We start from the raw sequence: 126,608 nt of genomic DNA, 5'->3' as shown, positions 1-126,608 counted from the left end.
AGACACCCGGGGCTGCCAATACAAACTGTGCCTGATGTGGAAGGCAGGGCCAATACAATAAGGCCAGGAAGCAATGTGCAGTGCTGTATTGTTCGATGTGGGTGCCTGGGCCAAGAGCAGATTTAGAGACATAGTTGGGCAGGGGAGGAAAAGGTTCAGAGAAGATAAACAGAAAAAAAATTGATGCAAATATTTGATCTACTTGCAAACTACAATTTACGTAATTGAAAATTACTACTTTAGATTGATTGTATTATATGATTTTAAATTTTCTGCCGTCATTGTGTAAGTTTGCATTTTGCTTTCATTATTTTCTTTACTTTGAGTCTACAGATATTATTCCTTATCCTAAATTTACCATTATTTTGACAGTGCCTTTTCCTGGAAATTCCTTTATTTTGATTAGCTAAGTTGAGCTGTTGTCCTGGCTTGCAGTTTTGTTTTTCTTTTTTTTTTTTCAAAAGCCATTGGTTAGACATGTTTTTAACTCCTGGTTGAGTGATATATCTTTCTAAAAATATCTATATAAATGAATTACACTGCGGCCCGGTGGTTCAGATGGAAAGCATTGGCCTCACAGTTCTGAGGTCCCGGGTTCGATCCTGGCCCCACTTGTGTGGAGTTTGCATGTTCTCCTCGTACCTGCGTGGGTTTTCTCCGGGCACTCCGGTGTCCTCCCACATCCCAAAAGCAAGCAACATTAATTATAAACTAAATTGCCCCTGGGTGTGATTGTGAGTGCGGCCGTTTTTCTCCATGTTTCCTGCAATTGGCTGACAACTGGTTCAGGGTGTACTCCGCCTCCTGGCCGTTGACAGCTGGGATAGGCTCCAGGACTCCCCGTGGACCTTGTGAGGATAAGCGGCTAAGAAAATGGATGGATGGATGAATTACAGTGGTGCCTTGAGATACAAGCGACCTGACTTATGAGCTTTTTGAGACAGGAACTGTTATTGGGATTATTTTTTTCCTTTGTATTGCGCTCAAATATTTTTGGGGTCGAGTGCGGTATGCCCCCTGTAAACTCAACTCAGTACAACAAGCTGCAGTTTAGTAGAACAATTCTTCAAAAAAAGAGACTTCAAGCTGTTAAATGCTACTCCCAGTTTTGGTTTAATGTCAAACCAAACATACAAAAAAGACAATTACACAATGTATATTTAAAACAATCTCAGAGCTTTTCCTAAAATGTCACATAAAGTTAGTAAACAATGCAAAATATCAGACATACTAATGAATAGCATCAGTACGTTGTGAATGTCATTTAGGAGAGCAGGACCCGAGAGTAGGCGGAGGCAGATGGGAGATGAACAATTTATTTAGGGAAAGGTAACAGCGGTGATCCTGGATGTGTAGGCAGATGGCGGCGTGGGTAGTTGGCAGGCAGTTGATGGAATCAGGTGATTGGCTTGGTGGCAGGAATGAGGTGGGTCTGGAATATCCGTTAACCATATGCTAGAACCAAGAGCAAAGAGATACAAAGGTTGCCAGGGGAACGAGGAGTTGCATGGTCTTGGTACCGCTGTGAGGATCTGCAATACTTTGGCATTGAACTTGAGAAACCGGCAGGCCTAAACAGTAGTGGTGATGGTTGATTGAGAACAGGTGCCGGAAAAGAAAGCACAAGCATACTGCGGTGCAGTACATCACAGTTAAAACTCTTTAAACAATGGATGTTTGAAGACAAAGGGTGCAGCAACATGTGTAGGCAGAAAATAATACTCAGACATATTTAACCTGTCCATAAAGCAATTAATATAACTGAACCTTAATGAGGGTTGTCTGGATACATCCATGTATTTAGAATTCCATAATTCCATGGTGAAAATCACTGCTGACTAAAATGAACATAAGGCCTCGTCTTACTTTCCCCACCCTCCAAAAAATCATCTGACTGATTCGCAGTACTTTTTTCTATTTTTTTTGTCCTGTTCGGCTGTGTACATCAAGTAGAACGGCGAATCTGCATCCCCTTCATGTCGGGACAGTTTAACTGTGTCGTAGTGGAGTTTTTGACCTTCCGCTGTGATTTCTTTGTATTTTGACTGAAGTTTATTGAGGATCAGAGTCAATCAGTCAAACAGCACGGAATTTCTAGAGGAAGGAGAGAGACAAGTAAAAAGTGATAATTGTAAGCAGAATGAGAAAAGTAAATCATTCCACATTTACAACAAACAAACATTAAATATGGATGTTGCATGAGACTAGCATTACACCCTGTGAATGAAGGACAGTACAAATAGGACAGGACAAGGACAGGAGAAGAAGCATGCAAAACAAGGATTGTGAACCCGGCTATACAACTGAAATGTGATGGCACTGAATTATAGAAGTATATAGAAAGAGAAAATAATTGCGTATACATAAGTCATTGTTTGCAATAAGTAAGTAGTCACACACCCAGTGAAAGAATCCCAGGTGTGTGTGCCTACGGACAAATACAAGTGAATTCACATCATTGTGTACACAAAAAGACTGACAGAACTGTCATATAACTGCTGTGTCCGCAACACGGAGGCGAAGGACCCCACCCAGTCCATCAAGGACAGAAGTGGGACCAGGTGTCCACCCGAGAGCAACCATGTGGACAGGACACGTCCAACACCAAGGCACCAAGGTGGTCCGCCAGCCCCTCTGAGGCGTCCTGACAACTGGGCACCCAGTGGTGGCCACAGGGACCCAATGCAACCCCCCAAGTCACATACCCATCCTGGAAGGCCTCAGGAGCACCGCCATGTGACTAAGTGTAAAACCTACATCCCCCCTGTGACTATGACAGCCAGGTACACGACTGGGCGCCACATTCAGACCTGCAGCACCACCACCAGGACTCTCCCCCATACTCCTGTCGCAAACCCACTACTCGCCCTCGAGTGTGGGACGTGTACTCCTCCCAGAACAGGCAGGGACAAAAAAACAAAAAACATCAGGCCCCACAGCTCGCAGGGGACCACCCGGCCCCATCCCGGGAAGAGGAGGAGGCAAGCGCAGAGGGATGCATGGAACAGACAGAAGAAGGCGGCCGAGGAGCTCCAAAGGGGCCCCATTGCCCCCACTAGCGGCCAGAGCGGAGGACCCAGGTGGGCTGGACCCAGCACACACAGGACACCCTGTACTCCCAGAGAACTCGCTCCTGTGGTCCCATCTCCCATTCTTGAGATCGACATTGGATGAAATACGTCCCACCCCCACAGAAGCTGGAACCGCAAACACAGGGACAAGAGAAGAAAATCCCCACTCCACGCATGTGTCCTCTCACCATGCACACCGAAGTACGATGTATTGGGGGAAAAGAATACTATATATATGGCAAGGATTACATTTGCTAACGAGTTACAAGCGATTATCACCCCAACAAAAAAGAATTGGCTGATGACTTGCATACCTTCTACAGCAGATTTGAAAAGGGCACTTTCATACCCCACACCCATCTAAGACGCACCTCTAATGACTACCATCACTCCTCTGACTCCCCCTTCTGCACTGACCATTCACTAACATGACATAAAATGTCTTCAAACAACAAAAGTTCAACAAACAGAGATCTATGGAAGGAGTCCATAACATTCAATTTTAACAAAATATATGAAATCTGGAAAAAAAAAAAAAGGTGGTTTTATTTCCCATGCCCGCTTCACCACTAGTGGTATTATTCTAATCCTGTAGGGCTTTGGCCTGCGAACACAGGGGCTTAGTTGTTCCATCTACTCACGGGCCAAGAGCAACTGAGCCGGTCACCCGCATCTGTTGTAGAGTAGAGTAGTAGAGGTTGTCCGAAGTTCGGCTCGGCTAGCTGCTGCTGACCGGACACAGACCTTGATTAGACTGGCTCCAGATCACCAAAGTCAGCACTCTGGCTTTTTAATCAATGGGGCAGACAATGAATGTGCGTTCAAACGAGCTGTATTAGCCCTCAACTTCTCTAATTCTGGCTGTCTGAACATGCTCTTATTCATTCATTCATTCCCAAATTAATGTGCAGGCACAGGGTACCACGAAGGATAAGAGAGAGAACACACAAATGATAATATTTGTATACAGGGAGTCCTCGGTCTCTGACTGAGATCCGTTCCTACAGTAGCGACTTAACTAATTTTGACTTAAGTCGGACTCCACCATTAAAGTCAGAATTGACATCAAAATACTTTGTATAAAAACAAATACATTGGAACAAACAAGATGATGTACATTACTGCTGAAAAGATGGATGGAGAAGAACAAGGGGAGGCTGTGCTTAGCTATTGCGAAGGGACCTGGTCCACAATCCTCTCCATCTCGACAAGTATCAAAGAACCTTGCTTTGTGATCATTGTATCCGAGATCAGAATGGAACACTTACAGGCTTTCTCTTCTCTTTTTATGATCTTAAGCTTCGTTTACATGGTAATGGATTTTTGTTTGACTGCAGAAGCATTGCTAAAAGACACGGCTTTCTTCTTTGGGGTAATAATGTCTAAAAAGGAGGGCGAAAAAAGATACTCTAGGCGCACAAACACGGAAAAGCATTAGCCAGACAAAATGGAAGACGAGTGACGGGCATTGTAAAGTCGAAACGTCTTAGGTTGAGACCGTTTTAACTCGAGGACTCTCTGTATAAAGGTGCCTTGAGGAGCATGCAAATCATCCATCCATTCATTATCTGAGCTGCCTATCCTCACAAGGGTCACGGGAGTGCTGGACCCTATCCCAACTATTTACACCCAGAAATGGTTGCCAGCCAATGGCTTGGCACATAGAAACAAGCAACCATTTGCACTCACAATCACAACTAAGGGCAATTAGAGTCTCCAATGAGATGTGGGAGGAAACCGACGCAGGCACAGGGAGAACATGCACACTCCACACAGGCGGGGGCGGGATTTTGGAATTAATGCACAGCCTTGTTGTCGCTCACTTGTAGATTCGAGTTGGTAATTCATTTAATTGTCTCTGGAAGTCTGGAAATCTGCTACCATTTGGCAAGTTGGCTGGTGTTCAAGTAAAGTCCTGGTTACAACGTGGCATGTATCATGAATCCAGGAGGGTTTCTGCGTGAATACTTAACTTTTTATGTAAAGCGCTTTTGTATACAAATATTAGTGAATGAGGTCAAATGTGAGTGGATAACCTTTGATACCTTGACTGGAAAGATTAAGCAATAGGGATGTATGGATATATGTATCCATGTTAACAAGGAAGGCTGAGTTTTTTGAAGAGTATAGACAACACAAAAAAAATATCATGTGAGGTGCTTTTCTCTCTTCAAATGAAACGTCCAATTTCAAATTAAAACATTGCAGATGGTACTGGGCAAAAGAAAAGAAATTCAAAGGCTGTTAAGGAAATGCAATTTTCCTTCCCACTTGATGTTTTTCTAAATCAGGACACTGAGTACCACTGGGCTAATCAAATGAATCATTGAGTCTGGCCCAGTCACAAACAAAGACAGCTGAGTAAAGCTCTGCAATAAAGAACCACAAAATATTCATCCATTATGTATATGACGTACATTTATGACCTGTGGCTTTTATTTTGGCGAAGACATACAAACACATTAACAGATGACAAGGGAAGGCTGTCAAATTGGCTGAGCTCTGTCGCCCTCTGCTGGATAGAGGGAAAAGAAATTTGCAAATATTAAAATGAAAAAGAATCTCAGGATATGAATACGTCTAAAATCACCCTAGTGAAGCGCGAGATATTAACTATGAAAGTTTGTAATATAACTAGCAGTTCTAGTAACAAGCTGTTTCCAACGCCTGCTTATTTTCGGAATATGTAGTGGTCCTACTGGGATGACAAAGATGTCCTCGTACATGTATGTACCTTAAAGCCCAAGCATCATCCCTATAAACATTCTAAAATAGATATTGTAATGAAAAATACATATAACATTATTCATTTCAATGTCCATACGAAAAAATAAATGTGAGCGGAGAGCACGTCATCCATGCGCAAAGTTGCCGAAGTGTCATTCTACGATATTCAGGTGGTCGCCATATTGGCTGCATCCTCTGTAAGAGACGTCACCCGGACATTCGCCAATGAAAACACGCGGTGCACCCTAACTATGGGAGACGAACACGTCCCTTCTGACACAGAAGCTCTTTTTGAAAAGGACAACACCACACAACCGAGTGAAGTTACCGGGGCAATATTACACTATTGTTTCGAGCCATATTCAGATGATATGCTATCATGGCCAAACTGCACCCCCGTCCGATCCACTTCCGCGGCGGAGATGAGCCGTCGCGGCTCATCACAGCCGGCCGGTGTGGCCTATGATGGAGCCGAGCCATACTGCTTTTGGGGGGGTGTTCATAGACGCCGCAGTATGATGAACAACACAGTCAGCCAGGGCGCTTTACTGCGCGCATCCGGCTGAGTGATGCATTCTCGGCTGGGTTCTTCAGACCCGCCCACCTCCGCAAAGCCCGACGCGCAGCCTTCGCAGAACTTGTGACCGCCGAATGCGGGGCCTCAGCCGGTGTGGCTGATTTTCGGCCCGTGGTGCCATATAATGGAGCCCAGGCGTGCTGCTTTTAGAGGGTTGATCACAGCCACCGCAGTACGCGATGAACACTATTGAGCCGGGGCGCATTACTGTGCGCACGAGGCTGAGTGAGACATTGTTGACTGGGTTCTTCAGATTCGCCGCCGTCCGCACAGAAGCCCGACGCCGTCCGACGCGCACATCGACATATCTCATACGCGGATCCTTTGTTACGTTATGAGAGACTGATTACGTGGTCCGCTCCAAACTATTATTTTTTTTAGTAGCTGTATACACACCTGTGGAAGCTCTCGTCCTCTGCACCCTTGCAATCCATTTTTCACAACGAAGCGGGTCTCTTGCAAACTTATGAAGGGTAAATCCATTCTCCCGAGTGTTCAAGCAATGTCCAGCAATGCAATGAGCCGGCATTTTGGCTAACACGAAGGAACAACGAGCTACCTTCCCAGAGGTAAAACTAATGGAAACAAATGAGTCCACTTGGGGGGGGGGGGGGGGTGGGCGCCGCTGTCCTTTACGTCACTTCCTGCTTCTTCTCGCAAATAAATCCCTCGAGAGGATTTTCATGGCGGAAGTTACAAAAAGCTATATATGTCAAAATCATGTTTTTTGGTGAAAAAATGCATGGGCCCATATTGGCTGACGTTTTTTTAATTAATAACATACTAAAAATCATCCATTTCATGACAACTGACCTTTAATAAGGAGGTCATTAGTGCGTGACACATGCCCACCATTTAGGCCAAGCACTTTTGCGAGTGCAACACTGTGGTTTACCTGTAACTTGCACACTAGTCACAGAAAAGTTACTTTTGTTGTGGGGGAAAAAAGTTGGTCTACTAGTGCACTGAATTACAACTGTATTAATGAGGACAAATAACACACAAGATGGGGATTATTTTGGATACGATTTTGACAATGAGCCTACTCAAGTGTGACTTTGTTTCAAATGTTTGCAAGCTGTTTTCTCTTTGGATTTAAATTATTTGATTCATGTAAAGAACATTGATGTCACGATACAATGGTATCAATTTAAACTGGACCCAGAAGCAAGTGAAGACGGAAGACGTTTTGTGGAGGAATGTTTTAGTTGGAAGGAATTTGGAGTTGGACCTTGGAGGGCTAGTGCCAGGTCGTCAAGACGGGAAACATGCCCTGGGCAGTAGCATGAGCAGGTGAATGGGCTTGGCGGCGTGGTTGAAGAGGTCAGCAGGGCAGGGAACGTGGAAGGAGCACTGAGGATGAGGAAAAACGTGGAGGTTTGAACAAATGCGAACAACGCTTAGCTTACGCGCAACTAGGTATCACGCAGGCACGGGGAGAACATGCAAACTCCACACAGGCGGGTCCGGGATTGGACCTAGGACCTCAGAACTGTGAGGCCAACGCTTTACCAGCTGATCCACGGTGCCGCCTGTAATAAATTTAATAATTAATTAATAAAATGAAATATAATATAGGCGGCACCGTGGCAATCCCAGACCCGCCTGTGTGGAGTTTGCATGTACTCCCCGTGCCTGCGTGGGTTTCCTCCGGGCACTCCGGTTTCCTCCCGCATCCCAAAAACATCCATTAATTGCATACTTTAAATTGCTCCTAGATGTGATTGTGAGTGTGACTGTTGTCTGTCTTCATGTGCTCTGCGGATGTCTGGAAACCAGTTCAGGGTGTACTCTATTTCGTGCCTGTTGACAGCTGGGATTGGCTCCAGCACTCCAGCGACCCTCGTGAGGATAAGCGGCTAAGAAAATGGATGGATATATTTATTACAGTTTCTCAATTGCAAAAAACACAAAACTCTGTCTGAACCAAAGTCTGAGAGCCTTGAACCCACCTATTGAATGGATTACTTTTTGGTTGAATTTTAAGTTTAACTTTATAACTAATTATTTTAGCTCACACGTCACATGTTTACTGAGGCACCATCAAGACAATACGAGAGAAAAATGGTTTGGCCGAATATGTAACATTGAAATAAAAATATTGTCTCTGTTTATAGTGTGAGACACCAACCAAAATCTTATGATACTGTGGAAACTATATTTAATTAAAGTATAATCACTTGACAATAGTGTGTTTGGGCTGCAGTAAATAATGCAATGTAATATTCATGGATTCACAGTGTTTAAGTATTTCAGTGTTATCAAGATGCATGTACGTATAGCGGGCGGTACAGTATATTTATTCTATTATTTATTAATTTATATTTCATTTGAATTTCTTTTATTTATTAATTATTGCATTTATCAGAGGCCTCACAGTTCTGAGGTCCTGTGTTCAATCCAAGGTTGAGTCCTGTGCCTGTGTGGGTTTTCTCTGGGCCTTCCGGTTTCCTCCCACATCCAAAAAACATGCAACATTAATTGTAGACTCTAAATTGCCCCTGGGTGTGATTGTGAGTGTGGCTGTTTGTCTCCATGTGGCCCGTGATTGGCTGGCAAACAGTTCTGGGTGTACCCCTGCCTCCCGGCCGTTGACAGCTGGGATAGGCTCCAGCACTCCCGTGAACCTTGTGAGGATAAGCGGCTAAGAACATTGATAGACAGATGGATATACGTATAGCAAGAGACAATATGATCATACAGTAAAGCAATTGGCCATAAACGTATTGTGCAGAAATGCTGAACACTAATGATGTGCCGCAACTGGAGAAAAGCAATGTTCTGTATGGTTTTGTTATATATATTTTAGCTGTACTGTACATGAAGGGGTGGCATGGTGGCACAGCTGGTAAAACGTTTGCCTCACAGTTGTGGGTTTCCTCCGGGCACTCCGGTTTTCTCCCACATTCCAAAAACATGCAACATTAATTGGACACTCTAAATTGCTCCTCGGTGTGTGTTTGTCTCGATGTGCCCTGCGATTGGCCGGTAACCAGTTCAGGGTGTCCCCACCTCTTGCCGTTGACAACTGGGACAGCTGGGATAGGCTCCAGAACTCCTCGCGACCCTTGTGAGGGTAAGTGGCAAAGAAAATAGATGGATGGATGGATGTACATGTAGGTTTGGTTGGTACAATACATGTACTGTATGTTTCCATGGGAGGACACTCTTTGTAGAGGGCAAGAGACACTCTCTCTTTCTCTCTCTTTGCAAGGACTGTTCAGTAAGGCACTCTATCTTCATTTTACATGAGTCGGGCTCTGTTGCGAGGCAATTGATTGGCTTTGCAGAAAGAATATCAGGTGTTTTGTAAATTTTGCTTGAATTTTTGGATTTGGGTTCAAGGTATTGAGAATACTGTCGGTTTAAAGAAACGTGTTTTAGAAAGTGAGAAAGACTGTAGTGGGCTGGATATTGATATCGAAAATAATCTACAGGGAGGGGGGGGGGTAGAAAAGAGAGAGAGGACTTGTACACGTGTAGAAGAGCGAGAGTATTTCCTGCAAAATTAAGCGTGACGTAACAGTGCAATGGAAGACAAGTGGACGAGTAAACTACTGTTCGTAGCATGACTCTTCTTCATTCACGCAAACTCACACGCGCTCGACGAGAACAGTTTTCGTGCAATCGGCCACACGACAAGTTCTAAAATAAAACCACGGAAAAAAAGCACAAACGGCGAGAAAAGAAGAACAGGAAGCCGTAAAAGAACAAGCGTGAGTGCGGCGTCACCACAGTCTAGAGCAGTGAAAGGCGACGCTTCGACTTGGGAATGTTCAAGGGCTCACTGAGGGACTGCGGGTCCGCGGTACCTTCCGTACCCGAGCGGCCCGGGTTGGAAGACGACTCCGCAGACAAGGATGTGTTCGGCGATGAAGACTCTGGGAGCCGCCGGGTGAGTCTGCGCGTGTGTGAGTGTTTCCATGCCTCTCTCTCTGGCTCTCTCTCTCTTTTTGTTGTTGTTTTGATTCTTTGTGCGTTTCTCAATTGTTGTCTTTTCTTTATGTGTTTTTTGGGGGGTGCAGTGGGAGGTGTCCATGAATTTTTTAACTCTTGCTGTTTTGTCATATCATAGCAATCTGATGTTTATTTGGTTTGTTTTGCATTGTTTAACAATAATAATCAGAGCCAGCCCATTTTGGGACCCTCTTTCTGACAATGATGTGGATGATTGATTCTTCATACAGCTTCTGTAACTCTTGCAGCCTTATTACACTACAAAGGAGAACTCGGGTTATTCGCACCAAATTTCAAGTGAGAAAATATGAAATGATGATCATTTAGTTCTACTAAAAGTAAGATAAAGAGGCCCTGTAGCTCAGTGGTTAGAGCACTGGTTTGGTTTGTGGGTTCAAATCCCACGGGGGGCTCCACTCCCCGAGAAGGGTTGCCAAACATATATGTGCGTTCATCTGAGATGATACGGTGTGGCGACCCCGAAAGGGACAAGCCAAAAGAAACACACACTAAAAGTAAAAAAAAATACATCAGTAATAGTCATATAACAACAACAATAAAAAAGTGCAATGAATAACACAATCAAAAACGTGCCAAACTACAAAGAACAGTAGTGCTGCAGCTATTGAATATATTTAGTATTTGAGTATCCTACCAACATTTTTATCAACTAAACGGGTACTTGGATACATTAGATTTGAGCTCTGTTAAAGAGTAATTATAAATATACAAGAAAACAAAACATTTATTTCACTTAAAATGAAGGACCAATTGCTTTTCTTTTCAGAGAATCCTGTTTTGTCTTAAATTCACATTGAAAAGCAAACATATTTTTTGGGGTCTAGAAATGCAGTATTTTCAGTGTGGCACGGTGAATGACTGGTGAACACATCGGCCTCATGTTTCTGAGTGCCCGGGTTCAAATCCAGCCTCCTCTTAGTGGAGTTTGCATTGTTTTCCCCATTCCTGTGTCTGTTTTCTCCTGGTACTCTTCTGTTTTCTTCCACATCCACAAAACATGCATGGTAGGTTGATTGAAGACTCTAAATTACCAGGAGGTGTTAATGTGTGTGCAAATTGTTTTGTTTGTATGTGTCCTGTAATTAGGTGGTGTCCAGTTCAGGGTCCACCTTGCATCTTCCCTGAAGATATCTAAAATGTGACAAGTGTAATACAATAGGTTCATGGCTGTGCATTTAAGAGATTCGAGCAGACTGACGAAACGGAAACGAAAATGAAAATGAAGACATATCAACAGGAACCACAAATATTAACTTCGTTTTTTTTGACAAACTTTGTTGCTTGGAATCTTTTTTTTCCCCCCACGCAATACTTGACTCACAATGTCGCCACTTAATGGTCGTACATTGGCCACGTGTCCCAGTGCTTCAATCACCCAGCAAAACCGTTCCTTAACAAGCAAGCACATTGAATGAAGTCACGTAATAGTCTCACACATACTGTAATTATAAACTCTTGACAAATTTGACGCTTATTACAATAAAAAAGCAAACCTTCACCCTCTGCTGGCTAACATTATGATAGTAAGTTGCATTAACGTCGACCTCACTGATTTGCGTTCATCTTGACATTTCCTGGGGTGAACATTTTCTGTTCGATCTGAAATGATCCCACGCTTTTGTGATTTTGTCTTCTTTTCTCAAATTTGTCTTCTCTAAAGTAATCACCACCTTCTTCTTCTTTTGTTGTCTGTAATGGAAGCATGCAAACTACCGCATAGTTGTCATTTATTTTATGCTCCCTTTTTTCTTTGAAATTGATGTAATTGTATTATTATTATTATATTACGCTCCTTGAATCAAAACATGTACGCTCTGCTTCCGCTAGCTATGCTCGCATTGTTGACGTAACCACATTGTGATGGTCCGTCGCAATAGAACACTTCCCTGCTATTAACAGGTAGATACTGTACTGTATATAGAGCTCGTGCACCTACGTCACCGAAGTCACCTGACTGGCCATACTGCCGGTCAAGCAAAGCATTGCTCAATGCTAAGTCGGTTGGAGAAGCAACGAAAATATGTCTTATAGCATGACGCCCAAAGTTTTGTCTGATACCGTTAAACATTTAGAAGGTGATAATAAATGAACGTACGTGGAAAAATGAGAGACACCTGGGATAGAGGACCCATATTTATGGTTAAATTTGATGTTTTCACTGATAAGAAATTGGACTGTTAAATTGCTTCCGGTTGTCTTGGACAACTGGATATACACATGTATCTGGTGAGTAAGTCGTTGAGATTTACACAGAAGAGTTTGAAAGCTTAGAAAAGTCTGGACGCATACAAATACTTTGCTGCTGTATCTGTGCTCAATAGGGAGACGGCTCGTGTTTGGCTACACATTAACCTTTGCTGAAATCCACCGATCTTTTCAGCTAGTAGTCAATAAAAACACCAATATTTAAATAAATCACCCCTGGTTTTACACAAACTCGCATTCATTAACTATGATTGGGGGGAAAAGAGGACAAGCAAGTCGGCTCCTCCGTAGTGTTTCCCAAGAAGTATTTATAATGCCAAGTTGGCTCATTTGAGAACAACGTGTAAAAAAGAAATAAGACGGAGTCGGCTCCTCCATACACGAAGCGTGTTGCGGCCACACATTCAACTTTGATAAACCTCTCTGTGACAGACGTTTCTTTTAAATATACATTGTTCTTAAATGAGTCCAATGGATATTTAAAAAAAGAAAATAAACCACTGGGATAGGCTTCAGCCCCTGTACATGGAAGCATGTTGCGACCACACGTAAACTTGCGTAAACCTCTGTGTCACCGACGGTTTCTTTTCTTTTTTTTAAATACGTATTGGACTCATTTGAGCACAATGCGTATTTAAAAAAAAAAAAAAAAAACTTCTGTCGGGGAGAGGTTTACCGAAGTTCAATGTGTGGCCTCAACACGCTTCCGTCTACATTGGCGATGACTCCCTGACATATTTTTTTTTAAATATCCATTGTTCTCAAATGAGCCAATTTGGTATTATAAATACTTCTTGGGAATTTGAAATAAATCCAATTCCTACCTGAAATGAAGTGATTGCTACACTGTCGTGTATATTTGGTTGGACACCATCCATCACATTTAATTGCCGAAATCCATTGATCTTTTCTTGTCTTTTAAGCTGGTATACTTTTGAATGACCTCTTTGAATGTCTGTCTCGTCTGTTGTAACAACCAACAGCACAACAAGTCTATGGCATTGTGAATATTCTGCTCCAGTTCAATGTCCCCCACACTGTCGAGCAGCTCTTTTTGACCGGCAATATGGCACCGTGAAAATGGTGACGTCACGTGCACGAGCTCTATATAGTACCGATAGTTATCAAATTCAGAGGTCTGGCAGTGAATGGGTTGAATAATAAATTGGATCCCTAAAGCAGAATAAAATCCTCAAGGATTCTTTCTGCTTGAAATATTCAAAACATCGTTGCATCCCTAAAGCAGAGTATTAAATAAAATGAACGACAAAATGACTTAAGTTCCCCCGAAGTCATTGTTATGCTTTGTTTCTAAGTATAGTACATGAAACAGTGCATGTTTGAAGATAACAAGAGGAAAGAGAAAGTATACTTCTGCAACTGGTTACAAGGAATTGTAATCCCTCCACAGGTCGTCAAGAATAAACACAGCTGCCGGTGAACTTTCAGTCGCTTTATTGAACAAATGGTAAGAATCTAAAGATGCAATAGGCAAATAAATTCACGAGGTGCCGATGACCACAACACAAAAACTAGTTTAAGATTGGCATCTTAACAGCCTGAGGCAAGATGGCCAAGGCACGGTCAAGTAAACATTCATCCTCGCGTGCACACCCATGTGCAATTTAGAGTCTTCACCAAACCGAACATGCATGTACAGTACGTGGAATGTGGGAGGAACCAGAGTACCAGGAGAAAACCCACATACAGTAAGAACATATGTAAAGTTCACAGAGGATGCTGCCAGCAAGACTGGCTATGATTTTGGAAAAATGAAAAACAGTACCTGCTGGTATGTATAGTGACATTTTGCAGGCTGTAAACATAATATTTACTACTTTACTATTAGCCGTTTTCACTCTGGAGTAATGGAAGACAGATATTACAAATGACACTTTCTCTTCAATTCAGCGCATCTTGTACCTTACGTTGACCAGCAAGATGTTAGTCGCAGTTCACCTGTTAACTTTTACAAACGGCAATGCGATCTGGACCTTTCTCTGCGTCATCTTGAGACGGTTACAATTCTGCTTTCTTTGAAAAAAAAATTGCAGAAGGACCTTTGCCTGCCTGCAAGACCACTAACGGCATCTTCCAACATGTTTATTGTTTGCTGTTTAACCAGTTGGGATTTGGATGGTGCCCCATGCTAGCTTTCGCTTGGCTAAGATGGTGCCTCAGGCCTTCCAAATACCACACGACATGGCCAAACCCAACTGGAATGAACCATCGTGAAAAACTGAAAGATGGAGAGTCACGTCCCATGTCTACTGACGTGCTCCAATGGGAAAATGCAACCCAGTATTGAGTTTTGAGGGGGCCACATTCCTTATATTGTACTAGTATTAATTTTATTGAACCACAAAAACATTGTGTGATTGTCAAGAAGGAAACAGAATGAAGAAAGAAACAGGGTGAGAATAAAGGAGAGAGTAGATATTTTCAGAGGCTACCTTGTCTAATTCTCTGACTTCACCTGGCATGTTTTGCTCATGGGTGATTTGGCACAGTTAGTATTGTTGCAAAATACATTATGTTGTATAGTATATATATTGTATTCTTGTGGCTGTGTGATGTTTTAACTTAAAAGACTGAATCTCATTAGAAAGAGCACCCCAAAAAAAAGTGAATGGGCATGAATAGGTGAGTTTTTCAAATTCTTCAAATTACAAATTGAGTGATCTATTTATTTTCCATTTACAATCTGATCATATTACTGTAGTGTGGTAAGTGATAAGTGGGGCGGTGACCCACCAAATTCAGCAGGTGTTGGTGCAGTGGGAAAAATAGCAAGTAATAAGTGGCAGTCGCCACGTAACACCTTCCCCACTGAAGCAGTGCCACCCGCATCAGACGGATATGATCAAGATTATTTTTGCTGTTACCAAATGAGAATCTAGTTATGCTGTAGTTGTAAAATCAGAGGTTCTGATAGGATGTATGGCAGCGCAGAGGTCGTGGGTTCAAATCTGGTCTTTGCACTTCCCGTGTGATTACGTGGGTTTTCTTCGGGTACTCTAGTTTACTCCCACGTTCCAAAAACATTCATGGTAAATTCAGTGAAGATTTTAAATTGTCCTGAGGTGTGAATGTGAGTATGAATGCTTTTTTTTTTAATTTATGTATGTGTTCTGTGATTATCTGGCAACCCATTGTGTACCGTGCCTCACACCCAGTCAGCTGGGACGGACTCCAGCACACCTGTGACTTTAGTGAGGATGAATGCTACAGCCCCTTTTCTTTCCAGATTAACAACTGATCAGTCTACTAACTCGTTCAAAACTCTACCGGCCATGTTCTGACAACATCCTGTCATACAAGCTACATCAATCCATTGATGACCCATTGAACACAGCATTACATACAGTCAAGAAAATGAGTGTTTGAACAACCTGCAATATTGCAAGTTCTGCCACCTAGAAATCATGGAGGGGTCTGAAATTTTCATCGTATGTGCATGTCCACTGTGAGAGAGATAATCTAAAAAGAAAAATCCAGAAATAACAATGTATGATTTTTTAACGATTTATTTGTGTGATACAGCTGCAAATAAGTAGTTGAACACCTGTCTATCAGCGAGAATTCTGACCCTCAAAGACCTGTTAGTCTGCCTTTAAAAATCCACCTCCACTCCATGTATTATCTTGAATCAGATGCACCTGTGTGAGGTTGTTAGCTGCGTAAGGACACTTGTCCACCCCATACAATCAGTAAGACTCAAACTTGTAACATTGCCAAGACCAAAGAGCTGCCCAAAGACACCAAAGAAAAAAATTGTACATGGCTGGAAAGAGCTATAGTGAAATTTCCAAGCAGCTTGGTGAAAAAAGGTCCACTGTTGGAGCAATCATTACAAAATGGAAGAAGCTTAACATGACGGTCAATCTCAATCAGAGTGGAGCCCCGTGCAAGACATCACCGAGTGGGGTCTCAGTGATCCTTAGAAAGGAGAGGAATCAGCCCAGGACTGGAGGACAGGACTTGGTCAATGACCTAAAAAGAGCTGGGACCAACGTTTCTAAGGTGACTGTTGGTAATGCACGAAGACGTCATGGTTTGAAATCATGCATGGGACAGAAGGTTCCCCTTCTTGAACCAGCACATGTCAAGGCCCGTCTTAAGTTTGCCAATGACCATTTGGATGATACAGAGGAGTCATGGGAGAAAGTTTTTGTTGTCAGATGAGACCAAAATGGAACTTTTTGGTCATAATTCCACTAACCGTGTTTGGAGGAAGACTAGTGATGAGTTCCATCCCAAGAACACCATCCCTACTGTGAAACATGGTGGTGGTAGCATCATGGTTTGGGGGAGGGTTTTCTGAACATGGGACAGGACGACTGCACTCTGTTAAGGAGAAGATGACCGCGGCTATGTATTGTGAGATTTTGGGGAACAAGCTCTTTCCCTGTAAGAGCATTGAAGATGGGTCGTGGCTGGGTCTTTCAACATGACAATGACCCAAAGCACACAGCCAAGAAAACCAATGAGTGGCTCCGTAAGAAGCATATCAAGGTTCTGGCGTGGCCCAGCCAGTCTCCAGACCTAAACCCAAGAGAAAATCTTGTGAGGGAGCTGAAACTCCGTGTTTCTCAGCGACAGCCCAGAAACCTGTCTGATCTAGAGAAGATCTGTGTGGAGGGGTGGGCCAAAATCCCTCCTGCAGTGTGTGGAAACCTGGTGAACAACTACAGGAAACGTTTGACCGCTGTAATAGAAAAAACAAAGGCCACTGTACAAAATATTAACATTGGTTTTCTCAGGTGTTCAAATACTTATTTGCAGCTGGATCACACAAATAAATCATTGAAAAATCATACATTGTAATTTCTTTATTTTTCTTTTTAGATTATCTCTCTCACAGTGGACATGCACCTACGATGAAAATTTCAGACCCCTCCATGATTTCTAAGTGGGAGAACTTGCAACATAGCAGGGTGTTTAAATACTTATTTTCTTCACTGTACAAGGTCCTCCTTTTCGCATTCAAAGGCATCAAAAACTTGGCCCCTCAGTTCCTCACTACTAAGCCCCTCCACGGTGATACTCACCCGTTATCTTTGCTGAAGATGATTAAAGTAGGAATTTAACAATGACTCGTTTAATGTTTTTAGATGGAAAAGCTGGAGGAAGGAATGGAAAAGGAGTGCAGGAGGTCAGCCTCTCAAATGGAAGCTGAATTTGTTCAACTGACTTTCAGGAAGCAGGTGTCTTACAGGTAAGGAAGTACATCAAAGCAAAAGAGAAGGTGGAATGTGTTTACCTCCTAACCCGTTCAACCTGAATGTGGTGACAGTACCCCTCTGTGTGCTGCTTGTGTTTCTGTGTGGGGTTATTACTTTGCAGTAAACCTTTGCAAATAGCATAATCTATTCACACACAGATGAGGAGGGGTTATAAAGGAAACAAAGTGCATTGACATGGAACACTTGATAGATCCATATTATGTAACGTGCGGGCCATGTCCACCATGAGGTGTTCAGAAGTGAATTGCACACACGAGCACGGAGCTTATGCGCTCTCATCCCCATGTTAGAATAATCAGTAACACAGGATATGTGTGAAAGAGAGGTGGTGTGGGGCGGGAGTGGGCTCATGGCTGGCCAGCTGGCTGCTGTTAGTACTGACACGACTGAGTTATGTAAGTGTCAGTTTTTGGCCATGTGCGGTTTAATCTCTCTCTGGCAAGGTTTGATTTGTAATATTTCTATGGCGAAATTAGACAAATAGAAATGTCAGCAGTCAAACAGAATTTCTTTGATTTTGTTTTGCTGGTTCCCGTCTTCCTTTGAAATCCTGCCCTCCTCTGATAGTTTCCACCCCCCATTGTTCTTTTCTGGCATCTTTGTGGACGTCAGTATTATATTTCACCCAGTATTTTCATCTATGTGTGTCAAGCTTTGTGCCAGGAATGGAAGCGCCTGCCATGTGTTCTTTTAATATGGATAATAAACATCGACAAGAACCAGCCATTAAGCTGTGCCTTCCTGGATTTAATGCATTTGTTGTCTATAATTAGATCTGGACTTTGAAGGATGCACAGCTTCAAATGAAACAGGCAAGACCAACATGAGGCAGCACGGTGGATCGAGCACGTCTGCCTCAATGTTCGGAGGTCTGGGGTTTGAATCTTTGCTCCCTCCTTCCTGTAGTGGGTTTGTGTATTCTCCCTGTTTGTGTGGGTTTCCTGCTGTACTCCAGCTTTGAAGAATTGTCCATAGGTATGAATGAAAATGTCAATGATTGTTTGTGAATCTCAAACTGTTATACAATTGCATTTAATCCTTAAGAACAGAACATTTTTTTAAGGTACAATTACAACTTGCAACTTTTGTGCACTCATCCATCCATTTTCTTTGGCGCTTATCCTCACGAGGGCCTAGCTGTCAATAGCCAGAAGGCGGGGGACAACCTGAACTGGTTGCCAACCAATCACAAGGCACTTTTGTGTATCAAACATTTTAATGAATTCATTACTTTAGTACCGTTTTCAAAACTTTTACATATTCAAGTGCAGTAATATTTAAATTGTGCATATTGTTTCAATGGCTTACAATAATATTACAGATATGTTTTAATTTTGGTCATTGTGGTTTAAGTTTTGAGCTAAGTATTTTTGTTGTGGTACTTCGTGTAGAACGTTTGGGAACCCCTGGTCTTTGCTGTATGTGCAATGCGTTTGGCCAGCAACCAGTCGAGGGTGTACCCTGCCTTTTTCCCAAAGATGCAAAATAAACATCACATTAAAATGGAATCTTCTCTCCCATCCATCCATCCATCCATCCATCCATCCATCCATCCATCCAGCCATCCATCCAGCCATCCATACATTTTCTTAGCTGCTTATCCTCACAAGGGTCGCGGGAGTGCTGGAGTCTAGCTGGCTGTCATCGGGCAGGAGGCGGGGTACATCCTGAACTGGTTGCCAGCCAATCGAAGGGTAAGACAGAACAAGACAAACAGCTGGACTCACAATCACACCTAGTGGCAGTTTAGAGTGTCCGATTAATGTTGCATGTTTTGGAGATGTGGGAGGAAACTGGAGTGCCCAGGGCAAACCCACGCAGGCACAGGGAGAACATGCAAATGCCACACAGGCGGGCCGGGATTGAACCTGGGTCCTCAGAACTGTGAGGCCAACACTTTACAGCTGCGGCACCAAAATATGTACAATATGTAACGCTCAACCAATCACTATGTTGACTTTAATTATGGTTTCCCTAATCACTTAAAAAACCTCCATCGTCAGTCAAGCACGAAATGAAATCGACTGTGTTTGTGAGCTCTAGCAATCCTGATTAATCAATCAGGAAATGAAAATGTTGTTTTGCGTACACCTTCATCCATCCATCCATCCATCCATTAACTGTACCAGGGTCTGATATTGTATGAAAGGTGGGGTGCACCTTGAACTGGTCACCCGGGACAACCATTCTTACGTAAGGGCAATTGAGTCTTCAGCGATCCTACCGTGCATGTTTTTGGAATGTAGGAGGAAACCAGAATATCCAAAGAAAATCCGTGCGGGCACAGGGAGGACATGCAAACTCCATACAGGAAGGCCTGTGGCTGGATTTCAACCCGCAGCCTCTAAACTGTGAAACAGGTGTGCTAACTAGCCATCCACCGTGTATTAATGAATTGTGAATTACCCTAATTAAAAAAAAGAGCAGTAATGATGAAGATATATTCGTAACACAGTTACACTTTTAAAATAATAACGCACCGTCGCAATTGTTTTGTGGGGTTCACCTCATTATTATTTTATATTAGTTGGTTATCTATTTGAGCTCTACAATTGTTTCAACTTTGATGTACTGCATTCAAGCTCAGATGGTTCTATTGCGCCCTCAGGGGAGATCAAACTCATGATTAATATTGACAAGCGTTGATATGTCAAGCAGCTGAGCGAGTGGGAGGGGAGGAACAATGTACTCCTTGCCTCGAGCCAGAAAGTTGCACACTGTAGCATCAAAGCATGCACCAGATGGATGGAGAACAGCAAAACAGAGAAAAAAAATGGTGGCAGCTCAGTCTGGGCTCCTCTTCCGCCGCGTGACTACTTCATCTTTTATTCTGCTAATGTCTTTAATTCATCTTCAAGTTTCTGGGAATAATATGTACGTACTGAAATTTTACACTAAATATTGCACAAGCCTTATGTCATAAGCATGTCAGATGTTTAATACACTGCATATGTTTCATCATTTTTTTTATATCACCGCATCAATGTCATACATAAAATAAACATAATATACATAATATACAAACATAAAATATCCACTCCTTTAAAATCTGACTTTTGTGTACTCACACAAAAGTCAAGACCAGTGATGTTCAATTCTTCAGATTTTCTTTCCAATCCAATACTGACAAAAATTTGATCTGTTTCAGTCATACAAATATGACACCGATACTGTTTAAATGCACCTACAGTAATTTGTCGGCTTGATTTATAAAAAGTGTTTCAAATCATGCAAGACATCAGACCAATTTTGTTTTATTCATTTTAAACTTGGAAGTATATTGAGTTGCAGTTAGAGACTTACTGGTGCAGACTTCGATGGTTTGGATATGTCCAGAGGTGAGAGGGTGAGTATATTGGTAGAAGGGTGCTGAGGATGGAGCTGTCAGGCAAAAGAACGAGAGGAAGACCAAAGAAAAGGTTGATGTATGTGGTGAGGGAGGGCATGAGGGCAGTGGGTCTTAGAGAGGAAGATGCACGAGATAGGCTTGGATGGAAAAAGATGACATGCTGTGGCGACCACTAACAGGACAAGCCAAAAGGAAAAGAAGAAGAAGACGGTGGCCTGGAAGTCAGACATAATACTTACAGTCAAACAAACAAACAAACAAATTGTGAACCGCTTTTACATTTCAGAAAATTAATTATCTAAAGCCCAAACACTTTTACAATGGGTGACATAAATTGAAATTGTCAGTGAATATCTAATTCAATGATTAAATGACACGATAATCGCACGCATTTGTCATTACAGTACAGTACAATATTTGCAGTTTGGCACCTGCAGCTTCACTTAGTTGCAGATATTGAAAAACATTTTTAGATGTATTTTCTGGAGTGGGGGGCAAGTGTCGTTTTTTTCATAGAAAATGCTTATTGGTGAGTATGCATGTTCTCCTTGTGCCCGCCTGGGTTTTCTCCGGGCACTCCGGTTTCCTCCCACATCCCAAAAACATGCAACATTAATTGGACACTCTAAATTGCCCCTAGGTGTGATTGTTAGTGCGACTGTTATCTGTCCCCATGTGCCCTGCGATTGGCTGGCAACCAGTTCAGGGTGTACTCCACCCTCTGCCCGTTGACAGCTGGGATAGGCTCCAGCGCTCCCCGGGACCCTTGTGAGGATAAGCAGCAAAGAAAATGAATGGATGCTTATTGGTCGTATATCCCTGCATATTGAAGAACTTCGGGTTAAAAATAAAATATATCCATCTCCAAACAAAAAGTAAAAATAAAATTATATATATATACTGTCTGTGTACCGAATGCACATTCATATTTAAGGTGTCAAAAAAGAAAAGAAAGCTATTTGGAAGCAAAATGTTAAGGGACGTTTAGCGTTGCTGATTAATGAAATTCACAGTTTTGTCCTTTGTTGGAGAGAAACGGAGAAAATGGGTCAGCGGTGGGTGTTGAAAGGATCTCTTGGAAACTGTGTCAGGCTTCTGAGTGGCATTTTATTTGTTATGGAAATGCAGTGTGGGTGATGGATGAAAGAGAAAGTGAGCAGGTGTGTGAGTGTGCGTCTATGTGTGCAGATTTGTGCATGGGGTGGTTGAGTTTCAGAATCGCATAGTACATATATGCTCATCATTTTCAAGTACTCTGAATTGCTGTTTGGTACACAGGCATCAACAACAGTTAGGACCTGCCCTCCCACCCAAAGGTGGGTGGAGGCTACACTCTCGTCCCCCGTGGTGGACCCCAATATACGAGGTCAATAAGTTCACTGACACCTGCTTGGCGCCTCTCAGCGTGGGCAACTCCAGAGTGGAAGAGAGTCCAACCCCTCTCAAGAAGAATTCTTCCAGAGCCCAAGCCATGTCTGATGGCGAGCCCAACTACATTGAGTACACCAGCTCGGACTCCTTCCCTGCCAGAGCAGTGACACATCCCTAGTTCAGTTTCTGTACCCAGGGATCGGATCACTAAGGTCTCCCACCTGCGATCCACCTCCAGCTCACACTGCATCCGACATCACTGTCCCCTCCCATAGGGGTGGTGAACTCATGGGAAGAAGGACCATGTTACCATTTTTGGCCGGCCGGGCCCCATGCATCCAGCCAAGGTGAGCAGCCGGTCTGCTTCAAGCCTTGCATTTTGTGCTCCCTCGCCTATTACCTTTTTGCCATGGATGACCCTACCAGGGGTGTGAAGCCCTAGACAATTTAGCTCCCAGGACCATTGGGACACAAATCCATTCACCGTAGTAAGGTGATGGCTCCAGGAAGAGAAATTAGTAGCGATTCTATTCTATTCTATTCTATTCTATTCTATTCTATTCTATTCTATTCTATTCTAGTTTTTGTGTGCACATGGTAGAATAAATGAGCCCGCCACAAACGGAGTGGGTGGGTGAACGTTGGAAGATTTTTATTCAGGCTTATGGCAGGGCAGCCAACGGTGAGGCCCTGCTCGAGGAGATTGTTGTCATGAGCCACTTCCGTGAGTCACTTCCGGGTCTTGAGCCGGGCGGGGACAAGAGAATCACAACGGCCGCGTGACCTGACTGTGAGATTGCGTGCGTGAAGTGCGTGCGCGTAGCGGGCATATAGTGCGTGTCGACGTTTACTCTGATGGCTTCCACTCATTAAATCAACTCAACGAAAATGAGGAGGAAAACGGAAGGGCGAACTTCTCGAAGAAGAATGGAGGAAGAAGAGAATCTCTGAGAAAAAAGTTGGACGTGCGAGATGTGAAGTGACGCGTGTGAGTCAGTGTTCAAACTCCTGAGTTGGAGAGGAATGCGAGCAAGGATTAAGTTAACACTAATCTGTCTCCATACACACAAACACCTTGTGTGCCTTGTTTAAATACCTTTGGTTCGTCGATTATTGACTTTTTTTTAAAACATTTTCGGAGTAGCCTTATTTGAAGTCTTTTTGAGTCCCAACATCACGTTTACATTAGATGTGTACTGTCAGGACAATGTTGAATGTGTTTTATCTGTACTCGGAGCAGGTGCTCTATTATGAATAGAGGCAGGGACTGAAATTCAGTAATCAAAACATTTTAGTTGTGTATGACACAAAAGACGTTTAGAACGTCTCTGTTGGTTCAGTGTGCTTGCTCAAGACATTCCCCAAGCTTTCATAGCTTCTCCTGTCAAAATGAGGCACGAAAGCCTTTAAGGCCGGAACTTCCAGAAATTGGCCGTCGTGGAAATCAGCACCCATCGGGTGTCAGTTGCAGGGATGGACGTTCACGGTTTCGCGCGCCAGGAAAAAACAAGGGATGGAGAGGAAGTATTCCTTGATAAAGACGATCAAGATGGGGGATTTAGTTCCAGCTCATCAACTTCTTCACTCCACTCCTGCTCCCCTACCTCCCCCTCCCCCTTCAGCCTCCCCCCACACAGTATGGAGGATGAGACTGAGATGCTTTTCGGATGCTCCAAATCATTCACCGGACTGAAACTCTTCACAAGAAGGTAAGCGCCAGATGAAAGTGTAATACCGTATATTGACGGCAGGTGTCGGCACTAGATCAGTTTTATCTTCAGCAGCGTTTTTAAACCTCTGCAATGGGTGTCAAAACAATGGAAATCACAATAAGACGGCCTTTGCCATATAGAATGCAAACCAATACAAGTACATCAAGGTTTTTTTTTAAACAACAAACCTTTTATAAAAGATTAAGAACAAACGAATGTGCAATTTGCCTCAGGTTTTTTTTATGATAACCAACCAAGGTGATTTGTAGTTCACAAGCCACAAAACTTTTAAGTCATAGGCATTTGGAACTGTGATATATAATATTACAGTGCAGTACAGTACAGTTCACATCAAAATCCAGTACATTCATGAAGCTCGGGGAATTGATTTCAATCCATTGTGTATTATCCTCGAAACCCAATTTGACACCCAAGCCTTGCAAACTAAAGTGACCACTTTAAATGTATAAGAAAGTAAGTAATCACTTGCACTGTAAATGTACACACTTTATTAATTAAACAAAGGACAAATTTTACATAAGAAAACATAGCACACCACCAAACCACAATACTGAAACAACTATCGTCTCAATTTACTCACAAAGTGACTTGTCACTGTGAAATCTGGGCTCGTTTCATTGAACGAGCCATGTCTTGTTCTGTTTTATTCCTGGAAACAGGTCAATGCACCGGTTAATTGTATCTTATGCCATCTAATAGAAGGGCATGCAGTTGTTCTCCCTGTAAATATACATTGTTGACATTGACAGATAGAGATTTGTTACTGAATAATTATTTTAGAAAAAATTAAGTGAAATTGCATAATTTCCCATGATGATAATTGTCAAATTCCTGCATTTCAACCATTTACAAAAACAAGAAATTAAAACGTTTTTGAACGGTTACGATATACACATTATGAAAGCACGCCATGATGCAGACCTGAATTTAATTTAGTTTCACTTCTAGTCGTTAGTTGAATTTGTATTCAAATGTGTAATTTTTGGGTATAAAGGTATGCACCTAAATAATGAACGATCATATTGTGTACATTTTGAAAACAGAATAGCATTTATCTATAGATGTACTAAATATATTTCATTACATAATACAATTTATAAAACTTGCACGTTAAAATTGGAGATCATCCTTTGATCATCCTTTGATCATGCTTGCAGCCCTCAGACCCCCGTTTTTTTCATTCAGTCAAATCACATGCCTGACCTGACCAGACACTGTAACAATAACAAAAAGTTGGTTAATGAGGAATCTCTTAAATGCGTAAGGCATGAGTTATCTATCCACGCCAAAATAACAACAATTCACTTAGCACTCTGCTCAACCTCCTCTTCTCCCCCTCATACACAAGCTTCGTCAACCTTATATACAGGGCTCACGGCCGCTATACACATTTACGACCTCACAGCCAAATTATGTAACTCTTAACACAACACAACTGCAGGGTCGTTGCAGTGCTTTAATCACCTTCAAATTGATACTGTGAGGTGGGCTTTGGCCTGGGGCGATTTGGTGCCCAAAGAGTAATGAGTCAACCCAGTGTCATTGGGTATCTTTGACATTGTGGATTTTTTGTCATGTTGATGAGACAAGGGGGGACCCAGGCCTCTTGGTTGCAATAGGATTACAATTTGATGACAAGAATGCCTTGAGTTTGGTGATCGATCCCCTTGGATAAATCAAGCATGCCATGTGGTAAGCACATCGGCCTCAGAGTTTTGGGGTTTGAAACTCAGCTGTGCTTTCTGGTGTCTGTTTGCGTTTTCTCTACGTACGATTTTTTTGGGTCAGAAGAACATGTGGAACACAGGAAGGCGTGGACAGTTTCAAATCATATTTCACTAATGCTTCTTCGTATGAATTCTCTGTCTGTTCCAGCACTTGATAAATTTTCATTGTTCTAACACCTGTCGTGCAGCAAGCTGCGTACAGTTTGCATCAAAACTGCATAAATTGATAAAACTGGGGTAAAGGAACTGTGAATTGTATTTGCTAGTCTCCAAGCTAGCAAGCTATAGGCTGGCTTAATCGACTGCGGCAATATTTTTAAGATGTCCGTGCTCGGAGTTCACATTCACATTTCACAGTTGTTTAGGGCATCTGCAAAGATATTCAGTCAATTCCGAATTATTGAGTTTATGTTGATTATGTTTGCTGAAAAATGGAAAATAATGTAATGTTTTAATGTGTTCCATTTCCCCCAAAATGCCTACATTTTTAAATCTGCTTTTAAAAAAGAAAAATTGCACTGCTTTGTACTTTATAATCTCATACAGTAATAAATAAAGGCTGTTAGATGTAAAGCATCAAAGTTTATGGGTCATGATAATTCAGTGGGCATTGTGCTCCTTCTGGTATGTGCAACTTGGTTTCCTGGGGGCAGTATAATATGAGACATTACATGCAGATTTGACGATGAACATGAAATACAAATGGTTGCATCATATTGAATTAATATTAAGATTGTTGGCTGACAACAAAAGAATATTCGTACCTGTGAGTATTGTTGTATGCTCTGTCTGTAAGTGTTGACAGAGTTTGTGTTCAAATGTACAGTAAGTTGTTTTAAAGATTTGTAATTACCTGACATCTATGCTATTTTCATTCTGTTTGCACTGTGTCCTCAATTCAATTTATTAATCCTTTGACCCTGGCTGATCCGAGCTGTTGAAGTCTCACAAAAGTTTTGTCAGTACGTAATGTAATGATGTAATTATAATACGGTACTGTGCAATCCCGTTTAATCATTCCTAGTACTGGAAATTCCATTTGAAGTCATCCCTCCCGCCCACAGTTATCTGTAATATTTCTTGATAAATTAAAGAGCACTCTTAGGTCTCCTATTATTGTGGCACATTACACCACTGTTGCTTTTGTGACATTTTCCAGTGTATTTACAGTTGATTGTGTTTACTGTGCAGTGTTTTTTTGGGAAGTGCCTTTGTCTTTAGCAAGTCAGCATGTCAAGGAAGTACATACTGGTTTATTTTTAGCCCAAGTCAAGGCTCGCATGCTCTGTCTCGCCCACAATCTTTTTCTCTCGTGCACTCTCACTCACTTTCTTTCTCTCTTGCTCTCATTCTCGCTCTCTCGCTCTTGCTGTCAACTCACTCACTCGGTCTGAGCTTCTAGTCCGCTGTTACTGTAAAGGAAGACGGAGTGAGAGCAAACAAGAGAGGATTGGTTGGATAGTTGACTTCAGAGTTTTCAGGTTTGTATGGTATTTACTCTACTTTTGTTGTACATGACTAGTGGTATAAATGGTAGTATTGTTGCAACAAACTTGATACGATTCAGTGATGTAGGGGCAGATGCAGTGCTGTGTTCTTATGATTCCTTCTCATTTTATTATGTTACTAGAAGTCCTTACATTTTTTTTTACGTAACACAAACCGTGCAGTAAGGCAGTGATTTCCAACGTCTATTGTGCTAAGGCGCATATTTTACAATTCAAAAATCTCAAGGCATACCAACAAACAAAAATGTCATAAAAAGTGGCTATATGAATTACTGTATCTACTTCCTGCAATTTAATAGAAGAGCATTAATTTGTTCAGTCCACCAGGACAGACAGATACATTATTCTTTTGTATATATATTTTTTGAACAATTCATTAATATTGGATAATTTACCACAGCACACCTGAAAAGCACGCATGGCACATTTGTTCGGAATCACTGCAGTAAGGAACATAATTTACAATGTGTTGAGTCAATAATTTTTTGGTGATGTTATCAGTTGTGCAACGAGTATGAGTGAATGCAAGCGAAGATTTCTTTGAAGGCTTTTGCAATTCATAGGGAGATATTTATTATTCGGAGAAAATCAGAAGTTAAAAACGGTGACAACATGCACACCGATGATGAAATACCTCCAAAAATGTAGGTGTTGGGAGTCTGGGTGACCTCATCACCTTGGCGTCAGTGAGGGGAAAAAGTAGTGTGGATTATTTGATAACAATGTATCATTCGGCAAAAGATAAATGCCATCTGAAATATCAAATTTAAAATTATAACCGCAATATTAAGTCCAATTGGAAAGTCCTGTTTGACTTGCGTGAGTGACTGTGTGGTGATGTTATCGCCAGCAGTAGTTTTGGTCAGTGGTCACTATCACAGGGCAGTCAGCGGTACACTTTTCTGTCCATCACCAAAAAAAAAATATAGAGGAAAATAAAAACACATTTGAGGTATAATTGCTTGATCCTTGAACTGAATTCTCACAAGATACAGATACTAAAGTCAGTTGCTATTGAGGTAGCTTACTTTGTCAAGGCAAGTAGTACCCTTTTTATGTTTGAAGACACTAGCATGTCGTTGTGTAAAGAGGGGGGAAAAAAGTGAGCAGCCTTAAACATTGTTGACCCATGGAACTTTTATTAAAAATTTCATCCTCCTTCACGAGAGCAGAGAGAGAATGTTTGGTGGTTGTTGTGGAACACTCTCTGTGTATTTGCATTTGGCACCACTATTTTTCATGTAAATATTTAACCCAGCAGCAGCTCTGGAAAACATAACACACACAAGCACGTACTTGTAAAACCTCAACACTTTCCATGATGTCAATGCTTGTAGTCCTGCTTTTAGTTTCACACTATCCGAGACCAAGACTTGCTCAAGACCCGAATTCATCGAGTCGAGCCCAAGTTGGGACGACAGAACTCCAAGACTCGATCGAACAAGCCCAGACCGTGACAAGACCCTAAAAATTTATTTTAAAAACCATGACCAAAGCATGACCATTTTCCAGAAATATTAATGCCAGAAAGACCAAGTTTGATCTGCTGGTGTTACAGTTAATGTTAGCTTACTTGTGTTTGTTTTCTTTGAAGATTCTAGCTAAGGTTGAACAATGTCCCTAATGTTTTATTGAGTTGAAGAGTGTGAAATTTTCACCCTAGCGAGTGTTTTATTTTGCATGATGTGTCTTTTAACGTTTTTTATGGTTGAGGAAGCCACATTTAATTACTGCTGAGTTAGTGGTAGTATGTTGCTTCAGGCTCTCCTTTGCTCATTTTTTCTTTATGCCTCACTATCAATTATACAAAGCGGCCATTTGGCCAGACTCCTTACTTGAATTATTTTGTTAATAGTATTATTTATTTCAATAATGCCATCTCATAACTCATAATCTCATTACTGAGGAAATGCCTAGTTCTCGCGGGTGTAAGTCTGCAATTGGCTGGTAACCAGTTTAGGGAGCACCCAGCCTTTCGCCCAAAGTGAACTGGGATAGGCTCCAGCAACCCTTGTGAGGATAAGCGACGTAGAAAATGGATGAATGGTTGAAAGTAACCTACCTTGTTGTCACTTAGCACCCTGAACATCTTCTTTGTATACATGGATTTACTGTACATTTTGAGAGATAAATGCAATGAGCTTCCAGGTTTTTTTTGTTTTTTTTTTAAACCGGCTGTGCATTAAATGTACCAGGCTTGTCGGTACTATAGAACCATATTAACCACCATTTCCTGTCAGAACTTAGCCATTATGGTGGAGCGTCTCTTTAGTAGAAGCTCAAGAAACGTGACATTTGTCTGACCACATGAGTCATCCAAAAAAAAAAAAAAAAACGCTCCAGTAAACTAATTTAAAATAACTGACATTTACCTACCAGTAAACTAATTTAAAATAACTGACATTTAACTACCATGTAATAATACAGTTGTTGTTTCAACCTCAAGGTATGTTGATATGCAGTAAAAACTCGGGTGGATAATATATTTCAAAGAGTAATCACATCTGGTGTCTCCCTCCCTCTTCTCCCATCATGGCAGGGGATTATAACTTCCGGAAGCAGATGTTAAATAATAGCAGTGCGCATGGACGCACGCACAAGATACACACCAAAGCTCAAATACGAATGAACAGAAGATAAAATTGTTAGCCAATATCATTATTTGATCTTAACACAAAAATATTTGTCAGAGGCTAACTACAAACCCTAACTCAAGCCCTTTAAAGGTCAAGTGTCATCCCTATAAACATTTTAAAATGATATTGAAATGAACAATGTATATAACATTATTCACTTCAATGTCTACACGAAAAAATAAATATGAGCGGAAAGCGTGTCATCCATGCGCAAAGTTGCGGAAGTCTCATTTGACATCCAAGTGGTCGCTATAAGGCTGCATTTACTGTTCGTGACATCACCCCGGACATTCGCCATTGAAAACACGCTGTGGCCCCTACTGTGCGACACCCACTTCAGATACGGAAGCTCTTTTTGAAGTGCAGAACATCTCACAATCCAGTGAAGTGTCCGGGGCAATAATAGCCTATTGTTTCGAGCCATATTTATATTATATGCGGATCACTTTTAACTAACAACAGACTCCCCGACAGTATGTAGCAAACTCATCCGCGAGCGGTCACAATGCTGCAGCCCAGGTGCGACGAGCCGATCACGGCTTTGACCGGGGTGCCACCGAGGTGGCTCATCGCGGTGCCGAGCCGGGCCGCTTTGCGGCGTTGTCGTCACTTGTGGCTGAGTGCGTAATTTTAGTGCTGTTGTTCATCGCGGACGGTGGCGGCTATGAACAATGCCGTGGACAGCGGCGGCTATGATCAACGCTGCCGGCAATGGCGCACTCAGCTGCGTGCGACGACAACACCATAAAGCTGCCCGGCTCGGCGCTCTGATAAGCCACCTCGGGGCCGACATTGAGCCACCCTGGCCAAAGCCGTGACTGGCCAGGGTGACTGACTTCGAGAGGAATTTCGTGGCGTGAGTTACAAAAAGCCATATACCTCGAAATCATGTTTTGTGGTGAAAAAACGGATGGGTCCATATTGGCTGCCATTTTTTCTTTTATAACATACTAAAAATCATCCCTTTCATGACACTTGAACTTTAAACAGAGCTGTTCTGCCCAAACCTCTACTTTTGGCATTCTATTAACATTAATCTCGACACCTGGTACCTGTACCACAGAGGTCAATGTCTTTAAAAAAAAAAACACAGCTTTGACAATTCTGACAACAGATTAAGCATATATCATTGCAGTTAACATTAACATTCATTAATTCAAATGTTCGCTATTATTCGGTATTATGATAGATGGATTCCGCTGGAAGGAGATGGAGGAGTTCCTTCTCAGACAGCAAGGAGGTGGGAGGAATAGTCAGGGTTTGATGCGTTCCGTCAAAACACCTTGGGTTGCATGCACTCAAGATCTGGGCCAGCCTTCTTTTTTCCTGCCTATTTTTTTCCCCCACTTCCAGGACACTGGCTTCCCTTCACCCTTCACTTGATGATTTGGACTTTTAACATAATTAGTATTTATTACTCTTTAAAACACAGAGAACACTCACAAAAAGCTTGTGATATTGGGCTTTTCAGGATAAACCTAAAAATGCACAATCGCCTTTGCAAGTGAACTTAATTTGACCATGTATAGATATTTGAATCCATGCAAATCTGTTCAGTTTTTCGGTTATTATTGCACAACTTGCAGTTCTTAAAAAAAAAAAAAAAAAAAAAAAAAAAAGGTTGAATGGTAAAATGATTTGATCCAATACATTTCCAAAGACATCGACTTCTATAGCTTTCTCTGACTCTCTCTATCTGCCGCAATCTACTGATGAAATGTTGTGACTCTAAACTCAGTGGTCAGTTACTTCGGAGAACATCCTGTTTGAAGTCTTGCAATGGCGAGGTACCTTTGATCAATGGTCGGGTGTCGTCTTGTCCTCATGATGCCAAAATGTAAATTGTAATTACACCCGGAAATCTTTTGTTCTATTCATGGACTAAAACCCATTGTAATCTTGCTATTCAGTATTGAATGTTGTGCAAGAACTACTGAAACTTTGAAAAATTGGGCATGTGCATTCAGAATTTTAGAAGAAGTCAAATTAAGTTCACTTGTCAAGGTTATACCGTATTTAAGGTCCATTTTAAAATTTCACCTGCAAGTGAAATACTGCATCACTAACCTTTTGTGAGCACTGTTTTGTGCTGTTCTGCTTTAGACCACAGCTCCATTGACTTTGTGTTGGAGAAGGGTGAAAACACACAAAAGACTAGAGACGAAAAACAATTCCCCCGTTATGTCTTATCAAAAGTATTGAACCCATGTGTCGCCAACTCTGGATGATAAAAGTAATATTTTGATAATTTCACTATGACCAAACAAAGTTTTAGCAGTAGCAGTGTAATTTCATATAAAAATGAAATCTATTGCAAAATTTGTTTGGGTATAATTTTGATGACGATGATAAAACCCAACCTGTGTGGAGGCAAATATAATGTGCACCTGCTCGTTTCCCCCTCCCTGCGTTGCCACACTTACTAAAATGCAAAGTAGCACTTCATTGCTGTGTTTCTTGTTGCACAAAAGATACGGCCTTGCGTTGTCATGACATCGTATGTCTATGTTTAAACCCTGCAATAAGAAGGCACATATTAAATGCATGAATCATGACTCATACATTGAACAACACAGCATTGCATCTTAGACCCATTGATTGAATTAATTTTTCAATTGCTGGTCTCCCAATTAAATGTTACATTTGACATTGAATTGGAAAAAAAATAAAACAGAAAAAAACATTTTTAATAGTAATTAGTGCTTGGGCTGCATCTTCTAACTGTTATTTGGATAAGCCCTTTTGAATTCATTGTTTATGCAAATTTACCAAGCTGTTTAATTTTCAGAGAAGCCTGTTTTCCTGGGGAGGTGGACCAGTGGGCGACCGTCTTCCTTCTTTGGCTCCTGTTGTGTCATCTGCACTGATAGCTGCTCTTTGAACTCTTGGCTACGTAAAAGAGGACTGGAGACAAGACACTACTATGATCAAGCACATCTTCCATTTCAAACAGCATGGATTTCTTCTTTCAGCGTCATTTCCATCTATGGCAAAAGAGACAGAAGTACCCCGCAAACGTCTGTCAGCCTGGGCCTGCAGTCCTCGTCAGCAAAGCACGGCGCCGTTCTAGTATTGGCCTGCCCTCCATAGCACTACTAGAAAGCAGGCGCTCCTCTAGTGGCTTGCCACCGCTACCTTATCAGAGGCGCCCCAGTGTTGGGGTTTTGGTAGCCAGTGGACAAAATCGACAGCCCATGAAAGATGAGGCCTCCACTAATTCAAGCGAATCAACCGAAGAAACTGAATTCGAGAGAGCGGATATATCAATTAGAAAAGAAGGGAGGGCATTTCAATACAAACATAGTGCTCGACGTTCTTCAAATTTCTTCCCTGGTGGTCGTCGAAGAATGGCGGTGCGATACTGTTACCCCTCCAAGGAAAAGTCCATTGAACCTCATTTGATTGGTTCTTCGCTGTTACTTGCGAGTGTTATCCAGATGGGCAATGCTGCGAAAGAAAAACAATTGGAAGAATCAACCATCTCACTCTGTCCCTGTACTGGCTCAGATGCTGAGGAAGCCAGTGTCCTGGAAGTGGAAAAAAAGATGGGCACGAAAAAAGATGGCTGGCCCAGATCTCGAGTGCATGCAACCCAAGGTGTTTTGACAGAACGCATCAAACCCCGACTATTCCTCCGACCTCCTCGCTGTCTGAGACGGAACTCCTCCCATCTCCTTCCAGCTGAATCCATCTATCATAATAGTGAATTGCGCTATGGGCTTTATGGTCGCTATAATCATCGAGGATCGAGTCATAGTTCCCAAGCTCTAAAAGCACTATTTCATACTTCTACCAGCAATGCCAGTCTGAGGCAGATGGCCTCAGCAGATCTGAAGTTGGATCCTGAAGCATTTCTTTGTGAACCTACCGTCCCAAATAGCTGCTCTTCGCTTCTCAGTGCCTCAGAGGGGTCGACACATTATGATCCATATCTGGAAACATGGGAGAACTTCCTATCGTATGTAGTAAACACTCACTCACAAACACCCATTCTGACACAATGTGATACTTTTGTGGGTCTTGCCTACGGGTGCATAATGGATGGATGGTTTGGGATTTGATCATCGTATTGAGGTCACAGATTAAATGAAAAAGATAATCCATCCATCCAACCATTAACGACCGCTTTTCCGGATCGGGTCACGGGGGAAGTAGGTTCAGCAGGGATACCCAGACTTCCCTTTCCCCAGTCACTTCTTCCAGCTCTTCCGGAGGGATCCCGAGGCATTCCCAAGCCAGCCGAGAGACATAGTCTCCCCAGTGTCTCATGGGTCGTTCTCGGGGTCTCTTTCCGGTGGGACATGCCCGGAACACCTCACCAGGGAGGCGTCCAGGAGGCATCCGAATCAGATGCCGCAGCCACCTCATCTGGCTCCAGTCAATGCAGAAGAGCAGCGACTCAAAACTGAGCCCCTCCCGAATGACCGAGCTTCTCACCCTATCTCTAAGGGAGAGCCCGGACACCCTGCGGAGGAAACTCATTTCGGCCGCTTGTATCCGGGATCTTGTTCTTTCGGTCACAACCCACAGCTCGTGCCCATAGGTGAGGAAAGGACTGTAGATCGACTGGTAAATTGAGAGCTTCGCCTTTCGACTTAGCTCCCTCTTTACCACAACGGTTTATTGATTATTATTAATATTAAATAATAAATATATTATATAAAAATTATTAATTAATATTAATATTGAACAAAAAAATATCAGATATGGCCATTTAAGTTTTATGGTAACAACTTTAAGCACAGCATGAGGCATGATACTTCTATATATGGACTGTGAATGGAAAAAAATATCAAAGAGCAATTTAAAGAATATGCTTTCTTTGAACACGGAGACTGGATTAAACACTAGCCAATGTTTACATCTTCGAAAAAGACAAAATTTAGGCGACCAATCCTATGTTTAGAAATGTGCAATATCTTGGGTGACTGGGATCTCGGTATTGGGTCTCTCTAACTAACACTCATTCACTGCTTGCTTCAGGAGGCTGCCTGTGCTAGATTTATGCCTGTGTGACGCAGTGGGGACTTGTCAGTAGTGAGCACAACAAACAGTATCTGGCAAAATTCCACATTTTTTGTCGTTTCCTGCTTTCAAGACTTGGTTCGATCGTCACACAGAAGTAGGTTTGTGACAGAGTTTCATAATATGTCTTGCATAATGGAGTATGGTCTCACCAACAAAAATAGTTTTTCTATCTTAAACCTGCTCCCCAGTAGTTTCGTGCCACAGATTGCTGCTTAAATACTTTGATGATAAGTGGTTGTTGGGTAGGCTTCTTCTTACATGCGACTGAGATGACAAAACAGGGTTTTCAAGTTTCTCCACTCCTCTACTACTGTTTTTCCTTGGCTAACGACCACAGCATCAAATGAGTGTAGACAAAATATACATGCCCTTGTTTGAATACGCACAAGCTTCCTGTGCATCAGCACAGAGGTTTGGAGCGGACTCCACCCCGCACACACACATACAGTTGGACCAATTTGTGGACCGCGAACCTCTGAACTATGGACAGTTCACAGCTCAAAGATGTTCCGTTGCACTACTACCTCCAATAGGTTTGGGGGAAGACTTTTTATTTTTTTTTAATCATTCTACAATTACATCCATGCGTATATGCCGTTTTGTAATCCATCCATCCATCTTCTACCACCTCCCTGGGTCGTGTTGCGGGGGCAGTAGTTTGAGCAGGGATGCCCAGACTTCTCTTTCCCCAGCCACTTCATCCAGCTATCCTGGAGGGATGTCGAGGTGTTCCCAGGCCAGCTGAGAGCGGACTCACTTATTACGACAAAAAAGTGATGAATTTTTGAGTTGCTTGTGTACCTCCTCACTCAGATTCTTGTCCTATAGACTTCTGTAATTTACACTCAGTCCAAGCACTCTTCAGTTGTAGATCTGAGTTCAAAACCCTTGTCCTGCATGCTTCCTCTCTTGTCCTGTCCTTCCCTCACAAGGTGTAGCACTACAGCCACATGCAACACTTATGTTTCATTGTTGTAGATATGTAATGATCTACTTTTATCATCCTGTCGCTATGTCTTTTTGTCCTGCTCAAATGTTAGGTCAAGCAGAATGGAGGATCTGTATCTTTTTTTGCCGGAAAATTCACAATGCAACTTTTAAGCATCCCCTGTGGGTCCTTACTATCATAATTGTTTATTGATAATCAGAATCGATCAGTTGAACAGAACAAAGCTTCTGGAGGGCAGAGGGAAACAAAGACGAAAAACAAAGCACTGATTGAACAGTTGAGCAGGACCAAAACAATAACAAAAACAAAACACTGTACAGTAATTATGAGCAACGTCCTCTCCTCGTCCTCGGAGATGAGCAGGAGTTGCTCTTACCGGTTGAACGTATCAACTTCTCCCACTCGTTCAGTGAGAGTAATGTAAAAAATCAAAATGGTTGCATTCAGCGAGGAGCACTATTTTGGCAATAATTGAAGCAGTGGACAGTCAACAGCAATGCGATGTTGATTAACTTTCTTCTCTGCTGCAGAGCTTGATTTCACATTTGGAGTCGGTACATGTTTTCCAAATAGATTTCAATAGCCTTCATATGTCTCAATAAAACTCCACTTTACAGGAATTATACCCTCTTCCAGAATTAAATGACTCATGCCTCCCAAGCCATTAAGTGGGAACAAGCTGGCTACGCACAGGATGTGTGACAGAACTCATTGGGGGTGACTCGGTGCAGTTTGAGGGGCAAGGTAGCCAAGTGCGTAAAAAATTGACTTCTTTGCAAATGTTGGAGTATGGCCCTAACTGCAGAAAAAAGTAAATACTGCAAGAACCATGAAGGGAAGGAGAAACAGAAAAGTGGTTGCATTCAAGGTGTAGCAAAGATCTCTCTAGGGAGGAAATTTTGAATATGCTCATGTCCATTTATTATTCGAATTTATCCCGAGTGCACAGACAAGGGTTGTGTTTGTCTATTTTGTTCATTTTCTGGCTTAAGCCTGGTTCATGGATAAACTGATTCATTTGGCTGTTACTCTATTATATTGATTGAGAGGGTGGAAATATTTTACACATTTTCACTCTGTATGAATGTAATGGGTTCTTTTTTGGTCAATGTGCCACCCTTCTGTAATGTTTGTTGGAAACTGGAATTGTAGTTTTTGCAAAACCGCTGGAGTTTATTGCTGTGTCAAAATTACTATAATGAAAAACGTTATAGAAGCACCAAAGTGTGAACTCTTGTAATTCTGCTATATACTACGTTGTTTATGGCAGCAGGTTTGATTTTCCTGTTTTTTTTCCATTTCCAGGAAAGCAATAGCAAAATCTGGCCTGCGCCATCTGCCCTGTCAGCCTAGTACATCAACTTTAAACCGATCAGAATCAGAAGCAAGCTTCAGCAGCACTGTTGACTGGACTGTGAGTAGAAGTATACATTCAAAGGACAACTATGTCTCCATTTTTATCTCAACATGTCACTCTCAGACCCCACAGTGGAGGATTAATTAGCATGTTTGCTTGACAGTTCTGATTACTTGAATTCAAATCTGGGCTCGGTTGCGTGAGTTTTCGCCGGATCCTCCCCAAAATATGCAGTGTAGGTTAAATGAAGACTCTTAATTGCTTGAAGGTGTGAATGTGAGTGCAAATGTTTGTCTGTTTCTATATGCCCTGTGATTGGCTGGGAACCAGTTCAGGTTATATCCCGTTCTCACCCAAGTCGGGTGGAATAGGCTCCAGCACACCTGAGACCCTAGTGTGTATAAGCGGTATGGAAATTAGGCAAATAGATGTTTCACTCCCTTTCCCCATCTCTTTCCATATGTACTTTTCTTTGGACAGGAATCTGCTCAGTATGGAGATCATATATGGTTTGAGACCAATGTGTCTGGAGACTACTGTTATGTGGGAGAACAACACTGTATTGCCAGAGCACTGGTTAGTATCGCATGTTAATCTCTTCATATTCCCTCTCGCTTTCTATTTCTCTCTGGGCGTCTATTTGTCTATCTGCCCCATCATTCCCTCCAGCCCTGCCTCCATTGTATCTGTCAGTCTGTTTGTCTGTCCATCTGTGACTACTTCCATCACTTCATCACTAACCTGTTTGTTGACCACATATTGGGTCCTCTGACTGTTGAATGCATTCAAAGTTATGGAACAGTCCACTCCCTTTGAAAAATATGAGGACCGTGAGGCCAATACCTTTAATCTTGCTGTAGACTTAAAACATGGGTTTTTGATATGAGACAAGAACTACATTTCAGCTTTGATTTCCGGGTGGTTGCACACAGATATGATAGAGAACTTTTTTTTTTTTTCCATATGAGCAAAAGTATTAGAACACAAAATTGACCGTTGTTGTGTTGCCCAGGTGTGTCCTGTTACATTGTCTACTGAATATCTATGCCCAATTTTTCATTTAAGTTTTGCCAGTGATGACTACATTTATACTTGTCAGACTAGATTAATGTAATGAACAGCCACTGTGATGAGATACACATTTAAAAAAAGCGTTTTTTTTATTTTTATGTCCTGTTTGTTATTATACTAGACTGGCTCCAACTGTGAGACAAATTCCTTGTGTGTGTCTTGTAACATACTTGGCAAATAAAGCCGATAAAGAAGATTCTTATGGAATTGTAACTAACTTGAGTTCCAGGGAGCTATCTATGAGTGAAAAACATTTGGAAGCTGAGAGTAGGTGATGAATTAATCAGAGGTGTTGCTCATTAAGCACAGCCAATACAGCCATTTGGTTCTATTGAGACCCAATAACAATGTTTTTAATTAATTTGTAAATATTACATATCTAGGACACAGGGACTATGCTGTATCTAATTACTCTTGTTTTTCCATACATACCAAGAAGATTTTGTCACTCTAATTAAGTCAAACATAGACTTATAACCCAATGACAAACATCTTTGTCAGTCATTGTTTAATTTACTAAAATTTACAAACTCAGTACAATATTTTTTTTAGTAGACTCTGTAGACTCTGCATCATTATGCAACTGGTGTAGAATTTGTTTGACCCTGTTCAGCAAAGAAGTGCATTACAGCCGCTGTAATTGCAAGACACTATGCTACCATTTGAATGGTGAAAGGTGAATTGACTCTGTAAATAAAGAAAAACACTTCTTCTTACTTTTCACAGCAAAAGTCAGTCACTCGGAGAAAGTGTGCTGCCTGCAAGATAGTTGTCCACACAATTTGTATTGAACAACTGGAGAAGGTAATTTGTTCATATTTGTCCAGACTTGAGCATTATAAGTTGAGTTTCGTGGGAATCTTTACAAATGTTATCTTGCACATGCGTGTATAAATGAATGCAAATAGATCCTCACCTTTATATACATACATGGGTTGCCAAAATTTTTGTCCAATTGTGACCAAATGCTGCTGCAAATAGCATATAAAACGGTGAAAAATTGACCTCCCTAAAAATGTTGATTTTAATTTTGAACAGACTTACTTATTTTATTTAAGAAAAAAATTGCACCTACAGGAAGTGCATGTGTACATGCTCATGTGGCAAAGAACTTGATACAACTTCCACTGACGGACTCAGGATCATTGCTAATTTATTCAAAGCTTGTCTCTCTGCCAAGAGATATCACTTCACCATGCTTTCTGGAGATGAATTCCGACTTAAACATGGCTTTGGCGCCATCTCCTGATCTCTTCCAGCATTATACAAAGAGCACAAAAAAGTGAGTTTTTCAGTGATTATCGGAGAATAATATTCTGTGCGTTCAAATTAATGGAGTCAGTGATATGCCTCAATTATGCACACTCACTTTTTGTAAGCAATCTCCTCTTTCCATAACTATTCATCCATCTTAATATTTCTCAAGAAATGCAATAAAGTACATTATACTGTCTTTAAAGCACCAGACACCTATACAGGGTCATGATTCAAGATGATCCGGTCTAGTGAGGTTGTACTGCATTGCGTGTGCTCTAATGTAATTATTTTCAAATTGTGGTACGAGTACTTCTAGTGGTATATGGGCTTCCTCGCATGGTCCATGAAAGAACCACTGCCCAAGTAAAATTCAGTTTTATTTAACACTTTGTGTAATACAAAAACATTTCATCTTTCAGAACTGTTTTTTTAACTTTTAATTACCATTGTCATTCATCTTTCATGTACAGTATATATTTTGATTTAATTATAATTTTAGTAAAGTTTTTAGTCTATATTTGATGTGAATGTTAATCAAACTGTGTTTGTGATGTGACAGTGGCTTCCATTTAACATGGAAACATGGTTTTCAACAGAATAATAAATGTTGAGCAAGAATAAAAGAGCCACACAGTTGAATGCATTTATCTTGGCTCCCATTAGCTCTCACTTAACTCAAACATTGGTTCTGTACTCTGATGCTTTGATCCTGTAGATTAAATTAACTCTTAGACCCTGCATGAAGCCCAAACATGTAATCATACCACGATAAAAGTGGAGGTCAGACAAAGGTGAAGAAAAGGATTAGTTGAAACCCTCATGTCATCCCTGCACAGAAAAAAACAGGCTAGTACTTTGCACCTTACACATGAAACCATTATGTTCTACAAAGGCTGTGCAGTTTTAATAGTGTCATGCTTGTTTTGAAGGTACCAATTAAATAGTCTTTTAAAAGATGACTTAGAATTACCAATTGATCAAATAATATTTTTATGAATATTTCACGTTTGTATTACAAGAACATTCTTTAATACATTACCCCAGGACCAAAATGAAGGGTGAATTATTTTTTTTTCCTAGCAGCCTCTGTCTTAAACTTAGAAAAATATAAAAATATTTAGTCACTCATGTTTTTTTTTAAATGATTTGCGATAAGGCTTGCCATGTCCTAATCCCTACAAGTTTGGTTACTGCGTTATCTTTGTCAGAGGAAAATCTTAGATTCCATTTGTGTGTATGTACTGAATTTTAGCCAGTTGCCTGAATTTCTCCTTGAAATTTTTTGAGTATTGATTTGATTGTGTCAATTTAGTGATGATATGATACTGTACAGTACTTTTTCCAAACATATATTCTTCCTCTACTCTCTTCTAGATTAATTTCAGATGCAAGCCATCTTTCAGGGACTCTAGTTTCAAAAACATTCGAGAGGTGAGTTCTGATAAACTGTTCTTAACCCTCATTTTGAGTAATTTTCATTTTTTTCATAATTTCGTGTTCCCAGTCAGAAATGCTAATTCAACTAAGAATCACCATAACAAAACTGTATTAACTTACATCATCACGACTGAGTGAGTTAGATGTTATAATTAACTTTTAATGAATATTACAAGTTTAAAACTTTGCTATGCTTTTTCAGTGGCTTCTTTGCCTCATTGATCCGATCTTATTCACATGAAAGCAAATTCGAAAAAGCACAATCACTGGAGTACAAACGCAAGTCCAATGAAGTTGGGACATTGTGAAACAAAAACAGACTACAATGATTTGTGAATTATGTTCAACCGACATTTGATTGAATACACTCCAAAGACAAGATGTTTCATGTTCAAACTTATAAAATGTATTTTTACCAAATAATCATTAACTTGGAATTTTATAGCCGCAACACTTTCCCCCAAAACTGTGACAGGGTCATGTTTACCACAGTGTTACATCACCTTCTCTTTTAACAACATTCAGTGAATGTTTGAGAAATGAGCACACTAATTGTTTAAGCATTTTCGGTGGAATTCTTTCCCATTCTTGTTTGAGGTACAGCTTCAGCTGTTCAACAGTCCAGGATCAGGTCTTAACTGCATGCAGGCCAGTCTAGTACTCACACAATTTTACTACGAAGCTACGTATAGAATCTGGTTTGGCATTGCCTTGCTGAAATGAGCAGGGGCTTCCATGAAAAAGGGGTTGGTCGAATGGCAGCATATATTTATTTCTCCATAACCTGCATGTACCTGTCAGCATTTCGATTTCCCAGAACAAATTGAAATGTGGACTCGTCCGACCACAGAACACAAAATCTCACAATACAAGGATGTGGTCACCCTCTCCTTAATACAGTGCAGTCATCCTGTCCCATGTGCAGAAAAACACCCTCAAAACATGATGCTACCACCCCCATGTTTCACAGGAGGGACGGTGTTCTTGGGATGGAACTCATCATTTGTTTTCCTACAAAAACAGTTAGTGGAATTATGACCGAAAAAGTTCCATTTTGGTGTCATCTGACCACATAACCTTCTCCCATGACTCCTCTGTAACATCCAAATGGTCATTGGAAAACTTAAGACGGGCCTTGACATGTGCTGGTTCAAGAAGGGGAACCTTCTGTCCCATGCATGATTTCAAACCATGACGTCTTAGTGCATTACCAACAGTCACCTTGGAAACGGTGGTCGCAGTTCTTTTCAGGTTATTGACCCCAAGTCCTGTTGTGTAGTCCTGGGCTGATTCCTCACCTTTCTAAGGATCATTGAGACCCCATGAGGTGATATCTTGCATGGGCCTCCACTCCGATTGAGATTGATCATCATGTTTAGTTTCTTCCATTTTCTAATGATTGCTCCAACAGTGGACCTTTTTTCACCAAGCTGCTTGGCAATTTCTCCGTAGCCCTTTTCCAGCCGTGTGGAGTTGTACAATTTTGTCTCTGGTGTCTTTGGACAGCTCTATGGTCTTGGCCATGTTACAAGTTTGAGTCTTACTGATTGTATGGGGTGGACAGGTGTCTTTATGCAGCTAACAACCTCACACAGATGGATCGGATTCAGGACTTCATGGAGTGGAGGTGGACTTTTAAAGGCAGACTGACAGGTCTTTGAGGGTCAGAATTCTCGCTGATAGATATGTGTTCAAATACTTATTTGCAGCTGTATCACATAATAAATCATTAAAAAAATCATACCTTGTGATTTCTGGATTTTTCTTTTAGATCATCTCTCTCACAGTGGACATGCACCTACGATGAAAATTTCAGACCCCTCCATGATTTCGGAGTGGGAGAACTTGCAATATAGCAGGGTGTTCAAATACTTATTTTCTTCACTGTATCAATGCATTTACTTTGTGAAACCGTTTATTATTTTATACATTCGCAAAAAGCATTGCCTGGTGTGTTCCCAATCAAAAGTAAACGTGAATATTTGTGCAGAAAGAAAATCATCCCAAACCAGCGCTAAACATTTTTACAATATTCTAAGAGAAATGTCTTCCTACACTAGTGAATAATTAACAAGAACCTGTAAATATTCTCATTCATCCACGTCATTTCATTCTCAACGCGTTAAGTCGATTGCAACTGGACTGTTTTGGTTGACTTAGAAGGCGTTTCGTTCACTGCTTGAAAGGGCACCTTCTTGTAAAAGCCACTTGACACTCATCCATTAAAATGTTTGGACTTTGGTCAGATACTTAAGATACCACAAGGACCCTGGCAAGAGTGTAGACCTGGTCCATGGTTATAGTTACATTGTTCTGAAATAGTGATAATGAAGATAACATAGTGTCTTAATAGTATTGAGCTATTAAGAGACATCTGGAGAATGTATGTTTCTCACTACTTTGATAAAAGTGGCAAGTCTTTTACAGTCAATGGACACAGTCAATCACAACCAATATGAACAAGTTTATTAAAACTGTGCTATTATTACAACAGCTAAAACTTTAAAATTGGTCAAATTTGACCAGAATACAACATAAGAGTCATGCTATTGCAGATTGGCTTTAAAAGAAAAACTGTGAGCTGACAGCTAATTCCCAGTGCGTGTAAGTGAAATGTGTGTCAAGCTAAAATATTTCAGCGAATAACATCTGGTCATTTTGCCTTTAAGCCGAACGTTGTACGTCATCACTGGGTTCATCGAAGAAGACAAGAAGGAAAATGTAAACAATGTGGCAAGGTGGGTGGTGATATATATTATTTTTCTTAAATCTTCATTATTAAAATTTAAAAAGTACTGTTGTCATGTTCAGGGCTTCCAGCAGAAGTTTGCTTTCCACAGTAAAGAGATTGTTGCCATTAGTTGCTCCTGGTGCAAACAGGCGGTGAGAATCTTTCTAATCTTACGTTATTAAATGGGTTTTTAAAAAAATGGGATCGTCCTGAGAAAATGTAATTCCCTGTTTTAGTTCCACAACAAGGTGTCCTGTTTCATGTTGCACCAAATTGAGGAGGTTTGTCCAATTGGAGCTCACGCTGCCCTCATAGTTCCACCTTCATGGGTTGTTCGAGTCCGACGTTGCCAGGTAGGAGTTTTTGATTTTATTTACAACGTTGAGGTTTGTCCGGAAACCCTCTAAGTTTATATCATGTCGACTGATACTTCTAGAAATTTACATTTGGCACACTCCTAACTGTGACCTCAACACTGTCACACACATTAGAATGGATTTAACAAGATGTATAAAGTATGTAGAAGTACGTCTTCATGTATATTAACATTTCAGTTGTGCTTGCTTTTTCCAACTTTGACATGACTTTTTATGAAACTACAGTGGTCCTTTTAGCCTATTTAGTGTGGACATTGAACAAGATATGGTTTGCTAATGACTTGAAGCTAACTCATATTGGCTGAGGATTTATAGGGATCACTTTCACGGTTCCATATCTTATACTTGCTTGAGTGTCTTATGCCTTTGTGGTGCTCTATGCTCCTGGATGGAATGCAAAAACGCTGAGTATGGAAGTAAATATGTGCCACCAGGATTTGAATTAAAAATGCCGCTGAAAATTTCATGTTGTTAAATTCACATTATTTCAAAGTGAACACATTTTCAATAGCAGTATTTTTGTTTAACTTTTCAATGTTAACAAATACCCCATATAAAAAAAATTCAACCTTTACAATTCAAACGTAATATTTTCAGTCTCCTGAGATTCAACTGGCTACATTTCACTGTCTGAAATTCACCGTCTAAATTCAGTGTTAGCGTCACGTCACTTGACTAAGCAAAGTGTAACTGGATTGGCTGGGTGTTGGGTTCTGACCTAAAGTAACCCTTCCTTCTTAACACCGAATTTAGACGGTGAATTTCAGACAGCGAATTGTAGCCAGTTGAATGTCAAAATATTGCTTTTGAATTTTAAAGATTGAATTTTTTTATATGGCAAATTTGTTAACAATGAAAAATTAAAGTGAAATACATCTATTGAAATCGTGATCACTTTGAAATAATGTGAATTTTACAACATGAAATTTTCAGTGGCATTTTTAATTCAAATCCTGGTGGCACATATTTACTTCCATACTGAGGGTTGTTGGATGCTAATTAGAAGTAAAGACTGCTCTAATAATAGTGAATTAAATGTGTTCTGTTTTCTATTGGGTGTGCAGACCATTTTAAATGCAGCAATACGTTTCTGTAGAAACAGAAAACAAATGACTAAAAATGGTCTTCACATTTGCACACACTTCACAATTAAAGTGAGTTTGAATGTGACTAGTTAATTTTGGACACAGCACACTAAAAAGAGAGTATACACACATGTGTAACGATATTTTTATTTGCATATGTGTATACTGTATGTCAGTGGTTTTCAAACTGGAGCGTTATGACCGACAGGGCTCGTGTCTGCCAGTAACTACCATGAACACTTTTCATTAAGTTATACTGAGCTGTTGTTAATGTTTTTGTTGATTGCCAAGGAATAAATTTTGGAAGTGGGAGGTGTATTTGGAAGCAAATTGTGTTTTAAAAAAATAAAAGGGGGGGTGTGCCCAAAAACGTTTGGTAGCCACTGTTGTATATATTACTCCTCTCTTAAACATTACTTTTTTATTTTTAGTTGAATTGTAAAGGTTTATTGGTCAAATTAATGGAAGAAAAAGTTTTTAAGTTATTTATCTTGGTCTCATTATTTTATAGATAAATATATATATATTTAATATAATAGCGGTGGCACGGTGACTCAGCTGGTAGTGTTGGCCTCACAGTTCTGAGGTCCCCTGGTTCAATCCTGGACCCGCCTGTGGGGAGTTTGCATGTTCTCCCCGTGCCTGTGTGGGTTTCCTTTGGGTACTCCGGTTTCCTCCCACATCCCAAAAACATGCAAAATTAATTGGACACTCTAAATTGCCCCGAGGTGTGATTGTGAGTGCGGCTGTTGGTCTCTTTGTGCCCTGCATATACCAGAATATACTCTTCGGTGAGTGACAATTGTAGTAAATTATTTGTTGCTACCAATTTAAAAGTAAAGTAAATAAGCAAATAATAGTCATCGGTGTTTCCACACTCAAGCAGGCAAGACCTTTGCCACTATTTAAACATGGTCAGCTGAGACAGGAGTGAGTAAAAATGTCTAACATGAACACACCAATAACACCATCCTTAAGGAAGTAGATAAGTGCGACAAGGATTTGAATTTGAAATGCCTCAGAAAACGGATTTGAATTTGAAATGTAAAGTGATCACATTTTCAATAGTTGTATTTCAGTGTAACTTTTCAATGTTAACAATTCAACTGGCTACAATTCGCTGTCTAAAATTCACTGGCTGTGCCACAAGGCAGGGTTTCTTCAGGTCATAACCGAACACCCAGCCAATCGCAATTATGCTTTCTTAGTCACATGGCGTCACATAAAGCTGGAGAAAACTCTTAAAGTGAATCCAGAACCTTTTCACTGAGAGGCAGTTGTCTTTCTCACTCTTCCACCATGCTGCCCTTGTGAATGGAATACTATATATTTAATAAGAATGGAAGCTGTGTAATCTTGAAGTTTTCACCAGGTAAAACATTCAACACGGCATCCTTTACATATGCTCTTCTTTCAAACAGGCATCCATGAAGTCAAGTAAGAAGAAAAAAAGAACATCCTTCAAGAGGAAAAGCAGTAAAAAAGGAGCAGAGGTACCTTAGCAGCATTTATGTTCCTCGATGAACCTGCATTAAAAAAAACAAACAAAAAAAAACTTTCTGCTTTCCAACTGATAGTTTCCTTCACATTATAAAAAGGAAGGGGGATTTGGGCAAGGGGAAGGAGGGGAAACGGGGAGGATGGGAAAGGGGGATGTCAATGCTTCGAGCCCCCAGGGAGTATACATTTACAGTATGTGGTATTTGGGAATCGTTATTACATGGTTTGATACATTAACCATAGTTTATTCTGACAAGAAAGGATTAATTCAAATGAACTTTCTTGGTACATGAAACTTATTGGTTTAAAAATGACAACCTTTAAGTTCCATATATCTATTGTTTGATTAAATGAACATTATATTTCAAACGTAGTACAAAGCAAAGTATTGTAAATGTTACTATATTAAATATCCAATACTGAAACACTGTATATTGCTAGTCTGAAAAGGTGTAGAGAGAAATTTAAGCTTTGAAACTTAGATCATACTTCTTCACCATTACATAAGCTAAACTATTCATCAAGAAGTGCAATCTAAAATACAGCGAAGCTAAGGTATTAGTCATAATTGACCCCTCCGTACAGGGCACTTAACCACGCCTCCTGAAGTTACGTCACCCCACGTGTGCTAACCTCAGACAAACAATTAGCAAAAATGGCGGCGCAGGAAGAAAAGACTAGAGCGAAATTGTCCGATTTACCAGCTGATTTCTCACTCGCATTCTTAGCGTATAGTGAAATATCGTTGAAAAGCAGACAGCAAGGCTTCAAGTATTTCAGCGAGGGGTATTTCAATGGTATTTACATGCATATCGATGGAGAAACCGTTGATAGCGCGAGATCTTTCCGGAGCCAGAGGAAGGCCGAGAAGCCACATAATATAATATATTATAACCCAAAGACGAATTCGTCATTGACAGTTTCCTATTTTCGTGTTACATATCACACTTGTGTGTAGAATCTGTACGTGTATCTGTATAGCCGTTTGTGAACCGCCGTATGAAGGAAAAGAAGGCGAGGCTTGATTTACGAGTTGTTTCTCTCGTTTTCTTTGTGTAACGTCACGCGCTCCCCTTAATAATTATTCTTGAATTAGTGCCGAACCTACGTAAGTCCCGACCGAGTACGACAATCACTACTTTAGTGTCCTCAAACATCCTTCCTTCAGTCTTGGTGTCTCGGTGCACGTCGAAGGCTTTTAGGACTCGCTAGTCCGGTTTAGCTTTGCTCGGTAGCCGCCAACAGAGACACGTTTGTGCAGTCAGATCATCGCAAAATATCGCTCAACACAGATCAAGTGTGTCAATCATTCACACGTAGCTATGTTATGCAAGCAAAGAACTGCTAATTCATTTATATGAGACATGTATTGAAAATCAAATATAGGGCATACCTTCGTGCAAACACATTTGTTCCGGTTGATTTTAGATGGATTCAGTTGATCATACGATCTTCCACAAAGTTTGATCCAGCAAAGACATTTTTCGTACTCGGTCTTCTGTTCCGGTTGATATTAGATGGATTCAGTTGATGATGCGGTCTTCCACAAAGTTTGATCCATCAAAGACATTTTTCGTACTGGGTCTTCGGTTTTGGAAAGGGTACGAATTGAACTCCACCAACTAGCCTTTCAGGATACCTGTCGTCACTATTACAAAGTCCGTGACTACACCTCTCAACCATATCTATTGTTAAAGAACCCAAATACGCGATAAAACGCTAACAAAAGCTATACTGGACCGTGCAACGTTGTCTGAGGTAATAGCGGATGCCGACAAGGGGCGTAGTTTATCCAGATCTCTGGCCTCTGATTGGTCAGCGATGCGGATGACGCGATTTCTACGAAGGGGTCAATTAGAGGCTGAACCCTGTCGGGAATAGTGAAAATCTGAGAGTAACTGACCCACCCAAAACGGTGGGCAAAGCAAAACACCTGCCATAAACAGGCCTGACTAAATGAAGCTCCTTCTTTCCTTCCATTTATGAGATGTCATAAGATGGCACCAGAGTAATATTTTTATGAGATAGTGACAAAGACAGTGCCAAGGTGAGTTTTTCATCAAATAATGGAGAGTGGGTTCACACCCAAAATCTACAAATAGGCAAATTTGATAATGCCCAATGGGGTGGGGGTATGTGGGGTTCACTGAACACATATCACATACCTCTCGTAGCACTTGGTTCTGTGCTTCTGTTTTTCTGAATTATATTTTTACAATTGGAGATAGCGCTCACACTGTATTTTTTTTCATTCATACTTACATTTTTCCCTTGCATTTTGACTCAGTTATGACTTCACATGTATCATTTACACACAATTTCTGAATGAGCTATTATTTTTAGTTGCATTGTTTTGGCTAATCACAGGATGTACGACAGTGGAAACCCTTCATCATCCGGCCCATTCCTTCCCCATTGATGAAACCACTAGTGGTGTTTGTCAACCCCAAAAGTGGTGGAAACCAGGTATTGAAGATTTGTTAAAGTAGATTCTGAGTTTGTCTGGCTACTGCCTGGTGTTTGAAAGTGATATTTATTTATTTATTCATTTATTTTTACACATCTGACAGGGCACTAAAATCCTTCAGTCTTTCATGTGGTATCTAAACCCAAGGCAGGTTTTTGATCTGGGCCAGGGAGGACCCAAAGAGGGGTAATTATTTATAGAAGTATTCAAATACTCTCATGATTAACTACTAACTTGGTTTAAAACTTTTAGGTTGGAGCTGTATCGTAAGGTTCACAACCTGAGGATTCTGGCCTGTGGAGGGGATGGAACTGTGAGTACTTCATGTAGATGCACAAATTACACTTGCACCACTTTTATGATCAATGTGACCATTTGCACAAGGACAATCTAATGCCAGAGCCATTAAATAACAGTGTAGTAAAAATACTGCCTCTACAAATATAATCTTTAATTTTGATTGGCAACTGAAGCTTTCACATTGCATTCCTGGTAAATTGGTGCTTCTGAGGTAAATGGCAGAGCTAAATTATAATCTCCTTTCCCTTTCTGATAGAATTCCCCCAAGCAGGATTTGCCACCTCACATTCTCATAGCCAAGTGGTGTCCAAAATATCACTGGGGTCTTTTGCGGCCCACCTTCCATTGTTTTAGGCCCCGCAATCACATAGACAAAACCACCATCATTTACTTTCATTCTTAATAATTTACTTTCCACACTGGGTGGTGAGGTAGAAGAAATTTGTTCATTGCTCACTCTCGCTTTTTATCAGTCACATGTTACTAAGATAACTAAATACATTGCAGAAAATAGATGAATGGATGGCTAGTAAATATAAAGCAAGATATTTCTTTGCATTTATTTACATGAATAGATAGAATGGTTTTGACGTATTAAATGAATTAAGGACGAAGTATATAGTTTAAATGTACCATTTACATCCTTTGATTTTGCAGACATTGTAAGAAATAGTTTGGAAACACCCCTGTCGTAGCTGATGTGGGCTGCCCTGTTAAAGTAGTGTATCTAAATGTCTCATATAAATTGCACATTTATACCGCCCAAAAATTGCCAGAAGTCAACAGTTTACATTGTCTGTGACACTTTATACTTTGGTGCCAGCTAGCGACTTTTCACCCATGTTCCGCCAATAATATGGTTGGCTAATTCCTGGGTTGACCTGAAACCCGTGCTGCATTGCTACTTTACACAAATGATAATGATCTGAAAAAAAGTTGTATGAAAGGAGGTACATTCCACGTGTAATTAATTTAACAATATTGTACTATATGGTTATTATTGTGATTATAGTTTGCAGTGGTCTAAGTCAGTATTGCATCTTTCTGGGAGTTCTTCCGAATATTTTTTCCTCTCCTGTGTGTCCATGTGCAAAACAAGGTGGGATGGATCATCTCCTGCCTTGATGAACTTGCGTTGAATCCTCAACCTCCTGTGGCAGTGTTACCACTTGGGACAGGAAATGACCTTGCTAGGACTCTCAACTGGGGAGGGGTGAGTCCAAATAGGAATGGTGGCAAAAGTACTCACTTAAATAGATGTATAAACACTTATGTAAAAATTACACTCTGGTTAAAATAGAAGTACTGATTCAACTTCTTCAGGACAAATTCAAAAGTAAAGACTCTGAAAAGTGCTTGAGTATGAGAATAACAATTGAGTTTTAATGTCAATTGGATACAAAAACACTTTTTCATTTGGTACAACAAAAAAACTCAACGAAAGTACTGTAGTCTCTTTTATTAACGTTTATACCTCTTACTTAGAAAAGCTAGCGAGCATTGGCGCAGCCCTTTATGCCATCAAAACATGTTCCCATAGCTATGCTAATGTTGTAAACTAACGCGCTAAATTGGCAAATGATAACTGGAAAAAGCTGCTTCTCCTGTATGTTTATTTTTCACATCACATTAGACTGGTAGTTTTTAGGCTGGCATAAGAAACAACGCATTTACATCAAATCAGTCTTGGAGTTGACAACATAAAAAATGTGATTATTTGAATCTTTTGCATCTTAGGTTAATTCTCCTTGGGTCACGTTCCCCTATGTTGTCCTGTATTTTTCCCCACCTAAAATGTCCCCAAGGTCTCAATCAATCAAAATCTCAATTGTAGTTCCCCTAAACTCTCTATTTTTGTCTGTTTTACATTGTTTTGTCCACAGAGGTTGAAAAGAGACACCTTTTTTGACAAAAGTTATGAATAGAACAGATCAGTTTTTAAATGTAGTGATAAAAGTAAGGAACTGCCCAGAAAATAAATGTTCTTTCCCACCCCTTCTCAATAGTCAATTATTAATAGTGAATATGACTGATATTTGTGCACAGGGCTATACAGATGAACCTCTGTCCAAAATCCTGTCTCATGTTGAGGATGGAACTGTGGTCCAGCTTGATAGGTGGAATCTACAGGTTGAAGCCAATCACAATGCTGGGGCTGAAGTAGATGAGCAGCAAACCGATAAGGTTTGATATAAAACATTTTTCAAACACAGCCACATTGTTGGTCCATAGTAATAAAAAGTAATTACTATGACTGTCTTGAACAGTTTGGAGAAAGATAAATCAAAATTTAGAAGATAAATGAGACACGGGTCTTTGAATAATTGCTAGTGTAGAAGAATTAACAACATCCAATATTTAAGCAGAATGCATCAATAACATGCATCACCATCAATAGCATTTAACATGCCTAAAAGTGGAGAAATATATAAACTTTTTTTTGAGTCATCAAATGCTACTTTACTCACAAATTATAACTGGAATGTCAGACTTGGGAGAAAATTGTGACTTTATGAAATTCTGCCAAATATGGACAATCCTGGAGGTCAGGATTTGTTCCTCAGCCAAACAAATATCAACACCCTTCATTTGTGCGCCTCACACTACGCTGATTGCCTTTCATGCTTTTTGCCTCTGTTGGAGATTTACGGTTCATTTTTTGGCATGAACCAATTTTATATCATTAAACCACCTAAACAACCTGTAGCTTGTAGTACAAAAAGGTACATATGATGAAACACACATTTAAATATGCTCATAGAATTTCAATCACTTACCAAGTGATAAATTGATAAAAATTCAGCATCCCAATCAATCCTCCCAACATTCCCAATTGAAATGTTATTTTTGTATAGTAATTGGTACCAACCAGTGGCAAGCATAACTAGGGCTGACGTATATTGCAAAGGGTAACTACTTTCTGTGAACAAGGTGTCTGTCTGAAAAACGCCATGTGCTTAATATTTTTCAATAGTTTATTAATTGATTTAGAATCGTTTGTTATTAATAATCCTCCTCTCCGCCCCCTCCCAAATAAAATTTGAAACCCATTTTTTTTTTTTAGTTCAGATTGACTGGAATTAAATGATGGATTGGTGTGCCTTTTGGAGTACTTTCTGCATAATAATTATTCCTACGTCATTCTTTGCTTCCTGGACGTGTGAAATAATTTAAAATCTGATACTTTCTAACATTATGAAAGTATTTCATACATTTGGTACATGAATATCTCTGAACATTTCACCACTTTCCCCATGTAAACATTGGTTGTTCACTCAAAAATAATAAATAATTAAAGCCAAAGCATGTAGAGCCACCTGGCTCTATCATGAGTCGGTCATAAGACCAAGTATATCATTCACCTGAAAAAAGAAACATACTGTATTATCGTCATTAGTGTTGTAATGGATGACCAGATTGATGTATTTAATAGATGCATATGGTAATATCTGAAAATACAGCTGCATTTTTTTTGTCTTTGTGTTTTATTGTCTGTATGCTACGTCAGCTTCCCCTGGATGTGTTCAATAATTACTTCAGCCTTGGATTTGACGCACATGTTACCTTAGAGTTCCACGAGTCAAGAGGTACGTAGCCAAATGAGAGACTTTATTATTATTTTTCTTTAAATAAAAGGACACAAATCTGATTAGTTCTGGGTTGTTAGCCTCAACATTATCATGTCAACATTAGATTTTACCAGTTGATTTCCTTACCGGGCGGCACAGTCGCCCTCCTAGAAAGCATTGGCCTCACAGTTCTGAGGAACCGGGTACAATCCCAGCCCTCCCCGTGTAGAGTTTGCATGTTCTCCCCGTGCCTGGGTGGGTTTTCTCCGGGCACTCTGGCTTCCTCCCACATCCCAAAAACATGCAACATTAATTGGAGACTCTAAATTGCCCCCAGGTCTGATTGTGAGTGGGGCTGTTTGTCTTTATGTGCCCTGCTACTAGCTGGCAGCCAGGTGAGGGTGTCCCCTGCCTCCTGTCTGTTGACAGCTGGGATAGGCTCCAGCACTCCCGCAGAAAATGGATGGATGGATGGATGGATAGATTTCCTTACATAATAACAGTGTTTCTACTGCTGTGTGTGTTGGAGGGTCAGTGATAGCTGTGTCAGTAAATAACCTGACATTATGCTATGCTGTTTTTTGATGGGGCACCATGGTGACCTAGTGTTTCACACATCTGCCTCACAGTTCTGTGATTTGAGGATAGAATCTAAACTTCCTGGTATTATGGAGTTTGCATTTTGTGGCTATACTTTTCTTCAGGACTCGTTGCACTGGATAATGACACTTTCTTACCAGCTTTATCCATCATCTTCACAAAGTCTTTAGTTTTGTTCTGGGGTTGATTGGCACATTTCAGACCAAAACACGATAATCTCTGGGACACAAAGCTTGTATCCTTACTGAGACGGCTGCACATTCCCATGATGTTTATACTTTTGTATAATTATTTGAAAAGATGAATGTGGCAACTTCAAGCATCTGGAAATTACACCCAAGGATGGACCAGGCTTGTGGAGCTCCACGATTCTCTGATTTTCGTCGTTGATTTCTTTTGATTTTCCAATGATTTCAAACAAGGAAAGTGTTTGAGGTGTGGCATCAATTAACTCACATGTTGTCAGTTAACCTATCAGAAAAGCCATGACATCATCATCTGGGCCTCCCCATATTGTTTAAAACATAGTACTTTTTGGATATGTAAACTTCTGGTCTTGAAGAAACTAATATTAAATTCACTAAGAAAGCTCTCATTATTGTGGCATTTAACAAAAATAATTTTGGTGATCCTGACAGTTCTGAAACAGGAGAGGTTTAGTCTGATTTGACATTGAGAGAAAAAAAAACAAATGTAAATTTTTGCACAATGTATCTAAACATCTGCCTTCAATTGTGTATATGTCTAGTCGTTGGTGCTCCTTAGAAATCTGCAGTACCTAAAGTACCACACGTCGGGGCTGCATCTATCCCATTTTAGGATTCATTCATGACTCTATTTTCATGTACGGCTTTCAGTATTGAATGAAATATATTTCTCTATTGTATTAGTTATTTATTCAGGGCACAGCTTTTTTGTGTTTGATGATTATATTGGATATTTGTGTATCTTCTTGTTTTAGAAGCCAACCCAGAGAAGTTTAACAGTCGTTTCAGAAACAAGATGTTCTATGCTGGGGTGAGTACATACAATCTGTCAAAATTTTCCCATCGGAATTTTTTAATACTGTAAATTCTCTTAAAATAAAATCTTTTCCTAAAAATGACTCTTCAAGTTAGTATTTACGAATTATATACAGTTGTACTCTCCTGTATTGATATTTTCACATTTTGCTTCTTTTTTCAACAATTGTATAATGTGCAGAAATGTTAATTCCCGTCCTCTCTCTCTCTCTCACACACACACACACACACACACACACACACACACACACACACAAAAGTTGAACGCTTCTTTAACTTGTGCTGACTAATTTGACACTGGCAATCACACAGCAAATCTTAATGATTTGTCATTCAGTTTGTCACGTGTTGATGTTTTGCCTGATGGATTGCTTTTAGCTTGTTGTTGGCTTTCTATAAATAGTCTAGAAAAGCCAGAGTTTTTCGTGTTTGAATGTAGATCCTGAAGCATTACAGTATGAATATTTATAGATGGATGTTTCTGACTACCATACAGACAGCATTCTCAGATTTCCTCATGGGAAGCTCCAAAGACTTGTCGAAACACATCCGAGTCGTGGTGAGTAGCTGTCAATCAAGCTATTGCCTCTTGTGTAAAAGCACTGCCACTCATTTGTGTATGTGCGTGTGTTTGTCCATGCTTGTCTCCAGTGTGATGGGACAGATTTAACATCAAAGATTCAGGATTTGAAGCTGCAGTGTTTGGTATTTCTCAACATTCCCAGGTTTGTCATCATTCTTTACACCACATTTCAACTGAATCTGCAACTTCTTGTCCATTTATAGTTTTGTCATGAAAGAATAAACATACACCAAAGAGCCTCCCTACAACTGAAAGTAATTTGATTGGAAATTGAGTGGGTTAATTGAATTTAATATTTCATTTTGATTGCGCCTTGGGTTCTCAGAGTGCAAAGTGGTGCTATAGACCAAATTGTGACAATTATGCTTACAAATGGATGAAAACTGCCCATGGCACTTTTAATTTAAAAAAAAAGTTATTTATTTTTTTTAAAAAGTTAAAAATTAAAAGTCAATGTTTTGGAAATTGAGGACCCGGGTTTAATCCCAGCCTTCCCTGTCTGGAGTTTGCATATTCTCCCCATGCCTCCGTGGGTTTTCAACGGGCACTCCGGTTTCCTCCCACATCCCAAAAACATGCAACATTAATTGGACATTCTAAATTGCCCCTTGGTGTGATTGTGAGTACAGCTGTTTCTCTATGTGCCCTGTGATTGGCTGGCAACCAGTTCAGGGTGTACCCTGCCTCCTGACCTGGGAGAGGCTCCACCACCCTTGTGAGGATATATATATATATATATATATATTTAAAAGAATCACCACTAAAATTTGGGTTGTCAACTGTGATTGTTAAAATGAATTCATATATAGTTTTAAGTTTTCTAGTTTATTTATAGTGTAGGGTTATTATTAATTTTTATTTATTTGAAATGTTATGTAGATTGCCATAAACACAACTGAAATAGGTGTAACACAGACTTGATCGACAGTTTGTGTTTTAAATAACACTCAAATCAGGTGGAGTCTATTATGATCCTAGAGGACAAAATATGTATAGCAATCAACAGGACAACAGAATTTTTATTTATTTACCGAAATGCTCGAAGAATTTGCTCGCTCTTAGAACACCAGCCAAAAAAGACTTGAATTTTATCTAGTCAGAATCATAACTTAACACAGCAATTAGGCACAGCAGCATGACCAAAATTAAATTTTTAAAAGTGCAAAACGTAGCTAACATTTAGCTACTGTAAAGGCAATTCAGGGTGTCCAATATGTCATCTTCAAAGTTGTTTGCAATTATTTTCATGATAAATACCTCGTTCAAATGAAACTCACTTCATTATTGATTAGATGTTATTGATTTTAAAGAAACAAAGTTTTTTTAATTTTTTTAATTTTTTTATAAAAGAAAAATGTTTATTATGTCTTAATAAAATGTCACATCTGCATTTTTATATCCATCTTGCAATCAACCTTTAATGAACTGTTCTTTATTGGCATCAGGGGGAAATGTTTTTAATGCTGTTAGACAGTGGTACTTTGTCATCCAACAGTCTGTCTTATGATGCATTCAGCCCTTTGCTTGAAAATTGTGGCTTCTCATCCAGCTATGCTACCAATTCACAGTGAAACTCAGTGTGGGGTGGGGTTAAGTATGATCCCAAATGTGACATCCAAATTGTAATGAAATACACATTTTTGGAAAACGGTAGCACAGATTAAAAAAAAAAGTGCAATTTCACAGTTGAAGGGTGGCCAGGCGCCCGACAGACCCAAATATTTGGATCGAAGGAATAAAATTCTTTAAAAAAATCCATCCAGTTTCCAAGCGGCTTATCCTCACAACGGTCGCGGGAGTACTGGAGCCTATCCCAGCTCACATATTTCCCCTTAAAGTATACTCAAATCAATTATGATGGGTATTGGATAAACTTGATGGATGTTTTGAGGGAAGACAGGAGCGCAGTGTGTGTTAGAGAGGAAGATACACGAGATAGGCTTAGATGGAAAAAGATGACACCCTGTGGCGACCCCTAACGGGACGAGCCGAAAGGAAAAGAAGAAGAAATAATATGAATATTGATGTGTGTGCGTGTATGTGTTTGCATCTGCACTTCTGTTTCTCAGGTACTGTGCAGGTACCACACCTTGGGGAAACCCAAGTGAACACCATGACTTTGAACCTCAGCGCCATGACGATGGATATATCGAGGTCATTGGCTTCACCATGACATCACTGGTATGGAATTAATGGCATCAATTGTCTTGTATAATCAATTACATTTATATAAGCGTCCTTCAATAATTTGAAAGGCATTATTTTATTACTTTTTTATAGTTACAATAAAATTATCAAAATTAGCTTTATGTGACTTTTATGTGCAGGCAACTCTTCAGGTTGGAGGCCATGGGGAGAGGTTGAATCAGTGCCGTGAAGTAACGCTTACGACCACAAAGCCTCTTCCTGTACAGGTACCCTCCAAAAATCTACACACACACACAACCATAGACAATATTTAGTATTTGCTTAAATCATCTTATATGCAAGAAAAACTACTAGGATGAACAGCAAAGTTTATAAAACAGTGTCGAGGCCAGCCACGATGTAGTATTTAGAGATGGTGGCACTGAAGAGATAACAGGAAGAAGAGCTGTAGCTGGCAGAAATGAAGATGTTGAGGTTCTCGCTCGGAGAGAGCACGTTGGATAGCATTAGAAATGAGCTCATTAGAGGGACAGCCAAAGTTGGATGTTTTGGAGACAAGGTTATAAAGAGCAGACGTTGATGGTTTGGATGTGTGTAGAGGCAAGAGAGCTAGTATATTGGTCGAAGAGTGCTGAGGATGGAGGTGACAGCCAAAAGAGTGACATGAAGATCAAAGAGAAGGTTGATGGATATTGTGAGAGAGGACATGAGGACAGTGGGTGTTAGAGAGGAGGATGCACGAGATAGGCTTAAATGGAAAAAGATGACACGCTGGGGCGACCCCTAAGAGGACAAGCCGAAGGGGGGGGGGGGATATGATGCAAGAAAAACAAAAAGCTTTTATTTTGGGCCGATCAATAGTCAACCAATAATACAAGAAAGACATTATTTAGTCTCCTTTCAGATTTATTTTAGATATATACACCATTGTAGATACAGTGATGCCTTAAATAGAAATTTTATTCATTCCGCAACCATGCTTTTTTTTTTTAACTCAGAAGACTTGTATCATATTTCCCCATTGAAATTAATACAAATACCATAAAAGTTATCCAAATTCCCAAAAACAACCAACAAAAATGTTTGTAATGTGTTTTTAATGAGAAAATAGCACTCTGTAATAAAGTACTTAATAAAAGGGTTATGACATAATTAAATTTAAAGAATTGAACAGTTTTTCTCAAAATTGTTGCTTTAGTTCCGTGGAGATGTTGTTGCTCCATCTCGTATGTATGCATGACTTGGCCACCCGAGGCAGTAGATTACAGACATATATATGAGTTTCCCAGTTGACTCAGTAAGCTACAGAAATATGTCGTTTTTCGCAAAAGATGAAGTCTTTATGCCTGTCTATATTGTATATTATCTATGTATTCTAATATATATATGTATAGTCTATTATAGATAGAATTATATGAATGCATATATATATATATATATATATATATATATAATGTGCTCACAATTGGACTTTTCATGTTCAGGTCGATGGGGAACCATGTAGACTTGCCCCCTCCATCATCAACATCAGTCTCAGAAACCAGGCCAATATGGTCCAGAAAACGAAACGGCGGACATCGTTGCCACACCTCAATGAGTGAGTCATGCACTGTGTACTGTATTTTAAATGGGGAAGCTTACTTTTTCAACAATTTGTGAAGTAATCATACTACATAATCCTTTTCATTTATGTGAAAATGGTGCTGTTTGTATCTTAGCCAACAGCCAGTTCCAGAGAGGCTGAGGCTTCGTGTCAACAGAATCACCATGAGTGACTATGACGCTCTCCACTATGATAAGGATAAATTGCGACAAGCGTGTAAGGAAACACACTAATACAGGCCATCGAATCACTGCCATTGCATTCTATTTACAAGTCCATAGACCCCTGTTCAAATTCCAAGTTTTTGTGGGTTAAAAAAAATGAGACCAACACAAATCCTATCCTAACTATTTTTGTCATTTTTACACATTATCAATTTTCAACTTTCATTCCAGTAATAATTCACGTTTTTAAAATCATGAATTGGAAAAATCCATTATACATAAGTAGAACGTTTTTCTAGAATGTATGTATTATTCACACGTATGCATTACACACCAAAAATTACAGTAAATCTCAACAAATTAATATAAAAGACAGCATGACTTTTCATATCCATTCTATCTTCAAGTGACTGCTATTACTATTATAGCACTGTTTACTGACCAGCAAAAACAATTCACATGTACACAATCAAATTGGAGGTAAATACCTATGGTACATCTTCACCTCAAGCAATGACAAAGCAGAAGTAGCCATTAATTCATCCATTTTTCTGTATTGCATATCCTCACTAGTCGTGGGCATGCTTGAGTCTATCCCAACTGACTCTTGGCGAGGGGCTTGGTACACCCGAAAGTGCTCAATTGTACACCAGATTATGTATGAAAAGTTGCAAGACACCCTTAAATTTTTTCCTGTTACATTACACCCATTTGTCCAAATCATTTAAGTTCATTTTTCCCCATTAATGTACACACAGCAACCCATATTGACAGAAAAACAACAATTGCTTTTTTTTTTTCCCCAGATCTATTAAAAAAGTAGCCATACAGTGGCATCACATAGCCATTAGTATTCTGATCCTTTGCTGGAACACTCATCTGACTCTGGTGCTGTCCATTTCTTCTGAACATCCTTGAGATGGTTCTTCACCTTCATTTGAGCGTTTGATTATACTGATTGGACTTAATTGACCCCTCCGTAGAAATTGTGTCATCCGCGTCACTGACCAATCAGAGGCCAGAGATCTGCATAAACCACGCCCCTTTTTGCACCCGCGGTTCCCTCAGACAACGTTGCATGGTCCAGTATAGCTTTTGTTAGCGTTTTATTGCGTATTTGGGTCCTTTAACAATAGATATGGTTAAGAGATGGAGTCACAGACTTTGTAATAGTGATGACAGGTATCCTGAAAGGCTAGTTGGTGGAGTTCAATTCGTACCCTTTCCAAAACCGAAGACCCAGTACGAAAAATGTCTTCGATGGATCAAACTTTATGGAAGACCGCATCATCAACTGAATCCATCTAATATCAACCGGAAAAGAAGACCGAGTACGAAAAATGTCTTTGATTGATCAAACTTTGTGGAAGATCGTATGAGCAACTGAATCCATCTAAAATCAACCGGAACAAATGTGCTTGCACGAAGGTATGCCCTATATTTGATTTTCAATACATGTCTCATATAAATGAATTAGCAGTTCTTTGCTTGCATAACATAGCTACGTGTGAATGATTGACACACTTGATCTGTGTTGAGCGATATTTTGCGATGATCTGACTGCACAAACGTGTCTCTGTTGGCGGCTACCGAGCAAAGCTAAACCGGACTAGCGAGTCCTAAAAGCCTTCGACGTGCACCGAGACACCAAGACTGAAGGAAGGATGTTTGAGGACACTAAAGTAATGATTATTGTACTCGGTTGGGACTTACGTAGGTTCGGCACTAATTCAAGAATAATTATTGAGGGGAGCGCGTGACGTTACACAAAGAAAACGAGAGAAACAACTCGTAAATCAAGCCTCGCCTTCTTTTCCTTCATACGGCGGTTCACAAACGGCTATAGAGATACACATACAGATTCTGCACACAAGTGTGATATGTAACACGAAAATAGGAAACTGTCAATGACGAATTCGTCTTTGGGTTATAATACATTATATTATGTGGCTTCTCGGTCTTCCTCTGACTCCGGAAAGATCTCGCGCTAATATCAACGGTTTCTCCGTCGATATGCATGTAAATACCATTGAAACACCCCTCGCTGAAATACTTGAAACCCTGCTGTCTACTTTTCAACGATATTTCACTATCCGCTAAGCATGCGAGTGAGAAATGAGCTGGTAAATCGGACAATTTCGCTCTAGTCTTTTCTTCCTGCGCCGCCATTTTTGCTAATTTATTGTCTGAGGTTAGCACACGTGGGGTGACGTAACTTCAGGAGGCGTGGTCAAGGGCCCTGTACGGAGGGGTCAATTAGGCCACACACCTGTCTACATAAGACCTTAGTGTTCACTAGGCATGTGAGCTGCAAAATGAGAATCATTAAAGGTCAAGTGTTATCCCTATAAACATTCTAAAATAGATATTGAAATAAAAAATACATATAACATTCACTTCAATGTCCATACGAAAAAATAAATATGAGCGCGTCATCCATGCGCAAAGTTGCGGAAGTCTCATTCGACATCCAAGTGGTCGCCATATTCGCTGTATCTACTGTCCGTGACGTCACCCCGGACATTCGCCATTGAAAACACGCTGTGGCCCCTACTGTCGGACACGCCCCTTCAGACACGGAAGCTCTTTTTGAAGAAGAGAACGTCTCACAATCGAGTCAAGTGTCCCAGGCAATATTACCCTATTGTTTCGAGCTATATTTAGATGATATGCGGATTACTTCTAACAACAGACTCCCGGACAGTGTGTATGAGCCAGCCCGGCTGAAGCCGTGCTCGTCCGCGAGCCCGACGCGGCAGCCTTTGCTGGCGAGCCCCATGCGGAAGCCATCCGACGCGCACATCGACACATTTAGCACCCCTGTCATAAGTACGTGGATCTTTTGTTACTTTATGGGAGACGGATTACGTGGTTCCCCCCGAAACTATTATTTTTTTAGTAGCTGTATACACACCTACCTGTCATTTGGAACCCACGAACCTCTTGTCCTTTGCACCTGTGCAATCCATTTTTCACGACGCACCGATGTCTCTTGGAAACTTATGGAGGTTAAATCCATCCTCCCAAGTGTTCGAGCAATATCCAGCAATGCAACGAGCCGGCGTTTTGGCTAACACGAAGAAACAGGTAAAACTGATAGAAACAAACGAGTCCCCTTGAGTGCGCACCTGCCTCCAACGTCACTTCCTGCTTCTTGTCGAAAACAGATCCCTCGAGAGGATTTTCATGGCGGGAGTTACAAAAAGCCATATACGTCAAAATCATGTTTTGTGAAAAAACGGATGGGTCCATACTGGCTGCCGTTTTTTTCATTAATAACATACTAAAAATCATCCATTTCATGACACTTGACCTTTAAGTCACAGGAACTGCCTGAAGAGCTCAGAGACAGAATTGTGGCAAGGCAGAGATCTGGTCAAGGGTACAAAAAAATTCTGCTCCAATTCATGTTCCTAAGAGCACAATGGCCTTCATAATCCTGGAATGGAAGACATTTGGGACAATCACAACCCTTCCTGGAGCTGGAGATCTTGCCGAACTGAGCAATTGCGGGAGAAGAGCCTTGGTGACAAAGGAAAAGAAGAACTGATCACTGCGGCTGAGCTCCAGAGATGGAGTCGGGAGTCCTCGACCTGTCGGGGCTTTATGGCAGATTAGCCCCAAGGAAGCCCTTCCTCATTGCAAAACAAATGAAGACCAGGATATAAATTGCTGGCCTTAATTCTTCGTGTCATGTGTAGAGAAAACCAGCCACTGCTCATCACCTGTCCAATACGGTCCTAACAGTCAAGCACGGCAGCGTCATGCTGAGTGGGTATTTTTTTTTTAGCTGCAGGGACAGAGACAATCATGCAATCATGCACCGTGATGGACAGGCCTGGATCGCGCTAATTTTGTGTTCATGGTGTTTAATATAGTTCTAAAGCACTGTATTACACTGTGGCTGAGAAATGAAACAAGAATTGCAGGTTGCTCCCATGTTGACGCTCTGAGGATGGTGAGGCAGGGTGGGTGGTGGTGATTGTAGACTAAATGATGAAAAGCATTTCATCTTCAGGTTTCAATTGGAACTAAAACTGCCTGGTGATTACTACAGAGCAGCGCTGTGACCTGAAAGTCAACAAGACTATTTTCATTTGTGTCTCCATCTCAGCCACTCTTGCCTTTGTCAAGTGTGCCCAGATGATAGATGAATAATGGGCTTTGCTTGCAAGCTGCAAGTCTACTGTTTCATTATTCTCATTTTTCTCCATATGCGGTTCTGTATGCTAACACAAGGTGGTGGTGGCATGACACTGCAAACATTTTGACAATTGGTGCAGTGCTTCTGTGATTGCAGATAATGTGTGTGTAGCATAGTGCCCTGTGGTGAAGAATATGCATATAAATTGAAGCACCATGTGAATGAATTTGTTCTGAATTCGAGTTTGACTTTTTTCATCTTACAATTCCCACATTGCAGTCTATGCTCTGAATATGGTAACGAAAAAAAATTCTGTGGCTTGATATCATCTACACGTATGAAATAAAGTGGTTTGGCTTTTTGAAGATACACAACGAGGAGGCACTTGACGAATAATAGGCTGCATGGTTGAGTCACTAGAAGAAAGTCATCACTACGCCAATGCCACAAATGCAAACCATCTACTTTGTCTCAAATTCTTTACAGGATTTATACCATACACTCATTTGAATAGAAGTCACCCCTCATGAATGAGGAGAAAATCCATGTTAATATTATTAAAAAAAAACACACACACACAAAGAAAAGCTCATTTTTGGGTAGTGTCAATTACTCCAGTACTCGATGTAATATAGTATAATCGTAATAATTAAAAAAAGATTTGATTAATGGTAGCGTATCACGAACTGTGCATTATTTTCCCCACCTTGGCTATAAAACAGGTTATTGCCACCACAATTCCTCAGTCTAGTTAAGGCATTTTGTATCAACTAAACATATTTTTTGTAATTATATCCAAAAAGCTAAACCTTGGTTTCATGGGTCCATTTCCTACATATGTTTAGGTTCAGGGAGTTCCTGAAGCACCGTGATGCAACCAGTTAGAGTGTTGGGTTCAGAGTTCTGAGAACCAGGGTTCAAATCCTGCCCCTGCCTGTGTGGAGTTTGCATGTTCTCCATGTGGCTGCATGGCTCCTATATGGTTGGTTTCAGGAAGGGCGTCCGGCTGTAAAACCTCTGCTCCAATAACGCAATATGGCTAGTTCACTAGCCAGAGGGAGGAAGTCCCATTCAGTGCCGTATGGACAATGGCGTTAAAACCAGATGATGATGATGAAGATGGAACAAACCTTTTGTAATTATGGTCAAAAAGTTAAACCTTGGTTTCATGGGTGCATGCATGCCTTTAGGTTAGGGGAGTTCCACATTTAGGTATTTGTAAGATTCTCTTGTCTTTCCTACAAAGCCTGCATGAAGCCCAGTTGTAGTATAAAGACTTGTCAAGCTTTTAAGTCTTTTAATCAATTTTGGAGGGACATACATTCCTTGACAATGTCACATTGTGGCATAGTTTCTCCACTGGAGGAGGAGGAGGAAAATGTCGTTGAGGATGACGACTATCTCCACTTTGCTTTTGAAATTCATTTGTACTTTTCTCCTGACTAACACTTTTGTACAGTGAGATCCCTCTGATGATCTGCAAACTCTCTTTGGACTGTTGCTTGCACTGTAAGCAATGAGTGCAAAATAAACAGGAACAGCTTAACTTTATTTCGGATTAATCAGAGGCACTTTGAATGGTGGTAGGTGTGTACTGACTCCTATTTAACATGAGTTATAAGAGGAGTAAAGTGTTTTTTCTTTTTTTTTTTTTTACTCCTGTCTGAAAAGATTTTTATTTTACCAGTTGAGTTTTTGTAATTGGTCACATTATAGGTTGAAAATATTTTGAAATTATTGTTCTCAATTTTCACTGTATATCACACTATCTTGGCATTTGAACAGGAATGGCTAGATTGTAAATTCACTCTACCTACCTTTAACAAGAGCTGCTCAGTAACTGTTTTGTGTCCCCCCCCAGCGATTCCACTGGGACTCATAGTGGTTCCGGGAGACAGCGACTTAGAGACCTGCAGAGCACATATCCAGCGTTTACAAGAGGTAAGAGCAAGTGGATTGAGTTGATCTGAGTTTGGAATATCTTTTCTCAGAATGACTGAATTGGCAGTGACATGTTGAAGACTGAGTTAAAAAAAATGTCTGGGCTATTTTGTAATCGTTTTACTCTTCCTTTTCTCCAGGACCTCTCCTCCGTCAACTCTTCTTCGAGATGTGTTGGACTTCAGGTTGGTTGTGGGATGCTAGACTATGTAGTAATTGAGATGTCTGTTGAACTGGCACCATTATGCATTTTTAGGGGAATTTTGCTTTTCTAGTTGTTGATTTACTTTCTGTATTTTGTGGATTATTTTTTAGATGGTTAGTCCCCTGGTCAAGTTGGATATGATCAACACATAAGAGATTTACTTGCATAATCATTTCCGGATAATGTTGATAATAGGTGTTGTGTAAACGAGGAAACTCTGTTAAAATCCTTCAGAGTAGTGGAACCAGTCTGTAGTGGTAAATTCAGAGTTTGCTACACTTGTTACATTGGCTTTGAGCGATTAGATTGTATGGATCACATTCTGTCTCATCTTTTTCTCCTTCATAGTGGCCCAAAGAGCACAATGATAACCCAAACAAACGTGAGCTTTGGCTATTCTAGCTGTCAAGTCATTGGCTGAGAAACATGGCATGGGAGTAGTTATGTATAATTTCCCCACTGTGGCTAATTTAAAGGCAAATTCAGAAATAGGTGTGTAACAAAAGTATTACTTGGCTGTTAAATTTGACAAACCAAAAAATTAAGTCAGCTTGCCATAATAGTGTCGTCATCAAAAAAGAGCCTGAAATCAAATTAGCGTAATTTATTGTGGACAATGTGCACCGATGTATATTACGCACCTGCAAAGGGCACCTCAAAATTTTGGAGAAGTTAAGTACTTTATTTGAACACATACCGTATTTTACGCACTATAAGGCGTACCTAAAAGCCTTTAATTTTCTCAAAAGTCGACAGTGCGCCTTTGAATCCCGTGCACCTTATATATGGATCAATATTGAGGCTTTAGTGCAACTCCATCTCATGGATGCATAACGTAACCCCAGCCTCTACAGTAGCGTCTATTCTTTGGGCCTTATAATGCTGTGTGCTTTATGTATGAAAAAAAAGTCTTAAAATAGGCCATTCATTGAAGGTGCGCCTTATAATGCGGTGCGCCTTCTAGTGTGGAAAATACGGTACCAACTCTTTATTTACTTGCTCTTGTTTTGAAAGTCACAGCTTTTATTTTGTAAATGAGAAAACACGCAGTTGTGCTCATGTTTGATGACCCAAACAGAATTTGAAAAATGGGTACTTCTCTAAAATCAGAAAACAGTTCGTTTTATTTTATTGGTATTGAAATTAAACGATCAAGTATTTCAGAAAGGCATTATCGTTACACAAAACATAACCATTAAAAAATTATTTGTTGTTCAGTCTTCGTATCTACTCCCCCCCCCAAAAAAAAAAAATAATCCCCAATTCTGCCTGAGGATGTAAACTTATTAACATGATTGTACAAATGTGAGGCATCGTGACAGACTGAATGTATGTGCCTTGGCTCCCAAAGTTTTGGAAGTCACTGCTCTGGTCAGATCATGTATTCAACAGAATGACAGCATGTTTACACACAACCACCAACAACGCAGCTTGCTGGGCCACATAACGTTTTGTTTCCTGCTTTTGAACCATATCTTATTAATAGTATGTGAGCATACTTCAAACAAGCCTTACATGAAGTATCTCCTGTGTTGAGCACCAGTGATTAACACCACACTTTTATTCCCTCATTTTCTTCCTATAATACAGTTGTTCGTGCAATCCAATCATATTGTCATGCCTGTGGTAATGACTGTATTTGGTCGCATTTGAGTTGATAAGATAAAGCCCAATGATGGTAAACAGCAGGATTCTGTGGTAGCGAGATACAAGATTTTTTTGCAGTCGTCTGTCATGGTGCAATCGTGAAAGAGCAAATTTGTCTTGTCATCTGAGCCAGTCATTACATGTTCTCTCTCAGCCGTTGAGTCTCTCCCATGACTTATATATATATATATATTCATAACTTTATTGGCCATCAAGTATTTACAGTTCTACATCCCAAGACATGCAAGAAGGCTAAGAATAAACTCACATTTGTATTCAAATATACTGGGCACAATGGTAACACAGAATAAATGTCTTTTGGGAGCTGATCATTGATCAGATTTGCGAATTCTGAATTATGATTAAAGTCACACCGCTGCTCATAAATCCTCATTATCGGCCGATATGGATACCACCAATCAAATTGGTGTAAAGTCTACTCGGAAGCCTTTATTTTACCATAAAAAAATTTACGGCATAGACTCAAAAAACATTATATGGAGAGTTATGCTTGCTATAAATATGAAAACAGAACTGGAAACACTAACAGTATTTCCTTTTCCGATTCCAAGTTCATCAGCTTTTATTTTTTTGCCATCACTGATATCGCAGCATTCCTACGGGATAAAAAAAAAAACACGTTTATGGAATTAATCCCTCAAATGCATGCTGGGCAAAATTCTCTGGAGATATGCTCACTTCTTAAAAAATTTGCTGGTCTCACATGACTTCATACACAATTGCAATTCAAGCCCCAAAGTTTTAATCATCCCCAATGCTTTTAACAACCTTTAGAGCAACAGTGCTCAATGTATCGATCGTCACAAAGCAGTTTTGGTCGATCTCGTGACGACGTGCCCCCCCGCCCCCACGTCAACCATTCATCCACCTTGCCACTTGATTCAGGTGTGGCAGGTACGTTGATCCCACGCAGATAAAGGCGCGTTCTAGCAAGGTGGTCTCCTATTTACGGTCTCTCTTTTGCTTTCTTCACGGCAACCGTGGCAATGCACCCCCCCCCCCCCCTCGCACCAAACGCACTTTCCTCAGTCAATTGCGAGGGGCTGGCTGCTTGAAAAATAGATCTTGGGGTAAAAAAGTCTGGGCACCCCTGCTTTAGAGTGTATACAGTTTGTGCTTGATCTCTGGGTAAGTTAATTAATTTTGCTCCTGGGCTACTATCTCAACGAAAGTGACAATATTTCCACACATTTGCAAAAAAAAAAATTTCCAATCCATAAATGTAAGAAAAGCTATGGATTTAGCCTCCTAATTACAGTGAAGAAAATAAGTATTTGAACATTCTGCTCTATTGCAATTTCTCCCTCTTAGAAATCATGGAGGTGTCTGAAATTTTCATTGTAGGTGCATGTCCACTGTGAAAGAGATTATCTAAGAAGAAAAATCCAGAAAACACAATGTATGATTTTTTTTTTTTATTTTTTTTACGGTTTTTGTGATACAGCTGCAAATAAGTATTTGAACACGTCTATCAGCTAGAATTCTGACCCTCACAGACCTGTCAGTTCGCCTTTAAAAGTCCACCTCCACTCCATGTATTATCCTGAATCAGATGCACCTCTGTAAGGTTGTGAGCTGCATAATGACACCAGTCCACCCCATACAATCAGTAAGACTCAAACTTGTAACATGGCCAAGACCAAAGAGCTATCCAAAGACACCAGAGACAAAATTGTATAACTCCACATGGCTGGAAAGGCCTACGGAGAAATTGCCAAGCAGCTTAGTGAAAAAAGGTCCACTGTTGGAGCAATCATTAGAAAATGGAAGAAGCTAAACATCCAAACGTCAGTCTCAATCAGAGTGGAGCCCCATGCAAGACATCACCTGGTGGTGTCTCAATGATCCTCAGAAAGGTGAGGAATCAGCCCAGGACTGGACGACAGGACTTGGTCAATGACCTGAAAAGAGCTGGGACCACCGTTTCCAAGGTGACTGTTGGTAATGCACTAAGACGTCATGGTTTGAAATCATGCATGGGACAGAAGGTTCCCCTTCTTAAACCAGCACATGTCAAGGCCCGTCTTAAGTTTTCCAATGACCATTTGGATGTTACAGAGGAGTCATGGGAGAAGGTTATGTGGTCAGATGACACCAAAATGGAACTTTTTCGGTCATAATTCCACTAACTGTTTTTGTAGGAAAACAAATGATGAGTTCCATCCCAAGAACACCGTCCCTCCTGTGAAACATGGGGGTGGTAGCATCATGTTTTGAGGGTGTTTTTCTGCACATGGGACAGGACGACTGCACCATGTATTGTGAGATTTTGGGGAACAACCTCTTATCCTCAGTCAGAGCATTAAAGACGGGTCGTGGCTGGGTCTTTCAACATGACAATGGCCCTAAGCACACAGGCAGGAAAACCAAGGAGTGGCTCCGTAAGAAGCATATCAAGGTTCTGGCGTGGCCTAGCCAGTCTCCAGACCTAAACCCAATAGAAAATCTTATGAGGGAGCTGATACTCCGTGTTTCTCAGTGACAGCCCATAAACCTGTCTGATCTAGAGAAGATCTGTGTGGAGGAGTGGGCCAAAATCCCTCCTGCAGTGTGTGCAAACATGGTGAACAACTACAGGAAACGTTTCACTTCTGTAATTGCAAACAAAGGCTACTGTACCTCTGTAATTGACCCCTCCGTACAGGGCACTTAACCACGCCTCCCGAAGTGACGTCACGCCACGTGCGCTGACGTCAGACAAACAATTAGGAAAAATATCGGCGCAGCAAGAAAGGAATAGAGCGAAACTGTCCGATTTACCGGCTGATTTCTCACTCGCATTCTTAACTAACAGTGAAATATCGTTGAAAAGCAGACAGCAGGGTTCAAGTATTTCAGCGAGGGGTATTTCAATGGTATTTACATGCATATCAAAGGAGAAACCATTGATATTAGCGCAAGATCTTTCCAGAGTCAGAGGAAGACCGAGAAGCCACATAATATAATATATTATAACCCAAAGACGAATTCGTCATTGACAGTTTCCTATTTTCGTGTTACATATCACACTTGTGTGCAGAATCTGTATATGTATCTGTATAGCCGTTTGTGAACCACCGTATGAAGGAAAAGAAGGCGAGGCTTGATTTACGAGTTGTTTCTCTCGTTTTCTTTGTGTAACGTCACGCGCTCCCCTCAATAATTATTCTTGAATTAGTGCCGAACCTACGCAAGTCCCGACCGAGTACGACAATCACTACTTTAGTGTCCTCAAACATCCTTCCTTCAGTCTTGGTGTCTCGGTGCACGTCGAAGGCTTTTAGGACTCGCTAGTCCGGTTTAGCTTTGCTCGGTAGCCGCCAACAGAGACACGTTTGTGCCGTCAGATCATCGCAAAATATCGCTCAACACAGATCAAGTGTGTCAATCATTCACACGTAGCTATGTTATGCAAGCAAAGAACTGCTAATTCATTTATATGAGACATGTATTGAAAATCAAATATAGGGCATACCTTCGTGCAAACACATCTGTTCCGGTTGATTTTAGATTGATTCAGTTGATCATACGATCTTCCACAAAGTTTGATCCATCAAAGACATTTTTCGTACTCGGTCTTCTGTTCCGGTTGATATTAGATGGATTCAGTTGATGATGCGGTCTTCCACAAAGTTTGATCCATCGAGGACATTTTTCGTACTGGGTCTTCGGTTTTGGAAAGGGTACGAATTGAACTCCACCAACTACCCTTTCAGGATACCTGTCGTCACTATTATAAAGTCCGTGACTACACCTGTTAACCATATCTATTGTTAAAGAACCCAAATACGCGATAAAACGCCAACAGAAGTTATACTGGACCATCCAGCCAGCGTTGTCTGAGATTTGAGTCCAAGATTATGCAGATCTCTGGCCTCTGATTGGTCAGTGACGCGGATTGCGCAACATCCACGGAGGGGTCAACTGGATTGGATTGAAACTGAATTTTTCTTTTTAGATTATCTCTCTCACAGTGGACATGCTCCCACGACGAAAATTTCACACCCCTCCATGATTTCTAATGAATTGAGAGAACTTGCATTATAGCAGGGTTTTCAAATACTTATTCTTTTCACTGTAAGTTTCACTTGTTACATCTTCTCATTTCAATTATTTCCACCATTAGCTTTGGGAGGTGCCTTCAGAGGTTAACTCACCAGTATCCCACAAATTAAGCTAGATCTGCAATTATAAAGTTGTGAGGCCCCACAGCTCAGGGGTTAGAGCATTCGTTTGGTAAACCAGAAGTCGTGAGTTTGTATCTCACTGGGGCCTCTACTCCCCAGGAGGGGTTGCGTCAGGAAGGGCATCTGGCGTAAAAACTGTGCCAAACAAATATGAGCGTCCATCTGAGATGTCACGCTGTGGCGACCCCTATCGGGACAAGCCGAAAGAAATTTACTTACTTACATACTGCAATTATAAAGTTGAATAGTGATGCACTTGTTTAAGTTAGTGTGGTTTCTGCTCTATAGATGAGCCCTTGCATAAATACACTAAGTAAAACTCTTGATCCAGAGGTTGATCTCATGAAAAGGTTATGTACGGTAACAGTTGTGATTGCTGCCAAGCGAGAGATTTCCTGCTGAAGGTTTCTGCCGAGAGATCAGCATTTGCTTCCGTTCTAATATCCTGTTTGATATTTTTAAAAGCACACATCAAATGCCAGTGCACACAACAAACACCCCCACACAAAATCTGAAAATGTTTTGGACCCATGGGGTTAGATTGCACAACACAAAAAGTACACATTGTTTCGTAAATAAAATATGGCTCTAAAATGTTGTCCAAGTTATGATTCTGAGTCAAAGTGCTGTAACTTCTGTTCTTCGTTAGCAATAACTTCTGTGTAATGCCTTTTTCATAGTTCTGGGAACTCGTTAAGACAAAATTGTTTGAAAGACAAAGCAAAGGTGAGGAAGCCTATTGCTACCTGTACAAGTAACTTTATCGTCAGATGTGTTACACATACAGTACATGACATACATCATACCTGAAATAGTAATCTCCTCAGACCTGCGGGGCTGTAATAAACTAAGCCTCATTTTGTTTTTTTTAAACATGCACGCTGAATTGTTAGGTCTACCAGAAACTATAATGACAATATATTAGGGTTACACTTGGAGTCAGTTGCCGGTACAAATGAGACACACTGATATCTGAAAATGAATATATCAACTATTAGGATGATGCATTTTACTGTTTTGGATCATAACATCAATTTCTCCAAAATACATTGTTCGTTTCTTCAAGAAAAAAAATATCTTCTTTTCACTTTATCTCCCTTATGTCTCATTCTTATTGTATTATTATATGACATTAATGATGCTTAATAGGAGTGTCATAGCTCAAGGGATTGGAACTCAGTCAAAGAAAAAAAATGTCGCTTGTGAGGCTATTACTTTGCAGGCAAGATAATAACCTAAAAGAATGTGTGGCCACAATTTCAATTGTCCAATTAGATAGCCCTGAAGTAATCGCTATACTGCTCATTGCTCCTAGAGGGCTTGTTTGCATTGTATTGGATGTATTCCGATGGATTGGTTACGATTAGTCATCATTTCTTAGTGGTTGTGTCTTTCAGCGTTTACTTTTTTTTTTTTTTTAACCTCTCAAGGAATCATAATTAAGCTTGTTTGTTGGCTCTGCTTCCAATGTCATCCCTAGTATATGTGGGGACATGCTTCTTGTTACAAATTAATTAGGCTTGGATTATCTTCAAAATTGTATTTACTATTAGATGCACATGGAAGAAAGCAGAACTGTTGATCTTGTCTATTTAATTTTTGTAACAAACCCACAACAATCCACAGCTAAAATAAAGGAATTGGCCTCACCGTTGCAATACTTTTGGAGGGAAGTCGGCCTGCAATTAACAGTTGCTTAAGTAATATATTTATGTTGATTTAGTTATTTGTCCTATTAATCTATGACTCATACAAAAAAATAAGCAATTCTTTTGTTTAAAAACAGGACATTATTTAAATTGACAATGCAGAAAATGCACAAACAAATTATGATTCAGTTTTTAGTTTGGGCTGTAATAAAAATGTTGGGTGTTTTCCAAAGTAAGAGCAGATGTTTGCGAATTTTTCATTTTGATTAAGCATGGACACTTCACAGAGGACGAAAGAAATCTTACATTTCAAATTCATGTCTCCATACAGTTAATCAATTACCAAGATAGATTCATTTGATAATCACTTATTTGTTTGGTCATCGATTAATTGTTTTACCCCTCGAGGGAAATGTACTGATACACATACTGTATGAACATTAAACAAACAATCCTCTCTCCAACACCACCTATCGAATGAAATCAACCTGGAGGGGAAATATATGGAGAGAGCTCATCTCCTCAATCCTCCATTTGTGTCTCTCTCGCTGATGCCTGCCTTCATCCTTTTTTTTTTTTTTTTTTTGTCTGTCTTTCATCTTGGTGGCCAGGGGAAATTTCGCCTCTGGTATTCTTGCGATGCCTCACTCCTGTCATCCTCTGTCACTGTGACTTGTGTGAAGTAGGGAATGCGGTCGTTGTGCTTTTGATGGCTTGCTAATCCGGCACTACTTCAATTGTGTACAGGAATCAAGCAGGGCTGCTGTCCATTCCCATTTCTCTGCAACCCGGACATAACAAAAAACAAACTGCAATTAGTTTGCTGTATATTTATATAGTTACTTTGGGTGTATACACTAACATTTAGTTACTCTAATATCGGTAATTTAATGTTCAGCATGATTCCATATTTTCTTTTGATTTAATCATTGTTGCTGTATGAGTACAGCTTGAGAGTTAAGTTTTGTGTTGCATAGCAACCAAAGAGATGCAACACCGTTTGATCTCCTCTCTGGTGACTGATGATGCTCATTGGTTCTGTTTACTGATGGGATGTATGGTGCGGACTCTCTTTGTTAGCAGCACAATGCACTCAGGCATGAAGGCAGTAATATTAGAGAATGATTAATATTGGCCTTAATATATATACTGTACTTACTACTCAAAACATTACAACTGTAAGCAATGCATGCATTAATTTAAAAATGTTTTCTGTTGTTGTTGCACATTGTCTACAAAATACAACATTTTTGTCCAGTTTTTGATACATCTGATTATACATTATACATTTTCTTAAGTTTCTTAAGTGGTATAATCACATTTTTGTGTCAGTGGGTTTCATTTCTTTAAAATATTTACATTCTGGAAATTTTCAAAGTTGGATAGGTCCCTTGGGAATTATACAGAAGATATTGCAATCAACTGGAAATCAGCTAAAAATTACAGGTTTGTCTATTACAGGAATTTTACATTTAGTTGAAAAACATTTTTAATAAAGTATTGGTCAAATACCAAACGTCCTGCAAAGCTGAAATGGCATACGAGCAAAATCCCATCATATTGTGCATATGCACACAGACACACTTGTAGGGCATTTGCCTTGATGCCACGACGCAGCCAACCACTCTGCATGCTAAATGCAAATATGGAATCAATAAGCATATTCCATACACTTGTTGAGAATTATTGCGATACACACACTTGTTGGAAAATTTCCTTGACAAGTCCTTTTCTCATACCAAAGTACGTGTATCATTATTTGTTTAAAAAAAAAAAAAAAAAAAAAAAAAACAGACAACACTACAACAAAGGTGTCCACAATTTGCAAAATCTAATCATTTATTAACGTTTCTTATAGAAACGAGATTTGTGAAAGGCATGGGTTATATTTGCCACCTCTTGGGTTGCTTAATTTCTAATTAATTTAATCTCTATATAGGGCTCGAGAAATGGTTGTATATGCAAATTTTTTTCAGTGTGTAAGGGTTCACATTTTTCTGTGGTCCAATTTTTTTATGAATGCGTGTTGCAATGCTTCTTTAACACAGTCTGACTATATGAGACATGGTTGAAATTCACCATCTTTTGGTGGTTGAAAGAGCCCCTTCTTGTTATCATGAACTGCCAACTGGTGTGTGCACATGCTTGTTCTTAGCCCCTCACCATTTGCGCCAGAGTGCTCCTTTGCGTTGTCGGGTGAGGCGCTGCTGCTGAAAAGGGTGCAGATAGTAATGACGTTGAGACATCCACCCCAGTTTCATAGTCACCCCCGTTACGGCTCTTCAACTCGGCATGGGAGGTAATCTTACAAGCCTGACGTGGAACTCATATCTCCTCTTCACACATAAAACACTACCGATATAGTTAGATACTTTTTGTTGTAGGTTTTGTCAGGCTAAGAAGTGCTGGAAGCACACAACCTTAAAGGCATCCCTTTATCCCTGTCATTCCTATAAACATTCTAAAATAGATATTGTCATGAAAAATACATATAACGGTATTCACTACAATGTCTATACGAAAAAATAAATATGAGCGGAGGGCGCGTCGTCCATGCGCAAAGTTGCGGAAATGTCATTCTACGACATCCCAGTGGTCGCCATATTGGCTGTATCCCCTGTCCGTGACGTCTCCCGGACACTCTCCATTGAAAAAACGCAGTGGACCCTATCATGGGAGACGAACACGCCCCTTCTGACACGGAAGCTCTTTTTGAAGAAAAGAACATCACACAACCGAGTGAAGTTACCGGGGCAATATTACCCTATTGTTTCGAGCCATATTCAGAAGATATGCGATCACGGCCAAACCGCCTCCCCGTCCGATCCAGTTCCGCAGCAGAGATGAGACATCGCGGCCTGGCTCGGCGCCACGATAAGCCACCTCGGCGCCGGGCCATTACGGGGTTGTTCATAGCCGCCGCCGCCGTCCGCAATGAACAGCACCGTCGAGCCGGGGCACTTCACAGCATTGTAGTTGCACGCGGCTGAGTGTGGCATTGTCAGCAGCGTTGTTCAGAGCCGCTGCCGTCCGCGAACCCGACGTGCAGCCTTCGCCGAAACTGTGAACGGCGTACGTGGCACCTCGGCCAAAGTGGCTCATTTACGGCGCCGAGGTGGTTTATCATGCAGCAGAGCCAGGCTGCTTTACGGGGATGTTCATAGCTGCCGCTGTCCGTGATGAACAACACCATTGAGCACCGGGGTGCTTTACCGCGTTATCGTCACACCGGCTGAGTGCGACATTGTCGGCAGTGTTCTTCAGAGCTTCTGCTGTCCGCAAGCCCAATGCATACACGACGGTTCGGCCGGCTCATTTTCGGCGGCGAGCCGGGCTGCTTTACGGCGTTGTTCATAGTCGCCGCCGTCCGCGATGAACAACACCGTCGAGCTTAGACCCTTTACGGCGTTGTCGTCAGCAGCATTCTTCAGAGCCGCGTTCGCTGGCGAGCCCGACGCCGTCCAACGCGGACATCGACAAATTTAGTACGCTTGTCATACGTCCGCGGATCTTTTGTTACGTGATGAGAGACGGATTACGTGGTCTTCCCCAAACTATTATTTTTTTAGTAGCTGTATACACACCTACCTGTCATTTGGAACCCACGAAGCTCTCGTCCATTGCACCTGTGCAATCCATTTTTCACGACGAACCTGGTCTCTTGCAAACTTATGATGGGTAAATCCATCCTCCTGAGTGTTCAAGCAATGTCCAGCAATGCAACAAGCCGGCATTTTGGCTAACAGTAAGGGACAACGAGCTACCTTCCCGGAGGTCAAACTAATAGAAACAAACGAGTCCACTTGAGGGTGGTCCTGCCATGTATGTCACTTCCTGCTTCTTCTCGAAAAGAAATCCCTCAAGAGGATTTTCATGGGGGGAGTTACAAAAAGCTGTATACGTCAAAATCATGTTTTGTGATGGAAAAAAACGCATGGGTCCATGTTGGCTGCCGTTTTTTTCATTAATAACATACTAAAAATCATGCATTTCATGACAGTGGCCCTTTAAGTGTTGTGAGCTTTGTAAATGTCGAATCACAGTGGAAGTTAGACACAGCATCCCGTCATGATTGGGTCTCACTAACCACACTGTAAAACATGAGGTGTTCATGAAACTTAAAACAAGTAACAATTTACACTGTACATAACTTACTCACTTTATACTTTGCAGTCACTCGATCTCAACCAAGATAAATCTTGTGGCAGGTACTCAACATTAGCTGAATTGGAATATCTTTTTAACTTTGAGCCCACTCAATTTTTAACAGCATGTAGCTAATGGCTAAGGTCCTGAAAAACATGTTGCCATCTGTGTGATGCTCTTTGCATTGTTGGGGGAGGGGGGGGGGGGGGGGCAAAAAGCAATTACAGAACAAATCAATAGTGGAGCACATATTCCAAAGAAAACATGGTGAAGCACCATTTAGCTGTTAGGCTGCGGATAAATGACGTCAGCCGCAAGTGTGAATATTTTTAGGTCCAGGTTACAAACACATGCTTGTGCTTTTTAGAACATTTTCACTTTTGAATGGTATTTCTTGCACTGTGCTCTTTTTCATTTTTTTTTGTCTTCAATATTTTTGGACAGTTTTTTCTCCCTTTAGTTTGCAAATGCTTTAAATTGTGCAAGTGCATTGAGTTATCTTGTGCATGAAATGTACTATTTAAATCCATTTGCTTTGCTTTGCAACACATTTTTTTTCGCAGGTAAAAACGTTAAGCCGTGTGTACGATAGGGACATCCTAATAATACTATTTCGGTGATTTAAATGCGAGTTTCATGGAGTGTTTGCACATTTTTATTTATGTAAATTTGTTGTTCTTCCAAATATAGTTTAGAGACAAATGTTAAAATAACATTTTGTTTTATTCTTGACAAAACAAATATAGTGAGTAAGGAATTAGATAAATACTTTTTTGGTATAATACTGATTATGTTACCGTTTTTTTTTGTTTTGTTTTTTAGGGAGAAGTTGACACTACGAAGAATCTTTCTTCACAGCGTTTGTCCCCAAAGTGGTGTTTCCTTGATTGTAAGTATCACTCAACAATCTTTTCCTATACTGTAATGGCTGGAGTCATAGTTCCTTAACAGTAGTAATTTTAGTTTTAGGAACTAAAAGGACCTTAATATGCTACATGCATGAAAATCAACATCAAGTTGTCCTCACACTTGTTCTAAACGACTGTCAGTACAGTCCAAAGTTATCCAGAAGACGAAATGATGAAAATGGAACATGTACAGATTTTAAAATGCATTTCTGAATTACCATTTTTTTATTCTTTTTTTTTTTTTTTTAAATATAAAAGCTAGCCTTGAGGCTGATGGAACTTTGCAGCTAAACTTCGCCTAAATTACTGTGTTTCATGCTTTCAGCCGCTCAGAAGGCTACCCGAGAGACAGCCCACACAGTTCATTATTTTCACTTCTTAACAGCTTTTGCTTCATCTACCAACATGTTCTTCTGTGAAAGTTGTGCCTCTTGATACTGATAAACACTGTTGGCATGCAAAAACAACCATATTGGACTTCTGTCAAAGTCGTCATTATTGGAGTTAGTCATACTTGGGCATGATGGAATTTGCATGTTCTCCCCGTGCTTGCATGGGTTTCTCCTGTGCACTGACTTTCTGCTTTCAAATGCATGCATGTTCGGGTCACTGAATTTTTTATTTGCCCTTTAAGGTGTGAATGGTTGTTTTTTTGGTTGTTATATGTGGCCTGGGATTGTCTAACGACCAGTCAATGGTGTACTTCGGCTTTCGCTTGAAGTCAGCTGGGGTAGGCTCCAGCGCAACCCTAATGAGGATAAACTAATTGTGTAGAAGATGGATGGTGGGACTGAAACCTGTCAAAGTTGTGAATTAGTGGTCTTCATGTTTTTCTCTGTGTTTTTTTTTTTTGTTTCCTCCCATATCCCAAAAATTAAGACTTAAATGGGGCATGTGAGTGTACACCCATAACCCGAATCAGGAGATCTGGTAAATACAGTAGGAACCATGTGGGTGATTTAAACCTTTTGGATCTCAACCATGCAAGTCATTAACTTTCATTGATCATAATTTGTGGGTCTTTATATGAGGAAATAAAAACAAATCAAGGTGTTACACACATTCGAAATGCAGAACAAGCTCAAACAATCCTTGTGGGGATTAAGCCAAAGAAAGAAGCAGTCAATATGGAAACATTGGAAAAGATGAGAACAACAGATGAAATGAGATTCAGTAGCAGTTATCCAATGGCCTGGACATAAATACATTGTGAAGGAAACCTCTGTCTCACTGCATTTTATATTGTCCAATCTGCATTTTTTTTTTTAGCTATGAGGATGTTTAAGGTTCAAATACAGCTGATTTATATGGATCATCCTGGTAAGGAAAGATAATTTATTTAGCAAAAGGAATGAGTCGGAGCCACCACCAAATGTCACATCTTACTCTCGACCGAAGGTTGTGTTTCTTATAAAAAACAAATAGCAACGAACCACTTCATCTTTAAAATCTGCACAAGCAAAGAGCAATCTTTGACTTGAACGAAAGGACCTTTTAATATAAAGCAAATACTTTTGAGTTCCAGTCCTTGCATCAAGCTCTACTAACTCTATTTGTCCCCCACAGCTACAACTGCTGATCGTTTTTACAGGATAGACAGAGCACAGGTAAGTTTGTTGCTTGAGAGTTTGCTTGCAAATGGATCGCCATGTGGAGCCATTTTTTTCCATGTATTAAAGGTCTATTGATTCATCAGGAACATCTCAACTATGTGTCAGAAATTTCCCACGAGGAACTCTTTATTCTGGACCCGGAATTGATTGCAACAATGACAGTTGGCACTTCCCCAGCTGCCATGCCTGACCTGGTTCATCCTTCATCCAGCTTGGCCAACAACGGGTAGGTTCGAGTACAGCTCCGCCACTCGCATTTGGTTGACCCAGCCTCATGTTAATTGCAGTGGGGTTTTTTGCACTGTACAATGGCGAGAGCTGTTCGGAATATTTTGAACTTGTCATTGTGACAAGTTGGGCTGTTTGTTAATTTGGTCTAAAACTTTTCTGTTGTCATCTTTAGGGAAAGCAGTTTAAATCAGAACCCCAATGATGTGTTTGTCTTCCCTGTGGCTTCCTGTCTTTCTCCAACATCATCAGCATCTTACAAGTAAGGACATCCTTCCATCTCCAACTCAACTTCCATACTTCATATATGTGTACATCACACTGAATGGGGGGGGGGGAGTTATAGGCTGGTAAGATTTTGTATATTTTTTGAACTTGGTAAAAAGTTGGAATACCCATACAAAGCCAAAGTTGGCACAAGATAAGTGGCACATACCTTAATAATCGTCAAAGTTGTTAACGTGGAGGAAGCAGGGGGTCCCGCCAGAGATTTTGCAACAACCTATTTTCAAAGTCGACTTAGCAGTTTTGGCATTTACATCGACAGGAATGAAAAATGTAGCAAAGACCGAGTTCTACACTATCCCAAAGGTGTTTGAAAGAAGGAACATCTGGTCGTAATGAGAGCTAGTTAAGTTTTTTAGCACCACAATAATCCATTCAGATGTTTTAGGGACTTGATTTTTTTATGGTTGTTTTAGTGAGATAGCTTTCTTTACACGAACACATCCCCATAGCTGATTTCAATGAAAGATTCTTTTTCCTGTGAAGAATGAAACCTTCATACAGTTTGGAGCCATAATTTTCACTATTTTGCTTTATGTGTTCTCGGTTCATTTGCACACACACACACACACACACACACACAAAAAAAATAAAATAAAATATATATATATAAGTGTATGGAAGTAAATATGTGCCACCAGGATTTGAATTTGAAATGTAAAGTGATCACATTTTCAATAGTTGTCTTTCAGTGTAACTTTTCAATGTTATCACGTGACATCACATACTAAGAAAGCGTAACTGGATTGGCTGCCTGTTTGGTTCTGAACTGAGGTAACCTTGCCTGGTGGCACAGACGGTGAATTTTAGACAGCGAATTGTAGCCAGTTGAATATTGGACATTGAAAAGGTACACTGAAATACAACTATTGAAAATATGATCACTTTACATTTCAAATTCAAATCCTCTTTTCTGTGGCATTTCAAATTCAAATCCTGGTGGCACATAGTTACTTCCATACAAGTGTCCAGATATTTTTGATTAATATTTTTAAGCTGTTTTCTAAGCATGAAAATGTGCATGCATGCATAAATAGTCATAATGAACATAGACATTTCCAGGAGGAAGCACATTGTAGGCTTCAGAAATTAGTTTCATGATGACATCCGTGTAGAGAACATAGTGTAGTAGGTGCTCTGGGATGAGATTGGCTGGCTCACTGTGAATAGGGGCAATTGGGATTGTCGAGGCTGTTGTATGGCAAAGCCTGCGTGAAGTAGGCCTGCATAATTGTCAGCTCTTTTTATGTCGGTGCCTGGGTGGATCCGTTCACTATCTGTGTAGGAGTATATTGTACTCATAAATATCAGTGTTTATTTACATTTTCTCCTTTATCTGTGGAAGAAGCATCTTAATGAAACTACAGTTTTGTGTGTGTGTGTGTACACGTGTGCGTGCACGTGTGTGCATATTCATGAGTTTAACTTTGCCCTGCCCAAATATACAATCAACCACATTTAGAAAAAGGCATACACCATGACACACAATTATTATTAATTACGTTACATATTATTGTGGCCTTTCACCAAATTAAATAATTATGGCGCTCCTGACTGACTTGAAAAAGGAGAGCATTAGTCCGAATTGCCTTCAGACAGTGAAACAAAAAAATTAAACTTGTTTTTCACAGTGTATGTAAAGTTCTGGCTTCAAGTGTACATGTAATACTCCAAAATGTCTAATAACCGCAGGTAGTGTGTTTAGTCTGAGGTTTGTAAGAGCAGTGATTACCAAGCACTAAACTGTTACACATAGTGTCCATATAGTGTCCAATATAACATTATTGAACTGAGAAATGACTACAAATAATATGTCTTTCATCATCTATCAACACCAGTGTCAGATATTGACAGGCAGAATGGTTAAATTATATTTGTGGTACAACATAAAACTGTCGACCAATTTTCACTCAGCCATCTGAATAATAATACATTTGTGCAAAATAAAGCCGGCACAGTTGTCACACTAAGTACATTTGTGAATAAATGAGGTGAACTCTATTTCTTTATTTCTATACTTTTTGTGATATTTTTGTTTGGTATGTCATGAGATTTTTTTCAAAATATTCAGTGACTTGGCTCAACAAAGGTTGGGAAACCCTGAAGAAGGCAAGGTATGAAACGAGCTACCAATAAAGCTCCTTTTATGTAGTCTATTTGGACTACTTTTTTTTTTAGCCACAATTCTATAGTAATGAATAGAAATGTTGAATGAGTGAGTAAGTGAGTGCTTCATAAATACATACCATAGCTATCATTGCCAAATCAGTATTCTAGTCTGATTTTATGGAGACACTATGGGACACTATAATAAAGTTTTGTTTGTTCACAAAAACATTTGTAGCCTCTGAACATTATAGTGTTTGTGGAACTAGAATTTGTCTAGCTAAAATGTTAATTGGTGGGGCATAAGCAAGAGCCATAAAAATGTGTGAGCATTATTGAAATCTAACAAACTAGTTGGATGCTCAGTAAGTGCTTGGTAAGTGCTCCGATCTGAGAAGTTGACATGCAGGACAACACAATATTGTGATCCTAACAACGGAATACATTAGCTAATCCGTGTGCGAGTGTGTGTGCAGGTTTGTGTTGGCAGTCTGATTTGCAATCCTGAGTGGCTCGAGTGGGCGGATGAGGTGCAGAGATGAGTCGTCCGAGAGGCATTTGTGCACTTTGGAGAGAGAAAAAGAGAGAGAGAGAGAGAGAGATTGAAATGGTAATGTGAATAAAAAAAAGTTGGAGAGAGAAATGAAATGCATGCCAGAGCTCTTGAATCACATCGTCTTACTGTATTTCGATGTGCGCGTGCACACGCACGCATACGCACGCGCACACACACACAGACCAGCAGTGTGTAACAGTTTGCCCACGCTCGGCCAGAGGTGAACAATATTCCACCCACGATAATTACATCCCTCTCTTAGCTTCTCTCCATCACCAGGTCTCTCTTTCTCTCCCTCTCTCTGACAAACACCTACATCTGAAAACATGTTTTGTTTATTTTTTTTTTCTCCCAAATTTGCCACTGTGCTGGAAATATTTACATCTTTACAAGCCCTTCACAGATCAGAGAATCTGTACAGTTGATGTTGGTGCAAAGAAGTCCCAGGATGTTAGTTTTGACTTTTTGACATTCTACTGAATATAATATGCGGTTACTGTTGCATTAAATGTAACGAGGCACTGTCATTATTTATAAATGGCGTCGGGGAACGTTCCTCTCATTATTGAACGGACCGGTAATTGAACATTCCTCTTTAATGCCTGTTGAGGAGCCTTTTTAAGTAACTGCCTGCTTTCATCCGACTTTTCAGCCAGCAAAATTGTCTAATCCCATGCAGTTGCAGCCGAATGATTTCAAGGCAGTGGAGTCAAATCTAAGAATATCTTTGTCTGAAGAAATATACCCTATCTCATTTGCCTCCCCTTTTCTCACCACTGAGTTGCTTTACTTGTTTTATCTCACTTAAATGTAAGTGAATAACTTCTGGAGGGGAATAACACGTGTTCACCGTCTACTTAATTCGGTGTATGAAATGAAATGTTAACACAACAACAACAACAAAAAACTACTGAAAATAGAATAAAGATTAAAAAAATGTAAGGAAATAGTCATCCACAGCATTGTGTCTCCGGGGGCGTGAAGCGTTTATCCCCGTTTATTGCCTGGGGTGTAACTAATGAGGTAGTTGAGATTTAACCCCTTTCAAGTGGTGGTAAGAAAGCAGTATGTCTTCAGCACCAACAATTACATTAATGAAAATCGGGTTATACGCTCCTATCCCTGAATCATGTTGTGTGCTCTGTGATTAAATTTGAGTTGAAAAGACTATTTAGAGTCACAATAAAACACACCCTTCTGTAGGCCACCCTTAAGAACCTTTGGTATTGTAAAACAACACGTATTGTATATCTAAGCATTTTTCAAAATTATTTCTTGTTTTAAAGGTCCACACAACAGTTACCTCTGTAAACAAATATTAAATGGCCTACTTTAACATTACGACCATTTACAGAATATAATAATATCCAAGGTGGCACGGTGATGATGGGTGTGCACATCCGCCTCACAGTTCTGAAGACCCGGGTTCGAATTCGTTGTCGGTGTGGAGTTTGGTTCTTACCGTGCCTGCGTGGGTTTTCAATGGGTACTCTGGTTTCCTCCCATATCCCCAAAACATGCTCTCAGGTTAATTGGTAACTCCAAATTGCCTGTTGGCGTGAATGTGAGCACAAATGGTTGGTTGTTTCTGTGTGCCCCGCGATTGGGTGGTGACCAGTTTGGAGTGTACCCAGCGTATCGGGCAAAGATTGCTGGGATAGGCGGTACAGAAAATGGATGGATAAATTATATCCAATACACGCGCTGAATCTAATAATCCTATTCTGCCTTTACAAAGGTAATAATGCTACGTTTTATTGTTGTCACACTCAGTTTTATTACAGGTCTTGAGTTGGATATTAATATATTGTAAAAATTGTCAGAATTTTCTGATTGGTCAGTGTATACAGTATAATTATGTGCATAGCAGTGTCCAAATGCCAGTTTTTCAAAATCTTTTTCAGCCATTAATGTGACTTACAGTATAATTTTTACAACTTGGATGAAAAATATATATTTTAGAGCGGTGAAGTAAAAACGAGCACCTGCTACAATGTGGTTGTGTGCTCAACCTCTTGGCTGTCCAGATTTAACCAGTCACATTAAAACTCAAGGGCCACCATTTTAAGTATCTTGTATGTATGTTGTAGTTGGCTTTTATGGATATTTTTTTGTGCTTTCTTGCAGAAGCCTGAAGGTTCTGACTAACTGACTATTTGGAAATGTTCGTAATTCACTGTGATTTCACCTCGGTGATGAGCAATGTTGCATTTTTGTCAAACATACCTTTTATATGATGGTTATATATTTATAGACTGTGGTTTTTGGCCCGGAAACAGAAACAGTCCCATTAAGAACCATATACACACCCACACACACATACACACAAAGGGTTTAGGTGAGATGGCGAAAGCGAGAAAGTTCAGAAAATAGATGAAATTGAATTATGTGCTTTTATTTCGAAATGTAGCCTTTTATTTAATAAATGAGACAACCTTACACAGTTGTGCTCATAAGTTTGATTACCCTGGCAGAAAAAAAAACATGAAGGATCAGGAAAAACACAATGTTTTTTGATAGTAATTCAAGTAAAACTAAGAGTTTTAAGGAAAGCACAATCATTAAACAAAACATAATACAGAAATGACTTTAATTTAGTTGGTGGGCCTTGTTTTGGCATCAGCCATGTTAAAAAAAGATGCCAATATTATATATAATATATTCCATCAGGCAATGTCAATTTTTGAGCACCAATTTTAAATAAGTATTCATATATCTTTGCTAAATTCTGTTTTACGAGACAATAATAAATGCCAAAAGGTTTGGAATTTTACTGGATTAATTGAATTTGACCGAGGTATTGGTCTTGGCTGCTCCCCTAATCAGTTTCTTTTCCTCAATTCTGGAGGGACATCCAGTACTACCTAATGTCACTTTTATGCCAATTTTTCTCCACTTCATGATGACTTTCTTCTCTGTTTACACATCTTTTTGCCCAAGATGGAAGCACGTGGGTGCAACAGCTCTTAGCTCTCCAGTTTTGTCCTTTTTCTTTTAAATTATTTTGGTGTTATATTTGTAAAGCCACATTCATTTATAACATCCAACTCCACTTCCTGAAAGTACTCTGGAAGAATAATCTGAAAGCTAAACTGCTCCTGTCTTTCGACAGAACCACTGTGAAGAGCATCCTCGCATACTGGATCACAGTGCTGGATGTACAAACGTGAACAGGAGAGCTCTGCAAAGAGTGATCAACAATGCTCAGAAATTCACTTAATGCCAGCTAATAAATGATTGAAACTGCTCAAGACCAGGTTCAACTTTTTCTTTTTGGCTTGACCTAAAAAAACAAACTCAAGAGAGAACACATTTCTATTGCTTCAAATTCATCAATATAAATTCATAATTTCCCTTTGTTTCACCAGGTAAGGCAATTGACGGGTTCTGATTTACAGTGCCGACCTGGAAGCAATTTAGGGTTCAGTGTCTCTTGCTCAAGAACACTTCAACAGTGGACGGTCAGAGAATTCGAACCACCCACCTTTTAGTCAGTGGATGACTGACTCTACCAACTGAGCACAGCCCCCTCAAAAAAATTGTTAGGGTCTTAAAATTGCTTCTTGAGAGTTGTTTTTGTTCAAGTTCATACGGTTTGTGGAGAATCCTGACATGAATTTTGGTCCTGCTCTACTGAACCATACTATGATATAGCCTCTGCAACCCAGTTCTATCAATGTCATACAGGACTGGGACTTAATCTTTCTTTATTTAAATGAGAGCCTAAAGCTTGACTTTCTTGCCTTTCTTTTTTACAACTTAAAAATCTGTCTGCTGCTGCTGTGTCCTTTTCCTTGCTCATTAATGTATTTAGGCAGTCTTTAGGCACTGAACATTCGGTAAATTAATGATCTACCGACATCACATTGCGCATTGTATCTCGCTTTCATCTTATAAGACTGAAAAACTGAACTGAGTTGAACCAATTCTCATCCATTTATAAATTACCTCAGGGTTGGGTGAGAACATTTTTGCATGGAACAAGAAAATAAGCAGACTCACATTTTAAGATAAAGACTCAGGTGGTGTTCGATTACTTTTGTTTACTGAAGTAGACAAAGTTAGTAAGTGCTTGAGTTCCATGCCATTTGGCCAGGATTGACAGTTTTTGGGTTGAGCAGGAGTGCTCCTTTTATTAAACCATTTAGCACTAAAGTAAGTAAGTAAGTTTCTTTCGGCTTGTCCCTTTCGGGGTCGCCACAGCGTGTCATCTCAGATGAACGCACATATGTTTGGCACAATTTTTACGCCGGATGCCCTTCCTGACGCAACCCTTCTCAGGGAGTGGAGGCCCCAGTGGGATACGAACCCACAACCCCCGGTTTATCAAACCAGTGCTCTAACCACTGAGCTACGGGCACTAATATGACTTATTTTGGGACAGTTGTTTTTTGTCGTCATTGTTTTGCTAGGACACGCATGCAGCAGCTCTTTGTAAATAAAGGACACTGTTTTCAAGTGTCTTTTTGGGACGGGTGTCATGCATTTCCGTCCGTTTGCGATGATTGTCGATGACCACTACGCAGGGCGACACTATGGGAGTCAAGCCATGGGTGACATCTGAAAAAACCCAAATCTAAATTTTCAAGATTACATTTTTTTTTTAATCATGGATGCAGCACAGAATTGTTCTTAAATTGGTGTAGCAGATAAATTGCTTATCAAAGATGTTGATAGAACTTTTGATCAAGTGGAGGTATAAACATTGATGTAGTACTATCATATGTATTGTCCAAAGCCCAAGACATGACATGGGAATTTCTATTTCGTTATCATCACAATATTGATAAAATGTGCACACAAAATCCCAATTTGTGTCCATCACACACTACTTTGTGTCCACCAAATAGTTGTAACATTTGCACATACCACATGATTGTGACCAAAAAGCATCTGTGGCTCATTTCAAGACAGGCAGACATATATAGCTCGACTTCTCTGGAAACATTAAGGTCGAGACAGACACCGTTGCTAAGATGGTGGACAGGCATTGAATGTTTGAATATAATTTTAAGATGGGAGTGAGCGAGCATTCTGAAACCCCAGAATTCCAGTCTGTTGATGGGAACGGAACAAGAAACGACACTTACCTTAAGGACTTTGCACATTGCAGTTTCTGGTGAAGGATCCATCCATTTCATTGCCCGTATGTTTAAGTAGTGATATTAAACCCACAATTTAGTTTATTTCACACGTCCCTATTTTGTGGCCTGAAATGATTATATTTGGATAATAGTTTTTTCCCCCTTGAACATTATATCTGTTTTTTTTTCTGGTTACATTCTCTCTCCCGCTTCCCAAAAAGATTAATTGAATGATCAAAATTTCTGCTGGGTGTTTAAATTATATTAAATTATTAAATTATTTTTTATCTATAAGTGTGTATCGTGTGATTGACTGACGACCTGTCACACTGCGTACATTGCCCTCACGCAAAGTCAAGATGGATATGCTGAATCTTCCCTGTCAACCTGCCCAGCATATGTGGTAGTTAGATGAATGGTTAAAGTAGTCCTTTGTTAATTCAATTTTTTATTCAGACCAGTCATTTTATTATTAAGTTAAAAAAAATTAGGACGTTTGGCCATTTAAGTGTATGGATTTTTAGAAGTTATTCCTGGTTGTTGGCAATTTTTTTTGTGTCTTCCTCTCTCGTGGGCCATCACATGGGCTGTATCTACCAAAAAAAAATTGCTGAATGAAAAGACAAGCTTTGGTTCTCCCCTGAGAACCAGTTCAGAAAAGTTAAGAACTTCTACATTCTCTTTGTTTAATGTAGTGTGTCACAATAATTTGTGTATGTGGACCTGGTTCATTCAAGCACACTGTGTGTTGTCTTTTAGGATGAACAGTGACAGCTCTGCCTCACCACTGAGTTCAATACCTGAGGCTGGAAAACTACAAAGGTTAGTCAACAACTGGATAAGATTACATAAACAGTGGCTCTGCAACTACCTCACCTATTTTTATACTCTTTTGTTTCACGCTGTTTTGTGGTTAACAGGAAAGGTTGTATCCAGCGTTTCATCACCACTAGTGATGAGTTTAAGACAATGAGGTCAGTAATAAAAACTTTTTGACTTTTGGATAAAATGATCAGAATGAATCTATTTTAGTACATATACCTGACGAAACAGCTTTTTAGTATGAGGCAAGAAAGAAAAGCACACAAACCTGTACGTAATATCTCCTTTATTCCAATGGCACACTTTTCTTTGCCTTTATAAAACTGAATTTTGTATGTTTTCAGCAGGGATGGGCCACTTTGATCATGAACCCACCTTTTATCTCTAAACCTCCAAAGCCAGTCTGTGAACATGCACCCCCTAACTCTCCCCTCTTCCCAAAGTAGCTATGATTTGTTTTTTTCAATTCATGGAAAAAAGCCCTATTGAATTCTAGTATACCGAAAATACATTCTAATGCAGTCACAATCATAAATATACTGTATGTAGTTTAGTGTTTTTAAATTTATGTTTACATTATGTATTTCTATGTGACTGCTGCATTCAATCTCAAACTGGTTACATAACTTTATTCTTCACATTGGATCTCTTGTCAACTCCTCACCCTTCCATCCATTCAGCTTCTGTACCTCATATCCTCACTAGGATCGCGGGCGGGCTGGCTTCTCATCCAGATTTAGCTAAAATAGCTAAATCTGGATGAGAAGCAGGGTACAGTGAAGAAAATAAGTATTTGAACACCCTGCTAAATTGCAAGTTCTCCCACTTAGAAATCATGGAGGGGTCTGAAATTTTCATCGTAGGTGCATATCCACGGTGAGAGAGATAATCTAAAAGAAAAATCCAGAAATTACAATGTATGCTTTTTTAATTATTTACTTGTGTGATACAGATGCAAATAAGTATTTGAACACCTGCTCATCAGCTTGAATTCTGACCCTCAAGGACCTGTTTGTCCACCTTTAAAAGTGGAAATTTCAAAAAATTACAAAAATTTCAGACCCTTCCATCATTTCTAAGTGGGATAACTGCCAATATAGCAGGGTGTTCAAATACTTATTTTCTTCACCGTACATCCTGAACTGGTTGCCAACCAATTACAGGGCCTCTTCAGACAAAATTACCGTAATTTCCCATGTGTAGTGTAGACCTATGTACTGTATAATACACACCACCAAAGTTGCCCTCAAAATTCTAGAAAAACCTTGTACATATGTAGGATGTATTTTTACAACTTATGATTTTGCTTCTACCCATTTGATCAAAACAAGTGTCTGTATTTTGTTAGATTTATTAATGTATTAATTGTTCCGCCATACATTTTTCTATACTTGCTCTTATTTTGAAATTTACAGCCCTACATTTATTTAGAAATTTAGAAAACACACAGTCGTGCTCATATGTTTGATTACCCAAGCATAATTTGAAAGATGTCTAGAACTCTTGAAAGGATTGCATTTTATACACTAAAATGTTCATCTTAAAATGAGAGATTTAGCAGTGTACAGTAGGTACAATTCTTAATTGCCTATTACCATTTGATCATCAGCTTTTAATCCATTTCATCCAACTTCCATTTTTTTTCTTTGTGAGGAATACATGTTGATTTAGATGTAAATATACATGGTACAAGAAGAAACTGACAAAACTTGTATGCGTATGTGATTGTGTCTCAGTCAGTGTGATGTGTCTGTCTTCAGGCATGAAACAGGTCAAAAGTCAAGTGATGCAGGAGGAGGAGAAGAGGAAAAAGGTACTGTATGCAGCAGACTCGCACATAATTGTGGTTCATTTATGTTCCACATGACATACAACTTTATACTCTTAATAGCTTGTGTCTCTCTGAGCGTATTTTAAAAAAAATAGTGGAAAGAAGCCAGCTTTTGTTGTGAATCTGTTCCCTCTTGCCGTATTCTCTCACTTTGCACATGGTTCTCAATGATGGTAGCTTTTTGATCTGGGAAAATAACCTGCATGATTACACATCACGAACTGGCTCACTTCCTCTATTTTTTGAGTAGTTTGTAGATTACATTTTTGGTAACATTTGGTCCCCAAATGTCAATTTTAATTAAGTGGAAAATAATGAGATACTTCAGGGCTCTGCTGGGGTTATTTGTTTTACGCTGAACACTTTCTAAAAAACTGAGATTCTGAACATAAAAGCAGCGATGTGAAAATTATCTCAAGGTATTGCCAGAAGAAGTTACTGACACTTCATTTAGAAAACCAGTCAGGGACATATTTTAATGGTTTCAGGGAGTATCTGTTTCTTCTAATGCATGCATCTAAATCCACAATTATTTTAATTTCTCAGTCTGATTCAATTGAAATTTCAAGTGAACTTAATTCTGTTTCTGAAAAGACGCACCACTATTGAACTATTGATATGCAGCACACAGTCTGTCTCCACATTCTCATGTTTGCTAGTTTTTGACACACACTGACAGATCCTGTAGGGTGAGGTCGGTTGCATCAAATGGAATCGTTCAGTGGAGCATGTGACGTGTGAGTTTGCGTATGAGTGCAGTATGTGTATGTATGGGAGTGTAAGTGTGTGTGCGTGTGGGTCCATGTTTAAGCGAGGATCTCACATATAGTGAACCTGTTTTTTGGTATATGTTCCACAGGCTCCTGTGATAGGTGAATGAAAATCACTGTGTGCGTGCGTGTTTTATATATATATATATATATAAATGAAATAATAATAGATAAATTAATTAATTAAATATAAATATACACACTAATTAGATGAAAATGAACTATTTATGACATTGACAGACTTGAATCCAATACTATTTGGATTTCTCACATTTCAGCCACTGTCAGGATCACACACGCACACTAAGCATTCCACTGCAAGGCTGTAGTGGAGAAGGTGAAGTGAAAAGTTGTTTTTCCAATAGCACTTATTCTCTTGCATGTACTTAATGCTGTCGCTTTGGTGCACTTACTAGCCTTCTCTCTCTCTTGGTCAAGCACAAGTGTGTATAATGCATAAGTTAGTATAGCAATGTTCTGTAAAGTCATGGCGCAGTTACTCTCATCTTCTGCAAGGAATCGTGGAAGGCAAATCAGTGGGCTCCCTTTACCTTTGTTACGTTACTTATATTACATAAGTACATAAAAGTAAGTGAAATAATGTAAGAAAGTAGAAAACTATAACGAGGTTATTCTAAGGCAGGGGTGCCTGACCACATCACTTCAGTTTTGATAGAGTTACTTCTTCTTTTCCTTTCGGCTTGTCCCGTTAGGGGTCGCCACAGCGTGTCATCTTTTGCCATCTTAGCCTATCTCCTGCATCTTCCTCTCTAACCCCAACTGACCTCATGTCTTCCCTCACCACATCCATAAACCTTCTCTTTGGTCTTCCTCTCGCTCTTTTGTCTGGCAGCTCCATCCTCAGCACCCTTCCACCAATATACTCACTCTCACGCCTATGGACATGTCCAAACCATCGAAGTCTGCTCTCTCGATTCTTGTCTCCAAAACATCCAACTTTGGCTGTCCCTCGAGAGCTCATTTCTAATACTATCCAACCTGCTCACTCCGAGCGAGAACCTCAACATCTTCATTTCTGCTACCTCCAGTTCTGCTTCCTGTTGTTTCTTCAGTGCCACCGTCTCTAATCCGTACATCATGGCCGGCCTCACCACTGTTTTGTAAACTTTGCCCTTCATCCTAGCAGACACTCTTCTGTCACATAACACACCAGACACCTTGCGCCAGCTGTTCCAACCTGCTTGGACCCGTTTCTTCACTTCCTGACCACACTCTCCATTGCTCTGTATTGTTGACCCCAAGTATTTGAAGTCGTCCACCCTCGCTTTCTCTTCTCCCTGTAGCCTCACTCTTCCCCCTCTACTTTTCTCATTCACGCACATATATTCTGTTTTACTTCGGCGAATCTTCATTCCTCTCCTTTCCAGTGCATGTCTCCATCTTTCCAATTGTTCCTCTGCATGCTCCCTGCTTTCACTGCATATGACAATATCATCTGCGAACATCATGGTCCAAGGGGATTCCAGTCTAACCTCATCTGTCAGCCTATCCATTACCACTGCAAACAGGAAGGGGCTCAGAGCTGATCCCTGATGCAGTCCCACCTCCACCTTAAATTCCTCTGTCACACCTAAGGCACACCTCACCATTGTTCTGCTGCCATCATACATGTCCTGTACTATTTTAACATACTTCTCTGCCACACCAGACTTACGCATGCAGTACCACAGTTCCTCTCTTGGTACTCTGTCATAGGCTTTCTCTAGATCCACAAAGACACAATGTAGCTCCTTCTGACCTTCTCTGTACTTTTCCACTAGCATCCTCAAGGCAAATAATGCATCTGTGGTACTCTTTCTAGGCATGAAACCATACTGTTGCTCACAGATACTTACTTCTGTCCTGAGTCTAGCCTCCACTACTCTTTCCCATAACTTCATTGTGTGGCTCATCAACTTTATTCCTCTATAATTCCCACAGCTCTGAACATAGCCTTTGTTCTTAAAAATGGGAACTATAACACTTTTCCTCCATTCTTTAGGCAACTTTTCGCCCGCTATTATTCTGTTGAATAAGTTGGTCAAAAACTCCACAGCCATATCTCCAAATTGCTTCCATACCTCCACCGGTATGTCATCAGGACCAACTGCCTTTCCATTGTTCATCCTTTTTAGTGCCTTTCTGACTTCCCCCTTACTAATCATTGCCACTTCCTGGTCCTTCACACTTGCCTCTTCAACTCTTCCTTCTCTCTCATTTTCTTCATTCATCAACTTCTCAAAGTATTCTTTCCATCTACTTAGTACACTACTGGCACCAGTCAACACATTTCCATCTGTATCCCTCTGTCTGGCCAACCTGTAGAGATCCTTTTCTCCTTCTTTCGTGTCCAACCTGGTGTCCATGTCTTCATATGCCTCCTGTTTACGTCGCATCTCGATGTACTCCTTTCGCCTCTCCTCAGTCCTCTCAGTCTCCCACTTCTTCTTCGCTAATCTCTTTCCTTGTATGACTCCCTGTATTTTGGGGTTCCACCACCAAGTCTCCTTCTCCCCTTTCCTACCAGAAGACACACCAAGTACTCTCCTGCCTGTCTCTCTGGTTACCTTGGCTGTCATAGTCTAGTCTTCCGGGAGCTTCTGCTGTCCATCGAGAGCCTGTCTTACTTCTTTCCGAAAGGCCGCACAACATTCTTCCTTTCGCTGTTTCCACCACATGATTCTCTGCTCTACCTTTGTCTTCTTATTCTTCCTCCCCCCCACCAGAGTCATCCTACACACCACCATCCTATGGTGTCTAGCTACACTCTCCCCTACCACTACTTTACAGTCAGTAATCTCCTTCAGAGTACATCGTCTGCACAAAATATAACCCACCTGCGTGCTTCTACCTCCGCTCTTGTAGGTCACTATATGTTCCTCCCTCTTCTGGAAATAAGTGTTCAGTGTTAGTGAACAGTTGGGCAAACAGCTTGGAAGATTGAAAGGAATGGGGAAAAAAAAGATCAGACCAAATGACACTTGCTTTTGTGCGCGCCATTGGTGATGTGTTCAAAACTGCCCGGAAATGGATATAACCACGTTGGATTAGGATTTAACCAATTTCTCTGGCAGTTACCGTTTTAGCGTTGAAAGACCACACACTAGCTTTCAAACAAAACTACATGTGTTATATATATTTTTTTATTTATTCACAAAGTGCAGCTGGGGTATCAAGAGGAAAAGAGAGGGATGCCAGAACACCCATAGCCCCCCCTCCCTGCATATCCCTGCTCTTGACTGTTGTGCTGGTCTGACCTGCAATTACAGGAAATATTTGGTTGAGGTTATTGTTGCTAAAGGAGGGTCAACCGTAAATTAACCACAAAGGTTCACTTATCTTTTCCACCCTGCACTATGACTGTTACTTGTGCACTCAAACATGGAAATACAATAATTAAGATGATAGATTTTCTATTATTGTAACGTACATGCAGATCACGTCACATTTTATGACCAATTCACTGCGAAATCTAGGAAATTCCATCACGTTGTTTTGCTTGCAACTGTGTGTGTTTTCCTTCCAGCCAACAAAAGCTTTTAAAGATTTCTTGTCAGTTCTCTTCCATCCTCTTTTTTGCTCTCTTGCTCTCTCTCTCCCACTCTCTCTTTTTCTCTCGCTCTCTCTCTGCCTCACATAAGTGGATTAGGTCTGTGCTTTTTAGAATGAGGGGCGGTGAGAGCCAGTATTGAGGTCAACCTAATGAACATTCATCTTTGTTGCGTCTGCTAAACTGACTGTTTCCATAAAACCGAGTCGCTGTTGTCACGTTTGTTTTTACTCTGAATTCAATTAGATATACTGTAGTACAGTTGGACGCTGTATAGTGTTGCCCCCGTAAAGATATCTTTGTGTACACATTTCATGAGTTCCTTTTCCAAACTGAGAATTGTTGTCTCTACCAACGTAGCAGTCATTTTAAATTTTAATTAGACAAATGGTGCTTTTGGGGTCGCTAAAATTAGTAGACCCCGACCCCCTTGTTGTTTTTTTTCCCTAGCGTTAGCAAAGCGTATCAGAGACTAAAGCAAGGTCATTATGTCACCCACGCGCCAACTCGTTGAAATGTTTTTAGGTTAAAAAAAAAAAAAAACAGGCAGGCTGATAACTTATTGCTTAACCCAAACAAGATTTTATTTATTTTACTTTATTAGTATAAAATGCATCGTAAATCTCTTAATGAGCTTTATTTATATTAAATATAAGATGTCTTCAGGATTTGGAATATCCTTTACAAGCCGAAAGAAACCGACCATAATTCTTTATCATTATAGACCTGCTGATTCAGAGTGTAAGGAGCAACAATATGAAAAAGGTGAGTGTGGCGCGTGTGTGAGTGAACTTTGATCAGTGGAATCTCTTTCTATTATGATTTTGACACAACTTGTTGTTTTCAATTTTAAAGCCAAATAAATTGTGTATTTTTGTGTGTTTGGAAAAAGATGCAGGAACTGCATGAAAAAGGATGTGACCTCACATGTGTTGACCAATCGGGCTGCAGCCTGCTCCACCATGCTGTCAGTGCGGGAAGCAAGGAGATGGTCCGCTTCATCCTTGACAATGGTAAATGTGCTCATATGGTCCCTTTGGAGTCACATGACTGCACTATGTACACTCATTTGCCATCTGTTTGATTTTGCAGCTCCAAATGACCTCATTGATGTTACAGAACACATACAGTGAGTGCATGTTTGCTTTTATTCTTATTTAATGTCTGACATTTTGTAATGAGCCGAAGATGGGTACTCTGCATGCTGGCAAATAAGTTGGTACCTTGACTTAAGGCTTTGATTTGTTCCTTAATCAAATCAATTTTGACCATTGAAACTTAGTGAAATGCCATTAATCTGTTCCAGCACTAACACACGCACACATTTATGCTATGCTTTTTGTAAATGAAGAAAAGTAGCACTGTATGACATACTGAACATATAAAAGCATCATAAAACAATGAAAGCAAATGTACAGAAATAGTTTTCCTGAAGAAACTGTAATTAAGATGAAAGTCACACAGTGTACTACTCATATATTCATGTGTTGTGTTGCTTCAAGGGGTTGTCTTTGGGTTAGTGTTGTCAGGAGTTTCCACCATCTTCTCGCAAATGTTTTCAGAACACAAAAACTCAATTAAGCGACAGCTCATAACTAGAATAACTCAGAAGTTGGCACGCTCAGGGACAGAAAGTCGAGGTACCACCGTGGAGCCAGTTTGACAGACATCCACAGAAGATATGAAGACGAAAGCAATAGAGTTCTGTGGCTCTCATGCTCCTTCTGTTCTGCTCCAGTGGCGAAACAGTTCTTCATCGAGCCGCGTCACTGTGTCACAGGACCATCTGCCATTACCTGGTTGAGGCAGGAGCCTCGCTGATGAAAACAGACATCCAGGTTGGTTAAGAAAAATATTATCAGAATACTGTGAACCCCCACTATTCACGAAGGATAAATGTTGAACTAAATGTATGTATACATAGTATATTTAAAAAACAAAATGTTCAGCCGAACCTGATAATGTATAGCAGCTTAATGCTGACATATAACTATCTATCCACCCATTTCTCGTAACTGCTTATCCTCACCAGGGTCACGGGTGTGCTAGCAGGTATCTCTGCTGACTTTGGGCAGGAGGCGCTCACCCTTGCACTGGTCATCAGCCAAACACAAGGCACATAAATAAACAATCATTCATGCTAACATTCAGACCTAAAGACAGTTTGGAGTCTTCAATTAACCTACCATGGATCCTAATTTGAACGTGCTTGCCTAATGCTGACATATACTGAAATACACATGAAACTATAGATGGCATTGTGAAGGTGATTATAAAACTTCAATCAACTGCAACTTTAACACAAAGCAGCAACATATACAACAACAGCATACGTAATACTGTAATTCAAGGGCATATAGTTTCTCTGCTCTGTGGGACTAATGAATACTACTAGATTTTACTTGGGACCTTCTCTGCCTTTAAAATACGTACGTAAATAAGTTTGTGGTTGTAATATGACAAAAGGCAAAAAGAGGCAAGGGGGATGAATATCTGAGAGTTTTGTCTTTCATCCTGGTCATTTCATTCTTGGAGAGAGTATTGACTCAATCTCATGTGGAGTGGTTGTCTTAAAATATGTTTTGCCTCTCATCCAAGCAGGCTTCATCTATTACTGCATCAAGCTGAGTAGAACTGCACTAGCCTGGTTTTTTGGTGTTGAAACCCAACTAGTTATCCTCCAATTCAGACGCACGCCCCTAACCATGAATGACATGACTCCTTTGGGATGCAAAAATGACAATGTCGTTACAATGGAGTAGTTACTGGGTGGAAGCTTCTAGGTTAAGATTTTATTCAGTCGAAAAAGGTGGTGGAGCTGCCTCGAGGCCAATAAAGGCCCACTGCCTTTTGTTTAATCGTTGTAAGCAGATTTTTTTTTTTTTTTTTGAAGATCTTTGGACTGGAGGAAAGGACAGCATTGTGTGAAGGAAGTCGTGTTGTTAGCCACATCCTCAGTTTTTAGATGATTTCTCAACCTTTACGTAGATGGCCCATCTCACTTCTATTAAACTGTCTTCTCTTTAGAGAACGTGTACTTTTTTGCCCCATAAAAAGTGCCATTTCTCTTTGAGGCTGAAGTAGACAGCTGAGTTTTGACCTGAAGAATTTGCTCGCCTGTCTTCTGACGTGTATTACAGTGTTTCATTTGTCTCCCCAATATATGCATCAGTGCACTCTTTATGATAGTCACTATTAAAAGGGAGGCAGCCAAAGAAGCCCAAGTCCAAAGACTATTCCACTGGATGCTGAGCCATATGTCATGCACTGTTGTAAACATTGTAGTGCTTTTTACTACAACCAACCAGCGGTCAAAGGTTCAAATGCTATAGCAGATGAATTAAAAAATGGACACTGTTAATTTGCTGTTGGAGAGTACTGTAATTTCTCAAAAATAATGCTCAAATTTTTCAAAAAATATTTTTAAAAAGTTATTACAATGCATTATATTTAGGTATGGATGTAAAATAAAAAATACAATGACATTGTATAGTTGTATACAGGTACATAGAGTGGTTAAAAAAAAGGTATACGTCTACATTTCGACATGAAATTCGATGTCTTATGTTACACATTTATATTTATTACGGTAATGTGCCCCCCCCCCAACGTGAACTCTATGACCTCCTCGGGTAGCATGCATTTCACGATCGCTAGCTTAACATGTTTGTTGCTACTGCACTAAAGATCAGAAACGACTGCCCGTGAGTTTGTTTTAACTTAAACCAAGACAAAAAATGTCGACTACAACGGCTAATTGTGCAGCTGCTTTTAAAAGAAATCTGTCATGACTAGTTCTGGGAACAAAACATAAGCATGAATCGAGGCTTCACAGGGAACTAAAAGGTCTTCAGTATAGTTTGGTCCACAACCCATCAGAGGTTTATAGCCCAACAGTCAGGTTTTTTGTCAAGTAGCGGGATTATAGATGACTTGCAGCTGGCTAATAAATTCTTCAGTCCTGGGGGGAGGAGAGGGGTGCTTAAAATGGGCCAATCTATGAAGATGTCCAAGCGACTGGGAGTTGCCTTTGAATGTTTAACTGTGCAGTGGAGCCTTGATATAAGGTATGCTGCTCTAATGGTCATAGGGTAAAATGGACCATCGGGATTGAACAATGCTCTTTTTTTTTAAGTTTCCATTGGTTTCTTAAACTGCCGTTGACAAAGTATGTTAGTTCTAGAATAGGCCACTTTTATTTAGTGGCGCTGTAGCAGAATGCAGGCAGAGAATAGGAGTGATGAATTTCTGGGTTCGAAGTTCCAAAACACGTGGCTCCCCTGGCTAACTGGCAGCCATGCTGAATGTGGGGCATGGCCATGTCTTGATGGTAAGTTATATCTGTTATGTCGTCAGAGAGAGAGAGAGAGAGAGAGAGAGAGAGAGAGAGAGAGAGAGAGAGAGAGAGAGAGAGGAGAGAGAGAGAGAGAGGCATGAAGAAGACAAAAGTAGTTTTTGGTGTTTGGAACATGATATTTTTGGTACAGTAACAGTTTTTTCTCAAGCCATTATATACAATGGATTTGGAACTCGGGAGCACACCAATTGCTCATGGCTCAGGAAAGCGACTCGTCTAGAATGACGAACAGTTCTCACATGAGAAATGAACGCAAATGTATGGTTTTACTGTAGTATTTAAAAAAACAAAAATCTGTCTCCCACCTCAGGGAGACACCCCAAAGAACCGGGCCGAGAAGGCTCACGATGCTGAGCTGGCAGCATACCTGGAGAACCGGCAGCACTACCAGATGATCCAGAGGGAGGACCAAGAAACAGCCGTGTAAGCGTCTTCAGAACCAAAGTGCAAGAAGTGGCCAAGTGTGAGTGGACCAGTGCCAAAAGTCACGATGATAAGGACCAGTACTAAACATATTTACCAAGAAACAACTCAGGACGTTCTTTTTCCTGTAGTCTCACTAGATCATAAACGGTGTGCGGATGTGTTGTGGCAAAGGCTGTAGGAGGAGTCAGGTGTCACAGAAACATTTGAAATAACTACAAATGTCTGAGACTTATTTTTTAACTTTTAGATTTGTTTTTTTCCTGTTTGGACCCAAAGTATCCCTCCACATGACTGACTGACAAAGCACGATTAATTGTAAACTAGAAGCCTCTAGCAAGTGTGTTGCTATTCTAGTTGTATTTTCTTTGTTGCCTTTTGTACTAAATTGTGCATAGTAAATTATTTCATGTTGCTTGCACAGCTTACATAGCCAAATATTCACATACCAAAAAGAAAGATTTGGATAACGCTTGTTAGAAATTTAGCGCTTGATGTTCGCATCTTTAACTTGCAAGGTCATTTTGTTTATTTATACTTTCCAATACATCTTTCAAATAAGTTGATACACTGGTTGTGAACTGTTTTTTTGTGGTTGTTTTGCTGTATTTGTTTTTAAAATTGCATGTCTTGCGGTAATAAAACATTTTCCAGTGGTTTTAGATTCTGCTCCACTGTTTTCACATATTTAAAGAAAAAAAAAACATCCAGCGACCACAGTTTCAAGCAGATGAGCTTCAAACTGTCAGAGTTATTGTTCTAATTCAAATCAAAGCATTTTTTTTCATTTTGTATGGGATGCCATAGTAGATAGGAGAGACAAAAGAAAATAGATAGCTCTGTTTTTCTTCAATCTCTATGTGTGTGTGTCAATTCATTAATGTATCATAAATGCATAAAAACTGCGCCAAACAAATATGAGCGTTCATCTGAGATGACACGTTGTGACGACCCCTAACAGGACAAGCCAAAAGAATTGCGGTTTTAACAATTTTTTTTTTTACAGCCAATTGTGGAATGAAGCCATAAGTCATTGCTGTTCAAGTTGTGTTCCAAGTCTAAAGTCTAATCTTGCATCATTAAATTAATTAAGTCGTGACTCGGTTCCACTCCTCTGATAGACTGACCTTAAATTTCGATTTCACTGTCCTTTATGTGTACATTGTATCTACCTTTTGAGAATTGCAATACAGATATTTTGTGCAGAGTACAAGATGATGTAATCTACTCCAATTTTACCTCTAGAATAATTCAGCAGATCAAAGTCTATAGTATTGGGTATTGAGTTGGCATTTGGAAGCAGTTTCAATGACATTTACAACTCGAAATACAAGAAAAGCTCATTAAGGACGCCACCATTAGGCTGGAGAAAACCGCATGTGTAAATCGATAAGGCTGCAGCGTTATGCACAATGAATTGAATGGTTAAAGTAGCTAAAAAAATGACTTTTACAAACACTGCACTTTATTTAAAAAGAAAAAAATCATGGGGATAACTAAGAAATTACTGGCAACCAGTTTAGGTTGTAGTCCACCTTTAGCCCGAAGTTAGCTGAGACATGCTCTGGAACTCCCCTTGTGAGGAAAAGGAGCTTGGGACAATGGATAATGTTAAGTGGTCCGTGTACAGCTTATATGACAGGTACTGTCTTAAAATTAGTAAAGCACTTCTTGTTTACTATGGTAATTAACAGATTGACTCACGAGGTCAAAGATGGTGGAATAGTGAGGTTATAAGGATTAGACCCCTTTTCCTTTGTTTTGTTCATTTGTAAACTGTCCTTAGGTCTTATGAGAGGTGCTATATAAATCCAGTCTATTGTTATTTATTGTACATTATTATTATTAAAGATAGGGAAGGCGCACGCATTTGGGTACTTGGGATCGATTGTGCTTATCAATACCAATGAATTGGATTCACAGGACAGGTTTCATGACACCCAAGGAGACATTACAAATTAAAAAAAACAAACAAAATGGGGTTGAGTGTTTGTTATGGGAGCATTGTCCATGTCGTGAACCACTGAGATGTGATACCATCCACCACCGTGGAGCTGCCGACAGTCCCCAGTGGGAGCGTCTTGGGCTTCAGTGGGGTTGGCAAATAAGTCCATATTCTTCCACCAAGACCACGATGTCAGCGGAAGGTGGTATCCGGCAACTGAGCTCAAGGAGCTGTGAAGATGTTAACAGGTCGTAGGGCACATGTAGACACTGTCACTGTGTGGGAATGGAACCCATGCTGCCTGCACCAAAGTCGCGCCAGTGTGTCCCTACACCGTCAGTTACTAAGGCTGGAAGGTTTGGAGACAAAGCTAGAAAGACCAGAATGAGATGGTTTGGACAGATACAGGGGTTGGACACTGGATAAATCAATTGAAAGAAGAAGACCAAAGAGATTTGAGGATGAGGTAAAGTCAGACTTGCAGATCAGTCGGTGGGGTGAGCGCACAAGATTCTGACGAAGAGGATAAATGGAAGCGAGTGATTTGCAGTGGCAACCCCTGAATATGCTCAAGCCCACAGGATGAGGAAGAAGGAACGAGGATTCTTCAGATTTTTTATTTATTTTTTTTTTTTTTTTGAACTTTCCTATCCGAGCGTGATGACCCAGTTGTACTTGGGAGGAAAGGTTGTTGGAATTGTAAAGATTCTTAGAAGCAACTTTAAACCCACCATTAGCATCAGTTAATCCTGACCAATTTTTACGTATAAGGCTATAATATTTAAAAAACCTGTATGGAGGCCACAAATTGTAGGTTATGCAAAACGATACAAAATATTAACTTGCAATGTTAGTGTTTGACACCAAGTCCATTAATTATGACAAAAGAAAATGTACTTCACATAAAAGAAAGACCACTCCGGGCAATACATTTCTACAACATCATTCTAGCCAGTGATGAAGTGATTCTCACTCGAGCTTCCAAAAGGTGTTGCACTTGTAAATCCCGTGAGGAATCCAAAATGCGCTCAGTCATTTCCTTGGTCGAAGTTTAGGACTTGAAACTCGCTTGGCTAAAACTAAGACATGACCTTGACGACAGTAGAAAATCTTCACTCAATGTGCCATGCATTTTGTTTCAGAAAGAAATGATTCTGCTTTTGATTCAGTCATAGAAAAGAGGTTGCAACTCTAAAGAAAAGCAATATATAGATACTGTAACTACAAAATAAAACTTCATCCTACACCTAAAACCCCACAAAGTCAGTTAACCTATGATAACATCATAGTGTAGTTAAATGTGAGCTTAAATGTAAACTTCAGATCATTTCTGTTTTAAATTGTGAAGATAAAGTAACGAACCAAACCCAGGCTGCTTTGGGACCAGAGATACGATTGCAGATGGCTTCGTACAGGTAACTAATGCAAGTGCAATTACTGAGTCCTAAATGGTTTGTGTGTGAATGGAAAATAATTTCTGACTGAGAGAGATGGTGCAACTTGACTTCTGATTTGCGAAACTCAGGTCATGTCTTGACTTAATTTTTGCCACACTAATATGGGTCTTTAAGATTTAAGGTTAAGACTTAAAACTGCACAAAAATGTGCTTATCTGTGAAGCACTCCCACCATTGGTATCACCAATACTATCGACCGCAAAGGTAGGTGAGTCAGGGATTCCACGGTAACACGCTTTTGTCCTTATTTGTCATTGAAACATCAACATTACTTGCAAGTTATTATTTTAAGAAGAAATGGGACGGAACGTGCCTTCGAACATGTCCCTCTTATGCCATAGGGAAGTGAATCAGTCCTCATACACCACAGTACACATTTGCTCATACAGTGAGGAAAATAATTATTTGAACACCCTGCTATATTGCAACTTCTCCCACTTAGAAATCGTGGAGGGGTCTGAAATTTTCTTCATAGGTGCATGTCCACTGTGAGAGATTATCTATAAAGAAAAATCCTGAAATCACAATGTATGATTTTTTTTTAACGATTTATTTGTGTGATACACTTGCAAATAAGTATTTGAACACCTGTCTATCAGCTAGAATTCTGACCCTCAAAGACCTGTTAGTCCGCCTTTAAAAGTCCACCTCCTCTCCATGAAGTCCTGAATCTGATGCATCTGTGTGAGGTCGTTAGCTGCATAAAGACACCTGTCCGCCCCATACAATCAGTAAGACTAACTTGTAACATGGCCAAGACCAAAGAGCTGTCCAAAGACACCGGACACAAAATTGTACAACTCCACACGGCTGGAAAGGGCTACGGAGAAATTTCCAAGCAGCTTGGTGAAAAAAGGTCCACTGTTGGAGCAATCATTAGAAAATGGAAGAAGCTAAAGGTGACGGTCAATTTCAATCGGAGTGGAGCCCCATGCAAGATATCACCTCGTAGGGTCTCACTGATCCCTAGAATGGTGAGGAATCAGCCCAGGACTACACGACAGGACTTGGTCAATGACCTCAAAAGAGCTGGGACTACCGTTTCCAAGGTGACTGTTGGTAATACACTAAGACGTCATGGTTTGAAATCATGCATGGCAAGGAAGGTTCCCCTGCTTAAACCAGCACGTCTTGGCCCGTGTTAAGTTTGCCAATGACTATTTGAATGATACAAATAAGTCTAGGGAGAAGGTTTTGTGGTCAGATGAGACCAAAATGGAACTTCTTGGTCATAATTCCACGAACCATCTTTGGAGACGAATGATGAGTTCCATCCCAAGAACACCATCCCTACTGTGAAGCATGGAGGTGGCAGCATCATGCTTTTGGGGCTGTTTTTCTGCACATGGGACAGGACGAATGCACTGTATTAAGGAGAGGATGACCGCGGCCATGTATTGTGAGATTTTGGGGAACAACCTCTTTCCCTCAGTCAGAGCATTGTAGATGGGTCGTGGCTGGGTCTTTCAACATGACACTGACCCGAAGCACACAGCCAGAAAAACCAAGGAGTGGCTCCGTAAGAAGCATATCAAGGTTCTGGCGTGGTCTAGCCAGGCTCCAGACCTAAATCCAATAGAAAATCTTTGGAGGGAGCTTAAACGCCGTGTTTCTCAGCAACAGCCCATAAACCCGTCTGATTTGGAGAAGATCTGTGGGAAGGAGTTAGCCAAAATCCCTCCTGCAGTGTGTGCAAACCTGGTGAACAACCACAGACAAACAAACAAACAAAGGCTACTGTACCAAATATTACCATTGGTTTTCTCATGTGTTCAAATACTTATTTGCCCCTGCATCACACAAATAAATCCTTTAAAAAAATAATACATTGTGATTTCTTGATTTTTCTCTCTCACAGTGGACATGCACCTACGATGAAAATTTTCGACCCCTCCATGATTTCTAAGTGGGAGAACTTGCAACATAGCAGGGTGTTCAAATACTTATTTTCCTCACTGTAACTACAGTGACCATGTGATCGTCTTAAATGTATTTCTTCATCACTGTGAAGATAAAGCGCGTCTTTCAGAAGCGTTGTTCTCATTACATCTTTGCCGTTGGGAGGAATTCTTCAGAAGCACACACACATACATGCATGTGCACACACACACAATGTTGCACTTTATGGCCTCTTTTGCTACTGTTGGTCTGCAGATTAACAGGTTGTGAGTGTTTGTGTGCAGGGTGGGGGGACAGGGATGTGAAAGGAGCTAATGCAACCAGAATGAACTGGTTTGGTAGACAAAGGCAAGAGGGTAGCCCAAGGGGTAGGGGAGGCGAATTGTTTGAAGTGGCCTGTATTGGGGGTGATCTGATGCTTGCAGAGAGAAAAGAACTCAGAGAGAAAGTTGACGCCCTCGACCTCCACTCGAGTTTGAGCTGCTCCACAAGTAAGTGCTTCCATGTTGTCTTTCGAGTAATTGTCTTTTGTTTAAACGACAGACAAAAGAGAGTGAGAGACGAGAGATGGAAGGGAAAAGATAACTTGTGATAACTTGTACTTTTGGGCTTATTCAGAAAAGCATAGTTTCATGTTTTCATGTTTTGCAAGTCTTTGTTAAACGGTAAAGAGCAAGACTGGTTCACGGAGACTGGAGCCAAGTTGAATGTTTTTGTTGTTGTTGACAGTCTAGGCCCCCGGACATCATCAACACAAAGGTGGGGTTGTGTAGAGATGGCCTGTGTCTGTAAATAATCAATTAGATTCAATAAATGTAACTAGAGTGGAGGTATTTTTGCTCCCAAAATGGATGCATTTTTCTTAATTGTTATTGTCTGCCCCCAACACACACAGACACACACACACACACCCAACAACCTCACCCCTCCATCTCCCTCCTTAATCTTCCCTTTGTTTAAATTTCTGCATCTCTACTTGTTGTATCATGCAAGAATACCAACTCATGTTTCAAAATACTCTATATTTTACATAAAACAAAACGATATTGCCAAAGACCCATTACTTATTTCTGGCAAATGTCTGGAATCGTTAAGGAGTTTGCCACTGATGGTGTAAAGGAAAATTGTCACACTCAAGGCCCAGAGGCCAGATCCAGCCCGCAACGTCATTTTAGCTGGTCTGCAAAAGCAGATTGTGTGTGTCAACTTTCGTGGTTTTTGCAGAAATCTGAACCAAAATCTTCAAAATGTCATACGTCACCTTGAGATATTGAAAATGATTGCACATTACTGTTTTTCTTACAAAACCCCTTGTTACAGTAACTTGAGCAAGAGATGGACACTTGACTTCTGATATAAAAACTAATTATCCATCAATTAGTTGTTCATTTTTAATACTATGATGAATAAATGCATCCAAACTATAATCAGGAGAAGCTTCATAATGCAACAAGACAAAGAATTAAAACACACTGCCAAGACTACAAAGGCCTTAATCGAGGGCAAAAAGGGGAAAGCTCTTCGACTGGCCAAGTCATTCACCAAACCTTAATTCAATCGAGCATGCATTTTACCTCCCGAAGAGGAGACTGAATGGAGAAACAACCAAGAACTGAAATAGGCGGTAGCAAAAGCCCAGAAAGCCATTTCAAATGAATAATGCAACACTGGTGAATTCAATTGGTCACAGGGTTGATGCCGTTATTTCAAGTAAGGGCGATGCCACCAAATATGAAATGTTATGCAATGTCCTTGTACTGGGACTGCAACATTTCCAGGATTTGAAATGACTTCAAACATACTGTAAAATATAAACCCCAATGGTGGATATTTTCTATATTTACTACATCAATTCTGATGTACTTAGTGATTAGCAGCTGAAATGTAAGTGCATATTTTTTTTCCAATCAGATTTCAGCCTTTTTGCGTTGCTATGTAAATGTAATTTGCCATTGCCTTCAGAATCTTCGCTGACTGATGATGATATTTTGATCTACAGTATATTAGCAACAGGATGTTATCATGGACCGGTTAATTAATCAGTTTTCAATTACATGTCTGTTGTGAATTGCTCACATTAATTCATTAATTTAACTGCATACATCAATTAAATAATCAGCATCTCTAGTGAGTATGATGTAGTTTTTACTCTGGACTTTGTGAAGTTACACATTAAAAATTGATTCTAACTTGCTCTAGATCAGGGGGGTCAAACTGATTTTTGTCATGGGGTTTGCAATTTTGGTTCTTTAGCAAGAAACCCAAAGTCAATGCACACACTTGCGGGCCTTATAAAATGATGTGGCAGGCCGGATCGGGCCCCCGAGCAACCACTTTGACACCTGTGCTCCAGATGATGTAGAGTTGCGCGCTGTTATGCTACATTTTTGTATAGTATTGATAGTTTCTATCATTGTGACATGATTGTGGAGGTCTTAAGACCCAGGTACTAAATGAATGGGCCACCACTGGCGAACCCTGACTGAAAGTCCTTCCTTATGGTTGATCGCAAGACGACACAATCTGTAACTGGTTATTATGGAATACTAAATGCTAAAAGCTATCCATCCCATTTCTATACTGCTTATCCTCAGTTGGGTCCCATGTCAATAGGAGCCACTCATAGCTGACTTTGGATGAGAGGCAGGGTACACCCTCGACTGGTCGTTACTCAATCAGAGGGCACATGTGGTCATAGAAGCATTTCCATTCACACCTCCAAACAGTTTTGAATCTTGACTGAACCTGATGTAAAAAAGCCACAAATAACAAACGAGCTGGTTTCCAAGCCAATCATATTTGTGACCAAATCCATATCTCCTGCTGTAATGAAACAGAAAGCATTTAATACTGTTGCCAATTCCATGTAAAAATCAGTACAATCCGATTTAAGAGATGGCGATACACATACGAGGAAAGAAAAGTAAGAGCTCGAAGTCACTAAGAGTGGATTAGAGTACGACCAGACACGCCTGCCAGCATCTTACAGAATAATACTCAACTTCATACATAGGGAAGCGGGAGACCGAGAATCACTGCAGAGTCTGCAGGGCTTATGTGTTTTTACGTTTGACCGTAACATCAGGTCAAGCGCAAGTAGCCTTTTAGAGGGGGCTTTGTACCATTTCAAAAAGCTCTGGCCATAAAATAAATAATAAATTGTAGATTCAAACAAAAACAAAATCTTTTACAATTTGTAACACCGACTTGTAGTTAGCGTAACACCTCTGTTACACAGGTGACTATTTCGAGACCGACCTGTGAATAAAAGATAACAGCCAAGGGCCTTTTTTTTTTTTTTTTAATTTTAACTATTGCTTTGAACACTTGCAGTGCAGAAAATAACATTTCACACAAACAAAGACGTAAACAAACAAAGCATATTTTACTTTTGTATAGTTACAAAAATTTATGCCGTGTCTCATGATGCCATCAACCATTAGCAACACGGAAAGGTTAAACAGACCTGGGCCTAAGATCGAGCCTTAGGGGACACCGCGGTTGAGTTTGTAGCTTGCAGATGCTACCAAATCCCTTGTCATGATAAAATAAGGATGTGTTGCTTCTCAACTAAGAACTGGTCTTTGTGTGACAGGGAGCAGACGAGTGTAGCCAGGGTCGTTTGTGCAAATATCAAGGGGCGTCTTCGGCTCATGATCATGTACATGCACATTTCCTGTGGATTTTTTTTCCAATGATCTGTAAATCATAATTTTTTACAACTTTAGTTTGAGATATGTTTAGGGTTGAAACTATTAATTTATGCAATTCTAAATAAAACAGGGAGGGGGTATCATTTACTCCTATTTTTTCCCCCCACTATTTGTGGCTGGGCCAAACAACCACTTTTTTTTCATATGGTTTTGTTCTCCCGCCTGAGGCAATGCGGTGCTCTTAATTCTTACGCATGGTTGCTAAGTGGTATATCTGGGTTGTTGCTGCTCTTTTCAACATTGCACTTACATGTTAGTGCATTGCTGCAACATCCATCTCTCTTTTTTTTTTTTCATACCGCTTTTCCTTATTGGGGTCACGGGTGCTGTTGGAGCCGGTCCCAACTGACTTTGGGCTCGGAGGCAAAGTACGCCCTGGACTGGCAACTACTCGATCACAAGCCATAGCATACTGTGTATATATAGTATTCTGATATGGATGACCTTGTCTCAATTTACTCTGTTTGAAACCCGGGTTGGTTTCGTTGAACACAAAGTTAATATACACGCAGGGAACCCATCTTACTTCTATTGTATGAACGGCAACAAGGTTAACTGTACCTTCTGCCCTGTAGTGGAATAGGCTTTAATTGTTTTCTCTGTCATCAGTGGCATAGATCGTCATGTCATAATCCAAGCTGCTTATCCTCAAAAGGGTCGCGGGAAAGCTGGAGCCTATCCCAGCTAGCTTGAGGCGAAAGGCGACCTACACCCTGAACTGGTCACCAGTCAGTCGCAGGGCAGATATCGACACCATCACTGAGCGGGAATCGATCCCACGCTGCCCGCACCAAAGGCAGGCATGTGTACCACTACACCATCCGTGACTCCGTAGATCACTGTTTATGTTGTAAATAATCACTGAAGTGAAATTGGATAATTTCCCTTGACACACCTGATTATCACTCACATTGGGTTGGGAATCGCTGGACCGTATTGGAGCAAGCAGGTAGAGATTATTGCAAGTGTTTCCACACAGCAGTGGTCCTGTTAATGTAGTGGTCGATTTGCAAAAGTACAAGAACAAAGAGCAGCTATTCCCTAATCCTTTCAATTTCCACCACAGATGCTTCATTTGCGGCTCTTAATATAGTATCGTGGTGAAAAGCTCTTCTTTGTGGTGGGGAAACTATAATACAGGCGTGGTCTGGTCTTCAGCTTGCGACCACATGACGATGTTGACCTTTAACGATAAAGGAGCCCCAGTTCATTAGCCAGTGCTGAGTTAAACCAGAGCAGTTGACCTCCGACCTCTATCGGGCTACTTAATGAGGCTCGTATAGTTTTTCCATGAGGGAGAAAGTATACATTCTCTATTTAAATGTCAACATGCTGCTGCAAAAAACTCAAAGCAACCAACCGCAAAGCGAAGCAAATTAATTGATATCGCGCATTTCATAAGCAAGGGTACTCAATGTGCTTTACACGATTAAAAGAATTTCAAAACAAAGAAAAACCCCAAATAAAATACAATTAAAAGAGTGTTCAGTGCAAAAAAATAGCATTTGAAAGTTGAAGTACTCTAAAAACACATCAGAAAAAGTTTTTTAAACTGGATTTAAAAACATTCCCACTTGTGGATGACGTCACCTCTTTTGGCAACTTCTTCCATTTGTGTGCGGCATAATCACTAAATGTTGCTTCACCAAGTTTGCTTTGGACTCTGTGCTCCACTATTTGAGCTTTGTCTGTCGATCTCATCGCTCTCCTGGGTTTGTATTCCATCAGCATTTCTTTCATGTATTCAAGACCTTTAATGATTCATAGATCATTAACCGAACTTTAAAGTCGAGACTAAAGCTGACTGGAAGCCAGTGCAAGGACTTTAGGATTAGAGTTATAGGCTCTGACCTCTTTGTACTGGTCAGAACCCGAGCTGTAGCATTCTGAATGAGCTGCATCTGTTTAACGGTTTTTGTTTTTTTTTCCCGTCAGAAGACCATTACAATAGTCAAGTCTGCTTGAGATTGAAGCATGGATGAGGTTCCCCTGATCTGCCTGACACACACAAGTCTTCAGTATGGATATGTTCTTCAGATGGTTAGAAGACAGTTTTAGTCAGTGGTTTGATGTGACTGTTGGAAGTCAAGTCAGAATCTATCAGAACACCAAGTATTCAGACTTTGTTTTTTTTCTAACCGCAATCCTCTTTTGCTTTTTGCCAAAACATCTCAGTTTTGTCGCGGTTTAATTAAAAAAAGTGTTGGCTAATGCAGTTATTTATTTGCTTTAGGCAGTGACACAACACCTCAGTGGAACTGTAGTCATCTGGAGACACTGCTAAATATACTGCATACCTATTATGGTTTTGAAGAATTTCACTCAAGGGTACAATATTCATGGGCATTTGACATTGAACAGTTCCAGCGGTCCGAAATAACTCCTTACCTCCAGGCAGGACCTGAACCACTTAATTATGGTTCCATTTAGTCCTACCCACGTTGTCACCCTGTTCAGCAGTATTGTTAAGTGAGTTGAGCTGTTCACTGCCACCATTCATTGTTCGTATCTCAAATATACAGTCATATGTTGGGCCATTCGTACACCAAGGCGTGCAGTTAGCACGGTGCACGAGTGGATACAATGTCTGCCTCACAATACCGAGGTTTGAATCTCTGGTCATCCTCTCTCTGTGGAGTTTGCATTTTATGGTTATCTCGAGGTACGGTATGCCATATTCCTCCTTAATCCAAAAACATGCATCCATCCAAGCTGCTTATCCTCACAGGGGTCGTGGGAGTATAGGAGCCTGCCCTGGCCAACTTTGGGCAGAAGGTTGCCAGCTAATCGCAGGTTCCTCCCACATCCCAAAAACAAATTGCCCCTAGGTGTGATTGTGAGTGCGGCTGTTTGTCTTGATGTGCCCTGCGATTGGCAGGCAACCAGTTCAGAGTGTACCCCGCCTCCTGCCCGATGATAGCTGGGTTGGCTTCGGCACTCCCGCGACCTTCGTGAGGATAAGCGTCTCAGAAAATGGATGGATGGATGATGAAAATCCTCATAATAATTATTTGTCAAATTATTAACTGCAGACTTTTTCACAACAGTTTACTGTTATGCCTCTCTGACATAAACAAATGGGTGATTAATGCTTCATCAAAGTTTCAGGAAAAAAAGGGAAAGTGTTTTTTTTTTTATTTAATGTGGTATCCAATTTAGTGGATGTTGTTTTTTATCTCTTTTGATGAATATTTAACCCTTTCAAGACTACCAGGGTGCCAAGCGTACAAACAGCACTCCAGCTCCCCTTTCATTTTCAACATCTACTTTAAAACAATATATTGTCACTAACAGGCGCACGTCACTGTGCAAATGTGGTGGAAAGACAGACAATCGTCATGACTCCCTCCTGAACATTGTTAGTCCTGTCCCATTCAAATGCACACAATAATGGGATGTCCTGTTTTCCAGTTTCAAGATTTCTACCATGACACACAATACTAAATCTAAAATCAGTTTTAGTAAAAAGGGTCAATTTCACTCAAAAAAAAACAACAACAAAAAAAAACAGTGTACACACTCTTTGAAGTGCCTGTACAAAAGAACGATGTTTTTAAAGATTTTTCACATTTGTCTAATTTGAATTGCTTCAGGAAAACTCATCAAATTCCACAGTGGGGAAAAATGTTTTATTTTTTCAAATCCCCGGTTCATTTCAGATTTTGACCTGAATCGAATGTAACGGTTTAACAGCCTACAATGGCAGTGTGGTAAATGAAAAGGATTTTCACGCCCAACACTCCAAGACTGACTGTATTGTTGACAAACGGTGAACAGATTGACATGTTAATGTGGACTCTTTCCTGCTGCTGTGCGTTTTAACAGGATGAAGCCTGCGCTGCTGCTGCTCTTTGTTGCTCTCATCACAGTCAAAGCTGTAGCTGGAGGGAAAAACAACAAAGGTACGGGTAGTCCTCCACCGCTACTGCTTTTGGTCATGTCAAGAAGCGTCAGAGGTTTAGGGGTGCAGCACGCCCAAAGTTGGCCTAGAAATGACTATGCCACTTAGGAAACCATTCAGTTGCTTTAATATTTTTACATCCACATCAAACTTCTCTCAGTCAAATTCAAATGGAGTCTAGTGATACTGTCTGAACATCAGAATTGTTTTCTAGAGCTATTGTCAGCCTAGCTCACAACATAAAGAGTATCCTGGAATTACATGCAGCACAAGTGAGGACAGCTGACGAGAATTTGTTGGTGTTGAGTGGTTGAAGTTAAGAAATGTGCCACATGCCACAAGCCGGGTACTTTCGTCATAGCGCGGGAAGGCTGTTTATCGCTTTGCGTAGGTACAACATGGTGGGAGGGATTGGGTGGAACAAACCATTTCTGACCTGAGATGTGTGTATGTGTTAGGGGGGAGGGGATCAAGTGGTTGCTGTAGTCTTATTTTTTGGGGGGGTTGGTTGGTTAAAACATTACATTTTAACCAAGATTTGCGCGTATTGTATGTTTTTACACTTTTCTAGGTTGTGTAAAGATGACATACAGTTTAAAAAGAGTTTCCAAGTGCACTGACATATCTGTGACGTGCATTCCAAATATCAAAAACAATAGCGGACTCTCCATTCCCAAGTGAGCGACTGTCCGCCGCTGAGCCGAGTGTGTGGCTTTCGTAACCATGACAACCAGAGGCAGAGCGAGGGGATTGAACAGGCGGCAGCAGTCCGGAGTGTGGACTAAAATGGAGTATTTTCACTCATTGAGGCAGCAGCAGTTCATGCACAACGACTTTCCGTATTTTCCGTACTATAAGGTGCACCTAAAATTCTTTAGTTTTCTCAAAAGTCGACAGTGCGCCTTATATATGGATCAATATTGAGCCTTTAGTTCGGCTCCATCTCATGGATGCATAACGTAAACCCAGCCTCGACTGTAACGTCCATTCTAGGCGGTGCCCCTTATATGTGAAAAAAGTTTTAAATACGCCATTCATTGAAGGTGTGCCTTATAATGCAGTGCGCCTTATCGTGCGGAAAATACGGTACTCTAAAGTCAAGGGAAGTGCACAATGGCTGCTTACAAACACGGTCAGAAATGGATAACAAAAGATTTACTCAATATTATTTGTACGAACTCTTTCACCATGACGGGACACCACACGTACTACTGGGGGGCAAGGGACGTAGTTTTCTCCGAGTAGTAACTGGTCAACAAAGTCTCATTTGACTAAGGCAGAGCAATTGGGGAAAAAGAAAACAGATTGAAACCATGATTTTTGCCTTCGTCTCGACCACCGTAGTTTGAATGCGTAACGTGTCAGTAAGAAACATGATATTACGGTTAATTGCTTCCGAGAGATACGGTACTTGGGCCGTAGTAATTACATTTCAACCGATAAGTTGATTCAAAAATAGACGTGATGGATACTGTGACATATTGTAGTTCATAATGACTGATGAGGGACGAGCTAATTCGGTTGTACAGATTAATATCACAGACGTGCTCTTTTCATTGTCAAAATGGATTGCGTGTTGTCAAGCTGACATTAACTAGTGAGCTAGCCATTAAGTTTTCCTAAATTACTCAATGATGATTTGACTAAACTTTTAATACATACAGTACTTGTGGGACAATGTATTCCACAAGCCTGATGATGCAGGTTTGGTTCCCAGTGTCTCGCTTGAGAAGTGCCTCGTTCTCCACTTGCAATCTTCTCCGTATAACTATTTACGGCATTTGAGGGACTTCATGCGTTCACCCACAGGTTTGCCTGAAGTAGTTTTGATTTCTCTTTTCAGGAAATATAAAAATACCCAAATCTTTTGGGGTATATTTGGTGAGTTAACGGCAAATATTTTTTTGTTAGAGTCAGTTGTAGTCAATGCCTTTCTGACGTCTGGAAATAATTTTATAAAATACATTTCACCTGAAGTTAGCTGGGATGGGCTCCAGTACTCCCTTGTAAGGATAAGTGGCTTGGAAAATGAAATGAAATATTCTCTATAAAGGTGAGTTCGCAGATTAGAAAGATTTGAATGCAGCCTTACAGCACACCACTAATGCCCCCCCCCCCCCCCCCCAGTCGCTCCCCTCACTAACGCCCACAGTTCTTAAACATTTATTCAATAACAGCATGCGATTATAAAAGTCTGCAGTTGCGGTGAATTGTCATAGAAAGCGCGCACCCACTTGGTCTAAACTTTAAGTTGCGGCATTGGCGTCTGACAGGACATTGGGGAATTCGATGGTGTCCATGCAGCGGGCGGCACGGTGGTTCAGCTGGTAAAGGATTGGCCTCACAGTTTTGAGGTCCCAGGTTCAATCCCGGACCCGCCTGTGTGGAGTTTGTATGCTCTCCCCGTGCCTTCGTGGGTTTCCTCCGGGTACTGCGGTTTCCCCAAAACATGCAGCATTAATTGGACACTCTAAATTGCCCCTAGGTGTGATTGTGAGTGCGGCTGTTTGTCTCTATGTGCCCTGCAATTGGCTGACTACCAGTTCAGGGTGTTCCCCCGCCTCTTGCCCGTTGACAGCTGGGATAGGCCCCAGCACTCCCCGCGGCCCTTGTGAGGATAAACTCCTAAGAAAATGGATGGATGGATAAGTTGAACATGATTTGCAAATCATTGTAATCAGTTTTTGTTTAACACCGCAACTTCATTGAAATTAGGGTTGTATAACCACAATGTCAGGTTTAGTGGTGCAAAAATTTTGTCATGGTGGAAAGATGGTGGCTAAGCAGCAAAGAAAAGGATAAGGATAAGCGGTGAAGAAAATGGATGGATGGATGGATGGATGGATGGATGATTTTTCACCAGCTCATTCTGGATTTAATAAGCCGAAACGGCAAACATTCAACGCTCCAGTTTTGCACTTTACGTGTATATGATGTCACCATGCGGGTATTTTTGCCACTGTCAAAGGATAATCAATAACCTGCTTTGATTGGGCATGGGTGAAGCCACCTGCAGTGACGGCCACATCCGCGCAGATGTCCCATTTTAAATAAGCTGAAGGTACACCGGTCCACAAAAGTACAAAACCCAGACAAGGCTGCAGATTGGGCCGATGATACACAAGCTTGACAGATGTGCAGAGTGATGTACTCATGAATATGTCATTATCCAAGCCGCTTATCTTCACAAGGGTCACGGGAAAGCTGGAGGCTATCCCAGCTAGCGCCAGACGAAAGGTGCACTACAACCTGAACTGGTCGCCAGTCAGTCACAGGGCAGATATCGACACCATCACTGAGCGGGAATCAATCCCACGCTGCCCGCACCAAAGGCAGGCGTGTGTAGCACTACACCATCAGAGACTCTCGCAATCATGAATATGTGGACGGCAAGCATGGAACCCTCTGAATCTTTGTAGAAAGCCGTTAACCGAACACATTATCAAGACTGCCGTCATTATTGGACAATTTGTATTTCTTCAAATCACCCTTGGATGGGTGGGGAGAGATTCTTGTGGCCCGCGGACACATTTAAGTTATCGCCAACTCATCCTGTATGATCACATTGTCTTTTAACCCCACCGGCCTAGTGACAACGGCCCAATGATGCATGGCCGCCTTCTCTATCCATGTGAAACCGTCATCGCGCCTCACTTAAGGGAAATGAATGAATGAATTATCCTGCTTTTATCGGCGGCAAATAAAGTCGGCTGTCTTTACGTCCACCGGCACACACGGCCCCTTTGGTTAAATAAGTAGGCTGTGCGTGTCTGTAAAATGACCACAACTCGGGTCGCGGGCGTGTTGGAGCCTATCCTTACCATCTTCGTGCGAGAGGCAGGGTAGACTCTGAACTGGTTGCCAGGGCACATAAAATACAAACAAGCAACCTTTTACACTCACATTCACACTTCTTCTTCTTTTCCTTTCGGCTTGTACCATTAGGGGTCGCCACAGCGTGTCATCTTTTTCCATCCAAGCCTATTCTGTGCATCTCCCTCTCTAACACCCACTGTCCTCATGTCCTCCCTCACCACATCCAGAAACCTTCTCTTTGGTCTTCCTCTCGCCCTTTTGCCTGGCAGCTCCATCCTCAGCACCCTACCACCAATATACTCACTCTCTCGCCTCTGGAGATGTCCAAACCATCGAAGTCTGCTCTCTCTCACCCTGTCTCCAAAACATCCGACTTTGGCTGTTCCTCTAATGAGCTCGTTTCTAATCCTACCCAACCTGCTCACTCCAAGCGAGAAACTCATCATCTTCATTTCTGCTACCTCCAGTTCTGCTTCCTGTTGTTTCTTCAGTGCCTCACAACTGTTTTGTAAACTTTGCCCTTCATCCTAGCAGAGACTCTTCTGTCACATAACACACCAGACACCTTTCGCCAGCTGTTCCAACCTGCTTGGACCCGTTTCTTCACTTCCTTACCACACTCTCCATTGCTAGGTATTGTTGACCCCAAGTATATGAAGTCGTCCACCCTTGCTATCACTTCTCCCTGGAACTTCAATCCTCCTCCTCTGCCCCTCACATTCATGCACACATATTCTGCTTTACTTCGGCTAATCTTCATTCCTCTCCTTTCCAGTGCATGTCTCCATCTTTCTAATTGTTCTTCTGTATGCTCCCTGCTTTCACTGCAGATCACAATATCATCTGCGAACATTGTGGTCCAAGGGGAATCCAGTCTAACCTCATCTGTCAGCCTATCCATTACTCCTGCAAACAGGAAGGGGCTCAGGGTGGATGCCTGATGCAGTCCCACCCCCATCTTAAATTCTTCTGTCACACCTAAGGCACGCCTCACTGCTGTTCTGCTGCCCTCATACAAGTCCTGTACTATTCTAACATGTTTCTCTGCCACACCACACTTGCGCATGCACACTTACGGGCAACTTAAAGTCTTCAATCAACCTACTACACGTGTTTTTAGGGATGTGGGAGGAAACCGAAGTACCCGAAGAAAACCCACGTAGGCATTGGGAGGACATGGAAATTCCACACAAGCGAGGCCAGGATTTGAACTCCGGTCCTCCCGGTCCCTAGAACTATTAGACAGATGTGCTAACCAATTCCCCACTATGCCGCCCCATATAATGTATATTACATTATTGTAATTAATGATAATATTATGTAATTATATATCCATCCATTATTTGAGTTCTGTATCCTTACAAGGGTCACGGGAGAGCCAGAACTTTTCCCAGCTATCAGGTGTCGGAGGTGGGGTAGACCCTGAACTGGTTGCCAGCCAGTCGCAGGGCACATACAAACAAACAACCATTCACACTAGCAATCACACCTAGGGGCAATTTAGAGTTCCCAATAAATTGTGTTATTATATGTACAATATTGTTTTTGGAACGTTTAATCAATTAAAAATGAGAAACTTAACTGCAGAGCAGAAATATGGCCTTGCTTCTGGATCCTGTCAACTGGCTGAGGTCACTTTATTCTGCTTCTGTTTGCCCAGTTTTTGAGGGACTGGGTTTTAAAAAAAAAAAAAATCCTGAGGTGGATATTCAGTTTCGACAAAGCTTCTGCAGCCCAGGTAACACGTGGGTCTCCTATAAGTGCTCCCGCGAGTGCACAGCAAATGAGTGACACCTCACCAATCACACTTTCTGTATCTGGTTGTTTTCCCCTCAGCTGTGGTGTTTTTTTTTTTTTTTTTTTTTTTTTTCCCCCACAGAGGATTTTCCCAAAGTAATACTTTCCTGTCATGCTCACAAAAAGTGATTTATTTTTTTAATACTGCAAATCTCCTTTAAAGCGTACTCTATTTCTCATGTTTTTCCTTGAATTAGAAGAACGTACTGTGGATGGCATGCCTATTAATCCATTTTTTGCTCGTCCCACAGAAAAAATCAAACCTTCCCACTCTGGGTTAGATTGTACTGACTGGCGCTATGGAAACTGTGTCCCTAGCAACGGAGACTGTGGCGCCGGGTTTCGGGAGGGGATATGTAATCAGCAGACCAAGAAAATGAAATGTAAAGTACCCTGCAACTGGAAAAAAAACTTTGGAGGTAACATCCCTTAACTGGTATAAACTATCAGGAAATAATTCCCAAATCTTGCTGATTAAATCCGTTGTGATTTTCCCATCCAGCTGACTGCAAGTACAGATTTGGAAGTTGGGGTGATTGTGACCCGACCGCTGGCGTTCAGACCAGAAGCGGAACCTTGAAGAAGGCGCTCTACAATGCCGAGTGCCTGCAGACCATTTCTGTCTCCAAACCTTGCCCTGGCAAAACCAAGACAAAAAGCAAAGGTTAGCGTCACTGCTGTGTTAGAACTGTGTAGTAAACGAGAAGTATTTTACATTCACCTCCAAGAAGCCAATTATCCATTTTGAAAAATAATTTAAAATTTATTTTGGACACATTTTGAGTAATGATGTTTTTTGGGGGGTTTTTTTGTCTTAAAATGCCAAGTCCAAATTTCATGTTGTATAATTTTTCTTCACTTAAGTAATATATTCATTTCATTACTTTTTGGTTTTGTTTATGAAGCTCTTTTTTTTTCCCAATGTAGCAACTTGAAAATGCAAAGTGACTTAAATGTAAACATTCTATCCTGCTTGGTGTTGCGTAAATGATGCTCTTCCTCTTTTGGTTTTTCCAAAACTGCCGTCTACCATCTGAAGAACATACCTAGAGTGAAATCTTGTATGTGTCAAGCAGACCAGGAAAAGCTCGTCCATGCTTTTATCTCAAGTATACTTGACTATTGTAATGGTCTTCTGAGTGGACTCCCCAAAAGGAGTATTAAACAGCTGCAGCTCATTCATAATGCTGCACCTCGGGTTATGATCAGATCAAAGAGGTCAGAGGATATAACGCCAATCCGAAAGTCCTTGCACTGGCTTCCAGTCAGCTTTAGAATCGATTTTAAAGTTCTGCTACTGGTTTATAAATCCCTAAATGATTGAGGTCCTGAATACGTGAAAGAAATGCTTACGGAATACAAACCCAGTCGAGCTCTGAGATGGACTGACTCAGGTCAAATAGCGAAGCAAACATGGTGAAGCAGCATTTAGCGATTATGCTGCACATAAATAGAATAAATTGCCAACCGAGGTGAGGTCAGCCCTAAGTGTGAATGCTTTTAAATCCAGGTTGAAAACTCTTCTTTTTTTTTTCTCATGCTTTTTAGAATATATCCGCTTTTTGACCATATGACTTGCACTGTATGCGATTTTAATTGTCTTTTTTTAATAGATGTATAGATGTAATAGACATGTTTGTCATTTTTATTGTTTTTATGCCGTTCTAAATGGTTTATCTCCTTTGTTTTCAAATGTCTTTAATCATGTAAAGCACATTGAGCTACCTTCTGTATGAAATGAGCTATACAAATAAATTTGCTTTACTTTGCTTTCCAGGAAAGAAGAAAAAAGGCAATGGACAGTAAATGCAAGTGAAGAATTTCTGGGGAAAGACACAAAAGGATCTTTATCAATACATTTTGTGAACAATCTCAACTTTGGTATTTGGACGTTTATAGAACTAAACTAGTTTTGTTTGTAGACGTTCTGAAAATATGACTCTAATTTTGATGTAGAAAGTAGAAAATACTCGATTGTAAATCTTTTCTGAATCTGATGTTCTGAATACGGTCCAAGTTATTATCTATTCATCAGTAATTAGCATTAGTGAGAGTGTGCGCCGCAGTAGCAGATTCTACTAAACTATAATGTGCACACATTTTCAAATATGCAATGGTGTTATTTTTAAAATCATTGATGAAAATAATAATAAAGACTGAGGACATATTTCAACTAATTGTATTTATTTTTTCCATTTTTCATTTGATGATATGCATCTAGAATATTTATATATTCATAATCATGGGAAAGCATGTACATTGTTATTTCAAATATGAAACCAGTAAATGTCAAATCAGTTAAAACCATTCCCCACCCCAAAATGGCCTCTCCCAGTCCACATACAGTATAAATGCAAGCCCCCCCACGTACAGACCTGCTACCGACTGACTGACGGTCTTTGGACGTAACTAAGTCTTCCTCTGAAGGGGCTGCAGCACCACCGTTTTGGGAAGGCCTCCGTCTGGAGAGAGGAATTTCAAATATGATCTTCAAAGACGCCTTCACTGTTTTCAAGAGTGATGTGAGAATTGCGTCGTGATTGTTAGCTTGGACCGCAGGGGAAGGGGGTGGGCGCTGGGGGGAAGCTCCACCAAGTGTCAACCTGAGCAAAACCCTCTGGCGTTTTCTCAAGCGACAGTTTAGATGCATTAAAAATCATATTCTGAGATCAAAGGCTGGATCTGATGCTATCGTTCCTCCATCTAAAATGGTTTGCACAGTCCTCGCCTGATGGGGTCAAAAAAGCCCTTTTTTTTTTTTTTTTTTAAATGGTCCTGATTAAAAGCTTGAAGACGGAGAGAAGGAATTTGGGATTGTTTTTGTGGTCTGTAGTACATTTTGAAAAATTCTTCCCCGTTGGACTGTGATATATGTGACACTGGAATATTTCATGGTGAACCGTCACTTTATGTTTCCTCCACTGCCTCTCTGCACTGCTGCAATTTAGTTTTATAGCATAGTACAACTATGCTATGCTTGCTCGTGTGTTTAAAAACGTGTGACTATGTCATGATCTGTGTACTGCTACAACGCACATGCTAAATCCAAAAAGATGAAGATCTCAAACACACAGCTATGATACAGTAGTGCTGCTCCGACAGGATTTCCCCCAAAATTAAAACTGGAAAAAAAACATTATTATTATTTTTTTTTTCAAAGCTTAGACTTGACAAACTGGGAAGAACACAAAGGCAAGTGAGGCAGGCATAGGACGAATATCACGCAGATTGTCTGGCAGCGTTTCTAAAACTCACAGCGCACTTGATCTCAGTACAACTCAACGGGACCTTGGCAAAGAAATATTTAAAAACTATAATTAACAAAAATCTTTAGGTTCACAAGAGGATTAGACGGCCTATTTTTGGGTGAGTAAACCAATCATGTATTGTATCTCCTACATTGATGCAATCGCTTGGTATTTTCACGAGCCATTTGTGGACTGTTGTGCACTAAGATACCAAATTAACGCCTTTTCCAAATGAATTAAAACCTAAATCACAAGAGACCAAGAATGTCACATGACTATAATTTCACTTTTTTTCAACATGACTTCTCTTTTGATCAAATAACATTGAGTGGTCCAAGTTCACTTCACCAAAAGTCAAAACATGGAGAGTTTTTATGCGTGTGCTTGCATTTCTTCCATTTTCATGTCCAGCGCAGTAGTGATTGGGATCGAGCACTTACACGTACTGTAATTTCCGGCCTACAAGCCGCGACTTTTTCCACACGCTTTCAACCCTGCTTCGGTTTATGCGGTGATGCGGCTCTAGCGTTAGCGCACCTGTTTATAAGCTTTGGTACACAGAAAGAGTTTAACGCTAGCGTTGTCAGTTTTACCTCCAGCCAAGAATCTCCTCAAAACCGTTGTCCATAACAAATGATGAACTGTTCAAAATGTGTTAGCACCCTGGCTAACGTTCTCAATCAATGTTTCAGAGAAGAAGACACGTTTATTTTTTTACGAGTGACGCAGGATTCCCCAGTGACCCCCAGTGCCAGGGGTCTTTTCAAATATGCCGAAGACACAGACTGACCGTTCTTCAGACAGTTTTAAGCTCCCTCTCGAACGCTGATGTCACTGTCCCGTAAAAAAAAAAAAAATTGAAAAAAAATCACATCTGTGGCATGTTGGCTTTCACAGTTTTAAGATCCTCACCATGACCACCATTTTGCTTGGTGCATTTACCATCACTTTTAGGAGAGGAGACATGAGTTTAGTTTGACTGAGGAGTGACGAGGGATGAGCGCGGAGGCTGCACAAAAGCGCTGCGATCGAGGAAACGTTGACGTGATTTGTGGAAGTCTTTCAGCTGCTTGACAGCGACGTGTAAAAATGGCCATACGCCAGCTGGATGGCAAACAAAGTGGGACTTAGCTAGCGCTCTGTTTTATTTGGGAAAGTATTAACGACCAAAATGACTGGATTACACTGCTTCGTGGTCCTTATGCTATGAAAGTCTACAATTAGGTTGCAATCCTATCGAATGTACGGAAGCGTATTACTGCCACACCAAAAAAAAAAAAAAAAAAGGTCGCAGTAATAATTCTCTTCCGTACGAATGCAATTTACAACACCCAGAAAAAAACATGTCCCCAACGGTTTTGATGTTTGTGCAATATCTGCGCCTTCAATGTAAGAACATTTTTAAACAGAAGCAATTGTGTTAATCTTGCTACAAATGTAAATCTATTGTTTTCAATATTTTCATGTTTTCACTGGATTCTTTGCATGACACATTGCAACACTGCGTATACATTAAAAAAAAAAAATCTCCACTACAAAAAGAAATCTGTGTGTGGTGGGGGTCGTTTTGGGAGGGGGAGCGCACTTACGATCTACTCTTAACAGAACATGCATACACTTGTGTACAATAACAGAATTGATCATGTTAGACTTAAATTTGGTTCCACTTCAAACATAAAGCAGATATTTGTTGTGATAGCACGAAACAACAAACACGGACAAACACATTTTATGATAAGAGTAACAAATTGATTTTAATATCCAGTATAAAAGAGGAAAATAAAATTAAATACTGAGACTCTAGGCAAACTCGTCATGTTAAGAATAAGATCACTTGCCCCACATTAATTCATCTAAGGAGTACAATCACAAAAATGTCAATTCAACAATAAATGATCACTGAATGCAAACAAATTGACTGTCGAGCAAAGAAAAAAGAGATATTTGTTTTATAATGAGCCCCTAAATGGACATGGAAAAAAATTCTCACAAGAAACCTTCTCATTTGAATGAGAAATATCTCGTTCTAATGAGAAATTTCTCGTCAGAATCTTTTTGTCTTTTTTCCCCCCTCCCATGTCCCTTTAGGGGCTCCATAGTTTTATCTTTACTGCACATGCCACAAAATCTAAACCTGGGCATTTGTTTGACAGATGAAATAAAAATTATTTACAATTTATAAACTAGATCTAGTGACTACATAATTAGTGTTTAATATCAGGATTCATAGTTTTCATGTCAAACCTTTAAGATTTATTTTTTTCCTGGGAGATATTTTGTATCTTGTTGCTCTGCTCTGTTTAGATTACACTTACGAATCTCAAACAGGGTTACTCTGTAGTTTCCCAGGGGAGCCTATAATTCTTTTTAATTATTAAATTGCGTTAATTTACAGTAATAGTTATCAAGCTACTAATTATTTAATTACACTTGATTAACCAAGTGACAGTTTTTACATGTAATGGGGGGGGGGAGAGAGAGAGATAAATCTCTGTTGATGAAAAGCCTACAAAAGAATAATGGCCTGCAAAATAATGAAAAGAAAATTACCACTCTGGTAAATATTCATTTATTCATTTTTCTGAGCTGCTTATCCTCACGGGGGTCGCGGGAGTTCTGGAGCCAATCCCAGCTGTCATCGGGCAGGAGGCTTGGTAGACCCTGAACTGGTTGCCAGCCAATGGCAGGCCACGTGGAGTCGCACTCAAAATCACACCTAGGGGCAATTTAGAGTCTCCAATTAATGTTGCATGTTTTTGGGATGTGGGAGGAAACCGGAGTGCCCGGAGAAAAGCCACGCAGGCACAGGGAGAACATGCAAACTCCACACAGGGAGGGCTGGGATGGAACCCGGCTCCTCAGAACTGTGAGGCCAATGCTCTAACCAGGTGCCCGACAATCTCCCACCCACTGTTGAATAATAGAGAGCAAATAGGTTTGTTACAATAGCGCCGTATTAAGAGTTTCTGCAGGGGGAACACATCCTATTAGGACAGCACCTGTTCAAAACAGCACTAATTAGCAACAAGCAGATACTTCAATATGCCGGTCTTGCCGGAGTCCAAAGAAATTCTAGATGCAGGATTCTCCAAAGTTTTTAAGTCATGCATAATTAAGGCGTGTAGTGAGCTGGATAGTTGGTAAATGGCCACCATGTTGTTGGGCCCAGCGTTGTCCACCGGCCCCACTGAGGCCCCCCAAAATCGGGCACCCAGAAAACCCTGCTATGAGAATTAAGTTCATGTAGAGGTTCCTATGGTAAAATGTAATTTAATCGGCAAAAAGAGTTATTCTTTTTTTCAAGCGTTGTGATATACTAACGGAAATATGATGGTAACTACCAAGCCATCTGATGGTTCCTCACAATCAGGCAAACTGCTACTCACCTGCAATCACACCAGTTGCACACCATTTGCAATCAAGCCAGTTCCAATCAAGCCACCTTCTGCTCATCTGCAATCAGACATCTGCTGCCAATCTGCATCCACGACAGCTGCTGTAAAATCTGCGACCCCATCCAGCCGCCGCACTCGGAGCTCTTTCGCCACTGCAAGTTCCGCTCTGGTTTGTCTGCCCTCCTGCCTTTGACGGGGTCAAGTACTTGTAAAAGCTTGATGTGTATGAATGGAGAGCTTCCTTTACTCCACAGATAGAAAAATAAATACACGTTGTTGTTGTTTTACAGAGCGCCACACTTGCAACAAAAAGAAATGAATAATAGAACAACAGACCCGGCAAACCCGTCCGTGCTGTTCATTTTGACTTCCAATCTAGGTCCGCTCTGATGTTCTGATTTTTTTTTTTTCCTCATTGGATCAACCCCGAATGTGTGTAGCGTAGCTTTTACTGGAATCACCATGGTTACTGTACGAGGTGACGCGGAAGAGGTCACCAGGCAACACACACACTGTACAAATGTGAAACATAAGTTCTTTATTAACATCGTAATGTTTTTTTTTCTGATGCATACATTTAGTATTCACAAAGTATGTATAGTGCTAAATGATGCTGGCTGACATGCTGTAAATGCCTAGTCTTCAAAAAAAAAAAAAAAAGGGCTACAAAAAGCATTACAAAGACAATCATCAAAAGCTGTTTTCCCAAAAGCTGCTGCAGAAAAGCAATGAAAAGTTCAAGTTATCTCCCAATGACAAATATTAATGCCTTCTTATACAATTTTGAGTGTATCAGGTTTTTTTTATTAATTAAATTGCATTTTAGCATTAACCTGTTTTTGTTTGACTGTTGCCCTCACAGTTTATTCCCGCCAAATATTTAGAACTAAATCTGAAACCAATGAATGTCTGAATGACAGCAAAAAGGCAAAATGCTCACTTGACCCAGGACAAGGCTGTGTGATATTCAAATATCATTCATTTTTCAATTGCCAATGACAAATTACAATAAATGAAAAGCAGCCTGGTTATTCAATCCATCCATTTTCATTGCTGCTTATCCTCATGAGGGTCGTGGGGAGTGCTGGAGCCTATCCCAGCTGTCAACGGGCAGGAGGCGGGGTACACCCTGAACTGGTAGCCAGCCAATCGCAGGGCACATAGAGACAAAGAGCCGCACTCACAATCACACCTTGGGGCAATTTAGAGTGTCCAATTAATGCTGCATGTTTTTGGGATGTGGGAGGAAACCCACACAGGCACGGGGAGAACATGCAAACTCCCCACAGGCGGGTCCAGGATTGAACCAGGGGACCTCAGAACTGTGAGGCCAACACTTTACCAGCTAATCCACCGTGCCAACCCTGGTTATTCCATCCCTTTAAAAAAAAAAAATCCCCCAAAAATCAATTTTAGGCTGATAAAGTGGAAATAGCTGTGACTAAACCTGTGACTTTTGAAGAGGAAGATGTGACAATTGCTCTCACCACAGTTTATTTTTGCCCTTATCTCTTTGTTTTCAGCTCCTTCATCTCACCAGGACGAATTGACTTGGGGAGGTTTACATTCGTCTGAGTTTCTGGAATTGTGCGTACGTGTCACTTGGCTG

The 126,608-nt window shown here is 40.5% G+C and overlaps 2 protein-coding genes across 9 annotated transcripts; both read left to right on the top strand.

Annotated features, from left to right (window-relative positions):
* The first annotated feature begins 9,901 nt into the window (after positions 1 to 9,901).
* dgkza (diacylglycerol kinase, zeta a) lies at positions 9,902 to 100,490 on the top strand. Of its 8 annotated transcripts, none has more exons than XM_061836145.1 (38): positions 10,145 to 10,270; positions 13,970 to 14,026; positions 17,673 to 17,776; positions 37,411 to 37,519; positions 37,943 to 38,038; positions 39,260 to 39,337; positions 41,165 to 41,221; positions 43,897 to 43,965; positions 44,039 to 44,110; positions 44,195 to 44,311; positions 46,842 to 46,913; positions 49,288 to 49,386; positions 49,491 to 49,573; positions 49,640 to 49,700; positions 50,787 to 50,900; positions 51,734 to 51,871; positions 53,196 to 53,274; positions 54,818 to 54,873; positions 55,375 to 55,437; positions 55,530 to 55,603; positions 57,531 to 57,642; positions 57,789 to 57,875; positions 59,094 to 59,206; positions 59,328 to 59,428; positions 65,382 to 65,461; positions 65,602 to 65,646; positions 78,118 to 78,184; positions 79,770 to 79,810; positions 79,900 to 80,042; positions 80,220 to 80,306; positions 88,835 to 88,897; positions 88,996 to 89,049; positions 90,658 to 90,710; positions 95,773 to 95,813; positions 95,941 to 96,061; positions 96,141 to 96,177; positions 96,787 to 96,886; positions 99,716 to 100,490. In XM_061836145.1, exons 2-38 carry the CDS (start codon positions 14,024 to 14,026, stop codon positions 99,830 to 99,832), a joined length of 3,006 nt encoding a protein of 1,001 aa, XP_061692129.1. In that variant the 5' UTR covers positions 10,145 to 10,270; positions 13,970 to 14,023; the 3' UTR covers positions 99,833 to 100,490. The 8 variants fall into 8 exon arrangements, with proteins under 8 accessions (XP_061692127.1, XP_061692129.1, XP_061692130.1 ...); XM_061836141.1 differs by lacking the exons at positions 10,145 to 10,270; positions 13,970 to 14,026; positions 17,673 to 17,776 and adding exons at positions 26,600 to 26,750; positions 27,387 to 27,465; positions 32,917 to 34,086; XM_061836143.1 differs by lacking the exon at positions 13,970 to 14,026 and having other exon boundaries at positions 9,902 to 10,270.
* Positions 100,491 to 105,442: 4,952 nt separating this feature from the next.
* On the top strand, positions 105,443 to 120,529 carry LOC133494624 (midkine-B-like). The gene is made up of 5 exons (XM_061808620.1): positions 105,443 to 105,620; positions 112,668 to 112,744; positions 118,608 to 118,775; positions 118,859 to 119,020; positions 120,134 to 120,529. Exons 2-5 carry the CDS (start codon positions 112,669 to 112,671, stop codon positions 120,160 to 120,162), a joined length of 435 nt encoding a protein of 144 aa, XP_061664604.1. The 5' UTR covers positions 105,443 to 105,620; position 112,668; the 3' UTR covers positions 120,163 to 120,529.
* The last annotated feature ends 6,079 nt before the right edge of the window (positions 120,530 to 126,608 follow it).

The sequence above is a fragment of the Syngnathoides biaculeatus genome, chromosome 2 (assembly GCF_019802595.1).
Source record: "Syngnathoides biaculeatus isolate LvHL_M chromosome 2, ASM1980259v1, whole genome shotgun sequence".
Classification (NCBI taxonomy): domain Eukaryota; kingdom Metazoa; phylum Chordata; class Actinopteri; order Syngnathiformes; family Syngnathidae; genus Syngnathoides; species Syngnathoides biaculeatus.
Note: the sequence above shows the minus strand (reverse complement) of the source record. Positions and strands in the feature narration are given on the sequence as shown.

Excerpts from the sequence above, each read along its gene's own strand:
- LOC133494624 (XM_061808620.1), top strand. The coding sequence starts at position 112,669 with ATGAAGCCTGCGCTGCTGCTGCTCTTTGTTGCTCTCATCACAGTCAAA. Across the intron at positions 112,745-118,607 it reads TGGAGGGAAAAACAACAAAG|AAAAAATCAAACCTTCCCAC; the intron begins GTACGGGTAGTC and ends CTCGTCCCACAG. Across the intron at positions 118,776-118,858 it reads CTGGAAAAAAAACTTTGGAG|CTGACTGCAAGTACAGATTT; the intron begins GTAACATCCCTT and ends TTTCCCATCCAG.
- dgkza (XM_061836141.1), top strand. The coding sequence starts at position 33,083 with ATGGATTTCTTCTTTCAGCGTCATTTCCATCTATGGCAAAAGAGACAG. Across the intron at positions 57,643-57,788 it reads GCTTCACCATGACATCACTG|GCAACTCTTCAGGTTGGAGG; the intron begins GTATGGAATTAA and ends TTTTATGTGCAG. Across the intron at positions 65,647-78,117 it reads CGAGATGTGTTGGACTTCAG|GGAGAAGTTGACACTACGAA; the intron begins GTTGGTTGTGGG and ends TTTGTTTTTTAG.